The sequence below is a fragment of the Labrus mixtus genome, chromosome 5 (assembly GCF_963584025.1).
Source record: "Labrus mixtus chromosome 5, fLabMix1.1, whole genome shotgun sequence".
NCBI classification, from domain to species: Eukaryota; Metazoa; Chordata; class Actinopteri; order Labriformes; family Labridae; genus Labrus; species Labrus mixtus.
Window position 1 is genome coordinate 6,354,202 of NC_083616.1, and position 109,656 is coordinate 6,463,857.

Below are 109,656 nucleotides of genomic sequence, written 5' to 3' on the forward strand. Positions count from 1 at the left end.
ATTAACCCAATCATGATAACATCTGCTCTTTTTGCATCAAATAACTAATTAAAACAAAACCTTTGAAAAAAATTAATACTTGGACATAGTATGATAAAAAAACTAAAGTAACATGACATATTTACTGTTTTAATATTTGGGGCTGGGAGGGAGCATTCCTGTTGGTTGTTAATTATTTCCAAAACCAAACATTTGGAATTATAAAACATGTTTGATTTGATCTGAATGTCAGACCAAGAAAAAACAGCCTGAACTGAATTTTATGAACACCTCACACCAAACGATGGGGATGACGGGAGCGACACAAATAAAATTGCATGGAAAGTGTTTTGATGTGAAACACAATAATTGGAGTCTTGCTGAAACCAAGGGGATATCGGCCCTTTATTTGAATCCCACAGCATCTCACATCTGGTCTCGGGACACCGGATGTATCTTTTCAGACTAAAAACAGTTGATTTTCATATCAATATAATTCCGCTCTGAGGTAAAATAGTCACTTCCTTTAAGCCTTTAAATGTACTGTTTCGTGAACCCTGATGAACTTGGACACTGGATATATTAGTACCTGCAAAGGAAAATACATGTTGACCATCCACATTCCTCCACAGCAGATAAAGTCATAAACCAAGTCCCAAAAGCACATTTCAACATGTGTTTGATACATTTCAAGCAAACAGATTGTAAATGGTTGACAATAGTTATTGAAATTAATTTGAGTTTCTCTTATTTTTTATTTTTTTTTTACTCATTATTTTTTTCCTTTTATTCGTGAAATAACAAAACAAACAGTGACACAAATGACAAAACAGGGAGGACAATTTTACAGGCATATAGAGAGTCAATTGCCAGAGCAATGGACAACCCAATTGACTATTTTTTTTAGAGCGGAAAAGACGGTCAATGCATTCGATAAAGTAAAACCCACAAAATGAGATCGATTTTTGACAAATGTCCATTTGTTTAGTTTCATCTTGTAAAACCTTTTTACACAGCGTCTTATTTTGGTGACCTGTAAGGTTATGACTGATCAACTTTTAATCACTATAAAACTCTTAAGTTAACTGCTTTAAAAAGTTCAAAAATAAACCTTCAAACTCAAGGCCGTTGGAATTTGTATTTCTAAAACGTAAAGTGTCGACTTTTACTTTGGACCTTAGATTTTTTAATAGCATCAAACATCGTGCTGAATGGAGTTAGTCTCATGACTCACACTTGTGCTGTGTGTGTGTGTGTGTGTGTGTGTGTGTGTGTGTGTGTGTGTGTGTGTGTGTGTTCTTTGTTACTTTCTGTGATATTAAGTTCAATGTTACAGAATAACCTTGGCTCAAATAAAGAAAAGTGCAGAATGAACTCAGCATATTGAAAGGTTTCAAACCATCTTCTCACTAGAAAACTGTTTTAATATAAACACATTTAACAATGGATTGTGTTAACTTGATCTGCTTTATTATAGGTTCATTATTTGTCAGTTGTTATAAAACAACAATCAGTTTAATAGATGCACAAGTATTTTATGCAGAGGAAAACATAATGTCAATACATGCATAACAAAGTTGGAATAAAGTAATTATGGAGCTGCACACTGAGGAACAGTATCCTTCCCTTTCAGAACAAGCTTTTATCTCAATAAGTAAATCTGCATCCTTGAAATGTGAAACAGTCTCAGACCCTTTTCATCACATTTACAGTTGCCACTAGCAACGACACTTCAGGGATACTGAATGCTTTTGTCTGCTGTGAGGTTTACAAACTTAGATGTTTCACAACTTAGCTTTTTTTTTTTTAGAAACAAGTAAGAGGGCTTAAAGGAAAAAAGGTTGGGAAGGAACCAGTGACGTAATGACATACAGCACAATTATTAAATTTGGACTTTATCTCTATATGCTGCTTCATACTTTCGGAGAAACAGTCTTTCAAAAGTTCTGATTTTTGTAATTCAAAAAAAAAAATCCAAGAGTGGAAGGAAAATGCAGATTTTTTAAAATAATATAGAATACACTTGAATAACTCTCTGGAATAAATTATAAATCATAAGTTTGCATTTATTAGCTTTTTATTAAGGTGAGGTAAGTTCATTTATAGAGCACCATTTATACAACGTGTTTTAGAGTTAAAAACAGCTACAACTACAACAATAAAAGACAAGACACTGAGCAAAATGAGACATGTAAATAGGGATTACATTTACAAGATGAAATGGAACAAAGAAAAAAGACATTAAGCAGAATATATAGATATAACATTCAATACAAAATATTATAAAATGTCCTCAAATTGGGCAGTAAATAATCACAGTGTTACAGTCCTCTGAAGTCCCTGATTACAGTCTTACCTTCCCAACTGACAAAGATTACCAGACAGTCTTAATCAAAATGCATTTGTAACACAATCCACCCCAGAACGTCTTCCCGAGGATTAAGGCTCAAAGTTTGCTCCGTCTGTGTTGGGCAGCGGTGGTGGAATCTACCCACTCTTCTTCCCATCAAGGACCTGACTACCTCCCCCTCTCTCGGCTCCTCATCAGCGGCCTCAAAGGACAGTTCCACCTTTCCCTCTCCAGCATCAGTCTGCTTTCAGAGTCTAGTGACCACATCCTGAAAACTCCTCAGTGTGTTTTAAATTAACTTTCAGTTATTGTCTCGGCGCGTCAGACTGAGCTCAGTTCTCTGTGACTCCGGCAGGTCGAAATAAATCCTGCCGATGTCAAACTGTTTCCTGTAGAGCAGGAGGTCCTGAAGTGTAAACTCATCATCCTGACCGGTCCACACTGTGAGCGAGTACCTGAGAACAACATGAGAAAGTATAATCACATATTCAACAGCTTGGAAGTGAATCTTAAAGGTCAGAAACTGAAAAGAATGATTCATCAAAGAGATGATCTGCTGTTTGTTGTGATGCTGGTGTGACTTCCTGTCCTAACAGTGTTTTCTATTCACCTGTCCGTCTGCTGCAGCAGCCAGGTGAGCTGGGGGGCAGACTGGGCCATCAGCGCAGCTCGCACCGGGAAGGTGACGGGATGTTTAAGATTCTTACAGACTTCCTCCATCGCATGCACCATGTCCCAGCTGTAACCTGAACCAAATATGAAACACACACAGAAAAGGAATCACATAGTTTCTCCTGCTTTAACAAACCTTTATTACATCACTTATATTTAATACTCACTCTCTGATTGGATTTGATTTTAAAACATTAACATCCACAACTACATGTGGAAATTCTAATTTCCATATATCTTGTGCATACTTTCATTTAATATTAAAACACTCCAACCCTTTTTTTTTAGCTGAGGTCCACTTTACAACTAAATAGCAGCAAAATTTGATGAATGTATTCTCCAATTTTTAGTTTTCATGTTCTAAAGCAACCTTCACCAGATGACTCTGATGTACTTACATATAAAGAAACTCGACACACACACTGTATATTTGTATTTATTCTATTTGTACTTATATATTGTGTTTGTGTCGTACTCTTGACATCATTGAAACTGAGGACACAATTCTTTGAGATTTAAATAAAGATGAAATAATAATTCATATCTCTTGTCTGTGTCTGTACCTGGGTTCTCGGTCCCAGCGGTCCATCCGGTGGTCCAGCCCAGAGAGAGAACAGTGTGAGCAGGCAGAGTCCTCACAGCAGAGAGGAACGACTGAGGCTGCAGAGGTGTGGCTCGTCCTCCAGGACCAGGGAGAATATCTGCATTAATCCACACAGGACGGCCCGGCTCAGACAGCACCTCCTGCAGCAGGAGCACGGAGGGAGACAGCGCCTCCAGGCTGCAGGGAGGGTAAACAACAGTGTTAACGTCGCACACAGGTACAAGCGAGAGGAATCTCAGCTGGGTCTCACCTCTTAAAATCCAGTTTTATTCCTATATCGTGCTCCTTCACTGCTTGGAGCCACTCCCTCAGTGTGATGTCACTGTCTGTAGCAGGAGGATGAGCCATGATTGGCTCCCGGGGGTCTCGACCTCTCATGATGATGTCGGCCTCGAGCATGTGCGTGGGACCTGAGGGGAGAGTTGTCGGTCAGATTAAAAAGAACATGTTTTTGTCTTCACGGTCGTCTCATTGTGACTGTACAGCTGTTTGTTGGATCCACTTCAATATGTGGTAAACAAATAAAAACCGGAAAGCATTTCATTGTGACTATGACGTGGTTTTGTTTTTGTGTGAGTGACAAGATCTAAGTGGGGTTGTGCAATAAATCACAGTTTCATCACTACTGCAATATGACCATTCACAATAATCAAACCGCTTAAGTCTTAATTTATCACAATAAATAAGAACAACTATTTTTATGTAAATAAGTAATACCACCACTGTGTTGAAGTATCAGACATATTGACAGCCTTAGAGGACACTGTCTAAATTGTACAAACAGCTGGCCAATGCATTTGTACTATTGAGACTATTGAGCCGTTTTAAGCATCCTGAACCACCTGTCAATTTGAATGGACCATAGATGTAACTAAGGCATTTTTCAACCTCAGAAGACACTGTCTAAATTGTACAAATATGTTGCCAACGTATTTGTACCATTTAAGACAATGTTCTGGAGTCTGCCTGTCTTTTTTGGTGGGCTAATTAAAATCAATAAATTACCCCATACTGGTTTTTTAGGACTTCTACTTTGCTGCCATGTTATTGACACAGGTGGACCTATCCATACCAGTTGGCATTTTTTATTAGCTTCATATTTAATTTAATATTTGAAATTTAAAATTTAAATTTAAATTTCATATTTAAAGTTTAAAGTATTGACAATCCTATTAAGAGATATCAACAGGCTTTGTTTTAATGATACATGATATAGATCAACATCATTTGTTTGTTGTTACTCTGTGTTCTAATAAAGAAAGGGTTTATATAAGAGTGAATTCATTGTGTATTACTCATAACCTGTATTTAAACCATCCACCTGTCAGAGCCTCGGTCAGTCTGCTCCTGTTGTTCACAGCGTGAGACCAGCTGACCTCTGCAGCGTCTCTCCTCTCAATCCTCCCCCGACTGAAGAAATACTCCAGAGTCCGCTCAGACATCCTCTCTGCAGATTAAACACCGCTGTAAATACTCTCACACACACTTTGACTACAAGTAGTCTAACGTTATCAGCGTTTACAGGTGTTACGGTTCAACCAGTGACCGTGTTAAGTGGAGAATTTCAGCCGTATACGTCTGTGGGTGTCGTGGTTACAGCAGGTGCAGGAAACAGATATTAAAATCAAACAAAGAGGCATTTGCGGTGACTTTCTCCATTTTTAACAGCTGCCGTAACCACGACAACCACAGACGCGTTTGACTGAAAGTCACCAGTTTACATGGTCACTCATTACACCGATACACCGGTAACTCAAACACTGGAAGGTACAGACCGAGGAGGATACGGTGTTAGGTTTGGAAGAAAAACAAAACACGAAAGGTTAAAACACCTTTAAACAGTTTACCTCTTAAACTCCAGACGACATAAACTGTAAAACACCCGATTAATAGGCTACTAATACTCCGAAAATTAAGCAACTTCTTCCTCATTGCTTCTTCTTCCAGTAATTCCAGGCAGATTTTCCAGTTTTAGCGCACTTGTGCCCCCATCGGTGCAGTAACGTCACTGCTACCTTGGCTCTAAAATCTGCATCAATATCAGATCAATTTTATCTATTTTGCTGAGGATGTGTGACATAGAAAGCCTCATCATTATTACTGTTATTAGAATTACACCTTTGATTTATAATATTATACTCTACTCAATTACTACTGTTATTTTAGGCTATTTTCTAATGCTTTTATAGAGTGCTTTGGCAATATTGTTTTTATTACATTCATGCCAATAAAGCACCTTGAATTGAATTGAAATCAAAAGCATTTGACTTCAGTTTTTGTTGCGCTCAGAATACTCAGAAGTAAATATTAGATAGTTATATTTTAATCTGTGTTTGGATTCTGTGTTCCATAATGTGCAGTGTTTCATTCTGGGTGGTTACAAAATGTAATACTTAACCTGCAGTGTTGTGTGTCTGCAGGAGTTCACCACCTTGTGTTTCTTTCTTTGAGTTGTCTAATGCCGTTTTTAATTCATTTGTTTTCCATTTATGCTTTGAAAAAAACACAAGACTCAGCCTGCTCACAGACATTAGTGGCACAATCTGACAAAAAAAATCTTCACCGAGTCTCATACTGTACACTGACAGACCAAAGTCAGCAGCTGGAACACACGTTTCATTTCCAAATTATCAACAAAAAAAAAACACAAAACCCAATAGTATGCCTGTTTTGCAAATCCAGTTTTGTTTAATGACATCATTTTATGTGTCCTGATTAAATAATAGAATGAAACAGTGCAATTGGTTTAATCTTTTACATTAAAGTTGTGGTATCAAGTGACAAACAACATCAGCTCAAAATTTACCATGAAAGAGGAATTTTCAGGTTAGAGACCCTGACAGAAAATGAATGTGTAGATACTAGAGGATTGAAACAGACAAACAAATGAAGTGTCTTAAATAGATAGACAGAGATATTATAATGATCTTTAAGTGTATACTGCACACATCTGTTAAAGGGGTTTCCTTCAGTGGAATGGTTGTTTAGAGGTGTGGTTCGCAGGATGAGTTATGAGTGTCAGGAAATGTTTAGAGCAAAGCTAGGATCCCCCACAGTGGAATATGAACAAATGGACCCTTATGCCCAGAGGGTTGCCCAGGGACATCTAGACAGGAGAGTGTACCTGTGACCTGTGTTGGCCTTTAAGTTTATGACATACATATAATTGCAGAGGCCCCTGCTGTTGAAGAAAGAGGGGTTGTCCTAAAAAACAAACAGATGTCCTCATGTGTCCTGTGACATTGTGTATAAATAGCATTCTCAGTGTATGTTCGGGAGAGATCGGTATTGGCTTCTTGTCTCTCCTGAGCAGACGTGTTCAGTGATTCTGTATCTTGTTAATAAACAATTTTGTTTGAAAGCAAGTCAGTCTCAACGGCGAATTTCTTCATCATCAAACATATCAACAACGGGAATCCACATCACAAACAAAACGTAATCTATTTTTTTTTTTGGTGTTGCATAATGCTGAGAGTGCAGCAAGCTGTGGTGCTCTGAATGTTGTTGTTTTTTTATCAAGCTGATACGAGCTCTGTGAGCCTTTAAATACACGTAACATCGTCCTGAGAGGTGAGAAACACGGTATCAAGTCTTCAGGTAAGACCTCTTCTAAAACTTCAGATTTGTCCTTTTTTATTTTTCCAACATATCCATGCTCACTACTGCCCTAAATGTTCACGTTTTATACGGTCAATATAAACTGCTGCTCTTTCTACAATTAATTAAAGTAATTATGATTTCCTTTAGAGAGGCTATAGATGAAAAATGTGAGAAGACAACGATACTACAGTAAAATCCATGCAACAGTGTTAATTTACCTGTAGTGATGAATCTAGAGAGAATTCTAAATGTACAGCAATAAAAGTAAAAAAGATATTGACAGTAAGTCGGGAAAACAAATATTTAAATAGAAAATAAAAACATACTTCAATGGAATAAATAAAGTACTTTAATAATAAGATAATAACAAGAACATTTCATTGAGCCAAATCTTGGACGAGATGCCGGTGGTGACCGTCCGCTGGAGCACGGGTTGTGTTGTAATAAAAACAGCAGGCACCTGCGCAAATGAGATGCAGTTATCAGAGACGGGGATATTAATATTTATCATACAGGGATATGAATAACCAGGTATCTCTGTGTGCATGAAAACGACACAGTCAGACTTTGATCAAACTGGGAACAGTCTCAAACACAGGTGCTCAAATGCATGTAATCACCAATGACAGATCTGGCAGCATTGAGCGTGTATCGGTTCTCAAACATCACCTGGCCTGTCCGGTTCATCGCAGCAACAGAGAGCTCAGTTGTTTAAATTAGTGATGGGCTCTTTTTAGGGATCCGGATAATTTGATTCAGATCAGTAAAAAGAGCCGGCTTCTAAGCTCCCAAACAGCTCTTCATTTGGTACTTTACATTTTGGCTTTATTAAATCAGCCAAATTCAGCAAAGTTTTGACCTTTGGCTGATATGTGTGCCTGTATTTACCTGGAATTATTCATTGTAATAATACGTATACTTCCCAGAATAACACAATTTACATTATGTTGGGTATAAAACATTAATGTGTAAACCACCAAGAAAAGATCCTCTCTTTATTCTGTCATTTATTAAATAACAACAGAAAAGGGTAAAAAGTGCCTCTCAAACTGGAGCCAACTCCTTTTGTTCACATAAAATATTTGCACATAGCGCTGACACTGACCGACATCAGTTAAAATCTCTAACAACTCATGAATCCACTGATGTAGAGAGTGTGTGGTGTCTTATTAGCAGCAGTCATACTGATAACTGCAGCAGTTTTTAGGTTTTGGGTTAAGATCTGAAATCATCATTCAAATAATGATTTTTACACCAAATGTTTCAGATAGAAGATCTTTCATTTGCACCAAGAAACTTCTGACTGATAGACATTCCCACATAATATGTAAAAATGTCCCTACTTAGTTTAAGTCACATAGGGAACAGTTTGGAGAGGGTGAATCGCTCATTCTAAAGCGACATGTATAGGTGTCATAAGGTCACTTTTTAAACCTGTTAACAAACTGCTGCTTGGCTGAAAATAAAGTTGAAATCATTAAAAGAGTGACTGCAACTCAAACTGCTCTTACTTGATTTGATCTTTTTTCATGTAACATAAATGCTGATTTAATTCCAACACATGCAACACTTGAAGTCTCCTTACTAAATTACTCATTTTCTACACCAAATGTAACTTTAATCCTTACTTTAATCGCAGAAAGCGATAATGAAGTAATCTGAAGGTGAACACGTGTGTCAGATGTGAAATGTGATACAGTCCAAATAGAACCAGATGTTCTGGAGCTAAATGTTCACACTCGCCTCGTGAGTGGACAGAGAACAAACAGGTTCATCTTATCTGGAACCAGAGGAGCTGTTATTTTTCAGCCGGCAGCAGTAGTTGTAACACACGTGTGTAAACTCACATTCTGAGTTTAATGTCTGAATAAAAACCAAAAAAAAAGTCAGAACAAGAAAATGTTTTTCAGTGGCCCTATTCCTCCTTTTGTCCCCTGTCCCTGTCCCTTTAGGGGCTCCCATTTAATTTGACACAAATTGTAAAGGTGAAAAATGATTATGATAATAATAATTCCACAATCATTTGTTTTGTTCTCTCCTCATTGTTTTGTGCAGTCATGGCCTCCTCTCTTCCTCTCCTCCTGCTGCTCCTGTGCACTCTGAATGTGGCTCATTCTAACATCAGGATCTTTAACCTGAGGGCCACCGGTCTTCCCTCTGACCTGTTCGGAACCACAGACGGTTACGTCAAGGTTTCCTTTGCTTCAGTCGGTCTGGGGAAAACGTCAGTTCAACGCAACACCGTCAACCCGTGGTGGACTGAGGAGTTCTCCTACTTTAACGCTGAGGAGAATGACGTGCTGATGTTTGAGGTTTTCGACAGCGACCTGATCTTTGATGACCTGCTGGGAGTCTGCCAGCGTCAGGTTAAAGTGGGCACCCACAGTTTTGACTGCTACCTGGAAAAACAAGGCACCTTCCATTACTCCTACACCCTCCAAGGACAGAGGCACGAGTAGTTCTGTTGTCACAATACCAGAATTGTAAACTCCATTGTACCCTCGGCTGAAACGATGTGTGTAGAAGAAATAAACAGCACATGTTGTACAAGCAGCCTGCACGTCTCTCATGTTTTCATTCTAAAAATTCATTTCTAAGTGAACAATTTCCTCGTTCAAAACTTCTAAGGTTTAGGTATGAAAGTCGATTATACTCATTTAGGTTATTTATTCATGGGTCTTTATAACATTACCAGTTTCGAAGCTGGCCAATAAGAAATACAATTTACTGCAACAATGAAACTAAAAGTGTTTTTCCAAAGTCTATTTACAGTATTAGAAGTGGAAATACCAAAGTTTAAATAATCAATTTGTTGCAGAGAGTTTATCATTTTGGCTGTTGCCATCTTTTTTTGGGGGGTGCAAAAGGGACATTGTTTGGATAAAGGAGTATTTCCAAATAACTGGGGGCCTGATTCACTCAAGGATTACTCAGGTATTGCATGGATAGCTTAGCCTAGCTGGATAGCCTAGTGGTTATGTCTGGCACTCCTCGTACAGAGGCAAAAACTGATTTCATTATGAGTAATCTTTCAGTAAGGTCATATTGGGAGTAAACCATAATAGGAATAAGACATGTGGAGTAGGCAGGTCTTTATTGTAGACATGTAAACACTATCGCACTATGAAGATTACGCAGCATTAATGCGCCACATACCAGTCAACAGAAACAGCATTATCAATAATACAGTATACTAAATTATTATAATATAGCTACTGTAAGCTGTATCTAGGATACACCTAATAGAAAGCTTTCTCTTTATTTTTACTTTTTTAGATTTTTGTTTTGGAAAGAAATGCATACATACATAGACATCAACTTCAATATTTCTATTGTATTTATAGAAGAAACACATGTCACACATTTAAGCATAAGCCTTTAGATCAAAATGTATTCAAGATAATAACCTGCATTTCATCAGGGGTCCAAACATTTGTCTGTTTCTAACTGCTTGACGACGCGTGCCCTGAGCTTCTACTAGCTTTTCTGATAGGTGGGAGAAGAGACACTGTTCAGGGTGAAGGGAGAAGTAAAAGTCATGATACCCGGATCAAAGGAAAATCTATCCTCATTGTGCGAAATAAATGTACTGCTGCTAAATCCCAGTGTAGAGTTTGAGTGAAATGAAGACAGTGCTTAAGTAAGATCATGGAGATGGAGAGATTTAATTATATATATAAATTTTTGTTTTACTTTATGTGTTTTCTCTGTTGTGTCTTGGGATATAAATGTAAATATCTCATGTGATCCTGATTTCACTCTTAAAACGTGTAAACTAAGTTAAAGGTTAGAGTATTATTTTGGTTGGTTAAAACTTGTAAGTATGACTCTGTGATGGAAAGCATGGAATTAATAAAAATAATTAAAAAAAAAAAAAAAAAAAAGATCAAGGAGATACTCTGTATAAATATGAAGACAATTCAGTCTTTTAAAATATATTTTTATGATTTTTTTGTGGATCTTCAATCTCGTTTCATCTCACCTCACTGTGTCTGCATGTATTGCTGATAATGACACGTACTGAGAAAAAAAACAAGGATTACAAACATGTCCCACCTGTGATCTATAGTAGGACATGTTTGTACGACTTGTATCTTACATCACAGGTGGTGGAGAAACATCCCTGTAATCCCTGATTACTAAAAAGAAGTGTACATTTTTTTTATTGAATAAACAGAATTATGAAATGTTTTATTTTGTATTTGTGTGATTGCACTTCGAGGCCTGCTTATAGGTGCTTGTGGAGTTCCAGTTTTCAAATCAGATATTGGCTACAGAAGTGACTAAAGAGGAAAACGAGCCAACCCAAAACCCAACTTGATGTTTTTTTCATGATGTGTAACGCTGAGAGTGAAGCAGCTTGTGGTGTGGGCGGTGAGAGAAAGCTGATATGAGGTCTGCTGGTCTTTAAAACGTATGGGACAGCAGACTGAGCTGAGAGACAAGGCGTCAACTCAGCAGGTAAGATCACACGTGTTACTATTTCCTCATCCCGGCTAACATGTAGCTTTCACAAAATGCCTCATCTCAAAGTGTTTCTAATGTTCAAATGTTATCTTATCGTTCTGTGATACAACACTGAACTTAACATGCACAGACAAATATTTAGATTTGTTTTTATTTATAACTTCCAAATGAAAAGAGGACATGACAAATCAGCCTAACAAGACATCAAAACATTTGGTAATAAAAAATCTCTCAAAAGCTCTTGTAATGCTGTGAAGAGAATTTTGATAAATATATATGATCAGAAATAGATTTTTAAAAAGTTGATAGAACCGGTCTGGACTTTCGGTTTTTCCTACATCCAGAAATATTTAAACTTTACATTCTTTGGTTTTTCACATAGAACAAATTGTTAACAACATATTTTTTTTAGATCTCACACATGAAATATAATTAACCTATGTCATTCAGTGTCTTTAAAAATTCATTTTTATGAATGAATGAAACCACATAATACTATTAATTACAATAATAATAACAACATCATTAGAAATAATAACAATCATTATTATTATTTAATTATAAACAGGAAAACAATGAATTGAACGCTGCCTTCATACCTGTAGTTACGTTTCATAGTGGTTTGATTTTTTGGCTTGAAGTGTTGTATTCTTCTCCAACTCGAGTCTGCAGGTATGAATAACCTGTGTATGTGTAAATAGTTTCCAAACAAAGCATTTCTAAAAGACCGAGTGAAATAATATCAGAGCTCTTTAGTTGGATTCAGCGTCTTTATTTCATGAATCATGCGGGTTGTTTCCAAATGTTCTTTTACACATCACTTATTGTAAAAGTTTGTGTTTGGTCAAGAGATGATGATCTTGCTGCAGCTGTTACAATGATCAAGAAATAAAATATTTAAAAGTTAATGTTTGCACTTAAAGTCCTGTCATTCCATTGAAAGTAAACGGTCTGGTTGGTCTGGTCCCCCCCTGCTGATCCGGGGCCCCAAGCAGCTGCCTGCCTTGCCTGTTGACAAGCAGCGCCTCTGGTCTGGTTGCCTCTGTAGACTGTTGTCATACTGTATGGATTGTGCTTCCTCCTCAGCTTCCTGTGACACCATGGCCTCCCGTCTGTCGCTCCTCCTGCTGCTCCTCTGCAGTGTGACTGCTACTCATGCTCAGCTCAAGGTGTTCAACCTGAGGGCCAGCGACCTCCCCTCAAACCTGCTGGGTACCACTGACGGCTTTGTCAAGGTGTTCTGTAGCTCCGCCTCTCTGGGTAAAACGTCAGTTCGTAACAACAACCGAAACCCGTGGTGGGAGGAGGAGTTCTCCTACTTCAAGGCACAGGAGAACGACATCCTGAGGCTCGAGCTTTTCGACTGGGACTTCCTGTTTGACGACCAGCTGGGAGTCTGTCAGAGATCGGTGAAGGTGGGAACCCACCAGCATGATTGCTTCCTAAAGAGAGGTGGAACGCTCCATTACTCCTACACCCTCCAAGGACAGTAGAGTCATCATGATACCAGATTTTTAAAACAAGTCAAAATCTAATGCTATCGACACCTGTTTAATTACTACGGCAACAAAAATAAAGTACCAAAAATGACATGCATTGCGTTGCCGATGTATTTGTCCCAGTTAGACATTGCTATCACTCATCATCCAGCTGAAACAACCTGTGACTTCCAATAAAAAAAATGTGAACATTTGCTCCAGTGTCTTTATTGTGTTTTATTATTACAACTTTCAGGAACTTTAAAGAATGAGGCCAACAGAGACTACATGAAAACAGTCAGCAAAACCCAGAAATGAAATGTATGAGGTCATTATTCAACAGAGTACAACAAATAAAACTAGAAGATATTCAAGTAAAGTCCATACAGTCATGATCAGAGTAAAGGGAATGACATCATCATTGACCAGCAAAATGATATGCCAACTATCAATTAATCAACCAGACTTAATCTGTATAGTGCCAATTCATAACAAATGTTATCTGCAGACACTTTACTAAATAACAAGTATCGACCCTACTCTTTGTTCTATTAGTTAGAAAGAAAAGACCCAGCATTAATCCACCATGAGCACAGACCATGGCAACATTTAGCAACAGTAACAGTGGCAAGAAAAAACTTCCTTTGAGAGGCAGAAACCTCAAGCAGGACCTGAATCATGTTGAACTGCCATCATGTGTTGGGCTTGGAAAATGAGGGAGAGACAGAGAGAGAGACAAACAGAACAACAAAACAAAAACAACAACAATGACTGAGGTAGATGTATTGCTACAATGCCATCAATAAAATTGGTATTTTCAGAGAAGATTTGACAAGTTTTTCATGGGCGCAACCCCACATACTCAGCTCTGCTGCTCATCCCACAAATGCATGTTCCTTACAAATGTGGCACCATTTCAAAGGGAAACAAACAGGTTATCCAACAGCATAAGATTTATTGCCAAGAAGCAATGTTACAACAAAGACATAATCTACCAAACACAAATTTCCTTACTTTGTGTGGGATTTTTTATTTAGATTTACAACTTTAATAACTAAAACTTGGGAGGACTTATAACACATTTAGTTGAAGTTGAGAAGCTCTTAGATTTACATTCATATTCAGCATTTGTGGCTTTCAGTCATGTGATCGGCTCTGGGGGTCAAAAAGAGTTTTAGAAAGTGGCGGCCACTGTGGGACAGTCTGCGCAGCTGCAGCACGGGTCTGTTAATATTCAATCTCCTCAAAATGACGCACGTTTACATCACCTGACAACCACAGATAGTAGATATGAAGATGAACCGAAAGATTTGGGCAATTAAGACGTTTATACAGCACCTGCAACACTATTTCCATTGCTTTACACAGAAAAGTCCCTGCCAGAAAATCACTTCAATTGGAAAACCCACCCCATTACCCTGCCAACAGTATGAAAGTCTATGAAAGTACAGACAGCTTTCTGTGTTTTTGAAGGGGCTGGGTGAATAATGCTGCCGCTTGGGAAGTGAAAAGCAAGAATTTCATCATCAAAGCATAGCTGAGTGCTAACATTAGCTAACATTAGCTAGTTAACATTTTCTTACGATAATACCAGGATCACTAGCTGTCACTGTCAGTCAGTGCTCTGGGGCAGTAATGTTAGTAGTCTGCAGCGTAGTGGCTAACAACACTGCAGAGTCCTGGACAGAAAGCAGTCGGACCACAAAGAACACCTGCAGCAGGACGAGTCAGAGCAATAACTAAAAGAAAGAAAGATAAGATATTGAAAAAATTAAGATGATCCAGAAAGGATCAAATATTTCTATTATATTAGTTTCATCAAATTCTCTTGAGACAAAAATGAGGTGTTTCTATAATAATAGAAACATTATGAGTGAACTGGCACCTCTCCAGCTACCAGACCGAATTCCAGACTCAGACCTCACCAGGACTTGAAGCAGCAACCCTCTGGTCCCTACGGACTGAGTCACTGCCACTGCCCCTGAAGTTAACACATTAACATATCATTTCAAGATTAGGAGTAGTCCATTTTTTGTTCCCTCACAGAGACAGCATTGATCCACAATCTCCTCCTCTCTGGTTTTCTTTCTCTGATTAAATTATTTAGAAGTACAACCCGGGCTCGTCCCCTCGTCGATTAGTCCTTCCAAGTGAGCAACAACTATCTCTCATTTAAAATCCAAAACTGGTTAAAACACATAGGTGACAACTGAGACCGATAAGTTCTCCGTTCCATGCAGCAGTAGGTTCCCGCCAGGTGGGCAGTTCCATAAGTGTGATGTCATGTGAAAACTACAGTATGAAAACCTACATGTAGTGCATTATATGACTTAGATACTTACCAACCTTCTACAACACAGAAGTTCATATGAATGTTTGATTCTGAATCGAGAAGACTGGCTTCCCTGAAGACTGATAGGTGGCACTAAGAGGAAATATTTAGTTCATCAAATAATCTTAAATATAGAAATAAGTACTGGATAGAAAAGGATGATCTGGTCATGTATGTATGGAAATTTGCTGATGGAGGTTTCCCTGCTTTACCAAAGACAGCTGTTGTACATCTGCTGCAACAGGAAAAAGGATTGTACGTTTTATGCACAACATGTAACGATGAACAGGTTTTAAACAAGCGGCAACCTCCGGTCTTCAAAACCAATGCGGAAGTACAAAATCCTGCAGTTCGTCGAGTGTCTGCTTGAGGCTGGCTCAAGGAACACCTGAATTCATGTACACATGACTGGCAAAAAAATGTTTTTACATCACAAATAAACTGTTTACAGCCTGGTACAAATCATTGGTACAAAATGAAAGAGGTCGGATTAGTCATTGTGATCAATGGCACACACTGTACGGGGGTGAATTTTTAGAAAATGGCTTAGTTTTGAGAAAGAATAACATGTTGTCCATAGTTGGGCGTGTACCTGAATGATTGACAGGTGGGCACGATGTAACAGTTCGTCAGGAGGCTTTAAACCCGCCTCAGCTTCGGCTCTCAGCCTGTTGTTAGGTTGACTGAAAGTCAAGCTGAGACAGAATTTCCAGCATGGTGGCTGCTTCCGATGAGCCTCCGGAGCCCCCTGCAGGAACAGATGGCTGACGTCACTCAGGCTTCGTCCATTCATATTTACAGTCTATGGTTTTAAAACAACATGATCCTACCTATGTAAAAAGATTTAATATTTGCTGTAATTATTGATATTGATTTAGGCATATATAGTCTATCATCTTGTGGCGATATATGCCGATGGGAACAGATGCAAATTTCATCGCAATTCCAGTGAAGCTAGCAGTTAGAGGAACGACTCTCATGTTTGATAGAGAACAGACTGTAAACTGCACTTGAACACAGATACAGTATCAGTTTATAGAGAGAAATGAATCATCAGAATACTGCTGATAGGAGCTCCTATGTTGGATAACGTTCTGTCAGTTTTGTTGCTGTCCATAATGTTTCTCCCGCATACATCAAAGCCTACTACGTAAGTGGTCACTATGCTCGTAATACAACGTAAACCAGAACACTTCCCATGCTGATAATCCAGACCCCTGTGCACAGAGTTGACATTTTTATGTATAATCTGGAAATAATATGGGCGAATACAAACTTTTAATGCCTGATAATCAAGTTTGTGAAAATCGAATTATTTGTTTTTCAACAAGAAATTGTTCAAATGTTCCTTACAAAACTAGTCTCAAAAACGAAATACCCCCAAACTCTTAAGAAACATGAACAAATAACAACACTGAGTTCATGGTCGGTGTCTTTGTCACCGCACACCGCCATTTTGGATTTATTTATACAAATGATTTGTATGAATTTGAATGTCGGCACAAAGTCACATGACCTAAACCTCCCTTCAGTGTTCCTCGTAAAATTAAGTGCACCCAGATTTGCCCCTTCAGCCCACAGCCTCTCAAATGCTTGTATCCCCCGGGATACAGTACAGACATGAACACTTGATGATGATGAATTCGGACAGCACATAATATGACGTGGAAGAACTTCTCTCAACTGATCACTCAGAGAGAGGGAGAAGGAGAGAGATGCACACGAGTGATTATTGTGAATGCTCAGGTGTGCTTTTAAGGTTTCCCTGAATTTTTTGTCTCCTCCTGCCCGACCGAAACAACACTCTCTGTCTGCTCCCTGACCTCAGGATTTACAAATGAACCACTGATTTAACACACTGTGTAACCCTAAAAGAGGACGCTTCTAATAGAGACCAGACTTAGACTAATCTAACAGGTAAAAAAGGATCACAGTACATTCACTACACATGTGGTTAAGACTTTTGTTTTATTTGGTGTTTTAAGGTGAAAACATGGAAAAACTCAGCAGAAACAGTCATTCCTCTCGTCGTCATTGTAACACAACCCTCTGCCATGACACAGTACAAGAATTCAACAACAGCAGTCAGCACTTTGTAACTCGTGAGTGGAGGTAAAGAGTGAACTGAGAAATACAATCAAGAATATCTGAAACATCTGAGACACCGTTCATTCACACTGACGGAGAAAGAGAGCCGAGGCCCTTCAACCACAGTCACCAAGACCCAGACAGAGCGCACAGTCCCTCTCACAGCTGGGACAAGTTCTCTGTGGGTTATACAGCATGTGGCCTCCGATCAACACTCCTCCGTCACAGGTTCTTATGGGAGTATAAATAAGATGTAACCCCCTCTGTGGATGACTTAATACAAAAATGACTTAGCCAGCTCATTTAAGATTTTACTCTTGCTGTTCTCCATTTCTGGTAGCTTTGTGGAAGGAAATGTCTGCGAGCGTAAACAACACCATATGTCTCCCTCTGTGGTTTGATTGGTACTGAGCCCCTAAAAGGATATGGATTGAAAATAAATGAATATGTTTCTCGTGCACACACAAAACTAACCCCGGCTCACGAGAGAATATCTTGTGCTCATGAGCAAGTTATGTGTGCTCTTAAGGAAGTTTTCCTGCACACAAAAATCTTTCATGTGAGCTCACAAGATATTTACGAGATCATGAGAAAGTTTTATGTGCTCGTAAGAATTATTTTGGTTCATTCGAGTTTTACAAGCTCTTAATGAAGTTTTTCAATTGTTAAAGACATTGTACATTTTCACTAATCAGAGTTAAGTTATTCAGGCTCACTAGAGAGTTTTAGGAGCTCATGAGAAAGACTTAAGTGCTCACAAGGACGTTTTTTGTGCACATGAGAAAGTATTGCGTGCACACATGAAACTCTTTAACATATCTCTGGTTGTCAGAGTTGGCAAAAGACAAGTAAGTCAATCCTATGAGGCAAACTGAAACTCACTGGTGCACACACAATACTTGTTAGTGATCACGAGGAACTTTCTTGTGCTCATGGGAAAGTTTCTGGTGCTTACAACATAGTTTTTCCTGTGCACCTGAAACGTCATTTATTTTTTCTGCCCATGGGCGGAGCCTCTTAGTGGCTCCGTATATTGGATCAGAAGCTGTTTCTACTTTCAGAGCCATCATGAAAAGGCCCACAATCATCCATGTCACTAAAGGGCCTCTGACAGTGATATTTGTTTTTGAATAGAAAATATACATCACATAATCAAATGACATGATGAAGGCCTTCAGGTGGATCCTGCATTTGAGATTTTTACATCTTGACAAGTTTCTCTGTGAAAACTTAGGCACGACATCCAACGGCTCCAAATCAAGATATTCCTCTTGTCTTATTCTGTCGCTTCTTACACACGCTCCATTCAAAGTCTGCTGTTACTCTGTCTTATTCTTATTGTCATAAAAATCCACATAAAGACCAAAACCAACAATGTGTGTTTCTTCATACGGTAAGGTGTTTACATAGGACTTAAAAAAGCATATAAATATATATTTTAATTATTTAAAAAGGCTCAATAGTTGTTTACAACAGCTGGACGCTTGAACAGCAGCGAATAGTCCAATGTTTGGGACTACTTTGAGCAGTGGCATAATACACATTTGGTGTTCTTTTAAGTTGTTGTGTTTTATTTTGAAAAACAGAGGAGCTCTATGGCACAGAGGAAGAATAGATAAGGCTTTGGATTACGAGAAGCGGGCTTGACGAACCCAATAATTATCTGTACAACACAACACTACATAGTGCTGGTTTCATCACAATTAAAATAAATATTTTGTTTTATTCTGTGCTTACATACAGAGTTATATCCTACTAATTATTACCTGACGCCAAATAAAACCATATTATGCATTGCGGGTCTGAATTCAATTCAGATTTGTCTGATTATGTGTAAGTCTATCCACTTGTCGTTATCTAGCTAGCCCTTGAGTCAAGTGTCACAGGCTGTGTCTGAAATCACACTATTTATAAAGTACACTTTATAGGGAATACACTATTTTGAAGTCCAAATTCTGAGTAAGCATTGTGATAACTTATATAGTGCACTTATTGTATCCCATAATGCATCATAAAATGTAGTGAACAACCGATGGTCACTAACTATCCAATCATTATTCACTATCATGCATTTTATTTATTTTGCATATTAGTGTACTATATAGTCCACTACAAAGAGCTCCCTATGTAGGGAGTAGGGAATGAGTGGTTGATTTCAGACACAACCACAGGCTACGGTGAGTTTTTCAGTATGCAACTGGTTAGCTGTAAGTATGCTAATGGTTAGCTCTTATGCCAAAGAGGAAGTCAGTTTAATCTAATGACTAACGAGACTTAGAAAATGTCTAAGTGCATAAACATGGAAGAGCACCAGCAAGATCTTAAGGTACACTTGAGGGTCCTGGTTTGAGGGGTTGATTATACAGTACAGTATACCACTTGGCTTTCTCCTTCCTTTGTACAGACCCAAGCAGCAAAAATGATGGTTAAAGGTATAAAATGCAACATTTTAAAGAATAAAGCAGATATCAATTATATCGTTAAGTAATGACTTCCTTAAAACAGAGTGAAGTCAAACTCCCTTATATGTTGGGGGGGGGGGGGGGGGGGGGGGGGGGGGGGAGAACCGGTCCTGCCCACTAAGGGACGCTGTTGTTAGAGGCATAATGGCGTCACTGGAGAACAATTTAAGATCCGAAGAAAAGATTTAGTTTGGTCTCAAATACTTCAGTCCTACAAAAGGCTGCACTCGGTCAGAACACAGAGAGCGGGTGGGGGAGGAGGGGAAGTGGTGTGGTTAGTTTTGGTTTGCGAGATTGGTGGTAAAGTGGAACCACTCGAACATGCAGCACTCTGAAAGTCTCTTATTATACCTTTAAAGTTGCACTTGGTAGGTTTGCTATCTGCTCAAATAATAAATTGCTGCAGTGCTTGCATGAGTGAATGGCTGTGTGTACAGTGTGTGTGGTACCATTAAGGTTCCTGATTTGAGGGAATCAAACAATGGCCGCCCTGCAGTGGACACACACACACACAACACAAGGTGGATCAACTCATTGTTGGTTTGCATCTTAACATTGGATTTGTTGACAATAAGACAAATAGTAAACAGCTAAACTTGTCATTTCATAAGAGTTATTAGCTTAGGCAGTGATAGCCATCATAGCTAAACAAACAGAAGATGGCGCCACCTGCAGGAACATAATAAGCAGAACATCCGAAGACAAAGAAATCATTGTATGAGCATTTTCTTCTGTGAGGTTAAAAAGCCCAGCGATGAAAGCTGAGCATTAAAGTCGACAAAAAGAAAAAGACTAAGTCGCAGCAGAAAGTGGGACAATTCAATAAGTGTCATTCATATATAAATGAAGGTTGTCAATATTTTTGAGACCTTGATGCTTTTAGATACCACATGTTTGAACGGATACAATCTCTTTTATTTGTAATGACCGGTAGTATCATAAACAGTTTGAGAGGAATTATTCCATCTGAAATTGCAGATAAACTCCTGCACATCATCTCAGAACACAAAACACATCAGTACCCAGAACTTTCACATGATTTGTGCAATTTCCAACAATGTGAAGAAGTTTACTTGCACATTTTTGATGGACTCGTTCCTCTCCTTTACAACTTACTTAAGAAATAGATATGTAAAGTATTTTTCTACTTCTTTTATTAATTAGCGACCTCTACACAGGGCTGGAAGAGACGTAGACATAACTATTGCATCTTCTTGAGACTCTCAAAGGTCTTGAGAAAGGTCGGTATTTGTTGATCTGTGATTTTGAGTGAATCGCTGCTCTACACTTCTCTCGCAGCAGCTTTTAGGTAAAATGTCTAAGTGAAGATCTGAAGTTGTTTTTTTAAAGCTTTGGTACTTTTTGACACTATCGATCATTAAAACAGCATCAACTGTATCATTATAAAACACGTTATAATGCAGAGTATCAACATGTTAAAAATTTTGACAACCTTGATTACAACCTTAGAACATTGATGCACCTCTGAAATGTAACTATCTATTCTTCTGTCAGTTCATTAATTGAGAACTGATAATTGTATAACGAATTGCATGATTTGCAAATCAATTTGATGTTGTGCAAATATGAAACAAATTCACTGTTTTTGCCAATTCCATTATTTCTGTTTGATTATTGCTCCAAATTCTTGGTTTTCTTAAGTGAGCGGGCTGTTTTAACTTCTACAGTCTGAAGTTGTTTTGGATTGGTGTGGCTCTAGAGATCAGACATGACGTTCCTACACTTGGCAGACTGTCTGGCTGCAGGGTGTGAACTGTATCTTTGTTGGTGTGTTTTCTGCAAACAGTACAGTGTGAGGGGACAGCATTAAGGTTTCGGTGTCACTGGTTCCCTGGTTTCCCTTTAAGCTTGACAGCAGCAGAGGTTTAAGTATGGCTGGGTGGCTGAGGGGCGGAGGAAAGACAACCCAAACCTCATGGGAATAACAAAAGGAAAAGGCACTTCAAAAAATTGTAACAAATTCCAGAGTTACAAGATAGAATATATATATATGTATATATAGATATATACTGCATTGTCATATATACGTAGGAATGCAAAGACAGAGTATAAACACTTGACTTTAGATATATAATATATATATGCTGTATAATAGAATATATACGTAACCTTTGTCGATCATGGCTGGCAATATTAGGAGCTTAAAAAGAAGGGGGTGATGTGATAAAGCGCTTTGTGGGTTTTGGGGTTTGTTGAGGTTTTTGTGAGGACAGAACTCGTGGCAATAGGTTTCAGTTGCTGTGCACAAACTGAAAAAGTTGCATAGGCAAGAAAACAAGTGGTTCCAAAGTCACTCAGTTTGGACCATTTAAAGTTGTACATAAGAAAGAATCACTCAAAACGAACATAAAAGCGTAGACAGTGTGTTCCTATCCAAACGGATAGCACAGATTGCTTTGACTTCCTTGAAGCAAAAAAAAGAAAAAAAAAAGAAAGAAAGATTATTTTCAGGTCGATACTAAAGAAGCAAGAGTCAGTTCAAAGTCAGCAGCGTTTTGTGCAGACGTGATGGAATGGTTAGTGTGTGAACTTCATGTGCAGCAGTGCATGGTACATGTTGGTCCAGGGGGCTGAGGGTGTGCAGACCCTACAGCTCAGTGTCCTGGTACTGGTAGGAGTTGGCGTTGAAGTATCCTGTGTCCTCCACTCTCTCCTGTTCGCCATGGTAGAAGGGACTTCGCTCTTTGGGAGGAAGATGAGGAGGAGGAGTCTGGGGGTCCGAATGAGAGCTGGAGCTGCAGGGAGACAGAAAATACAGTATAAGCTACACGCAGGGTGGAGAAATACGAGCTGTTAACTACGTGTATGCGTACGCACGATGGCTGCCCTGTCCACCTTTTGGCACGTCGGCGTGAGCATCCTCGAGATATAAGGGCGACGCAGAAGCGATAAGCAGTATGCTCATGGACGGGAGGGGGCAGTGTGGAGGCAGAGGGGATGTGACAGAGTCAACACGGCAGCAGGAACTTATACACTAAGTCAACAATCATCCACATCTGTACGATGCGTGTGATTGTCACTGCCTGTCAAACTAGCTGACAACAGATCTGTTCTGTTTTAAGGTCGACATGGAAACCTGTAAAACTAGTGGAAACAATATTGGTGTTTTGGTTCAAGTGCCTCCGTGGTTGTTTTTGTATTTTAGTTTTTCATTAATTGATATATGATGAGTATATTGTGACATTATAATGAAAACTAAACAAAGATGCATCCGAGAGGACACTTTCTGTTTTCTTCAGCTGCTGTAAATACTTCTTATTTATGGAAGCATTTGGCTGAGGTCACTGGTTAACACGGTCACTCTTTAAACTGATACACCGGGACGTTTACGTCCTTGTAGGAAAATGTTAATGAGACGGGATGCTGACTGTACAGACAAGTTCACCTGTCATCTCCAGAGCTGATATAATGTTACTATTGATTATTGATGTTTAAGTTAAGATCTGAGAATGAACATAACAGTAACCTCCTCAAGTGTAGCATGTCTGTTGTTAACATCCCACCCATCAGGTAGTTGTATACAGCCTCAGTGGCCTACTATGCTCTCTAGAGATGTCTAGGGAGCGCTGGTAGCCTATTGGTCAATGTGCGTACCCCAAGTACGGAGGATAAAGTACCCCCAAGCGGCAGCCTTGTCTGACCTGTGGATCCTTTCCCACGTGTCATACCCCACTCTCTCTCTCTCCCAATTTCTGACTATTTCCAGTGTCCTGTCTCTAAAATAAAGGCATGAAAAGCCCAAAAATAAACCTATGGAAAAAAGAAGAAGATATAAATCAGATGGATTTCCATAAACAGGTGTACAGATGTTTAACTACTAATGGGTTGGTGTGGAGTTTGCCTCAGATATCCATCTTTAAAATCTCATCAAAAACACAAGAAATGGTAATAGCCAGCCATTAAGTTATGAACTCCTGTTTTTAAACCGGTGTTAAGCATTTTTGCTGTTGCCATCTTGGTTTTTGTTTTTGATCTAGAAGTGGCATTTGGACAACAGGGTGAAACCTGTCAATCCCTGCTAGCCCCTCCCACAACTCCTCCCCTGCTTTCTGGTCTGTTTGACTTTAAATGGGACAATAATTGACTAAATGAACATCATGCTGTGTTGGGGAAGACTTGAAACCAGAGATTCCCCTGCAGGATTCAGCAACATTTATTAACCGCAGTGGGTTTTGATTAACATGGACTGAAATCTGAAGAGTATTCTGCTGGCTGTTAACTCTGAAATGTGTCTTCATCCTGCACTTGCTGATCTCTCTCTCTCTCTCTCTCTCTCTCTGTCAGTGATGTGTTTGAAACACTGCAAACAGACACACAAACACTTGGACAAAAACTCACAGCGGAGCTCGGAAACAGTCGTATGGCAGTAGTGAGCCTACCCGATAGGCTGAGGGCGACTGTGATCCAGCTTGGCCGTCTTCACAGGAACGGCGTAGATGTCCGGATGCTTCTGAGCGATTTCCACCTGCAAACAAAGATGGGATGTAACCAACTGTGCATGCTGCAAGAATTACCTTATCACTACAGATACTAAAATGGGATTCACACTTAGTAATCTCAGGACTGGATTTAGAAAGTACCAGTAACACTTTCTTTACACAACTAGAAAACATCTTTAAAGCTACTGAGGGGAGTTTTTAGCTGGTTATGAAACAGACTGAAGTTTATACTGATGTCCCTCTATGAGCTACAACAGCCAAATAGACCGTCAGAAACTACATGTATTATTTCTATATAGTACATTTGAATGCCTGAAACTGTTGGGGGGGAGGTGTCAGATGTAGTGTTGCACTGCACGCTGCCAAAACAGACTTTTTTTTACATTTTCAAAGACTCTTGATGAATGATATTTTTGACTGTTATAAGAAAGCAAGATGAGATGTTTGTTTGATATAGATATGGATTACCATTTAAGTCCAGTTTTCCCAAATCTAACCAAACTGTGACTAATTTGTCTCATTTAGTGAAACGGTCACAGTTTGGTTAGATTTAGGAAGAGTTATGATTGGCTTCCAGGGAACACAGGTGTCTCCTGGGTAAACAGAAAGCGGCTACTGCAACATGTAGTCCTCACCCTGGCATTGTGTGCCTCCTGGACCTCCAGAATCCTCTGTGCTCGGGCGAAGTGATCCAGCTTCTCAAAGGCTTTAATCTTTCCCAGGAAGGTCCTCATGGACGGATCGTCCACCGGGCTGTCCTCTGCCTGCTGCCTGCAGGCGGCTACGTTCACACTGGGCAGAGCTGCAGGGGAGTGATGCGCCATCTCCGCCATACTCCTACTGCTGCTGGGAAGTTGGGGGGCCCCTAGGGACCGCGGACTGCTGCAGGAGTTGAAGTGATGGAGTGGAGGTGGGGGTGGTGGGCCGGAGAAGCCGGCTGAACGTGAAATTGGGGGCGGGGGGTCGTTGTTGCTGCTGGCCGGGCTGCTGCTGGACGGAGAGTCATAACTTCTGCTGCAGCTGGGCGGTGACGGGTGGTGTTGGCGGTGGTGAAGGTGTGGGTTGGTGGAGCTGGATACGAGGACAGGAGTGTCTCTGAGAGAAAGTTTTACCTGAACGTTGGGGTTAGAAGCAGAACATTCAGTGAGTGAAAGTAACAGTTCTCAGGTGACACACAGCTTCCACTGCGAGCAAACACTCATGATGTCCACATGAGCTGCACTGAGCTTAACGTCTTTCATTTGGTCTTTAAGCAAAAATGATTTTACAGTAAACACTGACAGGATTGTTTATCCCTTTAACACCGCAGTGATTGCACCTCAATATTTAGAATGATTCTGCTTTGAGACACGTCTGAGTGATGCAATGACACAGGTACCCCCTTCTTTATCAGGGTCTGTAATACTGCAGGTTTCCTCTAGATCTCTGGCATCCTTTAAGATGCATCAATAACAAAACAAAGGTTTTTGCATGTTACATTACACATCTTGTGAGCAGGAGTTATACTGTATGCTGGGGTTGAGTAACTGTCAATCAGTTTAAGAAGAGATCTCTATATCTCATGTTTAAAAGGGTTTGAAAGAGTATTTGGAATAATAATAGTTGGACAAAGTTTGCTGTCCTGAACTCCAGCTAAGTTCAATTCTTAAGCACAGATACTTTCTTGTGTTGCCGCTGTATTGTACCAAAACATGTGCTACATATATGTCCAAAAGAGAAAGACTGATCTCATCATCTGGGTTTTGTATTGCAGGATAAACGCAAAAGGAAGGTTTGTGTTTATTATTACATTTTCTTTTATATTTATTTGAACATGAGATTCAGAGGTCAGTGTGTTAACCTCTAAAGTTTGAAAGCTCTCTTAAATATTTCTCCCAGTCTTTGGAGCATCTTCAGCTTCATGAAGCTCAGTGCATAAATCTTGGCAAAAAGACAAAAAAAACCACAACCAGTGAGTTCATTATGAGTAAATATCAAGTTCATGGAAATCCTCCCCCCACAGACAGAGGACAGAGGAAACTAAAGCAGTGCCTTTGATCATGGGCATATATTTATGTTGAAGTGGAAAAAAAGGTTGTTTCTAATGGTTTTGCAGAAGGAACCATTTAGAAAAAATCTACATTTTCTATAATATTCAGGATCAATCTTTAACGGCTAAGGGGTCTAGATTTTGTGTATTCTGGGTGTAGAACTGATTGGTTTTTGGTATACAGGGTCGTGTTTTACACAATAGCAGGAATTTAGACTTTGATATGATTCTAGTAAAACATTAAAAAATATAAATACCAGTTCCAACAAAACAAAAAGTCATAGGCAGCCAATATTGGGCAATGCATTGTTGTTAATTAACAAAAATGTCAGACAAACTCCTGCACACACTGACAAATACCTTTGAAACGTTTGGGTGCTGAAATGTTGCCAACATACTGTATATGTATGCAATTTAGACAGTGCTCTCTCTCTCTCTTTCTCTCACAGCACATTTTGGTAAAGAATGAGGGGTGTCAACATTATGAACAGATCATTAATCTTGAGACCTTAACAAGTTAATTGTTTTCCACGTGCTCATGTTGGGGTCTTTCTATCTTTACAAAAAAGAAAAGTGCAAACATAGTTGTCTTAGTGTAACAATCATGTAATATATCCTTTTAAAAACACATGGTATCAAAAAGTAAAGACAATTCTGAAACATCACACAAAAACATCAAAACATCTATTTCTAAACTAACAAATGTGGATCAGTGGGTGAGACTATAAAATGACTTTCTATGAGAGAACACATCAGTAGAAGAGTTTGATAAAGAAGTGGAGTTTTTATTCCAACTGAGCAGCAGCTGCTCAACAACTTTCACAGTTTGCTTTAAACAGTAATGGAGCAAAGGTCATGAAAATCAGCTGCTGTGATTTGTTGTTGGAATAAAAACCCCAACAGAGCTTTAAGTAGAACACCACTGACACACGCCCACCACCCTACACCAGCTACAGAGGGGGATTGTGGGTACCCTTGTGGTCCAATGAGCTGCTGTTGGAGGAATCTGAACTGCAGTGAGACGTGTTTCTCCGAGTCAGGCCGTTCCTCAGAGGGAAGGACAGTTTGTTCCTCTGGATGGAGGAAAATAACTGCCAGGGAGGATGTGATGGTTAGAGGCAGAGTTACTGAAGCTACTCACTGCTTTTAATGAGAAACAAGTCATCCCAAGTAGAAATCTGATGAAGGATATTAGACTCTTGCAGTGTGATAAAGCAGGTTCAGACAGACTGTGGTTCAGAGCTGAAAATTGTCCCCTAGTAAAGACGAGCATGAGATAAAACCGTGTGAGGAGGGTATTAGTGTCTCGTCCCCCCTCATGTCTCACCTTGTCCGTTAAGAAGACATGTGGAGGGCTCGACCTGCTGAGGAATTCTTGACTGCTGATCTTCCTCATTCGACTCCTGATGTCTGGACTGTACCTGCGCAAGATCTACACACACACACACACACACACACACACACACACACACACACACACACACACACACACACACACACACACACACACACACACACACACACACACACACACACACACACACACACACACACACACACACACACACACACACACACACACACACACACACAAAGAAAAAATGAAATGGTCAGTGGACACTATTTGACACTATTTCTGACTGCGTTGTCACGACTTCAAACTTCCATACGATTCTAGTAAAAACCAAGCGATAAATGTACTGTACCTATCACAGGCTCGCCACGTTGTGACTCAAGTGTCGTTTAGACACATATTGGGGGATAATAATCTCTCTAATTAGAAAATAATTGCTTTTTTAAATTTCTATAATTTCTATAATAATCCTTGTTCCTCCTGTTGGATTCTTTGCTGGACTTTTTGGACTTTGTATGCATTAGAACAAAGTAAGTTTTTGTTTGCCCTTTTTACCTTTTATTAGAATAAATATTATATGTTCTGTTAATTTGGGTCCCACTCTTTGTTTTCTCGTAATGTAACACTTTGAAGATTACTAGTATGTAAAAAGCAATTGATAGTAGTATTTTACTGTTTTCCCTGCAGAGGGCAGCACCTCCTGAGAGTGTGAGTGTCTTTACTTCTACTTTATGTTGATTTTCTAAACAAACCTGGAAGAAAATATAGAAGCTTTTCTTCCTAACAACAGGAGCACTTCAGCCTCTTGTGGCCAAAATGAGTAGTACAACAACAAACAGTTCACTTGCCAAAAACATCCTGGCAAACGATTTTTGCTAATTTTAACTATTAAAGACAGGAGTGAAAACAGGTCGGCCATTTTTGCTCTACTTTTGTGTGAGTGTGTGTATGTGTCTGTATGTGTGTGTGTGTCTGCGTATTTGTGTGTATGTGACCCTGACCTCCTCGGCTGAGACAGGTTCAGACGAGCGGCTGATGGCAGAGATGTGCATCAACTCGGCGTCATGCTCGTTGTCGGTGTAGGCCCCGCCCTCGTCAGCGGTGTCGTCCAGGTCGGATGCCAGCCGGCTGTCCATGCTGAGGTAGTCGGCCGACATGGCGGACAGGAAGGACAGGCGCTCGACGTCCTGGCAGTCCAGATCAGTCTCTACTCCCTCCAGCTAGAAGAGACACATGGTGGATCTTGGGTGTACAGGCAGGAAGGATGGACAGACGGATAGCACAAGAACAAGAGAGAAGAAAGAAAGACAAACAGAGCCGAGCTGTAGAGCACTACTGGCAGGAGGTAAAGAGACACACAGTCAGCATGCTCAGAGCGCACACACAGGTGGCTGCTAGGGGGACAGGTAGATTCAGGGGCGCTCAGTCCCCTATAAACTGAAATATGAAAAACTATGATACACTCTCAAGTTATCAGAAACACTTCAAACTAACAGACGTCATAACCTCAGTCCTGCTTTACATCCTCCCTTCGTTTTCTTAATGGTTTCTTACAGGGTTGTCACAGTAGCAGAGTTATAAGCTTTGATACGATTCTAGTAAAAAAAACAACATTGATACCATGTGATAACATGGCAACAAAAATAGCAACATCTCTCTCTCTCTTTTATATTATATTCACAGTGGAGGAACTTTTCCCACAATTAAGTCGACAAACATTGAAAGAGTCTATTTCTGGAGCAGTGCACTGTAAAATCTCAAACCTAACCAAGTATATTTGTCTTACTTCTAGTCAAAAATATCCCATTACACTTAATATAAGCCACAGTCACCTGACAAGTCCTTATAAACTTCTTATTTCAAGATATAAAAGACAGAAAATAAGGCCTTAATTGGTTATAATTTTATATTAATTTAATATTTTAAAAATCTGCCAATGGTGCAAGAACATTTTACTTAAATGAGATCTACTATCTTAGATAGATGGCAGACCCACTTGGATAGAAATGAGTCAGTCAAAATATTTGAAAATATCATTATAGGTTAAAAATGCTCCTCACATAGGAGGATTTACTGCCTGGTTATCCCTGACTGAAAGGCAGAAATGTGTGAAATCAACTGTGTGTGTGTGTGTGTGTGTGTGTGTGTGTGTGTGTGTGTTTACCTTGCCGTCAGAGACCCACACTGCCTGCATCTGCTGCTCTCTGATGGAGTCTTTGACGCTGCCGTACCAGGCGTCATTGGCCGAGTTCATATCAACTGTGGCTGGACGAGAAAACAAGAAAACCATCCGTCCTTATCATCCACACTTGATATCCGCAAACTCTCTAAACGACTGTCTTTATGTGTGTGCTTGTACCAGTGAAAAGGTGCGGGCAGGTCTTCCTCAGCTTGACGGCCTGCTCGTACAGTTTGCGGGCGCTGCGGTTGGAGTTGGGGGCGATCCTCTGTCTGATGGCCTTGATGCCGTGCTTACTGTCCGGGTTGAAGAAGATGACGATGGGGTACCACTGGGTGTAGTTCAGGGTGTCCACAGCTTTGGGTGTCACATCCAGCAGGGCGTGCTTGTCCTGTATGATGTGAAGAACAGGTTCGTCATATATCTATCTCTTTAGTAGAAACACATTTTTATTGACTGATCATTTTGTTAAGGTGACTTTCAGAGCAGATTTGTCAGACCAAAACACACACTTTCTGTGTCTCTGGACACACCTCCTTCATCCCTCAGCCCCCCACTTTTTTATCCATTGCGTATGTTCTGCACTGACGTCAGGGGGTACAGTAATTCCTAAATTACCAGAGGTCCCCAGGTAATACTATTCCAGTGGGAATAGTGGTATATATTGACATTTCATGTGAGTGTACCTGCTCGATGATTTGTCTGATGGTGTTCAGGCGAACCACTCCTGAGGATTTCTCAGAGCCGGCGTCTTTTGGCTCCGTTTCTGACGAAAAGGCACAAAAAAAACAGGAAATAGATGCAATACTCAGACTTATGTTCACTTTGACACAGAAGAACGTGGAGAAAAAAGATGCAGAGACTCACTGGCAATAACAAACAGGTCAGGCATCTCAGAGGCCAGTTTCTCATTCGCAGCATCAGCGATGGGACCGAAAAGAACGACGGGACGTCTGAAACCAGCTGAAACAACACGATGTGGGTTATAATGCTGCAGAACACAACTCACACAAAGACACAAAACACTATCAATCAAACAGATTTATCTACATAGATATGTGTAAAACTGATTGTTCAGCTGTTTATTGCTGCCAGACTGTGCCAAGTACACTACAACATCTTGTAACAGTAAAAAACATAAATGTCATCAATTCTATAAAAAATTATGTTTCAGTGACAAATCCTTTAACCTTTGAAACTATTTTATGGACACAAAGAGGATCAGATCAAAGCAGGAGCGTCACCCACCTTCTCTAAGCACGACTCGTTCGTAGGCGGGGAAGCGTGTGGCGAGCGTCTGAGCGCTCAGGTTCTCTCTGCTCTTCTTCAGGTCCTTCCTCTTCAAAGAGCGCTGACCTCGTAACCTCCAGAAGTCTGCTCGATCGGCGGCTACAGCTTTATGAGAGCTCTGCACGCTGGCCATCTGCTCCGCCCTGACGGGACAAACACACCTGTTCAGCTCCATTCATTATTTGCCTGTTGGTGCATCATGATGTAAGTCTTTGTCTCAGGTCTGGACTAAATGAGCCACTTTTGATTTGGCAGGTTTCTCTTTCGTCTATAGACAAACAAACCTCACAAAGGATCTTTAAATAGATCTACTCCTCTTCTTTTAAATCTACCCTCCAAACCTCTTTCCTCAGCATAAAGTTTTTGATTATCATGTTGAGAATAACTCGTGAACTCTGAGCGGTGAAAATGAACATTTTGGAGCCAGAAGGAGTGGTGGTGAATCAGTACCAGATTGTAAAAGATGTCCCTCACACATTTAGCATTTTTTCGCACCTGGATCTTTTGGAGAAATTCCAAAACAGGGGGTTGGACTCGAACCCAGGCCACCCAGTTGAGAGAACTATAGCCTTTGTACATGGGGCGCGACCTACTGTAACTGTTAGGCCAACTGCAGATAGAAAGATATATACACATAGATGCAGCTTCCAGGCTTCTGAGATGCGTCTACGTGGCCGCCATCTTGGAAAGCTGTAGCTGTGTCTCATAATGAATGTAAGTCTATGAAGGCGGGAGGTATATCCACGGTTAAAAGATTCAGAACTCTCTGAAATGTGAATCAATTTTCAAGCCATTTTGTGTGTCTAGAGGCGCAGGTAGCCTAGGGATTAGGTCGCGCCCCACGTACAGGGCTAGACTCCTCCAAGTGGAAAGGCTTCCTTCCCGCATGTCATTCCCTCAGTCTCTCTCCCTGGTTCACTACTCTATCAACTATCCTATCAAATAAAGGCAATAGCCACACAAAAAAGAAAAGAAAAAAACCAGTGTGTCTATCAAACACACTCACACGCAGCTTCTTAAACAAAGCTGCAGGCCCCTACCTGCTCTTGTTTGGGATGATTCCCTTCTCCAGCAGCTGCTTCTCCTTCCCGACACGGATGGCGAGCCAGTTCCCAAGTTTTCCGTCGTACAGGGTGTCCACCACTTTGAAGATGTCTCCTCTGCTGAAGGCCAGGCACTGAGGAGTCTCCTTCTCGTACTCAAAGTGTGTCCGGACGAAGAAAGAGTCCCCGCGCCCAGACACCAAGATATCACTGTAGACTAAGGAGACACAAACATAATAAAGACGCTGTTAAAATTAAAATAAAGGGAGAGGTGAAGCAATGTTTTTGAAATATTTCCGGAGGAGAGGAGCTGTATGTGTGAACACACACGGTGAGATCTTTCCCCCCTTCTGTCAGACAGGGATAGTCTCCTGCTGTGAGAAGCACATGTGATCAGCCAGGTCAGGAGAATATCTGGAGCAGTCCCCCTGAAATTATCTAGATATTCAGGAGTTTATACAGTATGTGAGAACAGCTTAAAATGGATTATTACGCTGCTGGAAATAGTCCCAAATGGATTCATTATTTCCTTAAACTACAGATGAACATGTCCTACTTTAGTGTCTCATTCACTGTTTCAACTCTCTCCGTTGACGCTGTGACTGGTTTTTGATTTGTTAACTTAAACTCACACATTTGTTACTACGCCCCCCCCCCCCCCCCCCCCCCCCCATGCATGTTATCTGTCCTCATGAGTAACCCTCGGACAGCTCAGTCTTTTCATTCTCTAAATAAAGAAGATCATGAAGAGCAAGCGAAAGATCACAAGAGCTGTGTTTGTTGATTAGTTTCTAACATGCCAAGTTCTTAAAGGTCAAAAATGAACTCCTGTGCTAAAAATACATTTTATTTTCATTCTTATTTGCACAATCACACCAACATGCACATATCTAAGTGACTGTTGCATAGTAATACAGTTTACAGTCCGCTCCGGGCTCCTGTGAGGAGTCACGATTTGATATGTGAGGTCGGACAGAGCGCTGACCCAAAAGGACCAACCGAGGCAACAGTCACACTGACTAAAATCTGCTGCTGCACACACACACACACACACACACACACTCTCGCTCTCGCACACACACACACACACACACACACACACACACACACACACACACACACACACACACACACACACACACACACACACACACACACACACACACACACACACACACACACACACACACACACATGTTTAAGCTTCATCAAAAGGTTAAAGTTCACGTCTTTCATGTTTTATCACAGACCTGAACTGTGCTACACACAAACATTACTTAGTGATTTTCAGATTAGTAAGTGTATTGTCGTTCTTCCTTCATGTCAGCTGAGCCTGATTCTCAGTCGACCTTCCCCGCAGACCGCCAGCCTCCGGTCTCCCGCTCTGCACTCCTTTAGCTTTAGGATCCAGGGGTCAGAGCATCCTACATGACCCGTGTTCGGATGATCAGATCCTGGGTTGAACTTTGAAATGGTCCCCTCTACGTCACTGACCTCCAGCCCACCCCCCCACCCCCCCCCCCCCAGATGTCCTGCTGTCCCGCTGACCTTTCTAATCTCACATACACCACCATCTTAGTTTTGAGACCTGCCAGCACACTCTGATGACCCTTAAACGACCTCTGATCAGCACCAGGCGATGACGAGTCACTGAGTTCTCGTGCCAGGTCTCTGCTCTGCTTCATGTTTTATGTGTTTTTTTTATTATTATTCATTAATAGATTTTTAAAATAAAGATCACAGGCTCAAGGGGCCGACGTGCTCGTTACGTAACACAGTTTGTGTCACTGTGTGGCTGCATGTGTGTGACGGATGGCTGAACCGGAACTAGCCTGATCTGGTCTAAAGGCCTTTGGGGGACCAAGCTGGTACCTCGCTCATTAAATCTAAACATCAGAGAGAGAGAGAGAGAGAGAGAGCTGAGGGAGGGGGGGTGAGGGGGAGGAGGAGGGAGAGGTGGACGGTGGTCCGGAGTGTGACAGCTGCAGAAACTTTGCAGAAAAGTACAAATGAACATTTCAATCTTGCTCTGATGAACACTTTCCGTCTGACCTGACTGTCACAGCAGATGTCATCAGGACAGAAACATAAAGTACCAGCTCAGACTGCCACATGATAATTCATCCCACGTGTTAAAAAGGTCTACAAGAAACAAAGAGTCAGCTCGGAGCCCGTTGGTTCCCAGTGAAGAGGAGGAATAAGAATCTGATGTTTGGATTGAGGTATAAACTCACAAACAAAACCTTATTCTAATGACTCTCACTATAAAATGTTTGAGTCTTTAACTCATGCTTCTCTTTCATTCATTTGTGTCTGCAGAATGTCTCATTTTGCTGACTCATTCAGTGGTGAGTGTTTTTTTTTTGAGTGATAGATGTTGCGATATTTTGTACAGACAAAGGGCAAACAGTGTTGTTATTGCTCCAAGTGAAATCATGTTCCTAGTTTCATTTATTACATGCAATAAATTAAATTGTGTTTCTGTGTCTTTGATGAGTTCTTTACCGTCAGGTTTGCTCTGAGCCAGGATGGTGATCACGTCTCCTTTAGGAATCTCCAACAGGAAGAGCACCGCCTCCTCTCTCACTACACCTTGAAAGTCAACGTTGTTCACCTGCACGACACAAACGGCATAATAAAGAGGATTCATATACAACCTTAATGTTTTCCTGGGAATGTGAAATGTAATGAAGTTGTGTCTGGACGTGGTAGCCTACCTTTAGGATCTGGTCTCCGACGTGCAGCCCCTCCTCCTCAGCAGGACTGCCCTCCTGAACACTGGCGATGAAGATGCCGACATCATTTCCTCCGGCCAGCCTCAGACCCACACTGTCTCCTTTCTGGAAGTTCACCATTATCGTGTTTGGCCTGTGGGAGGGAAAAAAACATGCTGTCATTAATGATGCGGACTAGATTGACCAACAAGAGAGCGCACTCTTTCATGTAACTCCTCTGCAGACAGCACCCATGCTTTGAAAATGCTTTTATCTTAATGAAGTTCTGTTGAGGAAATGTAATTAGTGTGATTTAAATATATGATGCAAATATCATCTATTTGCATTGCTTAGTTGAATTTGTATGTAATCAGGCTGCTTTAGAACAAATCTTCAAAATGCCATTTATTCTCACTTAGAACCAGGAAGTATCTGCATAATGTGTTTTCAGATCTGTTGTTAGCAGCTCACACACAATTTAAACACAAAACACATCATGAAACTCATAACATCATATCTTCTCCCTTTAAGAGGGACTCTCTTTGTTGGCTTGGTTTAGATTATTTGTCTTGTTATTTTTTTCACCACACATCCTCCTATTCACCAGTGTTTGTTACAATGTAATCCACATTTTGTTTGTTTGTTGTAACGAGTAACATAATTATGCAATTCAGGTAATCTGTTATTTAATCACTTTTTAATAAGAGTAATCGGTTATTGGAAAAAAATGCTGTAAATCCCTTTCCCCCAGATGCCACAATAAAAGCTCTACCCTGAAGTATCTGCACTATTTCTGTGTCTCTCCTGTGTCGTGGTCAGGTAGCTGCACACCTGCAGAAGGTAAACCTACAGGTGTGTCAGTGTTGTAGCTAGGAGGAAGGACATGACAGTAAAAATGGATTCCCCAAGATGATGGATGAAGCAGTTCGCCTTTAAATCAATGCTACTTTTAAATATTCACAGAAGAAATGAGTGTAAAGGACAAACTGGAGTGTCGAAAAAGATCACAAAGATCACATCAGTCACACAGTCTCAGGATTTAAACATCATCACACCGTCACACTCCCTCTTGGTGGAGTTTCCTGAATATTTCCTGCTACGCTCACACATCAGATCACCAAGAATTTAAATGGAAATTTCACTTAAGAGGGCTGGCAGGAAAGGTTGAGTGAAAAAATTCAGGCGATTCGGAAAATTGTCTGGGGTTTTATGTATGTGTGAAAGAAATAACCCTAAGATAGAGATACAATTGAGTCTGAAAAAATATCAAGATAGAAGAAACATCATTCTCTGCATCATTAAGCGCAGAAAAGAGAAGAGAAGTGTGAAGAGAAAAGACATAAACTTGCCCGTAAAGTTTTTCATCTTCTGGACTCGGCCGGAGGAGAATCTTTGGTGTGGTTGTCACAGCAGCTGTTGACAATAAAATACCGGTAAGTGAGAATTATAAATACAACTTCAATGTTTAACACAGGTAAAATATTATTAAAAAACAATGTATAACAAAGGTTTAAAAATAATCAAAGGGTTCAGAGCAGAAAACCACAGCTGAAAGATGTGTCAAATATCAGAAACAAGCAGCTTTTTAATAAGTAAAATAAAGAACCTGCTGTAGTACATCCAGAGCTGTTTAACTTTTCACACAAAAAAATGACTTCCACACTTGTCTGCCAGTAATTTTAGAAGGATTATTCATCTCCTTAAAATCACAATCAGAAATACTTCATTAATTGTTTGTTAAAGTTGCTCTTAAACACAATATAGCAGTAGGAAATATATAAAGAAATTGAAGAATATACAATTAAAATAGAATAGAGATAATAAAAAAGGAAAAAAATAAGCAATAAGTACCAGGTGGGACTTAACACCTGTCATATGAAATAGATGCATTTTTCCAAAAACCTTTTGATAATGATACAGATCATCAAGATAACAGAGAGTGTATCTTTTTAAAAGTACGTGTTATTAAAAAATAGAAAAGTATAGAGCATACTAGCCTTACTTGCACTAATTGTATTTATTTTTCACACCAGAAAATAATAAAAGCAAACCGTGTGTTTTATAGTAGAGGCTAAGTTTGATGTAATAGACTTTCAGATAAATGTATTTAATCTGTAGTCCGGCTGAGCCCTGCTGAGGTTTTTAGTCTGTTTTGACTTTTCTCTTTGTTTGTTTTTACTTAAAAACCTGACATTTTCTGGGGAAATATTTTTCACAGCAGTCAAAAGAATAAGGTGATCATTTTGACCTACATACAGTATATCAGTTAAACATAAAAATGTCATCATTCTCAATGTGTGACCCAACAGGGTTTTGATTTACATTAAATGAGGCATATAATGTCCACGATGTTATTTATTGATGTGATCTATTATTATTCAGTTATTTTAATTGTTTTTTTTTCAAACAAACATGAAACACACATATCATCATCTCACAATATCCAAAACATTTCAATCCCCCTTCCCATCCCCCCCCCAAAAAATCCCATAACATTACAGTAGAAGGCACATATAGGAATAAATTGCATTTATTAAAGAAAAGACATTATTATAATTGTCTAAGAATGGGTCCCACACTTTATAGTATTTATTGATTGACTCTTGAGTAGTATATCTGAGCTTTTCCGTCTTCAAATGAGCCAAGACATCACTTGCCCCCATACAAAGGAGGCAAGTTGGACTTCCAATTTAACAAGATTAGACGCCTTGCTAGTAATGATGAAAAGGCCAAAGTGCGGGTTTTGGCTCGGGGGAAACGCAGGTCTCTCCAAACCACCCCGCATATTGCCAACTGTGGTTCTGTGTCGATGTCCTTATAACACGTGTAAGAGATCATGGTTTTACATTTACAAACATTACATCTGACTATGTCTTATTATTGAGAGTTTCCAAACATGGAGCTGTCTAATATTCAGCTCATTCAGTTATACATGATTACTATTTCAGTGTATGGTATGTTATTGTGAGGATAGTGTGTGGTCACCTGGAGGCTCCTCGATTTGCGGTATGTCTTTTTCCAGCTCTGCTGACGCTTTGGGGTCTTCAGGTATTCTGAACGGGGAGGCCATGGCGGACATCTTGGCTGTTTTCATGGGTTCTTCCCTGTTGAAACACACCAAATGACTTCATAAGCTATATTACTGTAGCGGACAAATTCTGTGTCACAAGTGTCACAATAATGATTAGAGTTTGGTGATTAAGTGATCCAGGTTACATTAAACATTAGAACAAAGGCCATTTGTTACCAATGAAAGTGGGATTTCCCAGAGGCGCAGAGAGCTGCGTGCAGTGGGAAACTTGAAACAAGCCATTAAGAGCGAAGCCTCAGGTCACCTGACTGGCAAAAGTTAGGCAATCTCTTCTTTTTTTCTGGTGCACCATGACCATGAAGTATAATGTATTCACAGTCAATATAATGACTGCTGACTCATCGTCTAATTAATTTATGTTTAACATGTTTAATAAACTTTCTTTTCTCCACGTTGGATGGAACAAGGACCATTGTGCCTATTATGACAAACCACTACTGATATTAGCACAGTAGTTGTTACCTCCAGTGTAAGTTTGAGATAATGAAGAGAAGATTGTAATACTCCCTTGCAGCCTGCTAGCTTGAAATGCTAACCCAGCTATACAGCCTCAAACAAATCATTGCACACAGAAGGCCAGCTGTTTCATTGTTTGTTTTTTACCTTTCCACGAGTAGCTTTATGGGAGTTAATCCTAGCATGAATTTGATTGCAGTCTTGTAAATAGAGAGCCTGTAAGATAAGAGGTCTGTTAAGCTGATCTGTCCTACCTTTGGATGTCTCTTTCATTGGACGAGTGTGAGGACAGGTCAGACTGACGCGATCTCCTCTCCTCTGGGGGAGAATACGAATGGTAAGACTCCATCTCTGAGATGTCTGACAGACAGACAGACAGACAGACGGACAAACAGAAGGATATCTCAGTTAGACACACAAACATCTTTCAAATGAAACCCCAAACCAGACAGCGTGCCACCAAAACCACCAAAAACCACCACCATCAGGAAGCCCCGACACCAGCTCATTACAGCCTGGGAAAGTTTGAGGGTGTTATCTGAGATATTCTCTCTGGTGCAACAGCTCAGGACTCAAGATAAAAGCAGCCTTTAATCCAACACACTAATTCATAGACAAGAACAAATCAGGGAAATAGACCAATCGCTAAATTTTTGGGTTCAGATTAGTTTTGGTGCACTTTAAAATCAGCTTTCATTTACGCATCCAACCATCCATTTTCTGTCTCTTATCAGGGTCCAGGTTGTGTTTGTAGCCTCATGAGCCAGTCAGCCCACTTAGTCCCTCTTCCTGACAACATTTTGCAGCGCTTCAAGCAGAGTTATTTCTATAGGCCAGATAAAATATGTAATTCTTCCAGCATATTCTGGGTCTACCAAAGGTCTCCATTTGAGCTTCCCACCCTAAGCATGATGTCACAGGAACATGGCCATCATGGGAATATGGTCTATTGTGACCTTAGCTCAGATAAATGGTGACAGAAGGGTGGATGGATGTGGTTACTTTGAATGCTTTAGCTGAAGTATTGTTGCTCATAAGTACTATCTATAATGTATTATGTAACTATACATGGATACAGTCAAGCCCAAAAGAGTGAATCCATTTTTAGAAACTTTTTTTGGAAAGTTCTTTCCAGGGATCCATGAGGACGTCTCAGGGCTCATGAGAGCATCCGTACTGCTTTATAACCCAGAAACAAGCTGGTTAAAAGTGCTTACACACAGCTCTGCTCTCCACAGAGACTGCCCAGCTTTCATTCACTCTCTCTTTTTTTTTATATCATTTGAAAGTGAACACGGGCGGAGGAGTGTTTGATGTAGCTGCTTTTATCTGTCAGAGCATGGCACTCGGCTCAGCGCTCTGCAGAGAGGGAGGAGGTGAAGAAACAGAGAAACAGGAGACAAAAGACACATCTGAGGACTCAGGTGTGGGAGGACAACATGAAAGAGAGCGAATAATAAAAAAAAAGCAGCAATGAAACAGAAAACATAACGCCATGACAGAGCCCTTTAACAGCCAACAACTCGGTCACCATTACAGGACTGTCGCAGTGCTTCATGGCTTTAAGCAGATTGTTTTACCCTACATTGAACAGCAGTTCGAGGTCGGAGAGGCATGGCCGGTTTCACATGGCAAAGTCTAGTACGTGTAAATTAGTTTGATTAGAGTTAGAGGACAGTCTGCATGCAGCACTGGAAACAGAATTAACACAGAATGTAAAGTGAGAACGAGAGGCAGGGATGTAAGACAGGATGAGAATGAAGAAGGCAGATGTCAGGATACTTTGTCAAATGGGGTAATTGCAAATGTTATGTCAGAAACACCACCCATCAAAACTGTGTTTCTCTCTTTACGCCCTCTAGAGGTAGCTTATATGATGACAAGGTAGTCCTATCTTTATTTTCGATTGGATGGTGAGGGACAAGCGACATTGACAAAAAGCTGACATATTTTTAACTGAGGTCTACCTCTGTAAGGATCCTTTCTGAAATGTTGTCAGACATTTAGAGTAACAATCAGAAAAACAACAACTTTTAGTTGAAGTACTGATCAGGCTCATATGCATGTAAGGATTACATTGCAGCTTTAACAGCATGTCTCACTGCTGCAGGCCGAAGCAATCTACTCTAGCAATTAAAAACCTTTTTGAAGCAACCGTTTATTCCTCAGCAAGTTGTCCACTTCATAGACACTTTAGTTCAGTAGGCTGAAGTTATTATTGCAGCTGCTGTGTTTGGTTTCACACTTTAATTCTTGTTGTGTTTTAATGCCAGAGCTGCAGAAACATCCACCCTGTGTGGAGTTTGTTGCTCAAACTTTAAAGTGATTCATGGTTATTTTACGCATAGTCACTACTGAGTGTGGAAGAGGAGCATCTGTGTGTTTCCAGGTGAACGGCTACTACTCATCTCCTGCCAGAGCCAGCAGACAGCCAGAACAAAACACACACACACACACACACATCAGCTGCTCCACTGTGACCCCTTCACTGTCCTCAGTTGGTTCACAACACGGTCACTTCCTTGACCTGGTTCTTAACTATATTTTTGCTGGACTTCATTGAATACTGTGGTCATCTTATTTGGAAAATCTTAAAGTTGAAAACAGATTTTAATAAGATGTTTCTATAGTCCCGATAAAAACTGCACCAAAAGAAAAATAATTGAGACATATCTGTGTAATGTGCAACATCTAACTTTAAATATATAACTCAATTAGAACTATATTAATAATATGTATTCACTTTTACACACATCTACAGTAACCTTCTGCATCTACTGGGAGCAAAGAGACAAATATCTCAGACTCTGTTGAGTCAGTTCTGAGGATTATTTCATGCACGTTCAACATGGAGCTAAATCTGCAGCATGTGCGGTCGTCAAATTTCAGAACACATTTTCAGCTGACATTTTGAAACTCTGACCTCACTAACCCTGGATTACACTCAGTGGAGTGGGTTATTTTCATACTGCAGGAGCTAATATTAATACCATGGTCAAATGACAAGGATAAAAATCGATATTTTACATTTTTTGAGTCTAAGTTGATTGCCTTCTTAGTATATAACATTTTATTTTTCTGTTAATCTGACCCTTCAAGACTTCCTTCTCTGATCCGTCAGATATTCTGAGAGTAGACACTTAAATACTGAAGTGCGTACAAGTGCTGTGTTCATGTTCTGTTACTGTGTTCTTTTTTTCCCTTCGTGTTGAATTATCAAGATAGAAATAAAATATTCACATTTTGTATTTCTTAGAAATACTGCAGCACAGTTACCACCAGCAGACTCCCAGCAGACAATAATTTATTATAATTTTTTCATTCTAACTGCCCATGGCTGCTAGCGCTAGTCATGGTCTGTTGGACACTCTTTGCAGTGAGGCAGATTTTTTTTTAGTAAAGGGTCAGGTTTTTCCCAAATGACTGCGTAATGGCTCATTGAAACATGTGCAAACAGCACCAGCACAGAGATGCTTTTCTACAGTGCAGTGCGGGGAGCATTTAACCCTTTGCACGTGTTTTGTGAATTATTTTTGACTTATTTACACAGGTTTAGCTGGCACAAAAGCTGCACAATACTTTTGTGAATCAGGCCCTCAGGGTTTTTCTATTACAGCCTTATTGGTGCTGTATGACTTTGCATGTAGTAACTCCTATTGTAAGCTAATGCAGGCCAACATCAAAGAAATTAACTGGGCTTCTTTGTATCAGAAGGAGGCAGAAGCAGAAGTGCCTAGACTTCACTGGTCGCATAAAGAAATGTTGTTCTATAGATGATAAAATGTCCTACTTGTCAGTTGATTAATTCCCTCAGTTAACATGTTCCTAATGAGTTAATGTCTTAATCTCTAGTTTCAATTCTTCTCCAACATGGCATGATGTTCATTCAGTAAATGATGGCTCCATTTAGAGTCAGACCAGAAAGCAGGGGAGGAGTTAGGGTGTGGCTGAAGTAGACCGCTCAGTGCAGAGAGATGTGAGCGTGATTTGAGGATGTTTGTGTGAAATGGAGATACAGACAAGAGACAGCGAGGAGGAGAGGACGAGAGGGAGATCAGATATACCACCTGGACAGACAACGGCGAGTTTCTACGCTGTTAGGACAAATCATTAATATGTTATCACACTGATATTCAACAAACATCTTACCCACTTTATGAGCCACGCTTTGTCATGCAACTTTCTGTGTTCACAAAAATAAATCATCACCCTTCATGTGCAGCATCAGGATTCAATATTCAGACAAAGTAACAAAGCTTACAGACCTCTCCCACTGGCATTATTCAACGTCGACTCTTAATGAATCACACAATTCAAAGTACATAGTGATTAAAATGTTTATTTTTATTTATTCAGGAAAAATGAATCATGTATTAAAAAAGTTAAAGATTTGAAGCAGTATAAAGGGAAGTGCAAAAGGTGTGAAAGCTTTACAACTTGTTGTGTGTCAGCCGTTTGACAGCTTAGAGAAAGGCAACAGATTGTTACACATCATGTGTCTCGGCTGGTCCTTCATCTAAAAGTATGACACATTATCTGGAAGAGAAAACACAGACAGAGATGCACTTTTGAGCAATGACAGGGAGGGATCGCTGCTGCTGCTCCACATGAGCACTTCTCAATCAAAATGAGCACTTTCAGATTACTACATGATCATCTGCAGGACTTTGAGTCTGAATAAATCCTGACTTGATAGTGTTGTTTCTCTCTCTTCTCTGCCTCCCCCTCTATCTCTCTCTTCCGCTCTCTCTTCTCTGCCACCCAACTTTCTCTCTCTGTCTCCCTCTCTCTGCCTCCCTTTCCCTTTCTCTTCTCTGTCCCCTTTCTCCCTCTCTTTCACTTCTCCCTCTCTTGCTCTCCCTCTCTCTCTCTCTCTCTCTCTCTCTCTCTGAGCAGCTGTACCCAGAAACTCAAGACTGCTTGGTTTCACTCGGTATTTTTAGCTGCCTGAATGTTTTTTTTTCACCTTTTTTAGATATACATGTCAACATGATAGTAACTGAATGACTCGAGAAACTAGTTCAAACAAAGCTCATGGGTAATTTAATCACACATCCTTCACACAGTGTGTTTGTACGGAGGCTCAAATGTGTCACAAAGAATACTTAAACACGTTTTTATTGGTTAATTAAAATGAAGTATAAAATATTTGTGGTGGCTAAAAAAGCAAACCAGAGCTGGGATGATTTAGTATTTATGTATTTTTGTATTTCATCAAGTGTATTTAACATTCGTACTTTTATGTGGCGTAATGTTTTCTGAATGCAGTTTATTTAATTTCATGTAAAGTCCAAACTAGGGACAAGAATTAAAAATGATCAAAAGCAACACATCAATTTCATGCTTTGTATCAGAACTCGGCTACATTACATCGTCTCGTCATATAAAATCTATTTAATTCAATTAATTAAAATGTATTCATCTCAAGTAATGATGTTTTTAATGATGTTGTTGTTGATGTTGAAATCAAGTTGTAAAATAAAAAAAAAGCATACTTCTGTTGTAAGATTTTATTTGTCAAGTTGTATAACCGCTAAAAAGATTTTGAAGCATCTAATTGTTAAAGATTTAAACAGGGTAATGAAATAAAATAAATCTCTAATGGCAGCCTGAAGGAGCTTGTGTAAGAGCGTAAATACATGACTTGTTCTTAGAGAGCCTGAGTTAATTACAGAGAGTCTTTAGGAAAATTAATACGAGTACAATGAGTATTTTCTGTCTAGTATTTTTGTACTCGTGGGTTTCTGGGTGCGTGACTTGATTAAAAACAGAAATCAAACGATTAAATCAATTTTAATCAACTGCCCTATGGTTGTTGCTTTTCTCCACAGTTGTATTCCTTCAATACAAAGGTTTATACCTCTTCTTGTGACTCATTGAGTTAGTACTCTGATGATCGTTTTAGAATAAATTAAACATTTTCAAAGAAGATCAAAGGTAGGAGACTAACTCTTTGGACCGGCAAGAAAACAAAAGGAGAGTTGCCAGCATCTTTGTTTAATCTTTGCCATCAGAAACGAGTGAATTTGAGGCACAGGCTGATCAGAGTTTTAATTCTTTTAGCTGACACCATATGCTTAAAACATTAATCTAATTAACTGCACAATTTGGAGAATAATCAATCACGATCGCATATATCAGTAATGTGAGAAGCATTACTATACATGACTATTAGCTATTTTGAGTTAGTTATTTCTCATTTCTCTTGCGCTTGACTCTTTAGTGCGAACGCAAGACTATGCCTTATGCCTTTATTTAGAGACAGGACTGTGGATAGAGTCAGAGATCGGGGAGAGACAGAGAGCAATGATTTATATGCGGGAAAGTAGCCAGAAGTCGAATTTGAACCTAGGACCGCTTGAAGGACTACAGCCTCCATACATGAGGCCAATCACTAACCACTACCCTACCGACACCCCATGTTAACTCCACTTTAAAAAAGAGACATTATGCTTTATGTTATTAGGTTAAAAAAATGCATAATGCATAAATCAAAACCTGCATCGGCAAAAATACGTTTTAAATATGGAAGTTCAGCATCCATGAATACTAATTTTATATCAGTCCCTTTCAATTCTGAATCTCTTAAAGAATACCTTAAATCTATTTATTGATCCTAAATAATCTGCTTTTATTCCAGTGACACACTTGAGCCTCCATAGAGTGGAGCAGATTCTGATTACTTGTTGATTTCTGGTTTCCAGAGGACCAAAAATAGTGTGAAATGTTTGTTTGTATCCCAAAAGTAGCTGACTCATTTTAACACAACAACTCAGTCTACTCAGTCTGAACTTCTGTTTCTGCTTCATCCAGTGTGTCCCACAGATGTCTGGTTACATTTACATGCAGCAGTACTTGTTTATGAGAAGCTCAGTAACATTAGGCCACATACTCATTGACACAAAGGTTACAGTCCAGGTTACAAACAGACCCTTCATCGTGACAAACATCTGTCAACGTCTGTGGGAGACACTGAACACACCTGTCCTGTTATAGCACAGGACCATCAGTACACACACTGAGCCGGTGCATTCAGGGACTCACCGTCATTATCAGAGTCAGAGTCTGCGAGGGGGGGGATGCGTACGAGGATCTGACGGCGGTCTCTCTGGACCACCAGCTGCAGCTTCCCTCTCGACTTCTCGATCAACTTCCCGGCATCGTGCAGAGAGAGGTTCTCTGTGACCGTCCCGTTGATCTGCACAAACACAAACACGCACACCTTGACATACGTCTTGTTTTATATTTTTTATATCATCCTGACGTCAATTTATCTTTAGTTAACCTTTTTTTGAAACACAGTATGAACTCATCTGTCCTGTTTTATCTGTAACTTCAGCTCTATCAGATGTTTACTTTAAAAAAAGGATGAATTAATCAAACAAATTAAAAGTGTTTTGTTGAATCTTAAAGAAAATAAAAAAATGCTCTCTGTCTCAAAGTTGAATTATATCCATGAAATCACTCTGATTTAATGATTCATACAGTCTGTTCCTCCTGCATACACCAGAGTAAACTTTGCTGGTACATGATTGGTCAACACTACTGTGAAAAATGTGGCTGTTTGGGGAACAGATGGCCGAGCGGTTAGGTCACTCCATATGTATTGAGGCTATAGTCCTTCAAGCGGGCGACACGGGTTCAAGTCCGACTTGTGCCTCCTTTCCCACATGTCATTCCCCACTCTTTCTCACGATGTCCTACTCTATCCACTGTCCTATCAAAATAAAGGCAAAAATCCCCAAAATAAATCTTTAATTAAAATAGCTCAGTCTGAAAACTTCAGGAGCTTTTTTGCAAGTATGAAAGCAGTTTAACTTGGAACTTTTGCAGGATGTGAACCTCTGTGCTGATCTGTGTAGGTGGGACTGTGCGTCTTCAGTATGAATAAATGTGTGTGTATATGTATACCTTGAGAATGATGTCTCCCTCCTGCAGATTTCCGTCCTTCGCTGCGAGGCCGGTGCTTGTCATCTGTTTGATGAAGATCTGACTCCCCAAACGCAGACCGTACTCTACAGAAACACAAACAAACACAACAAATTTACTGCAAACAGCTTTGAGAGGAATTTTTGACAAAAGAGGAAGTGAGAGTGGAACTGATCAAATTATTTAATACTAAATGTAAAATTTACCCTCTGAGCATGAACACAGCGTTAAGATATAGTGACTCAGTAGGAAAATGCTTATTGATGGAATAAATCATCTGAGGAGTAAGACCTTTTTTTCTGTTAGGCTGTGTTCACACTGCAGGCAGAAGTGACTCAGATTAGATTTTTTATGACAGAGTGAACAGCACATTGAAGTCACATGGAGTCTAATCTTTTCCAATCAGATTTGTGCCACTTATTATGTAAACCAAATACAGGTCGGATCTTGTCCGATGTGACCTCAGTCTTTAAAGCGAGGTACGAATGCACGACACTTTGACGTCACTCTCTGGCAGCACGGGAGGGATTTTACAAGCGCGGAGCAAACTGTGACATAAACAAAATATGAAGACGTTTAACACTGATGCAAGATAAGACATTTTAATAATGTATCACATCCTCATGTTTCTTCACTACAAACTCACTGCTATCATTCCAATAATAAACATAAAAGCAGTAAGATAAACCACAACTCTCTATTTAGTTTAAAATCTGACAACAACGGACTGAAATCTAAAAAGCTGCATCATTTCAATAACGGTATTTATTCTCCTCCATCAAGGACATCAACTTCACAAACACTAAATAGAAATCTTTCTGTCAATAACAAGTTTGCTGTTATCGACAGAAATCTTTTTGTAATCTCTTCTTGTGATCTTATTTTCTCATAAGAGCTTTGACTGTTTTGAACAAGTGTCACACACACTCACAATTCACTTTGTGGATGTGTGTGTCTGCGCATGCAGCGTGAGTCAAACAAAACACACAGAACGTTTGTTAGGAACTTCATCTTCACAACACTAACAGTTGAGTTTTTTTTTTTTTACAGCTGCAGTGTACAACAGGCTGTAACATTACTGACGTTAAGTTTCTTGTTTCTGATTGACTTTATACACTGACACCAGCTGATATCTGCATGATAAATACAGACGTGAGATTTACCGGAGAAAAGAGGAAGCAGCTTATGAATCAAAGTAACAAATAATCACAGAAATATTCATTTATGAGCCGACTCTGTGTGTGATAGTCTGCAACAAACTTGCGTAAAAGCACATTTTAAAAGACTGAATTGTCTATTTTATTTGTTCAGAGAGGCACAAACACAAAGTAATTAAACGCAGAGGCTCTTCTTTTTACTTAGACTCTGCACAGGGATTAAGCAGCAGTAAATTTGTTTCACACCCCGGCCTGAACTGTGAGGGGGTGATCCGAACGGATTACTGATCAGCTGTGATCTGTTCTCCAGTAGCTGTAACACAAACAGTGTACAAGTGTGTGTGTGTGTGTGTGTGTGTGTGTGTGTGTGTGTGTGTGTGTGGGGGGGGGGGTTCCACTTCAAAATCAGACTCCGCCATGATGGCTGTCTGTATTCACTTTGACAAGAATTATCGTCACATTTTAATCGAACACATCCCTAAAAATAACAGAATGCCAGATCAAAATGTTTTAATGAAAAGTAATAACGGGAAACACAGCGCGTTTGTGGCTCTCTCTCCCTCCTCACGATCAACTCACAGAAAAAAACATGATCAACAGATCTGATTGGTCAGTCAACAGGATTTCATACAGGTTGATTTCTTATTTTGAACATTGAACATTACCTGCTGCTGAGCTGATTATACGCTCAGCAAAAGTTACTATAATAGTTGCCATGGTGATCTAGCCGGGTAAGGAGTAAACCGCCTTCATAGTCCTTAACCATGAAGTTACCTCGAGGAGAGGATGTCACTTTGTTGTTCTGCAGGAGCTTGCAGATCATAACTCGATTATGAAATAATCTCTCGTCATGGCGTGCTGCGTCTAACATGTTTGTCTTAGTTCCTTTGTGCCACCTTTCAAAAGTAATGTGAACAAAAAAATCTGATCTGAGTAAAACATCTGAATTGAACAGGATTTTAGTGTGAACGCACGCAGCCTTAGACTTTTATACAATCAGGCCGTTGTTTTACATCCAGTGGAGTCGCCCCCTGCTGGCTTTATGAAAGAATGCAGGTTTAAGACGTTTCTACTTTGGTTTCCTGTTTAACTAAGAGGATGCAGTACGTCCTCTTCTTCTAAACAGTCTGAACAAAGGTGAACTTTTTCTGGTGCCTGAGAATAGCATTGCATCTTCAGAAAAGTCAGCAGTATTCATTCACACAAGTCAATCAATCAATCAATACATTTTTATTTGTATAGCGTCAACTCATAACAAGTGTTATCTCGAGACAAAAGCAGGTAACCTTACTCTTTGTCTGTTAACATTACAAAAGAGCAGGTAAAAAGACCTTACTTATTGTTATGTTACAAAAAGCAGGTAACTTACTTATTGCTATATTACAAAGATCCAGCCTATCCATCATCAGCACTTTAGCAAAGCAGCAAAAGTTACAGTGGTAAGAAAAAAACTGCCTTATTAAAAGGCAGAAATCTTTGGCTGGATTTCCGGCTCATGATGAAACAGCCTTCACAGGCCTAGACTGTGCCGGGCTTGTAAGGGGATAGGGGGAGAGATGGGATAAAATGCAGGAAGAGGGATAGAGAGCAAGTCCATTCAAGTATGTAAAAAGGAGAAATCATGCCAATAAAGCTGGTAGTTTTAAATTCAAATATGACCAAAATGATGGACAAGAAGAGCTAGCATGGCTACAAATCCGACTCATCCCATAAAAAAACACTGAACGAATCTGCAGAGACATCAAGAACTGCCTCAGAATCTCTGCCACAAAACTAAAAAGGAATTTTGAAGTCGATCCTCCTCCCTCACCTTCGTTAGGTCTGTTCTTCACCAGCAGTACGTTGACGGGTTTCTCCAGCGGCTCCAGCTCTCTGGAAGGTTCTGGGGATGGGGGGGTTTCGTTGAGTCTGTCCCTGCTCTTGTACCTCCCTCCTTTACCTCCTCCTCCCTCTCCTCGCTCGTACTTCTCCTCCATGCGATAGCTGTCTCCAGGGCTGCGTCCTCGACTGTGGTACCGCTGACGGTCCGCGCTGGTGTCCAGGGCGCGCCCCCGGCTGCCGTCCCTCCTGGACCTGTCCGGGCTGGGGGATGTCCTCTCCTGGCTCCTCCCACGGCTCCTCCCTCTTGTGTTGTAGTCCCGCCCACCCATGTAATCAGGGTCCAGGTATTCTTTGCTGTCAGAGGTGTGGTCACGGCCCTCGCTACGGTACCAGCCGTTATCGTTGTCGGCGTCGTAATAGTGGGTGGAGGGGGCGTAATCCCGACTGTCCCCATCTGGGGAGGGGGGCTGCTTCAGTGAGTGGACCGCTACCTTACGAGGTCTCTTCACTGTCTGCCAGAGGAAGAAAAAAAAAGGTTAAAGTAACATTTATCAAATACACAAATCAGATGATCTAAATTAGCCCTGCAGTGACACTGTTACACCATTTTCACTCAACAACACATTTATTTAAAAACCTTTTGAACCATATTAGGTTCTACTACTAACTTTAAAAGAGAAGTTAATGTTCCTGATACTTGGAAACTCCATATAACCCTTAAATTTTGAATATCAGAAACTGTATGAAACCATGATTCGTAGGTTTTTAAATGAGTTCAGCTACTCCACAATCCGCAAACCCAAACCCACAACCGGACTGTTTAACTGCTGGGAAACACTGATTTAAATCTGGAGAGAAGGAAGCCACTGGGATACTTTCAGGTGACATCACTAAGAGCCAAAAACAGATAGTAAAGATAGAAAAATCATTTAATAAGCACATGGTAAAAAAAAACACAGGTGAAACACAGAATGGTTTCAAACCACGCAGGGTTTAAGAGTCATGGTTCAGTGAGAGGTGAGGTTCACATGGATGAAATGTAGAGACTGAATTACACCAGCATAGGTATTAAAAAATAATTTAATATTTATAATAAATAGTCACAAAAAAATTGGACAAAGGATATATAGTGGCATCATGTTAAATACACCTAAAAAACAATGGATGTGGTAACTATAGCAACATCAAATATGCCTTATAATACAAAAATGTATAATATGATAAAGGAGAGATTCCTGTTGAGACGGTCCAGATTCCTCCACCTGCTCAATTCCCATCACTTCACGACCGAGTGTGAATTTGCTAATTCATATCAAATTGGATAGCCAAGTGTGGCTAACGTTAGCAGTGCTAGCACCACCAGCCTTCGGTCCTCCTTGTAAGTTAACATTAACATGCCTGTGCTGAATGTGGGTACGCATTGCTCCGGTAAATATCCCAGTTTAACCTGCATGGGGTATTGAGTTTGTCAAAATATTGACAAACTGCTTCATACTACGAAGCTGTAGTTGATACTTTCAAAATAACACAGCAGCTTGGGGCGCTGGTGGCTCAGTGGTTAGTGCGTGCGGCCCATGTATGGAGGCTATGCTCCTTCAGCCTGTGGCTCTTTTCCTGCATGTCATTCCCTACTCTCCCCCTGATTTCCAACTCTATCCACTGTCCTGTCTCACAATTAAAGGCACAAAAAGCCCAAAAATAAATCTTTAAAAAAATAAAATAAATAAAAATAATAACACAGCGGCTCATTCATACATGTGGAGAATAAAGGCAAAGCAGCGTCTCTGTGCTCAGTTTGTTCAACAAAGAGACGAGACACAGCTTAACACTGCATGGTTTAGAAGTCTAACTCAGGCTCATGTGACTGTTCAGAGAGAAGAAGGGAATCTGATTCTCCACGACATGTCAGGATTTTATATTTAACAGAGATTTTATAATTGAAAGAGAGCGGAGAGAGATTAGTTCAGTCCACACACGGAGAGAAGCTACTTTTAGAGCAACGTGAGAAGAAGCCTGAAAACAGAGACAGGAGCGTGCAGGAGACTTAAAACCACTCACACACATGTACACACACACACACACACACACACACACACATGTACACATGTACACACACACACATGTACACACACACACACACACACACACACACACATGTACACATGTACACACACACACATGTACACACACACACACACACACACTATCTGTCCCTGTACATTTATAGATAACACCAAATGTCACTCCTCTGCACAGTTTTTCTCCTTTACTTTCTCCTCTCCAGTGTCAGCTCCCACTGCAAAATCCAAAGTTTGTCATCCTTCTCTTTCAAACAAACTTTATTTATGACGCAACAACAACTAAATTAAACTTTGTATGAGCTCCAATGATGAAAATTAACTTCAGGCCCTCTTGTCTTCTTTAACTCTTTAAAAACAGCTTACGGAGGTTAAAGGAACAGCAGACGATGACTGTTATATGGGAGAAAAAAGATTATAAGTATATTATTACAAAGTTTGTCCCTTTAATTACATGATTAACTGATAGAGATTATTTGAGCCTATTACAAAAACTCTGCACAAATAATATGAAATTATTTGTAATTTAATTGTCCTCTATAAATTACTTCTTTAGTGACTATTATTCATATTTTAACCTCTGCTATGATTGTCGTCATTATCAATGTTACCTTTGCATTTCTATTATTATCATTGTTTATTTCTTTATTGAGTTGAAGTTTGTGAAGGCAATAACAAGAGTTCATTTTCTGTTTCCCTCTCTAAATATGGAGCTGTTTGGATTTTTCCATGACTTCAAAAAAAGTCACTTCTAATAACATCCTTATTATTAACATCACTTCTTCAATTGATGTTGTTGCTAGGTTACCAACATTATCCTTTTTTCAGTAAGTGTTGTTGCTGAGAGCTGTGAAGGGGATGCTGATAATTGGATTTATACATTTTGCACACCTGCAGGACTCTCTCTCTCTCTCTCTCTCTCTCTCTGTCTATCACCTCCTCCCCCCTCCCTCTCTCCTCTCCCCCTCCTCAATGCAACCTTCACACTGTATTTACAGTAAGTCTCTCCACTAAACCAGCAGCACTGCCTCCAGACTATCATTCAGCATCGAGACACACCCATTGAGACAGACCCTGCAGTTTGCCTTCATTGTTATCAGGGAAAATAAACAGACAACATAAACCCCATGAAGTCGTGTGCCCAGGAGTCCTCTTAACCCCCCTGCACACACTTTAACAGACGGTGTATTACATTCAGCCAGCTTTGGGAGGGGGCCCAGTTAAGCTCCTTAACCCCTTCCTCCTTTTCTCACCCCCCTTCACCATGTCACTCAGTACGTCTACATGCACAGTTAAGTAAAGCTATGGGTTTAGCTCCATTGGGTTATTTGTCTTTGTCCCGATTTCAGCATTTTTGTGTTTGTGGACAGTGATGATGTGTTTTGTGGGTGCTAAGTTGGTTCTTTTAATGCTAAGTTGCAGTAACATGTTTGTTCACAGATCATTATTTTCATGGTGTAGTTGTCATAGTGAGGAGAAGGGCGAGGAGGGAGAAGCCAGGAGAGCGCCGAGTGCATGAACACCACCTGCTGCTGATTGGTTCATGTCAATCCTGTTTTTGCTCGTCTCTAGTCACTTTGTTTGTTTACAATTGACAGAGCCAATGGGCCAATGTGTGCAAACAAACAGCTAGCTGGCTAATGAGATGTTCACTGAATTTGACAAAAGGTAAATTGGGTTACAAATTCAAACCCCACCTGCAAATCAGCAACAAAAAACGTTGATAAAAAACAAACAGGCACGTATCCTCGTTCATGTTTAAAACGCAATCACACAATATGTGTTTGGTGCGTCAACATAACAAAACGCTATTGCGATCAGTCCACTATGCTTCTTTTTCTCACACAAACCCTCACACACAGAGACACTAGGAAAACTAGCAGTTGTTGATTTAAAGACAGAAAAACATTTTCCACAACCCAGTCAAATCCAGTATCTTCTTGATGTGAGGTGACAGCACCAACCACTGCACCTCTCCATACATTCACAGAACTCTTTCTTGATTTTATGAAAATGATTACAAGTAACAGTGAGCTGTCATGTTACACATCATAGAACCTGCTTACATAATTTAACAAGATAAAGATTTAAAGGAATACTGCTCATTTCTGTGTGAAAATCTAACATATCAATATTTTGTATAGAAATGAATGCAACCTGCTTTATTAAAACTTTGCAGTAATAGTAGAATCTGGCTTCTTAATACTCATAACCCTCTAAGAGCTGTGCAGTCAGTGTTGGATTTTGAGGGGTATGGAGGGAGGGAAAGCTGTTCACACATGTTCACACGTTTCTTCATATTTATGAACATCCATCAGACTCGTTCAGACATCAAACGCTCACACAAGAACACACATGTTGGCTGTCATGACTCATTTATGAGGTTCTGTTGCAGACGGTTTCTACCCTAAAAAAAGATCCTCATGAGCACCCTTCATATTTTTATATTCGTGTAACATTTATGAGTACCAGACACTCTGTTTTTTTCTCTCCATGTGTTATTGTACTCACTATTTTGGCCACTTTTCCACATTTCCGGAGCGACTGCACAGCGAAGGAATGAGGCACGTTGTCCATGGCGATGGAGTTCACCTGAATGACTCGATCATTCTCACTGCATGAAAAAAAAAAATATATATATATATATACATAAGAAAAACAAACACTGACAAAGTTAGTAGTAAAAACATGTGTTGCCCTGGACTCATTTATGGCCAGTTGGGATTGTCATTGACATAATATTGGCAATAAAAACTACTAAAATAACTGAATAAATGACCTTCAATTCTATGCAACGATAGATATATACACGTAGATTGGTGTTCACAGCACCAAAGCATAAAGATGGCTGCCAACTGTAAGAGGGCTGACTGCGCCCTCGTAGGTCTATGACAGCAGGAGGTCTACCCACGACTAAAATATTCATAAGTCGCTGAAATGTGAAACAATTTTCAAGCTGTTTGTTTTGTCACAAATGTCAAACATGTATTTATGATCCAGGAGAACTGCTTGAATGAAAAATCTTATTTAGGGTTACTGTTCTGTGATTCACAGTAGCATGTGTGTTGTAAAGGCTATCAGAGTGTCACATTTACATGTCTGAAGTTTGTAACAAAGCAAACAGATTTCAGCGACTTATAAACGCTTATAAATATTTTGATTGTGGATAGAGCATTTTCAAACAGGAGGTGGGACAACACCTCTCCAAGACGGCAACCACGTTGATGCATCCCACAAAAAGTGGCATCTGCGTGTTTATATATGTTTGCAACTATTCAGACAAATATAACACCTTCAGCTCATATAACACAAGTACATTTAACACAATTTGTGAAGGACTTTAAGGCTTTTTCAGAAACTTCTTATTCAGAGCTGTACTGTATGTTTTAGAGGCAATCAAATGTCATGTTTGGACTGAATTTAATTTCCAGTTCTGGGAGTTTAAAAGGTTGTAATTAACACGGTTTAACCAGTCAAGGGCAGGAAATCCACTGAATCCTTTCCGTCAGACTTACAAGAGTAATCCATCTGCTGGTCCTCCCTGCAGCACGTCTGACACGATGATCGATGTCTCTCCGTTGTCCACGTTGGGGTTGTCCCGCCCTCCTGACACGGCGATGCCAAAACCCATCTTAGAATCCTGCAGGAAGAAGAAAATCAGTCAGAAAATACAGAGAGAATATGACTAATATGTATATAACATTGAAGTTATCTGGGGGAGGGATTTAGATGTAAAGGCTCCACTACACCAGGTGTTTCCGTTTCTGTTTAAAACTAGCCCAGAAGAAAAACAAAGTGACACCAGCAGAGGTGCTGTACTTATGAACGATATAAACCTACGCTAAATTAGCTTTAGCAGGGTGACACAGCAGTGAAGCTTTGTATCCAACAAGGGAAGGAGTGAAGTTGTGATGAGGGCATCTCAAATACACTCAAGGACCGTTTCCACCAAGCGGTCCGGTTCGGTTTGGTACAGAAACCGTGATCTTGCTCGCTTTTCCACAGCCAACCGTCCCATTGCTTGGTAGGCGGGGTGTAAGCCGGATGGTGATAGCCACGTCAGCTACTTATTAGCATGACATCATAGCAGCCCGACACAGTGTAGCCAGCCAACACATTCAACAAAGAGGAGGAACCAGACACAGCAAACAACAGGGCAACAATGGAGGACGTCCAGCATGTTTGTGTTCTTTCATCTTGTCATGCGGCTTTTTATCACAAGAAGAAGATAAGCTTTGAGAGAAGACTGCAGGCCGCAAGGAAGTAAGAATGAACCAGTTATTCAGGAAGACGATGCCCCTGTCCGCAACACCTAACAGGAAATATGAGTGACATAAACTAAAAGCAGCATCTGCCAGTACATTCCACGGTTAAGGTAATATGATAAGCAGTGTCAGAGTTACTGTTACTTCACTGCTATTTGCGGTAGTTCATCTAGTTACTGTTCAAATTCAATAACGCCATCACAATTACAGAACTTTAAAAAACACTTGTTACTTTATTTAAAGTAGTCGATACATGAGATTAAACTTTATTGACACGATTGGACAGGTGAGGTTACACTAACATCAGTAGCCTCCTGGTAGAAAGAATATCACACACAGTAAACACAAACTGATGATCATTGAGGCGTGAGCTTTCCGTTAAACAGTTCTCCAGTTAAACAACTTAAATGTAGTCCTCTATGTGCAGGAAGGAAAACTTTTTCCACTGCTAAGAACAGCCATTCTAATCTCATGAAGCACCGAGCTAAACAACACATTTATACTAAACTAGAAGGTCACAGAGCGCGGTGCAGTAAACACCTGGAGACCCAGGAGCAGCTCACGTTAGCTCAGCAGACCAAAGAGGATCCACTCCATCCAAACAGACGAGGCGTGATTTTAAATCACCACCAGCTCTACGATCTGTAAGCCACGACTAAACACACTGATAGTAAGGTATGTTGTTGACGACATGCTTCATATCAACTGTTGAGTCTGTTGCCTTCAGTTAACCAATGATCACAATACCTGCATATTGAAAATGTCTAAAATGTTATTTGAATGTGAGAGTTTTTCCTCTGGTACTGCCACAGCAACACTAAATAATGTGAACATTAATATGAGTACTGAAGCAGAGAAAGTTATGCCAAAGTTACTTCATAAAGTAAGTTACTTTTATAAAGCAGTAACTCAGATACAGGTTGTATTACTAGTGACTGTAACACATTTTCAGTAACTCCCCTTATCACAGTTCAAAATCAATAGCGTAGAAGTTCAAGTTTGGCTGTCAGTACAAACAAACAAACAACAATAACGCCGCATGTCGTCGATGGAAGATTGAATAGTCCTCTGAAGGATTTCACCAGGGCTGCCAACTCTCACGCATTGAGCCTGATCTCAAGCTCTCACACCACACATGCCTTCTACTGGTTTGGTTAAATACTAAAATAGTAAACACATGATGTGTCATGCAGAAGGAAAGGTTGAGGGTTGATTCAACTTTTGTTGCCACAAGCAGAAAACTAACCAAACACTATCTGTGACATTTCCAGATTCCTGCACATTCAATTTCTTCTCATGAGCATGTTGACAACATTTATTTTCTTGTGTTAAATTTGATGTTTTACATTAGTTGTACACACAGAGACAGGACTGCTGGGGTGCATGTAAGTGGTGTAGCAGCCTGAGGCGGGGTCAGCTGGGGTCGGGGGCGAGGGTCTATTTTTAGATTTGTTAATTTGCACAGAAGGAATCTGACCTCAGAGACATAGTGGAGATTTATTCTACCGATGGAGGACACTGTTTCTTCTAATTAAGGAGAAATAATGAGTTATGTTCAGAAGTGATTAAATGTGGATTCTTTAGGTTGGTCAAGTTGTGGCCTGGAGTGGAGGTAAAATACAGATTTTTTCAGGAAAAAGACATGAGGATTTTCTGTGTTATGATGTTGCTCATGTAAATTTTTTAAGATCTAAATGTCGTCTTTACTGCGATTAAGTTAGTTAAGACTGAGCTGTGCTGCAGGTTGTTGAAATAATGGATGTATGTTGTTTTAACATCAGATGGATGAACTCACCCGGTGCAGAGTTACTGTGTACTGCTCCCACACCGTCTCCTCCATCCCCGAGCTCTGCAGAAAACAAAGACAGAACGGTTACTCATCACTGAATTTAAATACCACATACAGGAGTAATTCAGCATCATAACACTTCTGTGATGACTTATGATAGATCTCAGTTGTTGTAAAGAATCATCCAATCATCTCTAAAGTTTCCCGGATGCTTTCCACACTCATGTGAGTTCACGTCAACAGTGACACAATTTCGTTTAGAAAAACACAACCGTAGATATGTTCATGCCTCACATCCACACAGCTTCAGCATGTTTGAGCCTCTTACACACAGACTTTAAGAAGACAGCTGATCCTGCTTCAGAGTGAAAACTCTGCAGTTGTGTTTGGGTGTATACACGCAGAAATCATAGATTTTATTGAACATGGACATAGTCTAAGTGACATCACCCATTGGTTTCTGAAGCGTCCTTTTAAGGCCCAGGCATGGTGGTCGTTATATAGGTGATGCTCTTTCAAACTGATTTTCGGTCTGCATGGTAACAAACGAAGAAGCGGAGCTGAGGTAGGTCTTAAGCTTCCTGGCAAACAGCTACAACAGCTCCACCTGAGTTAAATAAAATCCACCCCCATACTGTGTGTGTGCTGATCATAATGAAATAATCAGAACTATTTTTGTACCGTAAAAATTGACATTTTAAAGTCCACATGAAATTAAACTTAGGCCTACATTTTTTAATCCAGCATTCTCGTATTAAATGTTCATTATCTGCTATATAGATTTCAATAAAACATAAATAGTAAGCTAATTATCCAATCAAATGCATCCAAATGTTATTTCTGCCATCTATATTGTGATTGGTCGTTTTCCGTTTTAGATCAAAGTACATCAGGACACGGCAGTCAGATATTCTCAAAGTTCTGTTTCCTGGAGACTTTAACATTGGAGTTAATGGGACTTCCTGCGCTTTGGAGAAAGCCTCAAGTGGACACTCAAGGAACTGCAGTTTGTGGCAGTGCTGCTGTGGTTTCATTTTTCGGGTATAATAACGATCCACATTTTTTGTGATCAATGCACTGACAAAAAAAAGATCGATGTACATCTTCAAACCTGCAGCGAGGTTGGCAGGAGACTTACCAAGATAAACACACACATACACAACACACGCGCACACACAGAGGAGGAGGCTGTGTGGGTGTGAGAACTTGAAGTGACCTCCGTGAGAGAATAGTCACTATGAAGTCGATAACAGCAGCCTGTGCGTCGCTCTGTCTGCTGTGAGCTTTTTAATTGGACGAAATCTCCAACAAAACATCTGCCCTCGTCCATAAACACCTCAACTCTCTCTCGGTCAATCTGTCTGCCTGAATGTCTGTCTGTCTTGATGAATGTGAGAAAACCAGGGAAGCAAGGAGGTATGAGGAGAGATTTTGGATTTCCCAGCTCTGCCTCAGCTTCACTTTTAAATGTCCTCTGTCTCACTAAACTTCTATAAAAAGAGTTTGATCTAGTCTGCGTTCAAGGTTCAGTTCCCATTAATTGTGTGTTTTTAAGGGACCATGATTCAACCCTTTAAACACGGTGTGGTCTGCAGGACTTTATTTCAAATTAAATGTGCATTAAATGTCTCAATATTGTAGGAGAGACTGAACAGCAGCTGGAAGCAGAAACACTACTGTTAACTGTTCTGCAGAGTTACAGGCTCAACAAAACTCTTCTGATGCACTCATGCTGTGTTGGGAAAAAAAAGCAACACTTAAGAGTAAAGCTGAGCTCCTGCACACTGCTACTGGATTCATCAGGATGATGCTCGGACGGATGACTGACCAAGAGTTATATCTCTCCAATAAACTCTGATTACTGACTCTCTAAAACGTAGAGAGAGAAGTTTTTTTATTCTTAAGACAGACCTATTTGTGGTAGTCCAATAAACTTTCTGCAGACAGGGAAGCTCAAACGTCACAAATGTTGCAACAACAACCAAATATGAAGAAACAAACACATCACGAAGAGCATTTACTAGAATGCACAGAGCCATTTTTGTAATTTACAGAGAAATGTGAATATGCATACGTCAAATTCTCTGTACACAACATTTAGAATGAAAGTAGTGTATGTCCCCTCATACACACACACAGCTCTCTCACTCTCATGAACAGAGTGTATATACTGCAAAAACAAACATTATCGACCCATAATTAGTTATATTTATTCAGAACAACAACCTCATTTGTGATAAAATACGCTTTTTGCGTAATAAAAATCCAAAATCTCAAAGACAATCAGCCCAAGAAATCCAAAATCAAGAGGCTCTATGAGAAAACGACTTAGATTTACAAACGCATGTCTGACAGCTACACACACACACACACACACACACACACACACACACACACACACACACACACACACACACACACACACACACACACACACACACACACACACACACACACACACACACACACACACACACAGTCAGCAGCAGGTTGACAGTCTCATCAATAGTCAGTCAGCCGTTCACTCACAGCTCAGCTCGTCTTAAAGTTTTAAGAACGTGCTGGGATACGGCTGTGTTTAAAGATAGTGAACAGAGAAGAAGATGTCAACAGACTCCGACTTGACGAAGCAGAAAAACTCAACCAGGTGCTGCACTGATTCATGAGGATCTGTTCACCTCGTCTCACTTCACCATCAGTGGAAATGTTCGTAATGTGAGTTCAGTCAGACAACTCATGTTTGTTATGGTTTGTGTTTCAGCAGCAGACAAACTAAGTTTGTGTTTAACGTCTGGGCAGCAACCTCATCACAGCTCTCAGAATTATTTCATATGCAGATTTGAGGAGTGATTAGATGACGTCTTAAACCCCCCCCAGTGGGAGCCTACAGGTGGATGCTGGTGGTGGTGGGGCTGAATGTTTGAGAGCAGCACTGGTATGAGACAGTAATGACACTGACAGAGCAGAGGGTTGGACTAGAAATCTTGCATCATTAATAGACTGCCATATCTGGAGGATATGTTGGTGATTGTGAGAATGAGGTTTGTCAAATAAGAAATCAGCGCAGCTCCAGTTGTCTTCCTGCACTAGCTCGCAGGTTAATTAATAACAGCTAGCTCATTTAATGAAGGCTACAGAGTCAACCACTGCTCTGGACGCGGCTCTAAATGAAGATTTGAGTGTGAACAATAATTAGAGAGTGCATATTAGCTATAACCTTGTGTTTCTATATCTGTGTGCTGTTCCAGATATTTTACACAATATCAGTGTCTACAACATGTCCAAACAATAAATCCAAAAGGTATTTATGTATGTATTTTATCCCTGCTGCATTCATAACTGCGCTGTATTTATAACTGAATTGTTTTCTTTTTCTGACCCTTTTTATCTTTATCTCTGTTGTTTCTAAAAGCCTCCCGTGGACAGGTGATCCAAATTAGCATTTTGCTATAAACACTAACAGCAGTGCATGTGGAACTTGTGCATGGTTAAATGTTACAGCACTGTATGTCCATGTTAAATAAACAAACAAATAAATAAATAAATAGCAATCAGAGATGTAACGTACCTCAACAAACAGTAAAAAACTGATTCATATAAAGTCCCATTCAAAGATATGAGACAGAAAATATATATTCTCTTTAAACCAGCAACAACACATTTTCAACCAACCAACAACTTTACAACCTAGGAAAACAACATTTTTTAAAAAAGAGAAGAGACAAAAACATTTTTGTGTTAGAAAATTGAAATAAATATTTTCACTTCAATCTCATTTCTGTACAATAATTAGACAATCTGATTGTGATTAAATTGTAATTATCCAATGATCCATTGTGATAGTAATCAAATGATGAGTTGAGTTGACTTAATTTCAATGAATGTTATTCCAGTACACAGTTTATCTAAAAAATAAATGATGTCATATCATGAGCACCAAACATCTGCTGATCTCTGCATACTGAACGAGAACTAAACCTCACAAGAATATTCACTCTCATGGTCTATGGCAAGCAACTGCTGTGCTGCACAAAGTGTACTGGGATACCCGTCAACCCTGAGCAGGCTGTCTGTGCGAGGAGAAGACATGAACCAGTAAAATATTCAACACATGAAGAAAGAGATTCAAGCTGCAGCACGGACACACAGACTGATGATGTTTCTGACCTGCTGTTAATTTATTATAATGATTCCTCTTCAATCCTCTTTAACAGCTTTCCCTCTTTAAAGCATCATCTGAAGCATCTTTCTCAACATCAACATGCTCCACAACAGCAGAGTTAGAAACAACTTTGATCAAATTAAGCGTCATAAAAGTTAGAATTATCCTGACAATAGACTAAAACAGTACAATAAGACTTCAAATAAAATATGATGAAAAATCATGGGATTCATTTGACTTACCCTGCATGGACTTTAGTATAAAATCTGCCTAAAAAGATATGTTTAAAAGAAGTGGAGGCTGATTAAATCCTCATCAAACATCCGTTTGTAATGTTAAAGTTGTGTGAATGAAAAGAGCCTCTCTGAGAGCTGATGGGATCGATGAGACATCTCCACCGACACGAGCTGCAACCAGCAGTGCACAGCGGAGAAGAGTTGAGAGGAACTGGTCGCGTGCAGTGGACACACACACACACACACACACACACACACACACACACACACACACACACACACACACACACACACACACACACACACACACACACACACACACACACACACACACACACACACACACACACACACACACACACACACACACACACACACACACACACACACACACACACACACACACACACACACACACACACACACACACACACACACACACACACACACACACACACACACACACACACACACACACACACACACACACACACACACACACACACACACACACACACACACACACACACACACACACACACACACACACACACACACACACACACACACACACACACACACACACACACACACACACACACACACACACACACACACACACACACACACACACACACACACACACACACACACACACACACACACACACACACACACACACACACACACACACACACAAAGCATTGCTACTCCAAGAAATGATGCTGGATACGTTCAGAGTCTTTCCAATGATTCTTCACAAGCAGCACATTTGAAATCACAACGATTCAGAGCCGTGACATCGCTGTTATCTAACAAATATACGTCCACCATCGCATCCGTCTAATCAGCACTTTCATTAGTGTCACTTCTAAACGACGACTCAACATTAGGTCATTATTTAAATGAGAACCTGTTTGATCCAGCACACACACTCTGAGGACAGTATACACTAGGGTTGTCATGATACAAGAATTTTAAACTTTCATGAGATTCAAGTAAAAAATGTTTTTTACAAAAAATAGAAGTCCTATAGACTTCCATAATTGGATAATTTCTTGTTTTCAATTATTAAAATCTGAAGGCAAACCCCTGAACACTGTCTAAATTGCTCAAAACTAGTGACAGGGTTTTGTTTGGTTTTTTAACTTAGACAGTGTGCAGAAGTTTGACTGAATTTTTGATTAATCAATTCCTTTCCAGCACATCTGTCTTATAAAATCTACTATCGATCATTAAAGAAAGGAGCGTGTATCGTTTTAAAACATGCATCAACCCTAGCACACACACACTCTCTGCTCTAAACCCTGCACACATTGTCCCACCAGTCGGAGCAGACAGGAGTTCCCTGCAGGAGCGTAGAGGACCACCAGGCTGCCTTTCAGCTGCTCCGTCTCCAGACCCCTCAGCTGGATCTTGGCCCCCCCACCGTCTCTGCCACTTCCCCCTTCACTGTATCCGTCTGAGATCCCCATCCTGCCCGTCCTGGCCTGCCTGCACCGGTGCCAGCAGCCGGTCTGCAGCCACCCCAGATTCATGGCTCCATCTGTGGGCTCAGCCCCCCTGCCCTTTGGAAAGCACGTCCCTGTCTGCAACACTCCTGACCCAGCATGGTCCAGCTCACTTGAGGGAGTTCAGACGGCATCACAGTCTGAGCAGAGTTCCCTGTTAGGAGCGACTGTTGACCTCTCTGCTCGCTGTCCTACCTCCAATCCCGATAAGCTGTGCATTTGAGGATTAGCTTAGCCCCGCGAGGGGGGGGGAACTAAAAATAACATCACACTCACAGCGTCTCCTCCTCTTCTTTCTCCCGTCCTGCGCAGAGTCCTGAGCGCTTGAACGGCGCTCCTCCACTTCCTGCGCAGGTCGGTCGACATGTCCAGGTGAAATCGGGATCCCCGGGTTTAAAGGGAGAGCCGGGCACAACAGAACGAGATGTCTGTCCTCCCTCCTCCCTGTCTGTCAATCTGCTCTCTCCCCTGCTGCTTTAACTCTGCCTCTCTCGCCCCTGACTTTCTCTCTCACTTACATGTTATACAGTAGTGATGAGGCCTGTGCCCTGCCTCTAAGTTCAGCCGTTAAAGTTTGCGCTAGTGCAGGGGGCTCAATAAAAACAACTGGTGACCGGATAGAAAAATTCAAGCAGGAGTTTAAACATATTAACGCTTAAAATGAATAAAAAACAGGACTAATAACTTTGGAGTAATGCACCCTGCATGGACACTCTTGCACTCTCTCATTAGCAATCTCGACAGGTGAAGGTTGATCATGACCATTGCCTTTTAAGGAGACTGTTCGACATGAATAGATAATGATCAAAGGTGTTTCTTTTGGTCGGTCTATCAATAATCCTGCAGGGTTAATCTCTTCTGACATCTGCAGCCTGTTAACTCGCTTTAAACTATCTTTGTAAATTCAATCTGAGCAGAGTTTTCACATTAATAATCATTTAAATGTGAATAATGCTTTACGTAAATAGATGTAGTTCCAACAAGGACATACATTAAAAAATGTAAGTATTCTCGGATATTCTGCAACTTATTTAGCATAGAAGCCAGAATATGATATTGCACCTGCTGGCATTTTGTCTTAGTACAAAAAAGGCTTCTCCTTCCTCAACAGGTTATTCTGAGTTGCAAAGAAGTAGAAAGTGCAACAATGGATTTAGTCAATGTGTAAATTTCTGCAGATCCTGATGGTTCTTAATTTCAGTGTTGGTTTCAGACAGAAAGTTTTTGGCATTTTAGCCGACACAGCAGTCACAATCTACGCATCTGTCAGACCACCGACAAACAAACATGTCATACTGGCTTTTTTTCTTGCCGTCTGAAGGTCTACTGTACTATTCTGGTCATAATATTCCAACAAAAACCGTCCTAATGCATCAGCAAAGGTCCACACAATCCAAAACAGTAAAAAAAAAGTATTCCAAACACTTTACATCCATAAAGAGACACACATTGCTTCCACCCCTGTTCCACTTCATTCTCTGTAGGCTTCTAAGTCATGAACGCTAAGCTTTTGATTGACACCTAATTTGACCAATCAGGACCTTCCATTCACTGTTCCTAGACCAGTGTAGCCAATGACAATAGAAACTGGACTCTTTTTTTCCCCACTGTCCTTCATTGCTGGCTTTACACACGATACAGATGTGTCAGTTGAAAGAGTGGATAACAACAGGGTCGACAGGTCGTCTCCTCAGGGAGCCAGAAGCAAAGGAAGTCAGCAGTTGGCAAAAGGGATTTCAAGGAACTGAAATAAAATTAACAGAAACCAAATGCTCCTATAATCATTTTCCAGATGAATGTCCAAGTTAAAAATTGGTCTCAAAAAAGAGCCCAGCTCTGTTGATATAATACAAATATTCTACTGGGACACCGACTGAATTGCTATTCAGTTAAACTCAGTATTTGGATTAATGTAGACCAACATTACCAGTTAAAGGAAGAATATGCAACTTTTTGATCCTGTAGATGTCGCCCTTGAGCACCAGCATGAAACCAAAACAACTTGAGCTGCATTGTTGTGTTAGCATGCTAATGCTAGAAATCTTTAGTTTGCTCCTAGCTTCACACTGCATGTGACTTTACACGAAATGACCGTGATCTAGAAACGCTTACAGGCAGTGAGTACAGTAGGCTGTGTCAGGTTAAACAGGCATATGGATATTAACCTGCAAGGAGGACTGAAGGATGGAGGTGCTAGCACTGCTAACGTTAACAGCACTCCTAAAACCAATATAACATAATTTATTTTTTAATTTATATCTATTTACCGCCTGAGGTCCAAACTGCACAATCTTCCATTAAATAAATATTATTGGTTGAAAAATAACAGAAATTCGGGTTGTGATTTCTCTTGAAGGAGTTGGTGGTGGGTCCTGACCAGCTGAGAACCCTGTTTGAGTGTAGATTCCTGAAGTTGTCACTCTTCAAATGTACTGAATAAAATAGCATCATATGAACGGTGAAGGTACAAACACACAGTGGATGTCACTTTCTTGTTTTAATAGAAAAACTAAACATAAGAAAAAAAGAAAGTGACATGTAGCATGTGGATGATCGTTACATTCCTGAAGTGAAGAGTGCGATCAGGAGAGGATCAGCAGAGCAAACAGATAAAGCTCTAATAAAGCCAATTGACACTAACTACTCCGGCCAAACAGCAGGCACGCACACATGATGGTGTTCGTAATTGTCTATATGAGCCAGCAAACTAAATCATCAAGTATCAAACCGACATTCTGTGTGATTACAGAGGATAAAAGGTGACGATAACCCAACTGCAGGGGGCGGTCAACCTCTAAAGTATGTGTTTTATATTGTTCTTGTTATCTTCATTTATATGGCTTCATGAATGTAACAAACAGGAGCTGACATAAAATAAGAGTAAAACTGCAGAAACTATCGTGCAACACCGGGAGAGCAACGAGGACTGAGAGCAGAATAAAACCTAAATTATCTGACCGATCTCAAAGTCTCTTTTTAGTGTGAGCCGACTTTCTCCTTTGTATGGAAGCCTATTTAAACCAGTAAACACCTGCAGTCATAATTATGAAATATAAAGACCAAATTGGGAGATGAAAAATTGAGAAAATTAGATAAAAAGTTAAAATTGAGAGGAAAAAAGTTCAACAGTCAAAAACAATGAGTCTGTAAATGTCAAAGTGAGTGAGTCATAACTTTGACTTCAAAAGTGATGAGATAAATTTAAATTTTGACTTTTTATCTCAAAAGTTTGACTTAAGATAAGCGTTGTTAAACATTCATATTTGTTCTATTTTTTTACAGGCAGAATGGACTTCCGTACATCGACCCACCAACACAATCCACATAATGGTAAATGGACTTGATTTTATGGCACTTTTCTAGTCTTCTGACTAATCAAAGCGCTTTTACACCGCATGTCACACCTACACATTCACACCCTGATGTCAGAGGTTGCTATGTAAAGTGACCATCAGAAAACTTAATCCCATTCACACACATTTATACGCCACCGACGAAGCAGCAGGAGCAACTTGGGGTTAAGTGTGTTGCCCAGGGACACCACGGACAAGTGGCTGCAGGAGCCGGGGATCGAACCCTTGACCTTCCGGTTGAGAGATGACCGATTCTACCAGCTGAGCCACAGCCGCCCCAAATAAAAAACATTTTCATATATTAAAACTAAATTGGGATCCTTATTATTTTTAGTCAACAATGCTATCGGTGCCAACACAACTTTTCAACACATTATGTTTCACCTCCACAAAGCGAGCTGTTTATAAGTCCAGATCATTTCACATAACTTTTGTGAGACAATATGGGAAGGTGCAGTTACAGGTAAATAACTCAAAACTTTTTTGGGGGGGTTCACTTTATTTACTGGTTTATCCCCATGTCAAATAATTAGCCTGTTAGACACAGATAAGCAGCAGAATAAAGCAGTGATGGAGGCGTACTCAGGGGAAATCACTGATCAATGATGGAGCCACATAAACAAGCAGCTCTGCACCTAATCTGAGGCTTTAGAGCTCTGATAGGGACACTCACACACACACACACACACACACACACACACACACACACACACACACACACACACACACACACACACACACACACACACACACACACACACACACACACACACACACACACACACACACACACACACACACACACACACACACACACACACACACACACACACACACACACACACACACACACACACACACACACACACACACACACTTCTCCTGTTATGTGACTGCCCTACATTTATTAAAAATAGACACATCAATAACAGTTATTTAGGGCTGTGAAACATCAATACTCTGTTTTTAATGATGTTAAAAGATTTCCTCCCACAGTGGGTCATGTTACTGTCACTCTAACACTCACAGATGGTTAATCCTAATCCAGAAGGTGTCGGCCAAAAAAACACCTAAAAATGCATTAAGCACTGATTATTCCTGGGACACTGTAACCCTGAAGCAACAAATCAAAACAAAGTTATTGAGAATTGAGAGTGATCAGGAATTCTCAATGATATAAATAATGCTGCTGATAAATACAAAATACAAGCATGTGTGTGGTCATATTTTTTAGTAACAGATACTAAAATCAAACAAGTTGCAATCACGCAAATGCCGATCCTGTGTCAGGTTTTAAAATTCATGGTGCATCTAGTCCTCTGTTAGGCACGTCTTAATAATTCATCCATCAAAAGTGCTCGCCAGGACTTATTTTCATTTGACAAAGAAAAATGACACTTCCTCTGCTCTGCTGTGGACACAATGTCTTTTAAATATATTTATGTGCTGGTGCTCGTTAAAACCATGGCCCCTATTTTTACAACATCTACCAGTTGTCACAGGTACAAAAGTTTTGGAGTTGCTCAAGCTGCAACCTCCGGCTTTAAAAAAATGAAGCCAAGGCGGATGTACTGAAAACTGCATTCCCTTAGTCTTCTGTACGGACAAGGTGTTTTTTTTAAAGGAGACAAATATTGACAGTGTTCTGTCAGAGTTAAAAGTGAGACATATTTGAAATTATTAGGTTGCTGTAGTTTATTCTGTTGTGGAAGTTTTATTGTTGTTGTCAGCTACATCTTGTAAAAAACTACAACAGTACAGTTTTTACAGTCCAAAGAAGAACTGTAAGCATTAATAACCTGCAGCTGCTCTTAATGTGATGTGTGCAGCTCTGCCTTCATCTATACACTTTCTCTCTTTTCCTCTTGGTATGCATGGATGGTGTGTGTGTGTGTGTGTGTCTGCGGGTGGCCCTCAGAGCTGCAGACAGGCCTGCTCAGTGCTGTCACAGCACATCATGCTCACTACACACACTAAACACAGAGCTCCCTCTTTCCCTCCCACTGTAATATCTATGTATGTGTGTGTATGTGTGTGCACAAGGAGTACCAGTCAGCGCCACGGCACACAACACGACACACAGCATACAAGTTTAAATAATCAGTGTGTAACACAAACACTATGTGATCAGCAGAGAGACACTGTGTCACTGCTGGGATAAAGAAAGATGTAAAACATGTCAAAAAAAGAAAACAGGAGTGAAATTTCTGAGAACGAGCATCCTGAGGAACATTTTCTGCCAGACAAATCTGAGAGAGCAGACTTATTCTTTGGGAGAGATCAGAAACTGATGACGCACACATTAAGTTTACATGAATGTCTGACAAACTATGAACCATCTAACTGGCATGTTGTTGAGCACAGGTACAGATAACTGCTCCTTTTTGCTTACATGTAACCTAAACACTAGAAGACCTGCAGTTTTTCTGGAACTTCAGGGTTGTTAAAGACACATTTAAGAAAAGGGAATTCTGTCCAAAACATAACCCTGTTACTCTGAAAAACGATCTTGAATCTATCATAATGACTTTTGCTCCTGAACAATAATTTAAGGCATTTATAAAGTGAGGGGAACAAATTTCTGATTTTTCAGTTTCTGTACTGGTGAAGCAGCAGATTTTTTCTTCACTCAATTTCATTGTTAACATCGTTTGTGGGTTTGGGACTACTATTTGTCTGGCTGCAGGACAAAAAAAAAGACTTTATGGCCCTGTTTATATGACGAAACTGGTAGCCTATTATTGTGTTTCTGCTGTTCATTTGGAAGAAAATGGGATTTTGGGTGCCTGAAAACGCAAAGTTTTTGAAAATAGCACTGTCTCTGCTGTCATGTAAACTGGCAATATTCAGTTCCTCGGAAAACGGAAACTTTCCGCGCATGCTCATTACAATTCTTGTCAATAGCCATGAGCGAGAAGGTGGACTACAACAACAATGGCCGACTCCCCTGATGTGTTTTTGTTGAAATTTACTCGTTTTGTAGTTTAGGGTCACTTGAAATAGCGACCCCAACTCATCTTCCGTCCACACAAACATGTCATTACAAAGTCACACCGCCAACTTCTGGCCTGGCATGTATACTAAAGTGTTTTCTTTCTGTGGATCCGTGTGCACCACGGTTGTTATCAAAACATTGTCATCTAAATGTAGAACCTTTTTTTAAAAACTATTCCGTCTCCGGTGGATCATTTTCGTGTTAATGTGGCCTTATAGAATAAAAGAGTTTCAGGCCCACTGGGATCTTTTACACTTTAAATCAAACTCTTAAACTTCAACGACATTAAAGCCTTTGTTTTATTCCTCCATTACTTCTGACCGCTTATTTCTCCACCGGAGGGAATCTGGATTATGCTGCTTAATCCTTCTTTTATTGGCTGTTAAACTGGATCTACTTTTCCATCAGACTCTTCCTCCTCCTGCTTCTTCAGATCCTCCTGCTCTTCCTCCTCAGAGCTGAGAGAAATTTCTGCCATTGTTTCAGCTCATGTCTTATTGAAACACTTTCCTCTCCGTATTGTTGTAAATATTTCAGACTTCATCTTTCCGTCATGAATAAAGAAGCAGGCTCCTCCAGAGAACCGCAGAGAGAGAGAGAGAGAGAGAGAGAGAGAGAGAGAGAGCGCTAATGGGAGGAGGAAACTACAGCGAGTGGTACATCTCTGCAAACAGCAGCTAGCTTGTGATGCATGCTGGGAGAGGAGAGGCCATTACTGCTCACAGTGACCTGCAGACCTTAAATAAAACTACTCTGGCTTTAAAATTAGAAAGCATCGTCTCTGGTGGCTGAGTCAGTCTGTAGCATGGAGAGAAGACGGGTTTTTGAAAGGTTCAACAACAGTGACAAACTTTACAATTCACCTTCTACAAAAAACGCTAAAAGCATTTTTTTAAATACAAAACTGGGAATGTATCTTAGCCCCTTTAGAGTGACTTCACCTGAATCTGAATTGAACAAAGTCTGCAGTCTCCTAAATGCATACAACCCTTCATTTAACAATACAAGTGAGAGATACTTTTCTCACAAAAAGTCTCAATAACTGGAGCAGCTTGTAAAGTTCAGCCTGAGTCCCACAGTGTGCAGAGAGATGAGGGGGGAGGGGGGGAGTGAAGTGAGAAGGAAGGCTTTCATTAAAATGGAAGTTTAATCTTCAAAGAGGAGCAGAGAGGCTGAAGCTCAATGGGATTCTCTATCTCACACCGTGACCTTTCAAGCCCACATCAGAGCACAGAAGGACGATCAGCTGCAGAGGAGACGACATGAGGAGCCGAGGACGAGCCGAGGAGGAGTCGGAGAGACGAAACCACTCAGAGGTTCAGACTGTGAGAGAGAGCCGACTGTGTGCATGAGGGGACTGCTGCGCAACACTTTCTATCAAAGTTTCAATAACATTTTGTAACAATCTTCGTTTTAATGATCCATTGTATGGAAAAGTACTGAAGCTTTGTTTTTTTCCCCCCTCAGTCATATTTAAACCACAAGCTGCTGCGAGAGAAAGACAGAGATCACTGTCTACTTTGTCTATCTCTATTAAGATCAAAGGAAAAGCAAATTTCCAAATTTTGTTTTTCCGTGCAATCAGGCCGCTGGATCATGTGTTTCTTATAGGGATGATCCCAGCTGACTAACATCCTGGTCAGTTAAATGGAAATTTTAATTCTGTTCAACCGACAAGTCTCAATTTATTTAAAACTGTCGGAGGACAAACAATTTGATTTTCCGAGTGTGGCTAACGTTAGCAGTGCTAGCACAACCAGCCTTCAGGTCCTCACTGCAGCTTCGCCCACACACCTGTTCTGAATGTGGTTACTCACTGCTCTGGTCGATATGCCAGTTCAACCTGACACAGCCTGCATACAACTTTATCTCCATTTTATAAATCAAAATACTGACAGACCACGCTGCTCCTACGAGAAGTCATTGGTTCACTGTGTTTGTTTGCATCCAGGTTGTTAGGAGAGGAGAGAAGGCTCATTAACCACAGCTACAGCAGGTCAGTCTATGGCTACACTCCTGGCTAGTTGCCTTTTGTTTTGCAGTTTGAGCGTTACATTTGACCAACATCAATTACCAAAATTTTAATAATTTGTTTAACTGACTGGCAATGCTGTTGCCGATAAGTGAGGGGGATTGTGTTTAACAGTTTAGCCGACAAAACGGGCTCATCTTTATTTTATTTGCCGGTTAATTCACACCCTGTGAATATTTCCAGATATGTTGTTAAACCGAACACGGTCATCTCTGCATTCACAACGTCACCTAGAAGCACACGCACTCACCACAGCCACAGTGTTCAAGTGTCGAGTTGAATTAACTATAAACCGATGATGTCACTATTATTAGAGTCTAACCAAATATGAAGTTTGACCAGAGGGGGCGCCACAGGAGAGGTCAGGAGGTCAGAAACCCACAAGTCATAGTCCTTTGGTATGAACAAGGACTTCTACAGAACTGAGGTTGAGTGCGGAGTAGTATAGAAAAATGCTGAAACAAGTTTGAATCTCACAATGAAAACAAACGCCTCCCCAGTGTCTCTGCCTGTCCAGATGTATCACAGTAGAAGTGAACACATTCACAGCGACAGAGGACAATGAGCTGCTGTGCTTGTTAATCACATGAACTGTGAGATTTTCTGTCTCATTTTTAAAAATGGTTTGGAGGTCCTGAACATGAAGTCAGAGATTCACTTCAATCTTCCACAGTGTGTAAGTGTAAGAATGCTGCATTCAAAACATCTGAACGCATTAACTGCCCCATGTTGAGAGACCGCTCTGTCTTTAAGTTACTTTTGGTTAGTCTTGGAAATAGGGTTGTCAACCACAATTTCAAACTTCCATACAACTCAAGTGAAAATCAAAGTATACCTGTTATGATCATTTTGTATTTCAAAGCCACCAGACTCCAGCAGGGACTTTACCTCACAGAACATGACGGTGTTTGGTCTACTTCTACCTGGGACGGTTTATTTCCTCACGCTGATTTATAATTTTGTACTTTTAATGATTATTTTGTAATCAAAAAAACACTGATCCACAAAAACACTAGCCAAATGAGGCAGCAGTTGACCAGCAATTTGAGTGTTCGGCAAGGTGAAAATTCCTGTTTTTGTCAATGTAGTCTGGTGTGTTTGTAGAGAGTGATGTAACAGCTGTTCCTGTTTAAAACATCCTCTTCTTCTTTAACTCTGAAAAAGTCTATCTCTGTAGGGACCCTTTCTGTAATGTTGTCGGACACTTTGGAATAACAGTCTAAGGCTCTTGGGAGTGGACACACTCTGATCCATCAACGGTTATGTTGCAGACATTAAGGCCTGTTTCACTGCTCTACTCTGAAAAAATCTACTAGGGAAACTCTAAATTTTAAACACTTTTTCTGTCTATTTGATATTCAACCCCTTACATAAGAAAAAAATGTTTAAAGGTGAAAAAGCAGAGCCACTGCAGACTTGATTTTTTTTCTCTCTGGGTAGTCCTCATATGGAGGACTGGCATTATATTATTACAAAGCACAAAGCCCTGCAGCTCACTGCCAAACAGACTACATGTTTTGTATTCAGAGCAGCAACTTCTCTTTTTTATTTTAACATCATGAACAGTTTAAATCACAGCCACAGCGATGTGACCCAGCAGAGACGCTAATGAAGATAACTGCAGAAGGTGTGATGAACACTCTTCCACATTAAGGCCATGACTCACCAACATCCATCACTGACTGATTTCAACACTGTCTCACCCTCAGCTGCTGGTGTGTACAGTATGTGTGTGCGTCATGCTAATGTGCACTGCTGTAAACAGGGAGTAGGTCAGCATCTACTGTACACACACACCTCTAATGATGCGTGAGCTTTGAAGTGGAGGGGCGGCTACAGGCGGAGAGCAGAACAATAAAAACCTCTGACAAATAAATCAGGAAATATAAAACATCAAGTGTGCATATCCAGCCGTCTGTGTGCCTGTCTGTGTGTGTGTGTGTGTGTGTGTCTGTGTGTGTCTGTCTGCAGACACTGAGCCTTCTGACAGCTGCCACTGCAGCACACTCTGATGTTCAGGTTAAACGACCTTCAGCAGGGTGGAGGTGAAGGTCGCCCTGCAGGGCTCTAACTCTGACATCATGACAGGTTCACTGCACACAGATCTACTGTTGCGCAAACCATCTGAAGAGACATCTGTTATTAAAAAAAAAACTCTTACTTGTTGTCAAACTATCAGTCGTTTCCTAAAACCTGCTCCTTTTCTCTGACAAATAGGAAACTGAGGCTTTTAGCACATCTCTACCTTTTTTTGTAATGGTGCATGTGGTGTGCGTCTCCACTCTCCAAATCCACAGTTGGATTTGATTTGAATTCAAAACATTTTATATAATTGTCTGCTTCCAAAGTAAAATGCATCTACCTCCCTACCTTCCAGAGTGATTCATGGTTTTACTGAAATGTTTCATTGAGAGTCTGAATCAATGCTTCCTGCCAGTTTAGTTTGGCTTATGACACAAACGTTGTAATTATAGTTATAAAACCGCACAAAGATCGAGCAAACTGGGTAATTATCAGAGCATTGCATACATGTGAGGCTGCAGCCTGTCAGCCTGAGGGGCTCACAAAAGAGCCACACACAGACACACACACACACAGACAGACACACACTGACAACAATGGACATATTATGATTCTACACAAAACTCTGACCTGAAAGCACACAGGCACACAAACTCCCACCCACACCATCTAACACACAAACACAGTCATTTACTCACACACAGAAATGTGCACAGACTCATAACACTCTTGACACACAGAGAGAGTGATACACACACACACACACACACACACACACACACACACACACACACACACACACACACACACACACACACACACACACACACACACACACACACACACACACACACACACACACACACACACACACACACACACACACACACACACACACACACACACACACACACACACACACACACACACACACACACACACACACACACACACACACACACACACACACACACACACACACACACACACACACACACACACACACACACACACACACACACACACACACACACACACACACACACACACACACACACACACACACACACACACACACACACACACACACACACACACAGACTCTGACACACAGTGGTGTGTACGAGGTCATGGGAACTGGTCCCATCTAGCCTGCAGTCAGCTGTGTTAACATAAGACAGAAAACAAACAACAGAAGAAGTGGATCGGGTCAACACTGGGCGATCAAACTACTGTGTGCATGTGTGTGTGTGTGTGTATGTGAGGGGGGGCAAGCTGGTCTTTTACGGATTTGGGGAATTTCTGTATCTGGTATCTAAGTATACTAATGATCTCCTTTCACAGCCTTTAGACACTAAAACAATTTCAAGTTTGTTGGATTTTGAAGAAACACACGAGAGCTTTGGGATTTTTTTGAACAACTTTAAATCAAATATTAAAGGAAAGTCAGTAGCAATGTTCGTTGCAGCTTGTAAACACAACATTGAAATTTGGCCCCTCCTACTGGGCTCGTACCAGAAGCGCACACCCACTGCAGGGTCAGCGTGTTCAGTTATTGCTTGTACCTTGCAGCTATCTGAGAATGCTACATTGGTTGTAATGGAAAAGCATGATGATTTACCAAGCTAGCACAAGCTAACCGCCGTTGTTTGGCGCCGGCTTGTCGCTTCCCATTCTCTGTCATATCCACTCCTAAACTCCTCTGCACCCTGTCGTGGGGCAACACATCCACTCCCTGCCTAGAAAGGTCCAGAATCAACCAAATCTTTCAAATCTAGGCAGAGGACAGGGTGTCTGCAGACACAGTCACTACCACACATGCATGGAGGACCATGAGTGATGGCAAACTCCCACAAGCTGTCTAAAAATGCACTAATCCATGGTACCAAAACGTTCTCAATGTATTTGTGAAATCTGGACAGCTTTCTCTCTCTTTCTCTCACTGCAGTCTTTGGATAAAAATATGACTTAATATGACAGGTTTTTTTTAAAGCTCCTGTAGTTTTCGATAGCCTACTATCAAACATTAAAATAACAGAGATTGTATCGTTTTAAATATGTGGTATCAAAAGGTTTGAAAGCATCCACAATTCTTAAATCACACAAACATCAGTATATATTTGCAGGTTTTCCCTCCATCAACATTTTGGACTGACTTGTTTTTAAATCGGAAACAACTCTGAAGAAGACGGTGATGAAAAATAAATGACACGTTTTTGCAGCTCCTGTAACAACATTAGCTCAGGGCTTGTTCATGGTTTGTGTGTCTGAGCACAACAGAAGTGAGGGATCACTCTGGGAGTTATCGAACCGATGATGACTTTAGAAATGTCTTAATATTTGTGATACCAAACAAAACCCTAGAAGTTTGTTTTAATCTCCATGAAACCATCTGCACACACTGTGGTTGGTTCAAAGATCTGCACTTCGCTTTAGCTTCTCTGAGTGATAACAGTCATCTCTTTTTGTGTTAAATCAGCTGCTCTCACAGCAGAGGATTGAGATGAATGAAGACATCTCCTCCTCACTCCTCTGCTCTTCATCGTCTGAGCAGGAGTAAGTGTTTCTCCTCTGAGCAGAGCGGGAGTTCATACAAAGAGCCTCCTTCTTCTGTCTAACACACTCGTCTTTATTTAGATCAGCATCCTTCACTCCGGAGTTTGTCTGTCTCTGCTGCTCTGTGTTCTCATTAATTCAGTCTTCATTAAGCAGGCAGCTGACCTGCTTACTGTCTAAGAATCTGTTCATCATAAATGTATGAACGCACAGAAACAATATCTGATTTACATCACAGTGACAGAGAGTGTCCACAAGGGATCAGACAAAGAACAAACTGTTAACAATAAAGTCTGTGAGGAGACAAAGAGAGCTACAAAAAGTCTCTCTTCTCCTGCTCAAAATTTGTCCTGAGGGTGGCGCTAAAATAAATAAAACACTATTCAATTAAGGAGAAGGGACAAAGTTTACAAGGAAATCAACTTGGTTCAAATAAAAAACATCAATGAAACTTCTCTTTCTGTCACTTCTGCAGCCGGGCACAGAAAAGAAAATCTGCTGTGTTCTCATATTAGCTCACCCTGACTTCACTAAAAAGGAAATATCCCAGGTAAAGTTGGGGTGTATTCACATATGCATCTAGCCCCGAAAATTTTGGTTTAAAAAAAAAAAAAGGCCAGAAAGAGACAAACCTGTCATTGTTTTCTATCATACAGATGTGTCTCTTAGTATCTTGATACAGTCTGATTACAGGAAACAGAGGTTCGGTTATAAATGACTGCAGCAGACACACATGGTTTTCAGTAAAACAGATTTGTTTCTGTAACAGCCGACTGTCTCCCTGACGACTGGGCGTGTGTGTTCGTGTGTGTGTGTGTGTGTGTGTGTGTGTGTGTGTGTGTGTGTGTGTGTGTGTGTGTGTGTGTGTGTGCAGCAGTGTGAAGCTCATCAGTGACGAGCTGGAGGCTGCAGATACCTGACTCACACATGACAAATGATGCTGCTGCTATTTATACACTCCTCTCTCACTGCACCTGCATCTGTGTGTGTGTGTGTGTGTGTGTGTGTGTGTGTGTGTGTGTGTGTGTGTGTGTGTGTGGATGTCAGCAGCGCAGGTCTGGAGGTGGAGAAGCTCACTATAGCAGCCAAATCTTGATGAATGTGTCAGAATTACTCTTACAGCATCCACGGTGAGTCTTAGCTAAAGAGCACAGTGGATCAGGAGGCGGAGCGTCCCCTGAAATAATCAACTTAAGAAAATTACAAATTTAGACCCCAAAATGTATTTTTTTTTAAAGTATTATCCTTTAACTGGATGTTGGGTATGATAATAGAAACACGTTCATTTGAATGCAACACATGTCCAGTTCAGCTCCTCCTCCCCGTGTTGTTTCCAGGAGGAAGTCAGTCCAGCTATTGTTCTGTTTCTGACCTCAGAGCAGCTTCCTCTGCACCACTTCCCTCACACGATACACACTACTACACAGTAACACTAAACACTCATACTACAAAGTACACACAAAGAATACACGCTTCATAATGACATTAACCGCAGGAAAGAGCCATCTCTACTTCCTGAAAAACGTGTTTCAAATTGATATCAAAATATTCCAGAGGGTTCTGTATCTTCTGTCACATCTGTTTGTTTGGACCGACTGAAAGACGACACTTCACTGATGATATCCTACACACACACACACACACACACACAGACACACACACTCATCCACCACACACACAAACACACACACAGAGAGAGCTCTGTAAAGTGTTCTTCCTGTTATTTCTCTGTAATTACAGTGTTTCATTTTCAGATTATAATCAGGTCATGACAGGATGACTGGATGTTGAAGTAAAACTTCTCCTGGGAAAACAGCTGCAGAGATTTCAGAGTGATCTGTTTTAAATAACACTCATCTATAAAATCTTTTTTTTTTTAAAGAACAGAACCCCAGAGGAACATAATACTTTCCATCTGTTCAGTTAAATCTTGTTTTTTGATTTTTCCTACCACATTTTTTTAAACTTCAATGTAATTATAACAAGATTAAATAATACCGAAACCAGTTTGACATCAACAGGGAACAAAATTTGGGAAATTTCTTGTTATAATTTACAAAAAAATTGCACTGCCCTTAATTGAAGTAATACATTGGCAACCATTCAGTACTGAAGTGTTGCCAACGTATTTGTGCACACAAACACAGTAACAGAGCTCTCTCTCTTCTGTCTGAACAGCTGCAGTTTCTGTTAAGCTGTGGTACTTTTACCATCGATCATTCAAATGACAGAGATGGTACATTTTTAAACACATGCTATCAAACAGTATCAGTTTGACTTTTTTGTTAGTTTGTTTCGGGCAGCTTCATCATGACCTCTGATCCAGATTTTTGAACGTTGCTAGTCAGTCCCAAAGGCCTCATTTTTTTTGCACAACTGTAGGCTGCTTGAAACTTGAACTTTGTTCTGTTTACTCGCCGTCATTGTTCTGTTTGTGTTTTTTGTTCTGTGGAGGCCTGTTCGTACGGTGAGGTGTTGATAACAGTTCATCTGTGGGAAAAATACTCTTAAAACTGCAGCAGCATCAAATGACTGCACTTCAACATTCCTGTTCTTACACGTCACACTAAAAAGATAAAAGCTAAATCTTCACACTATTCAAGGTACTGAAGCATACAGCAGATAAAGTTGCAGTGTCGACATTATCTTAGATAAATCTGAATGTGCCATGATGTTTTCACGTTTAGTATAGAATAAAGTAATTATTTTCATTAGGAACATAAAAAGGAATACTTTTTTTTACATCATGTGAAGTTTTGTTTTTAACCTTATCATCACTTTCAATATAAAACAATAATTATTTAGAATTTATCTTAAAATTCTTTAAATATAAACTAAAGTGTCAAAAAGGTCTCTTTGTAGGTTGTTATCAATGAGTGGGTTTACGTGGATGTGAATATCTTGGTTTTGATCGGGTTGTTAAAAGTTTAAAGTTTTCGTGTTTGTGCATGTAAACATCATATCCTCATTTCAGAAACTGGGATAAGCTCTTACCTTCATTTTGAGAAAGCTAATTTTGCTATACCTGGAAAACAAAGAAAGGAAACAGTAGCGTATACTGGGGCATTTATCTGACCTACCCTGGTTTCAACAAGAAACAACAAGGTTGCAACAAGAGCGCCTAACTTCTGAAGCGACCAAGAAACTGAGTTTTGTCTTTCGGTTATAAAATAATTAAATGTAATTCAGAAGTAAAGATGGGAGAAATCATCAACTGCTGGTCTACTCAACTCCGTATGGGGAACAGGCTACAGGACGCCGTCCATGTCACTTGTTCAATAAGTAGCCTAATTATACAACCTTAATATTAAAAGTATTACTAATCCTATATTAACAAAGAATAATGAGGAAAAGAGATATTTAGCATTTTATTGTCAGAGAATTGAAATTGAAGAAAACGTATTTATTCATAAATCGACCGTGATCTCATGTCTTGTAAAAAATGAGAACATTGTGATATAATGGAATTGTGAGTTGAGTCTGAACTCTCTGATGTTCAGACATTAAAGCTGATATATAAAAACGTAAAATCTACAGATGTTTGGATTTTTACCACACATGTTCCCATACTGGAAAAATATTTGTTCTCATTTTTGCTCAAGAATCATCATCGTCTTGATGAACGCAATGTATCCAACAAAAGTTCTGATGCAATATATAAACAATCATAAATATATTCTAGTTACTCATGAAAATAATTAAAATATGAATGTAAATGATGAATTAGAGCTGACTGACTGAAAGATGTGTCTATAAGCAGAGCAGAGATAAGTTCAGCTCTGACACTGGACGGGCTGTGGGAACAACAACATGACTCACCACTCCCTTATTTACATATGACACACACAAACAAACACACACACAGTCATTTATGCAGGTGTGGTTGAACATGCAGTACAGAAAGAAACATCAGATTCGCAGTGAAGATGACTCACCAGATTTAAAAAAGCACCGACATGAAGAAAGATTCAATCTTGAAAAGTGAAAAAGAAGCAGTGGGTATTATTACCTATGATATGGTAAAGATGTTTTACTTAACGATTTTAATGCCCAAAAAAGGAACTATGTTGGAGGAAATCTTCATGTTTTAGAGGCAGATAGTCTCCTCAGTGTCTCGGTCAGATTTAACCTCTGATTATGTAACAAGCTGGAACAAAAAGACCAGTTTTAAACTTTTAAACATCTGATAACTAAACGCCGGAGGCAGAAGAAGTGATGTAGTGAGTTTCTATGTGCCTGTGTGTGTGTGTGTGTGTGTGTGTGTGTGTGTGTGTGTGTGTGTGTGTGTGTGTGTGTGTGTGTGTGTGTGTGTGTGTGTGTGTGTGTGTGTGTGTGTGTGTGTCGTGGTGTAAACAAAGTTCATGGTCGGGTCGTGGCCTCAGGACTCAGGGAGGAAACACGGAGAAAAGAGTCTTGGACCACAGGAAGCCGCATGTAAACCATCACTCCCTCTTCCTGTCATTGCACAGATAACGTCTCCTCCTTCCTGATCGCTGACAACAAACAACAATCTATAACACACAAACTCACAAACCTAACCTGTACTGCAGGAACAAGGCCAGATGCAAACACACACACACGCACACGCACACGCACACGCACACACACACACACACAAGCTGCAGCCTGAGTAAAGAACCATGCAGTGCAGTGTAGTTTTAAAATGTGTTATCTACTCTCAAAGAGGCTTGGTGTGTCACACTGGGAGGATCTGACATTCAGTGTGAAAACATCCATCAGCTCCCCGGAGATCTTTAATCTCACATCTCTCCTCTTTGAGTCAGACTTGTGTGGAGAGAGATAAACCTCAAAGAACAGACACAAACCTCCTCCAAGCGGTGAATTCACACCGAGAGTTCAGACACAAGAAGCATTGACAGCAGATAGAAGGAGTGCTGCTGTTTACTCTGTCTGAGCTTTATTCTGATTCTCTGTCCTCAAATTCATCATGTTAATCAACCTTTATCACAGATTCAGATTCTCTCTGAGGCTGTTCACTTATTTATGCTACATTTATGATGAAGCAGAAGTTTAGCAGGTCAATTTGACAATGTTCTGTGTATTTGCTTATCAGCTTTACTGTATTCATCAAGTACAGTTACAAGTTTGTGTGTGTGTGTGTGTGTGTGTGTGTGTGTGTGTGTGTGTGTGTGTGTGTGTGTGTGTGTGTGTGTGTGTGTGTGTGTGTGTGTGTATGTGTGTGTGTGTGTGTGTGTGTGTGTGTGTGATGTAGTCAACCGCTCTGGGATACTCCACTAGTTTATGTTTTTATTGATGTTTTATTACTACGAGATGTTTTAATTGTGTCCTGCCGAGGGACTGCGGACATAAACTAGCTCTAAGCTAACTCTGGTACAATGCATCCAATGGCAACATTTATGTTTAATATTGTGGTCCCTTGTAAAAAAAAAAAAATACATGAATATATTCAAATTGATTCAAACTCTGTTTTGAATCACTTTGAATATCAACCTCTGTATGTCCATAGCAGACGTCCTGCCCTTGATTTCCTGATCATTTGGGCTAAATGACATCACCTGTAGAGTTACAGACAGTAGAGATGCTAAGAAGATAACTTAACATCTTTTAACTTAATAAACTGTCTATTTTACTGAATACTCTGTGGTAAAAAATAAGTTAATGTAACCGTGGGCTTGATGCTAATTCTGTTAGCGACAATTTCCATTATGCTTAAGCATCAAGCTAACAGCAAAGACCTTTCTTTGAGCAAGACTCCCCCTCCTCGAGAATAATGCACAAGCTGCCACTGACGACCACTACCAAGAAGTTAGAGAATTTAATCATCAGTCGACCCAATTTGAACTAAATCAGTTTAATAACTGCACTTATTTTGATTTCAGCTAAACTTTACAAACTCTATTTTAACACTCAGAGACTCAAAATGAACACTCAGTTACAGCTCACCACTTTTATACCGGAAAATAATTAATCTTAAGTCTTATTCAAATGATTATTTTTAGTTTTTACTTTCCCAGAGACCTGATTTAGGTCTTTGTGTGAGTCACTCCTTAAAAGTTTCCAGATATTTCAAATATTCCCTGACCACCAGGATCCGTGCCACCCGGGCTCAGGCAGCTGCTGGGAGTGGCCCACTGATAAAATTCCTCAGTGTGTGTTTATATCTCCCTCTGAGTGTGTGTGTGTTTATTGGATCTGCCCCTCTGCCTGCCGGGGGAAAAGGTTCAGAGGCCGAGGGCGTGGAGCTCTGCTGAAACCCAAGCTAACATCAGGGAGGAGCAGGATTGGTGCAGAGCTGCTCTCTGAGGAGGAGGTGTGTGTGTGTGACTTTAACAGAATGCTAAAACTGGTCTAATAAAACAAATGTGCACATGTGAAGTCAGACAGAAAGCATTTAAAACAGAAAACTGGATTTGAAATAAAGTTCTGTTTCTAAAAAGAATGCTTTGAAGCTGTGGGGATGTATCTTTGTGCCAGGCATAGATTCTGTTAAACACGTCCTTGACCTCTGATTATAGGTCACATTTAAGCCGGGCCAGCACTAAGTGATGTTTAAAATCTCAACAGATGTTGAAAATGTCAGAGAGCACACACATGAGGACACATTTTAGATCCTGTAGTGCATGGAGAGCAACGATGTGACCAAAATAGCACACACTAGCAGATTCATTTCCAAACAACCAGAGCTCTGACTCTTTGGCTTCAGAGACCTCTCGTGTGTTTTAACTTGTAAACAAACATGCTCCATAAACTGTGTGAACGTTGAAAGTGAACTGTTTCATTCCCCTGACCTTCAGAACTACTCGGACAGTTTGTTTTAACGCCTGCATTAAGAACACCTTCATGATAAATCATCAGTGGAACTACTACAGATTAAGTCATCCCTGAAAGGATCACCATTCTGATGTATTTTTGATTTGTCTCTGCTGTGACGAGTATTATTTGTTAAAACTATTATAATTATATTAACACCTGATGTATTTTTTTTTTTACTTTTTCATTTCTAGCCTGCTGCTGTAGTTGTTTATGTTCACTGGATCTGTGTACTGAGGTCTGCCTCCACGATTTGTGTAAACTAAGGGTTACTGTATCCTTGAAACTTAAGTGTGTTCATGCCTCTGAAGAATTCAATAAAAAAAAATTTGAATTCCAAAAAAAAAAAATGTATCTGCTGTCAAGTCAAATTTCATAATGTAAACTTTATAAGAATCTAAAAAAGTATTTAAAAAAATAGATTAAATTATAAACATATTATTTTATGAAGTCTCTGTAGATGTTTTTTGTGGGTTAGAAAAACTAGCTGTTTCTTTCTAACAGTCATGGAGGATTGTTTTCACAGATGTTTGTGGATGCTTCATGAAACTATCAATGTTGATATCATGAAGGCTTCAGTGTTGTCATACCTACATTTTAAACTTCAATAGTGTGAAAGTAAAATGATATCAGTACCTGTTTAAATACCGCAGCAACAACAATACAAGTCAATGTTTTAAATAACCAAAAAGTTGTAGGCAAACTCCTGCACACAGAATAAATCACACACAGACATTGGCAACGTTTTAGACCGTGTGCGTTAAGCATATAAATATATTCACTAAATAACGTGTCACTCTGTGGGAAACTGTGAGTGACACTTTATTGGTTATTTACGATGTTTCTGTTGTTTTTAAACAGATTAAATGATATCATGTAAAAACGTGCCGTTCTCAATGTTCATAACAATCCTCTCTGCTGATCACCTTCATTTGTTCTGACCGGTTATTTCTTGTTCTAAATGTTGATGCTCATTCTGTGTAAGTACATGAACAGCAATTCAATTACATTCCAGGTGTGTATGCAAACAGTCAGCCAATCATTTTCATGCTGCACAGTTCATCCTATAAAGCTTCACTAGACGGGACGGTCTGGTTGTGTTAGAATGATTTGTGTACACACACACACACACACACACACACACACACACACACACAGAGCCTGAGTGAGTGGACATGATGAGTCTTTACAAGACGTGTTGGCACGCTCTTCCTCAGCTGATGAGCCGGCAGTCTTTCTGGCCGCTCGGGGGGGAGTGATACGACCGGGTGTCATGCAACTACCAAGACGTGCCACTTAGCAAATCCACCTCAGCACTCTGCTTCACTGCCAGTCACGAACACAGCAACACATACACACTTTTAAAAACACACACACGCTGCTCTGTCCTCAGATTGAAGTGCTGGTTGTTATTCCCGTGAAAAACAACAACACTTCCTGTGTTCAGTGTCCTGAGCCCCGCCCCCTCCCGCTCAGATCACTCCACATTCTTAAAATAACGTCTGAGAAGACGGAGCTGGAGGACTGAAAGGACTGTCACTCCACATCTCACACACTCCAGCTTCATTCAGGACGGAGATAGGACTCAGAGGTTTGAGCACAGAAGGAGTTAAACAGTGATTCTGTGGTTTACTGTGGTCGCTTAACCATGAGAAAAGTCTTTTTCCAAGTAGCTTCTGGAGTCATTTTGAATTCCTTCAGCCTTTAAAGTACCACACTAAAAAATAATTGGACATGACCTAACATCAACAAAGAAATTGGCCTGGGATATTTTAAAATTAGTCACTGGGTGGCTATAATGGAAAACAGCCTTGAAAAAGACAAACCAAGTGATCAGTGTAAGGATGGAGCAGAAACTCTCATGTTCTTTAAAGTAGAATTATTGTTTTAATCAGTGTTGTCTGTTAGTGGTTAACGGTCTTCCTCTTTCACAGAAAGGTTCCGAGAAGAGGTTTTTATTGGGCAGAGGAAGTCACCTGTTGGACAAACTCAGCTCTGGTCAAACTAAAAACATTGTGGTCAGTGTGGGACAGCATCAGCCACATGCAGTGTTTTATTCCAGTGATATTTCAAGAGGAGGGAATACTAGAAAAATACTAATAACTGGACCTGTTCTGAACTCACATCAACAACAGTAAAAAAAATACAATCATCATGTCAAGTTACTAAACGCTCAAACAGCCGTTATGTAAAGGTCAGTCGGACTGAAAATAAAGAAACTTCTCTGATAAAAAACAACTAGAAGGTGAGGTAAGAAGTCAACATTTATGTAAACATGCAAAACATTGTCAGATTTCTTTTAATTAATACATCAACAAAAAAAGGTCAGCGAGGTGAAGCTCTGCTGCTGCTCTGCACAGAAACCTGGAAGTTCTGACTTATGAAACAAAAATCACTGCACAGCGCTCATCTGATCCAGTCTGCACATTATTTATGTCTCTGGTGCGGTTAGTGTTGACTGTCCTGGTTTTACTTTGAAAAACCAGCCATGCTTGAAATAAACAAACCTGAGAAGAGCATGTCAAACATGTCAAACATGTCAAACACGACAGAAATGTAAAGTATCTGCAGACGTTCAACGCAAACTATTATGTCATTTATTTTTAAGTCAAGCAGGCGAAAAAAAGTTTGCATATGGTTGTGTTTTTGTTTTTATTTGATAAGAAAGCCTCCACACTGGAAGTCAAAGGACACAAAATTCAGTAACTGATTTTGTTAACATTATTATGATAAATCTTAGCTATAAAATATCTAAATTCAATCAACTTAAAATCTTTACTGAGCTCAAAACAAAAAGACTGGAGAAATGAAATCAAACAGCTGCACACACATGTGCATGAGTGGGCTGATTTCAGGACCCTGAGGCTTTCTTATTTTAAACCTTTAAATAAAACATGTTCTGAAGAACTTTGCAAACTTTTCAGGACTCAGAGTTCAGGAGATAAGAGACGCGGAGCCGTGTTTGGGACTCCCTGCTGCACACGACGACGACGACGACGACTATGCAGCCTAAAAGATTTACAAAGAAACACAAGAACAAGAGCCCATTCTCCAGCCACAAACACACTCAATCTTTTATACTGTGTCCCCGATGTGAGCGTGCTAATTAGAATGAGTCTTTGTGAGTGCATACGGTGTGTGTGTGTGTGTGTGTGAGTGTGTGTGTGTGTGTGTGTGTGTGTGTGAGTGTGTGTGTGTGTGTGTGTGAGTGTGAGTGTGTGTGTGTGTGTGTGAGTGTGTGTGTGTGTGTGTGTGAGGGGGGGGGGGAATCAGGAGGTTGCTAATGCCAAAATGTGGAGTACAGAGCTGATAAAACATTTGCAATTAAACACACACTCTTAAAAGACAATCAGATACACATCTAAAAGACATTACACCTTAATTGGGTTTCATCGTAAAGCCCCTCAGACACGCAGCACCCTGGGGTGGACAACACAGGAGAGCGAGTCAAAGTAAGTTAATTAACTAATTAAATAACATCTGACAGAAAAATGTATCCACAGCTAAATCAAAAAGTCATTCTGCATTATCTAACACATTTTCTACTGGTTAGGATTCAAACTAAATCTGTGACGAGATGACCTCCGGCTTCGGGAAATTATGACAGGAACCTTCACTATTTTTTTTTTCTTCTGGCGTGTCCTTGTTTGTACCTGCCCTGATGAAGGCCTGTATGGCTGAAACATGTTGGCATGTTTTAATGAATGTGTAGCCCTGATGAATTAAAGACTTTTCATGCATAACACTCCGAGTGCCTCAGACCTCTTCAATAGCAACTAAAAGAAAAATGGAGGATTGGGGCCCCAGAGAGAGGACACGGGAACAATCTGTACAAAATGATATTCAAACAACAAAGGAAGAAAGACAGAAGAGCTTACTTTAGATTCTTTTAGAGTGAAATGATTGGAAGTTTTATCTCTTCTGGTTCAGTGTTCATTTGTTTATGAAAAATATGACGTTCTTCAATGATCGTTTTCATGTCGAAGACGAGTTGATGACAATATAGAAATAGATCTTTGAAGATAAAAACTCTGTCAGCACGATGTTGGGTTTTCATTAACATTAAATGTTTGGGGCGGACTGTCGGACATTCAGTATCTGCTGATGTGATAACGTCACGAGGTAAAGACAGTCAGAACAAGCAGTGAGTGAGTTAGTAACATAATATTAGTCATCTGAAAAAGAGAAGACTTCCCTTTATATAAATGTATACAAAGATGTTTAATGAGTTAAATATGTTGCTGTTTTATGCTAAAATGTTCGTATTAAAAGTTCTAAAGTTTCCTGGGAGTGTTTCATTTGACTATTTGGCTAATCAAAATAATAATAATAAAAAAAGAGAAAACATTTTGACTTAAAGTCATCATGACAAATAAAGTTCATTCTCTTACTGACTGAGTCTGGACTAAAATGGTTCGAGTTTGCGTTGACTAGATCTACAAAAGGTAAAAATGTCTAAAATGTGACTAAAAGGCTTAATGGAAAGTAGGAACCAAACTAAAACTGTTCTGTTCTGTTGCTTGAATCAACTTCTTAATCTCTTCATTAATCTGATCTGTTGGGGAAAAATCTTTTTCTAAAATGCTGCTTCATTGTAAGGTGTCGTCTGATAACAAGGTTGTATTCACTGCTCCTGCACACCTCCAGATGTTAAAGATACAGTATATAAAGCATTACATAACTCTTTACTGATAAGTGTGTGCAGCAGTGTGTGACCCTTTAGTTACATATTCATTAACAATGTAAACAAAGGTCAGATCTGTCCTCTGTCAGCGTTAGCATAAAGAAACAGATATCTGTTGTTTAATCTCTGCTCTGTATTCAGTCATACAGCGTGTCAGTGTGTGACTGTACCAGTGTGTGTGTGTGTGTGTGTGTGTGTGTGTGTGTGTGTGTGTGTTGTGATGTCACTCAGCCTGAACTGACATCAGTGAGAAAACAGAGAGGAGCTGATGATGAGGCCCCAGTGCATCATGGGAGTGCAGTGTTACAGATCAGACGGAGGTGTTGGTGGTTTTTCAGTGACAGCTCCGGACCTGCAGGCTAAACTCATCTTTACAGTTAATAATAATGTATTTGTATGTGGATATGAAACAGACTCAAATGAATGCTGATGTTTCTATAAGACATAATAAAGAGACCATCAGTGAGGAGAATGATTATTTCTATTAAGTTATTTAAAGCTTTAAAAACTCTGCTGCTTTTAAATATAATGTGTGTAAGCATTTTGGTTTCCCTGAGTCAGGAAATGAGAAGGTGATAGACAAACAACAAACAATATGCAGACACTGCAAGACTGCGGTGACCTACACGTTGCGGAATACGAGGTAATATGAGAAGCCACTTGGCAAAACCCCGAAAAGATTCAAGAAGAAGTGAGGGAAAGAAATCCAGCCGGGCTCTAAAGGAAGCGTTTGCATAGCCTACGAGGTAGGTAGATAGTATTGTTACAGCAACAACAACAAGCTGATAGGTTTGTATTGCATGGCTGTTGGGCTGGAGAGGGGGCGGGCCTTCCTGCCTGGTCGTACCGCCAACGGCTGAGCCAACGTTTGGATTAGCGGTGGCTGTCAGGTGTGCAAGTAGGAAAATGTCACTGTGATCGACTAACTTTGCAGGAGGTTGGACGAGAGACTTTTGATTGCTTCCCTGTTTTTCTTTGTAAAAGTTTCTCTTGTTTTATTAATCACTAGTTCATGTCATAATGCCGAACTGTCATCTGACACGGTGGAGAACGCGTTGCAGCCGAGCAGAGAGAGCTGGTCCAGAGAGCGACGCATCGCAGTGTCAAAGCGAGGCTGCGACAGGTAAGGTCTGTCTCCCTCACTTCAGCTTTGGCAGCTGTGAGACATTGTGCCACGGGCAGCAGACACCTGGAAGACCAGTAAGAAATCCCAGGGTTGTGTTTGCCGTGACGGTAACAAAGAAGGTTAGAAACAAAATGTAATGTTGCACTTCGATCTATGACTTCAGATTTAGATAACGTTTAATGATGTTTGATATCAATATTGTTCTGATTTTTTCATGACAACCCTCCATCATTCATTTACTTAAACGTAATAAAAGCATACTCTTTCTTTTCCTGCTGAGATCAACAGAGGGGAAACATCTACCGAAGAGATTTTAAAAAGATTGGCTCTGTGTGCTCCTGGAAGCTGTTTTCACCTCTCACACCTCAGCTGACAGCTCGACTGTTTTTAGATTCACCGAGCAACGCTTCAGCTGATTGTGTCAGTGCAGTGTGTGCAGTACACACACACACACACACACTTCTTCATTTGCTCTCCCTGCTCTTCAGTTGCTACCTCAGGGGCTTCAACAGTTAACACATTTAGACCTGTTGAGCGTGTTTACAGCTGAAATTGTCTTCGGAAGACAAAACTTTTCTATTTAATGCTTCACAGTACGAGGGCTCAGTGCGGACTAAATGTCAAAGTGCTGAGGTTAAGAGGACTGGAGAAGGCTCTCACAGTGCACCTGCCTGTCAGAGAGTCATTAATGTGATCACCAGGGACACACAAACACACACACACACACAGCCCCCTGATATCGCATTAAGGAAGACCATTAATCTGAACAGCCTCTCTCCTACTGGGCCCAACCAGCCAGACTACAAGGAGCCTTAAGGGGACACACACACACACACACACACACACACACACACACACACACACACACACACACACACACACACACACACACACACACACACACACACACACACACACACACACACACACACACACACACACACACACACACACACACACACACACACACACACACACACACACACACACACACACACACACACACACACACACACACACACACACACACACACACACACACACACACACACACACACACACACACACACACACACACACACACACACACACACACACACACACACACACACACACACACACACACACACACACACACACACACACACACACACACACACACACACACACACACACACACACACACACACACACACACACACACACACACACACACACACACACACACAGCAAGAGTCAACCTTGACCTATGAGCTGAGCTGTTATTCTCATCATCTCTCATCACAGAAAGATGAGTAAACTCTTGAAAATGAAAACTGACATGATGACAGTAACAAAGATGTTGGTGGCAGCTCAGCTAGCAGCTCCTTCTGACATTCCTGCCCGTTGAAAAGTGTGGCATAAATTAGGGGAGGGGAAAAAAAGTCTATTCACTTAAGTAGGTGGATTATTCTATTGGACGATTCTAAGAAATCGATTTATTTATTTCCTGGGATCGATAATCGTGACATCATCATCATTTACAGAAAAACCGCGGACGGCGGAGAGCGATCGAAAGAGAAAAGTGAATGCCTTGGTTTTTTCCAAACCTTCTGTTTCAGGTTAGTGAATGTGTTAGCTGTAGCTGCTCAGGTTATCTTCAATTATTGTGAGCCCGCTAGCTTTAGCCGTGGTTACCGTGCCAATACGAAGGTCAATTTATCTTTCTGCAGAGCTGTTCCCAATGAAAAGAGCGAAATCAGCAGCATGTGGGTACTTGGAAGGCAACCACTGCAGGCAGCCATCTTTAAGTTGAACCTTGAGGATAAACATTAAAGGAATCCAAACCTAAAAACATGCCAATCTATGGTGAGCAGGTGCCCCGCTTTGATCAGGACTGCACAACATTTTCATCACTTGTCCCGCGTCCCGTAAATGTATACAATGTCACGCATTTGATTGGTTCTAGTTTGTCGAAGTGCAGGACAGTCACCTCGATTCCCCAAAGCCATGGCTTTTATCTATAGAAGAGAAGGCTGTCACCACGGCCTGCGACAGACGTCAATCAGACAGCCCACATCGAGAGTCAAGGGCTCGCCAACTTGTCACCATCTTCGTTGACTATATTTCGCCCCACTGCCACAAAACAAAAACTATATCCGGGGTGCACTTTTTGGCAGAATGTGATGGAAACTACGACAAAGAAAGGAGATACAGATTCAAATAAATATGTGAAAATATTTACTGTTTGGTGAAGCAAGGAGTGCACGACCACCAGCTAACAACTTCAAGGGAGACACTGCACTCGAGAGTCATAAGAAACGCCTGGCTCATTAAGAGGAATGTCGATCTATGGATACATTCCTCCTGAACCCAAAAGAGGATTGCCCAACAGATAAGGTAACAGCAGCAGAAAATAATTCATGTTCACCACACTGTGCAGCACTCACAGTCACATGTCAGCAGACTGGAACTCTGCTCATTTTTACAGACTCAGAAATTGCACAAAAAAATTCCTGTGGATGTACAAAAGCAGTGGCCATAGTTACAGATGTGCTTCTCCTGCCTCTGTGGTAAAGCATTGTTGTTGATGTGTTTAGTTTTTAGAGTTATTCGGACATTATATCGAAATCTGAACTACCTCTCAGTATCATGTCCCATTATCCACATACTCCTTATCCCACTAGTGGTTAATGCGCACACAACATGTACAAAGGTTAAAGTCCTCAAGGGCGGACGGCCTAGGGTTTGAATCCGACTCGTTGCTTCTTTCCTGCATGTCGTTCCCCACTCTCTTTCTCACTCCCCAGTTTCTGAGTCTACTGTCCGTTCTCTGAAATGAAGGCATACAAAGCCCCAAAATAAAATTAATACAATAAATTGTGTTAAGTGAATTCGTCAGGACATTTTTTAATTATTTTACATCAATCATTTTATGAGCAGTTTGAAGAGTATATTCAATATTTTTCAACAGAGATGTATATATTTATAGAATAAAAAAAAAACAGGATGTTAAGAAGAAAGGATTAAGAAAAAATTATAAGGAATAAAAGAAGATGGTAAATGCAATATTGTGATGATTGAAACAACAAACTACTTCTTAAATGAAAAAGGTGTGTTCTTAACTATTTGAATTCATACAGGTCTGATGAAGGAAACATTTACGTCATTTTTTTGTTTTTTAAATCTGGCCCTGCCTAAAAAGTAATGTAAGGCCTGCAGTAGATTATATCACTTTCCTAACACACTCTCGCCTCTTCTGCTCTACTTGTTCTAATCTCCAGAGAAGTCCCATCAAATCCAACATGTTAATCTTCCAGGATTACAGTCAGTGTCAAAGGAAATTTAACACTGGATTTAAAGTGAACTTCTCTCACTTTTCTCAGGTTTCAGCCTGATAAACAAACCAGAAACTCCGGCAGAGTACATATCAGCTGAGCGCGTTTGTAACGCCGTTTCTCATTGGCTGTCCGGAAGCACAACAGGTGTACTGACAGGCTGACTATTGGCTGACGGACACGCACCTCACAGCGTGGTCAAGACTCACTGGAGTGACACGCACGCGCGCGCGCGCACACACACACACACACACACACTCCACTTCGAAAGCAAAATCATGACACGCAGCGCGGTCACGTTTAGTTATGAAATAAACACATCAATGTGACGTCACACGTGTCACGGATTGTTCGGCTCCACTTACTCCGACATTGTCGCTCTTGCTCGGGTAAGAGGCCAGCCTTCCTCCGCCTTTCACCGGCATCCTGCTGCTCCTCAGGCGCTGTGGTCGCGGTTAAACGGTTAGATTCTGTCGCTGGCTGTGTGTGTGTGTGTGAGTGTGTGAGTGTGGAGGGGGGCCGTCTGAGAAATGAAACATATCCGTATGACAGCTCTCACAGCTCCGCCCTCCTCCCTGCCCGCCTGCTTCTCATCCGGGTGGACGGGACAGCCTCCCGGAGTCGGAGAGGGAGGTCCGTCCGCCCAGCTCAACTACTGCCTGCTCACTCTCACTCTCTCTCACACACACACACACACACACACACACACACACACACACACACACACACACACACACACACACACACACACACACACACACACACACACACACACACACACACACACACACACACACACACACACACACACACACACACACACACAAACTGCTGCTGCTGCTGCTGCTACGACACACCGCAATCACTCACACTTCCTGTTTCCTGCACTGGAAACTCGGAGGAGGAGAAACACTCAGGAAAGAAACCTGGAAGTCTACACCGACACATGTTACTGTGTGTGTGTGTGTGTGTGTGTGTGTGTGTGTGTGTGTGTGTGTGTGTGTGTGTGTGTGTTGTGTGTGTAACTTTTCCTAATATATTCAAAGGCAGCCACAATAACATTCAGCATATGTGAAAAAAAAAATAATTCTGAGTACATTTCTTTGCTGGAATTTGTGCCTTTGTGTCTAATCCTTGCTTTGTTTCACACAATTTAAAATAACACAGACAGAATAAGAAACTAAAGCATGTTTCACCTCTCCAGCAACCAGGCCAACGTCCATGTTTTGCTGCACCAGGACACCAACCCAAACCCCAAAGACTGAGCTACTGCCTGAAATCTTCCTAAGTTAGTTGTTCACACATGCACTTCACAGCGGGGGAGACACTGTCACTGTAGGAGGGATAGGGATCATACCTGTCGTGTGCTGGATATAAAAGTCTCCCCCCTGTCCCACTCGCTCGAACTTTTCTGAATATTGTGTTCTCACATCGACTCACGCAGAAAATCTACTATAGGGGACTGACAGGAAAAAAAATTGTGGTAAAGTCTGAGCGAAAAATGTGTGTGTTTACATTCACCCACGCAGCTCATCCAGAGAATTTCTGGAAGTTTTGTGCATTTGTGAATACAGCTTAACTGTTTGAGGCAGCAACAGACCAAGCGCCAACCTCCAGAGCTGAGACATAAGTCCAACGCTGAAGTAACATAACAGTTCCTCTAGTCTCCACTAGAGGCTGTCCACAGCAGTGAGTCAATCCCCATAGAGCATCATGTTAAAATGTTCAACTTTACAGCAGAATTTTAAAAAATGAACAGCCTGGTACATACAGTTTTGGTCTCTATGCTCGTTTCTTTATTCATGACAGTAGTATGGGCTGAATTTTAATATAACTCACCTGTTTTAAGTTATATAAAGGCTTAAAGTGATGTAGAATTAGGGGGCGTGGCCTCTTTGAGTGACAGGTGGGAGCTGCTAGGTGTCACCTGAGCTAATGAAGTCACTGAACTTAACCTCTGGGTTTGGGCTGTTGGAGCCTTTTGGAGATTTTTTTCATGTGAATATCAGACAAATAATCTTTCTGTGCTTTATTGTACCAACAGACTGCTTGACAAGTCTGAGCTCCAGTTTTTACAAGCAGTCACATTATAATATTATTTTATATAAATGTTAGCAACAATTAGCTGCTATCTGTGTCTCTGAGAAGCCCGGCTTGTAAGCCCGTTCAGTGTTTGCCATACATTGATTTATCTGTGGCGGCCCATGAATTGTGAAAGGTGAGTCAGGATTGTTGTGGCTTTCTTTGCTTTAATTAAATTCACTCTGTGATATTTAAACATGCAGGTGTATCATTCGACACGTGCAGTTCATTTTAAAAATACATTTAAAAACCTACATAAAATAGTTTTACTAGTTTAAAATCATATTTAAATGTTTTCTTTGGGGTAAATATTTGACTGCTTTGTAAACACGCTGACTTTAATTACAGTAACACACAGTACAAAGTGTGAAAAGACTAAAATCACTAATGGACACACAGCTTACATCTTATTGAGACTTCAACACTACTCGTTCAGTGACGTCATGAGTGAGTAGTAAAACTAATAAATCAATTTGGTGTGCTGAAGTGCCCACTCTGTCAGCACATTGTCTACTGACCTCGAATTTACAGGGAAAAAAAGAGTGCTCTGTGATGTGTGTGTGATCACGACTATGACTCTGCATGTGTGTGTATGTGTGTATATGTGTGTGTGTGCACGTGCTCTAACATGCTGTTGTGCTTCTGACAGCTTCCCTCTGTTTACTATGAAAACAGTCCCACCAGCTCAGAGACTTCAGCATCTGTGTCAGACACAGAGGAGCAGCGACATCTAGAGGCTGCTGATGGAACTACAACAAACATGAAGAAAGTGACAGGAGGGAGAGGATTACAATTCAGCAATTTAAATAGATTTGAGAGACTTAGTTTCTTAATTTTTCACCAGAAACAGCTGTTACTTCACTCTCTGCAACGCCACCAGACTCCCATTGACAAAAACAGTTATTCTATTCAGACATGTGAGTCTGCTGCCTACCGGCCTATGGTGTGACTCCAGGTATTTTAAGGTGGTTAGCATAGCTGTAACAGAATATCAGGGTAAAATGTAGCCTACTTTAACAAACAAATAAACAAAACAATCCCTAAAGATCAAGGAAGCAATAAACCAGCAGCTTCCATGTTTTGTGAGGTAAAATTACAGGTTTGGTAAAAAAGAGTCTGGTAGCTTTGAAGGGAGCCACAAAACAGCTGTAAAATGGCATATTTAGACTGTAATGCTAAAATGAAGATTTTTTTTTTAAATCTCTTTTTTTTGCCTACTTTGGTTTGGTATCCTTTTTTCAATTATAAGTAAATTATATTACTTTAAATGAAGGACACAAGAAACAAACAAAAAAAAACCATCATAAGGTGCGCCGGATGGCCTATCTCACGCGCCCCATACAGAGGCTATAGTCCTCATCGCAGCAGCCATTTGAATCCCACCTGGGCTCTTTGCTGCATGTCATCCCCCTCTCTCTTCTCCCAACATTTTCTGTCTCTCTTCGGCTGTCCTATCCAATTAAGGCAAAAGATCCCAATAGAATATATTTAAAAAAACAAACATCATACAATCAGATTTGACTTAAAATATATTTATTATAAGAAACCCAAATATTCTCAATGAAGCATTTTTAATTAAGTGATGGAAAGAAAAACAATCCTCCGACCCCAACTTAATAATATGCACCCTTTAGTGATGCAAAGAGGCATCAGTCAAGTCACCTACAGAGTGAAATGCAGGTAGATTTGGGAGGAAAAGTTGTTTTCCTCAGGACAAAGTTTGCACTAACCTGAGGCCTGACAGAGTGTTGTGGTCTGTGAGTCAGCAGATAGTTATTTTATAGAACTGACTGTCCCCTGGGGACTCTGTGGAGGAATGAAAGGAAAAGATATGAGGGCAGAAGCTGTACATCAACAATTGAAGGTTAGGGTTTGTCCAGTGGGGGCAGAGTTGGAGTCTACAGCCTGACCCTGCCGGGGGTAGGCTCGCGCCTAAACCACATGCTTCTCACCCTGGATCTACCTTCCCTGTTTCCTCTTTCTAACATCTCTGTGTACAGATCATCCGTTCTCTTTTCACGTGTGGGCATGGTGGGCGGAGCTAGCTGGCATGGAGGAAGGTGGCTCCTGGACGCCGGAGCTAACTGTCCAGCCTTCCTGACGTGAAACACCTGTGAAGGGAGGTTCCAACTTGACAACCCAGCTGATGTCCTGGCTCTTGCTACTCATTGGTCTACACGCTTGAGTTGTGGGGGCCAGAAGGGGCCATGTGGTAGGGTAGGTATTTATCAGCGTTGTCATTACCTCACATAAACAGAGCCTGTGTCATCTAAAGGTGGCAACGCTGTCTTTGATGCGGTGGCCACTAAGGGCAATGAGGTTGTGTAATTTATCAGTAGGGCATAGGGGCTTAATGGGGATGATGGGTTTCCTCTCGAGCGCTTATCCTTTCATTAGGGCACACATTTCTTGTGTTTATTTCAAACTTGTTTTCTTTTTATTCATTTTTTAAACATTATTCCACAAAAACAGGAGTTACATGATGCTTATCATCCAATGATGTCCGACTGTAAGATAGTGATGTGAGGCTGTGACCTAAAACCCCCCTGCATCCGCCTGTTTAGAGCTCTTCATATATTCATATCAGAAGTGTATATGAGCAGTACATTGTGCTGCGTGTCGAATTCAAAACTACAATTCAAGAAAAGTAACTCAAACTGTAAACCGTCAGAGATTTATAGTGATCAGGTTAATCAATTTAATTGAGAATCAAGAGAAGGTTCACTGTGTCATGCCTGCAAATAAGGTGCTTTATAAAAATAGATTTACTGCAGGGAAGAATATGAATCAGTCCTGGGACCAGTCTCTGAAATCCAATCATAATGCAACCTAACAACACATCGATCAATAAACTGCTTTTGTATTCCTGCTGACATTTTATTTCGCTGTTTTCGTCCCTGAAGTGTCTGTGAGCGAAAGCACTCAATCTCTCAATAAATATATGCATCATACCGAAACTAAACCTCTCGAGAAAACTTTATCACAACGAGAAGACTGAAGCTCCTTAATGTAATATTTTATACAAAAAGTGAACTAATGACTGTATGTCATGTTGAAGTTTTAAATGCTGGACCCACTGAATGTTTTCATGAAAGAAACACAGATTTTATATTTCAGACACTTCTGGTGGGTGCTTTTATTTTCAGCTTGGTTAGCTTTATCTGTATCCAGGTGCTCTTGTTGTAGTTTTTCCTCTTTTAAGCTGCTCAGACACACAGCAGGGTCACTCTTCATTTAAAGTCATGTGTTTATTTAAACGTGAAAAACATGAAATGCTGCCCGTCGGGTTTGGCATTCACAGTGCTGAGAGGGAAGTTTGATGTGCAAAACTTTTTTAAACGTTACACTTGGGGGCAGTGTAATATGTTTGTATAGTGTGTTAAATGTTATGTGAGATCAACATAATCAGTACTTTGCCGTCTTTTTTCTGTTCATCTGATGTGTTGAAGTCCAATTTTTTGATCTCATTTTGTTTTGGTCTTCTATATGAATAGAAGATCAGACCGTAGGAGCCAGTTAACGAAAACAGAGTTGCAGATTAGAAAAACTAGGGGCTTCAGTAGCCCAGTGGTTAGGGTGTGTGCACCCCATGTACAGAGGCTGTAGTCCTCAGAGCAGGCAGCCCGGGTTCAAATCCATCCTCTGGGTCCTTTACTGCATGTTGTTCCCCACCCTTTCTCTCCCCAATTTCTGACTACACTGTCCTATCTCTAAAATAAAGACATAAAAAGAACAAAAATAAACCTTTAAAAGAAACAGAAAAGAAGAAATAGACAGTATGTAAATGAGGCTGTAGAGATGAGAAGACCATTTTGGGCTGTTCAACGTTAGTAGCCTACTTTTTACCATCAGAAAGACAAACACTACAGTTCACAGAACACCTGCTTCTTTCCTGCTTATTTCAGCATATGATAGGGCCCTAAGACTTTCAGTGTGAACATAGTCAAAGTCACACCTGATAACACAACATGCTAAATCTAAAGCTGTGACAAATGATTCAAATTGACTTTAAGCTTTCTTTGTCTAAAAAAAGGTGGCTACAGTATAAACAATCTTTATACTATGTACTGCCTCCTGCAACAGTGCAACAGTACTATGTAGTATGACAGGTCAGTGGTTATTTTGCAGTATGTCAGGCCTGGCTAAGCTCGTTTCCGGTCTTGGAGTGCAGAAGTAAACAACTAACGACACAGCAAACACTGCTACAGTGTAGCATCCACTTACTGTCTGCAAAAAGCTGACAAGAGATTCATTATGATTTTCATGTTTTGAGAATCAAAAAAGATCATATGTGGTATCTTTGTTCGGTTTGATCTAATTTTTATTATTTCCTCTGTTACGATGGCCGCTGCTGTCCGTTATTACAATCTCTGAACTGGGGCTTTGTATTGTGGGAGGCAGGACACAAAAAGACTGTTCTGAATTTTTTTCAGAATCAGTACTACATCTGGGTATTTTTGGCATACTGTAAAAATGCATTTGGGCTAAATCAGTACGTACAAGTATAGTAGGCGGTTTCAATAATCGCTTCATTTAAAGATAATAAGTTAGCCACAGAGGTCTCATCTGCAGGTGTTTTCTCAAACACCCCAGAGCACACTCGGATACTAAAGCTTATTGCATACCAGTTTAAAAAAATAAAATACGCCTCTGTTTTCTGAATGACCAGTTCCTCAAAATCCCAACAGAAGCTCTCATTTAGAACACTTCAAGTAAAAGAAAAACATTCACAGACAGTTGTTTAACCCAGTTTTATTTTGGTTTGAAACTTGGGGAGATACTCGTGTCTTTAGATAACATACTGTAGATGATGTTGTTATTAGTGTGGACTTTGCACAGGTAAGCATATCTTTACGCTTCAGACTGAAACCCCACTCTCATCTTTCAGGATCAGATCATACCGAGAAACACACGCACTTGTAACTCATAGTTCAGAGATGATTATCTTGTTAATTCAGAAAAGAAAGAGCAGATTTTCTTTTTCTATTGCGAATGCAATTCACTGACGTACTAAACTCTGATGTTTTAGATCAGTGAAAAGTATTTATCCATCCTGTAAAAGCAAGAAGTTTTGTTCTTGATGGCGAGGAGGTGTGTGGAGGATTAATGAGAGCGGCTCAGAGATGAGAAAGAGGAGGAGGAGGAAGACGAAGAGGAAGAAGGCCAGTGTGAGGACGATCAATGTTATCATGAAGGTCAAACCTGTGAGTGTGTATTCTGACTGTGACCCCGGCTCACTGATGCAGCTTACAGCTCAGGCCTGATATCGACCAGCCTGTCCACTGACCACACACACATGTATGAAGGTTACCGTGGTGACACTGCACTGATCCAACAACACAACACTCAAACATCAAACATGCAGGTATGGGGAGCAACGACTGTACTAATACAACTGTGTGTTCTCACAGCTCACAAAATAAAACAGTATTTTCAAATTTCCTCTGATCATATTGTATTAACTTGAGACTGAGTATTTAATTCTTATCCATGCTTTATACACCTCAGCACAGACACTGTCATCCACAACGTTTTACTCCCATCTCTTTGTATATATCAGCTTTGTCAGTGGCCATATGCTTAAAATATATCAGTGCAGGGCCTGCGGAGAAGAAACCTCTTTTTATTGGTTGTTGATGTGCAAGAATAAAAATCAGGGGGTTAAAAATGCTTGCAGTGCGGTTTTGTTCGGGCACATACATTTCTGGCTTGTAGAAAGAACGTTCATGGTTTTGGCTGCATGTTTGTTTTTGTTTGAAGGGGTGCTGAGGCACAATTAAAACCATCACCTTATAAAAGCATTTCAACTTGTGTGTACTCCATTGTATGGTATATGTGGAGTTATAACTCTGACGTGTGGTCACTTTTCTGTCAGTTCACAAGAAGTCAGTAACTGGTTTATAAAACTTCCTGCAGAGTGATACAACTCACAGCATCATCATGCACACATTAAGATGTGTCGTAGAGGTTTTTAACTCAATCAAAGAAATTAAAGTGTGATCATCCTGTCAGACAGAACTACAAGACTGGATGTTAAAGCCTAGATCTTGGAGATTACTCTTTCAATAACTTCAGAACAACTTCTGACAGTGCAGACCCACTGCACAAATCTAAATGCTTAGAGACGAGCCGCTCAGCCCCGTTGCCTGCTTGAGGAGTCTTTTCAATAAAAACTGTTCTCCGTTAGGTTGATATACTGGACAGTGTATCATCGTTGGCTGACAGCAGAGACCATGCTGGCACGCCACTTTTTAAAATATTTTTTCCATATGCAAAAGAAAAGGGGCCGATAGGGACGAGCAAGAGTGAGGGAACATGTTATTGTGCACACAGACTTTTTATATTTTATATTTTATATTTAGTTTCAAATGTTTCGTTTACTTGCACTGTTGTTAATTTACTGCTTTGTGTGCCTTTGAATTGCCCCCGGGGACAAATAAAGTTTTTTGAATTGAATTGAATTGAATTGAATTGAACAGACGGAGGGGCAAGAAACAAAACCTTCAATTGATCATCCGTTCTACAGTAACTCAGTTTACCAGTCAACACCATTACATGCACAGTTAAGTTACTGTTACAGCTCTATAGGCCATTTAGGTAAGTAGGTACCCCACTCATTTAAATTAGAATACTGTCATTGTCACAGTATACAAGCACCAAAGGAGAATCAATTGATTGACGTAAGTATGTCTGACTCCACTACAGTAGGTGGCAATATACCCTCTTGTAACTATTGGAACTATTTTACAGTTGCTAACCTTACAAGTTAGCAAACGGCAAAGTAATGGTTGTATTGTGAGCAGTAATGTATGCTTTTTGACTTCTGGGACTAAGTCAGGTGTGTGATTTGTAGAGCATGCTCAGAACGCCTAGTCCAGTTTAGGACTGATTGAGTTGTATAGATCCAATCATGATGTGACATCATGTGTTTTAACTCACAGTTTGACCTATGGTCCATCCGGGCTTTATGACCTATACTGCAGTCAGTCAACAGGGGAGCTCGAAATATTTGGCTTCACTCCCGCCCATCTTTATATATGCAGCAGGGCGACATTCAGAACCTCCAACTGACGTAATCTTGCTCATGTCGATTACTTATATTATATATTTTCAGGGCTGAGTCATGTGAAGACAGCAATGTCCGTCTATTGGACACATTTTGTGTTTAAGGAAGATGACACCAAACAAAAAGAAGTCAAATGTAAACACTGCAGAAAAACAGATTGCAAGAAATGCAAGATATTTATTTTCTACTGTTTTAGAGAAGTTAATTTCTACTACGACTAAAATGTGTCGTTTTCATTTCAAGCGATGCTTTGATTTCAGTTCGAGATATGCAATAAATAACCACAAAATAGTTCATCAGATATGCCTCTTTCATTATAAAAAATATCACAGCTTTAATAGCAGATTTACAGTAGAACTATCGCCCAGCCCTAATATGCAGTCTATGGTCATAATGACCATGTCAGCTTTGCAAAATAAGTTACCATGGTGATCTAGCCAGGCCAAAAAATGCCAGCTTTGTGACACTGAAAATTCTAAGTGTAGGCTCACCCTGGATCAACAGACCTGATTTCCCTTTCATGTTGCTAACACCCCCGCAGCTCTTTCTGGGGCAGCTGTTGCTCGTTAGGTAGATTTTGTTGTCCCTCAACCGGAAGGTCAGGGGTTCGATTCCCAGCTCCTGCAGCAACATGTCTGATGTGTCCTTGGGCAAGACACTTAACCCCCAGTTGCTCCTGTTTCTTCGTCGGTAGCGATGCGTATGCATGTGTATGATTGGATTAGTTACAGCTGATGGTCACTTACAGCAGCCTCTGCCATCAGGGTGTGAATGTGTAGGTGTGACCTGTGGTGTAAAAGTGCTTTGAGTAGTCAGGAGACTAGAAAAGCCCTATGCAAGCTCAAGTCCATTTTGTTTCCATTTTGGAACTATTTTTTACAGCATTCAGGCTGACCTGTGTTGCTGCTTTCTGCCACTCAATAACCTCTGCATACTGTAATGTCACATGCACACCCTCCATATATTCCAAATGAATCTCCAGACAACAAACATGCTTACTTCTGACCATTCTGCTTTCTTTTTCCATGTTTCTGTGCTCTGTAACCTGGGAGACCTTTAACACCTTCACAGACCTTTGAGCGTTTCTGTAACAGCTGTATGGCTTCTCTGCACCCTGTATTCAATTCTTATTTTCTGGGGAGGATCTGGCTCAAACATTAAACACTGCTGCACTCCTGACATTGCAGCCTGCCCCATATTAACAGAACCACCTCTGTATATATTGTGTCTGGAGAATGGCTAGAGATGTTTTGAACTGAGGAGGGAAGCTTCTAAATGATTAAATACTTTTAAAATACTTAATTAATAAATTCTTTAAATAAGATCTAAAAACTTCCCACATGTTATCTCTGTAACTCCTCCAACCCCAATTTACTTAACACAAATAACTTTTCCACAGCCTTCAGATCCACTGACTTCTCTTCTATTGAAGGATTTATGACACTCAAATCTCATTTCTGTTGAAGTTTCCTGATCCTCCTCTCTGTTTACTCAACACAATTAAATCTTCATCTTCTTTAAAAAAAATTTTAAAAAAGAGGATTATGCTTTTTCTCTTCACATATTTGAGAAAGATATGACAAGGATTTATCGTCAAAAAAAAAAGACCATTGAAAATGTTTTTCTTAATTAAAAAAACAGAACCTCTTAAAGTGCTAGAAAAAAAGTTGTTTATTGTCATGGTGATACCCATTGGTGTCATATAGGTGGAAAAGTGAGACTGACTATGGGCCAAAGGGAGGAAGGGGCCCTTGATGGACCTGAAATGAAAATGTACTCCTGTGAGGAACTTTAAGGTTGTGTCGATTTTGTTGACTCCTGTGAACAAAGCACAAGGATTTTTTTATTTCATGATCTTATCCTGTACATGCATAGTTTGTTTGCAGATTTTTAAAAATCTCATCTGTTTCTATTTTAAATGTTGAAGAGGCAACTGTCCGTGGGCAGGAACAGAAAAAAAAAGAAAAGTACATGTTCTAGTTTAAAAGGCATCTGAAAAACTCTGCCCGACAAAGTTTCACTGCAGTTTAGCTGCTACATGAGCTGTAGAGCTGTCCTTAACACTGAGCAGAGGGAAACATTGTTCATTAGTTTAAAATATCAGCTTCATAGTGATGCGCAGCTGGTTAAAAATCCACAAACGTCCATTGTATCATAGTAGAGCAGGAAAAAAAACAACCTCAGATATCACCAAATGTACACAAAACCAAAAAAACTTTAACACTGAAAACAAATTAAAATATGAACAAAATATAAAAAGTTACATGAGAAAAATAAAACCATTAAATGTTAAAGCATGACAGATATAAATGGGTTTCATAAACAGACCATAAGAAAATATAAAATGTATCATAATGTTTTTTGTAGCACAATATAAATGTAAAATCATAGCTGGAGAGAATGAAGCTACAAATGATGCAGACCAGCTGACCTGCAGTAATGTACACTTTATCCATGAGATCTGAAGCAGGTGAGTGTGTGTTGGTGTAATACCTGGTGACGACAGGAAGTCACACACACACACAGAGTGTGAGGCTGCCGGGCCTGCAGGGAGTGTGTGTTTAAGCCATCCAAATGTCTCAGCACAGACACCTCTGAGCTGAATGAGCTGAACCGCTCCCTACAAGGAAACACCAGGTCAGCACTGAGGGCTGGACACACACACACACACTCTCACACTCAAATATTGGGACAAAGACACAGACAGACAGATAGAAAGATCTACACACAGCATCACATTCAGACTGACAAAAGAAAAAAAATGTGGGAATCACAGAATCCTGGAGCAAACTACATGTAAACAAATCAAACAAATCACAAATATTGATGTGGAAGGTTTGCAGTTTTATCCTGGCAGACTGTCATGAATATCAGTTTTTTAGTATATTGTCATGAAACTGAGACATTGTCAGGTTTCACAACGTAATATGTCGTTCATGACACAGTCTCATATAACGCATACTTACTGTTAAGAGAAAATATGTAACTTTCCTGCCTTAAAGAAGTGGTTTTAAATTCAATCTATTAGCACAATAACTTACTACATGGAGAATAGTGTTTCGCCTGTTTACTGCACTATGTAACTTTGGACGTGGCGCTCGATTGTCTGGCGAGAAGTTCATACGGCTTTACGGCACTAGTTCACACAGCAGCCTTCTGTCATCTCTGTACTGTTTGATACAAGGACACGGAAAAGGGAGGTAGAGGATGAAGATATGTATAGAAAAATACGGAGTGACAGAGCGAGAAGCCGGACTAGAGGAAATATGGGATGGGCATTTTATATGTTAGTAATACATAAACAGAAAATTGTCACATAGCATATTAGCCTACACATGCATGCTTGTAAACTGGTTACACTATGGCCCAGCAAGTGTAAGAATTATGATGTGTTTCACGGCTTAAGTGAAAGCAACAATTCACAATTTAATTCCTGCAGATATTATTAATAACAGATTCCAACGTGTCGTTAGGCTGTATCCTTATCGTTGTCATTGTTGTCTCATGTTTAGAGGCTTTACAGGATGCAAAAAGTCATATATAACAAGTTATGTCTCAGTCTTTCAAATAAATATATGAATGAATCTGTCTTGCACTAAATATTGTCTCTGTCCTTGTTGATTTTCAAGTTTGCTGTATAAGTCATACGTTTGAAAATATAAGCCTTCCAAACATATCTCAACTAGCATGTAACTCTCCAATGTAGCCGTTTAGCCGCAGACTGTACACATCATGCTAGAATACACAAACACGTCTCTGTCAGATGATGATACATATAAAGACACAAATAAGTCAAACAAACAGAACATTACCAAAAGACACCTGGGTTTATTTACCTGACAATGTCGTAAGATTGAAATAAATAATAAGTAACAGCACCATTTCAACTTTTCACCTTTGCTCTCACGTCATTTAAGAGGCAAAAACATGATGTGCGTGTGAGATTTTGAAGCTTCCTCTTCTTTTGTATTCTTCTTTTGTACAGTGTGAATGAGTAACGACTGAATTACAAAGTCTGAATATCAGGCTACTTTGCATAACACTGGTCGTCCATGCACACACGCTTGTTTAAAGCAACAACTTCACACTCCTTAAACTGAAAGCCACATGAATTACTGAGACTGGATATGAATGTTAAACACACACACCCGCTAACAGCCCCGAGCAGGAATAAATGCACAGTCACTCTTTATCCTGGAGTCCCTGCATCTCAGTAATACACACACACACACACACACACACACACACACACACACACACACACACACACACACAGGAACACACACACACAGGAACACACACGAACAGAGGCACACAGGAACACACACACACACACACACACACACACACACACACACAGGAACACACACACACAGGAACACACACGAACAGAGGCACACAGGAACACACACGAACAGAGGCACACAGGAACACACACACACACACACACACACACACACACACACACACACACTCACACACACACACACACACACACACACACACACACACACACAGGAACACACACACACAGGAACACACACACACACACACACACACACAGGAACACACACACACACACACAGGAACACACACGCAGAGGCACACAGGCAGAAGCAAGTCTTTCCAGTATCTCAGTTGGGTCTGTCACTTTGTATCACACCAAACATCTCCACCTCAACTGATTCCCATTTAAACCTTTTTTATATTCTCACACAAAAAACAGAGGAGAAGAATAGCAAAATAAATGGTATTCATAGTGAAAAAGAATCAAGAAGAGAAGAGAAGAGGGGACAACACATCCCAAAGAAGAGTATGAGCGCCCAGAGAAACGAAGTCGCACAACTTGTTAGTGTATCTGCTCAGACAGCCAAGTCGACCAGAAATAAAAGGCTGAGGATATCCAGGACTAACAAAAGGCACAGTATCCCACAAACAGGGCAGAGTAATAGAAACACCCGGTAGAAAAAGAGACTTTAGGTATAAACTAGAGAGGAAAGAAGCAAAGAGGCAGGAGATCAATACGACATCCTGCAACTGAGAAGGTATTCTACTAAATTGTTGGTAGAAAAGAAAAAGCTCATGTAAAGTATAAGATGTATACTACGTTTTTCATATTTGCTTTATATGGACACTTCAGCCCTGCAATGCAATAAATATGCAAGTGAATGAGTTGCTTACAAAGAGAAGACAAAATCAGACTTTCAATTGGGATGAGGCGTCTCAAAGCAACAGAAAATAAATAACTTCTGCCACACCTGCTGCTCGCTTCAAGCAGAACACATGCTGTGCATAGGGCCTTATCATTTATGGGGGGGGGGCTCATGTTTGAGTAAGTGTGTTTTTCCTACACATCAGGGAGGTGTCTGCAATATTGATAGGGGAAAAACATCCAGCATTTCCCACACATAGATTTTACCTCAGCAACAGTCAAATGGGGCTATTAAATAAATGTATTTTTTTGAGAGACAACGTGATCGACTGGTGAACACTGTCTGTTCACTCAGCTTCTGGTTAAATCATGTTCACTGTGACAGACACACACTGTGATGAAAAGGACTCTTTTTATGTCCCTGTAAATATTCAGCTTCATTTTAGACCTGTCCTGTTACATTTCAACTTGTGTTGTTGTTTAGAAAGTGTTGATGTTTGTACCTCATGTAATTCTGTAACTTTACCACAAACGGTTTTGAACGTTTAGATACTGTATGCCACTAACAGTAAAGGTCACACATAATGCTCCTTTTCAACAAGTTTACTGTAACAGAGGCCCCAAAAACATATCTTTTAAGTTTATTGATCCGAATCCACTCTGATCCTGTATTTGATCATGTCTATAAACCCCTCTATTTCAGCCCTGCTCAGAACAGGTTGTTTCTGTGTCTGTACCTTTAAATGTAGGTGAGCTGTGTCTGACCACGCCCCTCTCTGGAAGGGAACGTGTCTTAGGCTTTACTGCACCAGGCAATATATTGTTTCAATGGAAAGGCAGACTCAGAGGGCAGAACAAACACCTAGCTGTGGGAGTGTCACCCACCCAGTGGAGGTGTCATTTCCCTTTATGGCGTCATGAAGGGAAAATCTTCAAACGGCCTATTTGAGCACATTTTCTGAAAAGTGGAGCAGGCAAAAGACTTTGGGACAACTGGGGGGTTTGCAGACGTTCAAGAGGATATTCACATTTGAAAAGCGTGGTTAAGTGCATTTTGTATAATGTGTGACCTCTAATTAACACCAAGCATCCTGCTCACGCAACCCAGCTGCTGTATCAACTGATAGCGGGTGAAAATGTATTATGAAATCGAGTTGTGTTTTAAGTAGGGCTGTCAACGTTAATTTGTTAATCCTGATGGCATTAAGGTCAATGTATTCATTTTTTAAAATCACATTAATCGCATGATAATTCATCCCTTTATGCCCACCGTAGGCTTTCCCCCGCAGTGTCTCCCTGTAATCACAGTAGTGGAAAAAAAAAACTCTCTGCACATTGAATGTCTCATTACACTTTGAAAAACTCTCTGGCAGCTCAGTTGAAGAGTCAAAAGTAATATCCACCTTGTGGCTTTTATTAACTTTACATTTCAGCACTACTGACCAGCTCTAGTCAGTAAAGGGATGCTAAGAGATAAAGAGGAGTTTTTAATGTGCTACGATTGGCTAGAAAAAACAGTTCACCATAAAGAGACTGCCATCATTTTATTTGATGACAGGAAATACAAGCCCCCTATATATTGCCAGTTTAATCCATGATATGTACATCCTTTTTATGCCTTGTTTGCAGTATAGAAAACATGTAAGGAGAATGGTGGGGCAAAGTCAGTCAGCCCCTGAGCCGGAATCAGAGGTAGTAACGGAGAAGGGAAAAGACGATGACAATGTGTAATGCTCACAGGGGGCAGAGAGAGTAATGGTGGGATGAAATAGTTCAGCCGCTGAGCTGCCATCAGAGGTAGTCACAGAGAAATAACAGGGAGACTGTGGCAATGTGAAGAGTTGGAGCTAGAAGGGTGAAACAGCTCTGTGTGTGTGCATTTCTAAGTGTGTGTATATGAGAAGCTCCTGCTGTGGGTTAAAAGTACAAACGTGTAATGATGGCAGGCCTTAGTTATGGCACAGCTGCAGATTTTCATTTTTGTTTCTCCCAGTTTTTGGACTTTTATTATATTTTATTTTTGGTTTCTGCACGTGGGTCCCTTTCTTTCTTTTTTCTATGAACGTGACAGTAAACATGTAGCCTACTTGCAGGTTGACGACGGTACACATGAACATGTATGCAGAACCTCACAAAACACAGGTAGCACAACAAAAAGCAAACAACAGCATAAACTGTAAATTAGTTGACAAATTAAACAATACTGAACTAAAGGTGGCTATGCGATTTTGCTGAAAAAACACCAGGAGTAAAGTAACCATAAGAGCTAAACTGCAAGTTCTGGAGGCAGCAGGTAAAGTGCTAAAGTGCTGTTGAAATGGCACATAGCCCTTTTATACAAAATTTGCATATACAGATGTATTTATGCAAATACTATTGCGCAGGATAAGCACACATGAATGTCTTCATGTATGCAATATTGCACTGGAGTTTCTATACATAGATGTATTTATGTTTGACTATAGTGGTTAGATATTGTCACAAATCTGGTATTCTGAAACACACCTTGAGATGACCATTGAACGCTGCAAAGCTGGAGAATTCCCTGACTGAGGGCTGAGCTCCGTAAGCATTAGAGGTCAGCTCCTTTCAGAGTAAAAAAACAAGAACAGACGGAGCAGGACAACTCTGTGGGTGCGTTTGTGCCTGAATATCATTAGTTCTATATGCTTTGTAAATTAGACCTTAAGATTGTGTGGTCGGCTGTTCCTCAATGTGCTACCTCTGCACGACATCAAATTTAAGTGCAGCCTTTGACACAACAGATCACTTAATTCCTTTACAAGGTATTCACAGTTTAAGTGTCTTCTGTGGTACTATTGCTTGTATTCTTCTTTTACCAAAATACATTTCTGAAAGCGTTAATGTAAGTTCCTCTGAAAG

The 109,656-nt window shown here is 40.4% G+C and overlaps 4 protein-coding genes across 6 annotated transcripts; 2 read left to right on the forward strand and 2 right to left on the reverse strand.

The window, feature by feature from the left end:
- Positions 1 to 2,116: 2,116 nt before the first annotated feature.
- Positions 2,117 to 5,555, reverse strand: fam151b (family with sequence similarity 151 member B). Of its 3 annotated transcripts, none has more exons than XM_061037471.1 (6): positions 5,453 to 5,555; positions 4,927 to 5,052; positions 3,856 to 4,015; positions 3,565 to 3,782; positions 2,940 to 3,075; positions 2,117 to 2,784 (listed from the first exon to the last, which is right to left on the reverse strand). In XM_061037471.1, exons 1-6 carry the CDS (start codon positions 5,535 to 5,537, stop codon positions 2,631 to 2,633), a joined length of 879 nt encoding a protein of 292 aa, XP_060893454.1. In that variant the 5' UTR covers positions 5,538 to 5,555; the 3' UTR covers positions 2,117 to 2,630. The 3 variants fall into 3 exon arrangements, with proteins under 3 accessions (XP_060893454.1, XP_060893456.1, XP_060893455.1); XM_061037473.1 differs by having other exon boundaries at positions 4,927 to 5,069; positions 5,453 to 5,506; XM_061037472.1 differs by having other exon boundaries at positions 4,927 to 5,540.
- A 3,679-nt stretch (positions 5,556 to 9,234) lies between these two features.
- On the forward strand, positions 9,235 to 9,758 carry LOC132973845 (double C2-like domain-containing protein alpha). Its single transcript, XM_061037474.1, has one exon. It carries the CDS (start codon positions 9,263 to 9,265, stop codon positions 9,662 to 9,664), a length of 402 nt encoding a protein of 133 aa, XP_060893457.1. The 5' UTR covers positions 9,235 to 9,262; the 3' UTR covers positions 9,665 to 9,758.
- Positions 9,759 to 11,513: 1,755 nt separating this feature from the next.
- On the forward strand, positions 11,514 to 13,262 carry LOC132973846 (perforin-1-like). Its single transcript, XM_061037475.1, has 2 exons — positions 11,514 to 11,666; positions 12,759 to 13,262. The coding sequence occupies exon 2, from the start codon at positions 12,773 to 12,775 to the stop codon at positions 13,163 to 13,165; it is 393 nt and encodes a 130-aa protein (XP_060893458.1). The 5' UTR covers positions 11,514 to 11,666; positions 12,759 to 12,772; the 3' UTR covers positions 13,166 to 13,262.
- A 4,169-nt stretch (positions 13,263 to 17,431) lies between these two features.
- Positions 17,432 to 93,284, reverse strand: LOC132973855 (tight junction protein ZO-2-like). Its single transcript, XM_061037486.1, has 23 exons — positions 92,839 to 93,284; positions 57,694 to 57,747; positions 55,149 to 55,273; positions 54,145 to 54,247; positions 49,545 to 50,067; positions 46,560 to 46,663; positions 45,693 to 45,846; positions 38,903 to 39,008; positions 38,087 to 38,205; positions 36,451 to 36,514; positions 35,105 to 35,255; positions 34,893 to 35,001; positions 32,385 to 32,604; positions 31,303 to 31,487; positions 30,922 to 31,017; positions 30,741 to 30,820; positions 30,235 to 30,445; positions 30,040 to 30,140; positions 28,877 to 29,095; positions 27,849 to 27,953; positions 25,128 to 25,604; positions 24,433 to 24,518; positions 17,432 to 22,788 (listed from the first exon to the last, which is right to left on the reverse strand). Exons 1-23 carry the CDS (start codon positions 92,896 to 92,898, stop codon positions 22,641 to 22,643), a joined length of 3,600 nt encoding a protein of 1,199 aa, XP_060893469.1. The 5' UTR covers positions 92,899 to 93,284; the 3' UTR covers positions 17,432 to 22,640.
- Positions 93,285 to 109,656: the final 16,372 nt, after the last annotated feature.

Bases quoted from the DNA above. Each gene is read 5' to 3' on its own strand.
- fam151b (XM_061037471.1), bottom strand. From the start codon at position 5,537: ATGAGGAAGAAGTTGCTTAATTTTCGGAGTATTAGTAGCCTATTAATC. The intron at 5,053-5,452 runs GTAAACTGTTTA...TTTAATCTGCAG, and splicing joins TGTCGTCTGGAGTTTAAGAG to AGAGGATGTCTGAGCGGACT. The intron at 2,785-2,939 runs GTGAATAGAAAA...TGTTGTTCTCAG, and splicing joins CTGCTGCAGCAGACGGACAG to GTACTCGCTCACAGTGTGGA.
- LOC132973845 (XM_061037474.1), top strand. From the start codon at position 9,263: ATGGCCTCCTCTCTTCCTCTCCTCCTGCTGCTCCTGTGCACTCTGAAT.
- LOC132973846 (XM_061037475.1), top strand. From the start codon at position 12,773: ATGGCCTCCCGTCTGTCGCTCCTCCTGCTGCTCCTCTGCAGTGTGACT.
- LOC132973855 (XM_061037486.1), bottom strand. From the start codon at position 92,898: ATGCCGGTGAAAGGCGGAGGAAGGCTGGCCTCTTACCCGAGCAAGAGC. The intron at 29,096-30,039 runs GTAAACACACAC...TGTCTCTTCTAG, and splicing joins TGTGGGTCTCTGACGGCAAG to CTGGAGGGAGTAGAGACTGA. The intron at 27,954-28,876 runs GTCAGGGTCACA...GTGTGTGTGTAG, and splicing joins AACCTGTCTCAGCCGAGGAG to ATCTTGCGCAGGTACAGTCC.